Here is a 144,179-nt window from a genome sequence, read left to right on the forward strand (position 1 = left end):
CATACAAACTTTTCGAGATACAAACCTGGGATTTAAGATTTTTTTGCCTCTTCTTACAAACTATTTTTACCTTACAAACCCACCGCTGCCACTGGGATGCCCCGCCTCCGGACTTCCGTTGCCAGGGAAGCGCCCGTTTTTGTGCTGCTGGGATTCCCCTGAGGCTCCCCTCTATGGGAAACCCCACCTCAGGACTTCCGGGTTTTTGTGATGCCGCAGGGGAATCCCAGCAGTGCAAAAATGGGCGCTTCGCTGGCAATGGAAGTCCGGAGGTGGGGTTTCCCAGCGAGGGGAACCTCAGTGAAATTGCAGCATCGCAAAAACACGGAAGTCCGGAGGTGGGGTTTCCCATGGAGGGGAGCCTCAGGGAATCCCAGCAGCACAAAAACAGGCACTTCAGCTGGCAAAAGGGGTGAATTTTGGGCTTGCATGCATTAATTGCTTTTCCATTGATTCCTATGGGAAACATTGTTTCCTCTTACAAACTTTTCACCTTAAGAACCTTATCCCGGAACCAATTAAGTTTGTAAGACAAGGTATCACTGTACATATTTTGACAGCGGCCAGGATTGTTTATGCGCAAAATTGGAAAGGGGAAAGTATCCCCAAAGAGGAAGAGGTTATTAAGAAAATATTAGATTGCGCTGAAATGGATATGATGACAAGACGGTTAAAAGACCAAAAAGAATCAGAATTTTATGTGATTTGGAATAAAGTGTACATATGGATAAATAAGAAGAAGAAAGAAAAGTAAAACTTATGTGAGAAATGTAGAAGAATGGTTATGACATAAATTTTGTGTTTTATTTAGTCTATAAATGAAGGTTTCTTTATATGATCAAATAGAATTTATTCTTTTCATTTAAAGTGATAAGTTGATTTAAAGTATTAATAAGGTATTCTTTTTTTCTGTATGGAAATTTGACTTCTAGAATAAGTGGGGAAATTGCAACCCCAATTTTATGTTAAATGTATGTTTGTCAGTTCTGTCTTTTTTATGAAAAATTTAATAAAGTTTATTCAAAAAAAAAAAAGCACCTTCTCCCATTCCCCCAGAGGCTTTCTGGAAGCGGAAAACACCCTCCCAGAACCTCTGCGTGAGTCAAATATCAACTGGCCGGCACACACATGCATGTTGGAGCTGAGCTAGGGCAATGGCTCGAGTGCCAGCCGATATGGCTCTGCGTGCCACCTGTAGCACCCATGCCATAGGTTCGCCATCACTGGTATAGGGGGTATTTTTAGATGTCTTCATATATTCGCGAAGAACCACGATGGTGGCTCACTGTGGGCTGCTTTTCACATTTCCAAACCCTGCAATGCGATGGGATCAATATGATCTTCTAAAGGAAAAGTATGATGACCCTTCCTTCCATCTTCAGTTCTTAGACTTGTCTCCAGCTGGTTAAAACTGACCCTTGTACAGTTTCTACATATTCACTTCATCTTGGGACTTCGTGAAAGCAACTGAAGTCTATCCTCTCCTGTTTGCCTTAAGCGATCTGGGCTTCACATCGGCTGCTTCCCCTTTTAAGCAGGTTGCCAGACAAGAGGAAAGGAAATTAGCATTTCTGGGAGTTGCATTTCATCCCTTGGATCTTTCATGCTGTCCTTGGGGCTGAATCAAAATGCATTTGGGAGTTGAGAACTGTAGAGATGCAGGAGAATCCTTTTGTATAAGCCCAACATTATTATTATTATTATTATTATTATTATTATTATTATTATTATTATTATTATCATTATCATCATTATTATTATTACTATTATTATTATTGTTATTACTATTGTTGTTGTTGTTATTATTATTTTTATTATTATTAATAATAATAATAATAATAATAATAATAATAATAATAATAATAATAATAATAACAACAACAACAACAACAAGATATTGACAAAATTGAACGGGTCCAAAGACGGGCTACAAGAATGGTGGAAGGTCTTAAGCATAAAACGTATCAGGAAAGACTTCATGAACTCAATCTGTATAGTCTGGAGGACAGAAGGAAAAGGGGGGGCATGATTGAAACATTTAAATATGTTAAAGGGTTAAATAAGGTTCAGGAGGGAAGTATTTTTAATAGGAAAGTGAACACAAGAAGAAGGGGACACAATCTGAAGTTAGCTGGGGGAAAGATCAAAAGCAACGTGAGAAAATGTTATTTCACTGAAAGAGTAGTAGATGCTTGGAACAAACTTCCAGCAGACGTGGTTGGTAAATCCACAGTAACTGAATTTAAACATGCCTGGGATAAACATATATCCATTGTAAGATAAAATACAGGAAATAGTATAAGGGCAGACTAGATGGACCATGAGGTCTTTTTCTGCCGTTAGTCTTCTATGTTTCTATATTTCTATTATTATTATTATTATTATTATTATTATTATTAATGCTGGATTTTGTATTTCATCACCAGTCGGGCGCTTCCCAAGCACCTAGGACTGCGTGATGTAGTGGCGAATTATTTTTGCCGATCCCAGTAAAGCGGTCTTTTGCAATTGACAGATGGAGATTTTGTCAATTCCGATGGTTTTCAAATGTCCGCTGAGATCCTTTGGTACTGCGCCCAGCGTGCCAATTACCACTGGGACCACTTTCACTGGCTTATGCCAGAGTCGTTGCAGCTCGATTTTTAGATCTTCGTATTTCACTAATTTTTCTAGCTGCTTCTCCTCAATTCTGCTGTCTCCTGGGATTGCAATGTCGATGATCCATACTTTCTTTTTCTCCACGATCACAATGTCTGGTGTGTTATGCTTCAGAATTCGGTCAGTCTGAAGTCGGAAGTCCCACAGTAGTTTTGCTTGCTCATTTTCGACCACTTTTTCAGGCTTATGATCCCACCAGTTCTTTGCCACTGGTAAATGGTAGTTCCGGCACAAGTTCCAGTGGATCATCTGTGCCACAGCATCATGTCTATGCTTGTAGTCGGTCTGTGCGATCTTTTTGCAGCAGCTGAGTATGTGATCAATTGTTTCATCTGTTTCTTTACAGAGTCTGCACTTTGGATCGTCTGTTGATTTTTCAATTCTGGCTTTGACAGCATTTATTCTAATGGCCTGTTCTTGTGCCGCCAGTATTAGTCCTTCAGTCTCCTTTTTGAGTGTTCCACTTGTAAGCCATGACCAGGTCTTTTCTTTATCCACTTTGCCTTCAACAACAACAACAACAACAACAACAACAACAACAACAACAATAATAATTCTTATTATTATTATTACTACTATTAATTAGATTTGTATGCTGCCCCTCTCCTCAGAAAGACAGTTATGGGTAATGTATTATATATGGAACCCACCTGTATGGAACCCACATTGCATATCTGACATCAACACAAGTCCAGAAATATTTCACAAGAAGAGTCTTTCGTTCCTTTTCTCACAACAAAATACCTTACTCCGCCAGGCTTGAAATTCATGGTTTAGACAACTTACTACTCCGTCGTCTCCGTTCCGACTTAATTATAATTCATAAAATCATATACCAAAATGTCCTACCTGTTAACGACTACTTCACCTTCAACCGCAACAACACATGAGCACAAAATCTATTTAAACTAAATGTCAGCCGCTCCAAAATATATGACTTCAGCCACAGAGTAATCAACGCCTGGAATGCACTACCGGATTCTGTGGTTTCTACTCCTAACCCCAAAACCTTTACCCTTAGACTATCTACAATTGACCTCTCCCCCTTTCTAAGAGGTCTGTAAGGGGCGTGCATAAGTGCACCACTGTGCCTACCGTCCCTGTCCTATTGTCTCCTTTTGTTACTTTTTATCATTACTTATCTAATGTTTAATTTGTACAAATTACCACCCTATAATTGTTTCAATGAATGAATGAATGAATGAATGAATGCATAAATAAATAAATAAATAAATAAATAAATAAATAAATAAATAAATAAATAAATAAATAAATAAATAAATAAATAAATAATTATAAATTATAAATTATAAATTATGCATAATTTTAGGAAAGCATTTTTGCTGGCAGAGGTACCACGAGCTGGTCCTTCACTGTTTCCAGAATGGCTCCGCGGTCCAGATCTTACTATTCTGTGGACTGGATTTGGCCCCCTGGCCTTGAGTATGGCAACTAGGGATGGGCTGCCAATTTTTTTACTGCCACACTGTGGGTGTGGCTTATTTTAGTGGGTGTGGCTTGATGGTCATGTGACTGGGTGGGAGTGGCTTACCAACCAAAATAAGTTTTCAAATAGGTGTTTTTTTACTCTTTTTCACTGGATTAAGTCACATTATTTGACTAGCCACAGAAAAGACAAATGATAGACAGCATTGTTTGTTGAGGAGCAGTCACATTGTGAGGTTTTGTACTGAATTCACAAGTTTTAGTATGATAACAGATTAGGCCAAACTAAGGTAAGTGACATAAGTGCGTTTTCAGGTTCTTACGAAAGGCAAGGAGGGTGGGGGCAGTGTGAATCTCCGGGGGGAGTTGATTCCAGAGGGCTGGGGCCCCCACAGAGAAGGCTCTCCCTCTAGGGCCCGCCAGCTGACATTATCTGGCTGATGGGACCCTAAGGAGACCAACTCTGTGGGACTTGACTATCTACAACACTCCGTGGCCTGCATTGGCTGCCGATCAGTTTCCGGTCACAATTCAAAGTGTTGGTCATGACCTTTAAAGCCCTACATGGCATTGGACCAGAAAACTCCGGAACCGCCTGCTACCGCACAAATCCCAGCGGCCGATAAGGTCCCACAGAGTTGCCCCCCCCTGGTCCCGTCGACTAAACAATGTCGTATGGTGGGCCCCAGGGGAAGAGCCTTCTCTGTGGCGGCCCCGGCCCTCTGGAATCAACTCCCCCCGGAGATTAGAACTGCTCCCACCCTCCTTGTCTTCCGTAAACTACTTAAGACCCACCTATACTGCCAGGCATGGGGGATCTGAGACACCTTTCCCCCAGGCTTATTATAATTTATGTTTGGTATGTATGTGCTGTTTGGTTTTTAATTATGATAGGGTTTTTAGATTTTTTTTAATATTAGATTTGTGCTTGTATAATATTGTTTTTATCGTTGTTAGTTTAGTTAGTTTATTTAGATTTGTATGCCGCCCCTCTCCGAAGACTCGGGGCGGCTAACAACAATAAAAAACAATGTTGTTGTGAGCCGCCCCGAGTCTTCGGAGAGGGGTGGCATACAAATCTAATAAATTATTATTATTATTATTAATTAAATGCTGGGATTCGTGCGGCAGAAGGCGGTCCCGTAGGTAATCTGGTCCGATGCCATTTATGGTTATAGGTCAGTGTTTCCCAACCTTGACAACTTGAAGATATCTGGACTTCAACTCCCAGAATTCCCCAGCCAGCATTCGCTAGCTGGGGAATTCTGGGAGTTGAAGTCCAGATATCTTCAAGTTGCCAAGGTTGGGAAACACTGTTACAGGTCATAACCAACACTTCGAATTGTATCCGGAAACCAATCGGCAGCCAATACAGTCCATATATCTATGTGCGACTGAGTAATTACTCACAACTGATCTCAATCTAAATTATTCTGTGTATGCACAACCTTGGTAAACAAGGATTACTCTACTCATAGATCAACAACTCTATATTAGCATTCTTTTCTTGCTAATGAGCCCAAGGCCAATGGCACAAGCTCACATCCTGGCCTTTATGGACAGGATTGCTATGGTCCCTTGTACCCATTAGGTGTCAGTGAAGCTTTGCACAGTCGGAGCATAAGAAACGTGACTCTGGACTATTTCGTCAAGAAACACCACACCCCCAAGTGTGTTGCCTGTGAAGCCGAGACAAGCCGACAGATTGTAAATTAGAGCAAGTTGCAATCTCTCTTTGCTTGGAAAAATTCTTAGGGACTTTACAGCAAAGAAGAGATTTTAGGTGGAATTTCCTTCTGGTTTCCCACAAAAATCACCTTCTCCGGGTCCCGTCGACTAAACAATGTTGTCTGGCGGGACCCAGAGGAAGAGCCTTCTCTGTGGCAGCCCCGACCCTCTGGAACCAGCTGCCCCCAGAGATTAGAATGGCCCCCACCCTCCTCGCCTTTCGTAAGCTCCTTAAATCCCACCTCTGTCGTCAGGCATGGGGGAATTGAGATATTCCTTTCCCCCCAGGCCTATACAATTTATGCATGGTATGTTTGTGCATGGTATACTTCAGAAGAGAAGGATTTAGGGGTAGTGATTTCTGACAGTCTCAAAATGGGTGAGCAGTGTCGTTGGGCAGTAGGAAAAGCAAGTAGGATGCTTGGCTGCATAGCTAGAGGTATAACAAGCAGGAAGAGGGAGATTGTGATCCCCTTATATAGAGCGCTGGTGAGACCACACTTGGAGTACTGTGTTCAGTTCTGGAGACCTCACCTACAAAAAGATATTGACAAAATTGAACGGGTCCAAAGACGGGCTACAAGAACGGTGGAAGGTCTTAAGCATAAAACATATCAGGAAAGACTTAATGAGCTCAATCTGTATAGTCTGGAGGACAGAAGGAAAAGGGGGGACATGATTGAAACATTTAAATATGTCGAAGGGTTAAATAAGGTCCAGGAGGGAAGTGTTTTTAATAGGAAAGTGAACACAAGAACAAGGGGACACAATCTGAAGTTAGTTGGGGGAAAGATCAAAAGCAACATGAGAAAATATTATTTTACTGAAAGAGTAGTAGATCCCTGGAACAAACGTCCAGCAGACGTGGTTGGTAAATCCACAGTAACTGAATTTAAACATGCCTGGGATAAACATAGATCCATTGTAAGATAAAATACAGGAAATAGTATAAGGGCAGACTAGATGGACCATGAAGTCTTTTTCTGCTGTCAGTTTTCTATGTTTCTATGTTTGTGTGTATGTTTGGTTTTTTAATAAGGGTTTTTTAGCTATTTTAAATATTAGATTTGTCATACGCTGTTTTATTTTTGTTGTTAGCCGCCCCGAGTCTACGGAGAAGGGCGGCATACAAATCTAATAAATAAATAAATAAAATGACCTATGAGGTCCCTTCCGACTCTAATAAATAAATACATGAAAATCGTGTGGGTTTTGACTCTCCAAACTGACCTTTCTGTAGTGATTCCTCTCCGAGGTCAGCCCCACCTTGAAGCTTCAAGATTAACTGACCTTTGAACGATTGCGTAATTTTGGGGCGACGATGACTTTCATGTATGAAAATATGAATAAACTAACCATGGAACTAAAAGAAAAAGAAATAACGAAATACTACCAAATATGGGAAGAATTTTACACTTGGTTGAATAAAAGAACACCTCTTTATAGTGCTGCGAGATAAAGAAACAATTTAAAGAACAATTTTCTCAAATAGTAAATATAGTTTTTGTTTTGTCTATTTGATAAGAACTTACAACATAAGAATTTAACTATAACAATATACAACTCAAACCACTGGTCTTAACACCCCCAAGAATTTCAAAAAAAGAAGAAGAGAGGACGCTGTCAACAGTCTCCACTACAGGAGAAGAGAAGAAATATATCTCTTGCTTGTTTTTTCTGTTTTCTGTATTTTATAGAAACATAGAAGTCTGACGGCAGAAAAAGACCTCATGGTCCATCTAGTCTGCCCTTATACTATTTTCTGTATTTTATCTTAGGATGGATATATGTTTATCCCAGGCATGTTTAAATTCAGTGACTGTGGATTTATCTACCACGTCTGCTGGAAGTTTGTTCCAAGGATCTACTACTTTCAGTAAAATAATATTTTCTCATGTTGCTTTTGATCTTTCCCCCAACTAACTTCAGATTGTGTCCCCTTGTTCTTGTGTTCACTTTCCTATTAAAAACACTTCCCTCCTGGACCTTATTTAACCCTTTAATATATTTAAATGTTTCGATCATGTCCCCCCTTTCCCTTCTGTCCTCCAGACTATACAGATTGAGTTCATGAAGTTTTTCCTGATACGTTTTATGCTTAAGACCTTCCACCATTCTTGTAGCCCGTCTTTGGACCCGTTCAATTTTGTCAATATCTTTTTGTAGGTGAGGTCTCCAGAACTGGACACATTATTCCAAATGTGGTCTCACCAGCGCTCTATATAGCGGAGTCATAATCTCCCTCTTCCTGCTTGTTATACCTCTAGCTATGCAGCCAAGCATCCTACTTGCTTTCCCTACCGCCTGACTGCACTGTTCACCCATTTTGAGACTGTCAGAAATCACTACCCCTAAATCCTTCTCTTCTGAAGTTTTTGCTAACACAGAACTGCCAATGCAATACAGTACTCAGATTGAGGATTCCTTTTCCCCAAGTGCATTATTTTACATTTGGAAACATTAAACTGCAGTTTTTGCTAAGTATTTATGTAAGTGTACTGTTTGTCCTTATTGTCTCATTATATATATGTAAATAAAAATTATTTTTTTTTTAAAAAAGAAAATATGAATAGGATTCATGGAGTCCGCAGGGAATTTAAACACTGCCTTTGTTGAAATCCAGACTAAGCTGAAGATATGATAGACAGGAGCAAGGGAGAGCAGAGAATTGGAAACAAGGGGAAGGGAAAAACAGGCATATTTGGCTTAATGTCAGATAGCTGTATCTAGACTTTGAGATTTCTCCTCTGTGATTTGTGGTTTCACATATATTATGAGTTCAGGGCACTCATTAAAACTATGATGGTGCCTGCCACCAATGTGCAATGTTAGAGTAAGATCCTTTAGAATTATTTTCTCAGAACAAGTTTTTGCAGGTAGCCAATCTCTAAGTCTTAAAATAACGATCTTCCCTCTTTTGAATGGCAATACGGTAAGTGATTTTTTTTTCATGGTTGTCAGGTTAGTGAATTCTTTTGTTTCACATGCCCTGATGGTTAATCAATAGTCTTATTATTTCACTGAGCTTGTCAACTTTTTACCGTCCTTTTCAAAAGGAAGGCTATGTATTGAGAGGTTGTTTTTTTTTTAATGGACATTGATCTGACGTATAGAATTATATTTGATTGCTTAGTCAGCTACTGGAATCTTCTTAGATTCAAAGTGACCCTCGAGTTTAAAGTCAGGGGAAAGGAAAGCTGAGTCGCAAAGAGGATATTCAGCCACCAGGTGGCGGCAAAGAGGAATTTGTACCTGTGCTGCTCCCTAGTGATCATATGAATTCTTGCACTCTGGACAAAGTACAGTGTTCCCTCGATTTTCGCGGGGGATGCATTCCGAGACCGCCCACGAAAGTCGAATTTCCGTGAAGTAGAGATGCAGAAGTAAACGCACCATTTTTGGCTGTGGACAATATCACAAACCTTCCCTTAACACTTTAAGCCCCTAAATTACCATTTCCCATTCCCTTAACAACCATTTACTCACCATTATTACTGGTACTCACCATTGAATAAGACACTTAGTGATCCTGATATTTATAAACATAATTATTTATTAACAGTAATTATTTTTTTTGGTTATTTATTTGCAAAAATTATTAGTTTGGCAATGACGTATGACGTCATCGGGCAGGAAAAACCGTGGTACAGTGTTCCTTCACTTTTTGCGGGGGATGCGTTCCGAGACCGCCCGCGAAAGTTGAATTTCCGCGAAGTAGAGATGCAGAAGTAAATACACTATTTTTGGCTATGAACAGTATCACAAGCCTTCCCTTAACACTTTAAACCCCTAAATTGCAATTTTCCATTTCCTTAGCAACCATTCAGATTATGACTCACCATGTTTATTTATTAGTTTATTAAAAAAATATTTATTAAAGGCAGACGAAAGTTTGGCGATGACATATGACGTCATCGGGTGGGAAAAACCGTGGTACAGTGGAACCCCGACATAAGAGCTGCTCTACTTAAGAGCAACTCGAGATAAGAGCTGGGAGGGGAGAGATATTTTTGTTCTACTTACAAGCCCAAATTCGAGATACAAGCGCCAAGGAGCTGTCTCCTGAAGCCAAACGCTAACTTCCGCGTTCGGCTTCAGGAGACAGCTGCGAAGCGGCGCGCGTGTTTTAAAAGGTTGCAGCCGGCCTGGGGGGCTCGGGGGGGTGCTTGCAGCTTTCTTTCTTGCTCTTTTTCTTTCTCTCTTTTACCTTCCCTTCCTCTATTTCTTCTTTTCTTTCTCCTTCCCACCTTCTTCCCTCCCTCCCTCCCTCCCTCCCTCCACTCATTCCTCTCTTACTCTCCCCTTTCATAAGTTTCCTTGCTTCCTTCCTCTGTTCCTGTCCCTTTCCCCTTTCTTTCTTTCTTTCTTTCTTTCTTGCTCTTTTTCTTTCTCTCTTTTATCTTCCCTTCCTCTATTTCTTCTTTTTTCTCCTTCCCACCTTCTTCCCTCCCTCCCTCCCTTCACTCATTCCTCTCTTACTCTCCCCTTTCATAAGTTTCCTTGCTTCCTTCCTCTGTTCCTGTCCCTTCCCTCTTTCCTTCCTTCCTTCCCACCCTCCGTCCATTCATTCACCCATTCCTCTCTTGATCGCTTAAAGCCGGTCCCTGGTGCAAAAAGGGTTGGGGACCTCTGTCCTACAGGATTGGGTGGCAGAGAAGTTGAACATATGTAAATTTAAAAGTTTAAGAAAGTTTACAAGTTAAGTGAAAGAAACTTCATTATTCATTTATATGTACATGTACATTTCTTCATTAAAAACATGTCTTTCTGCATAATTTAGACTAACTTTGTGAGTTTTTTGAGGGCTGGAACCAATTAAAATTATTTACATTAATTCCTATGGGGAAAAGTCGTTCGAGATAAGAGCTGCTCGACTTAAGAGCCCAGGTCCGGAACGAATTAAACTCGTATCTCGAGGTACCACTGTATAGGGAAAAAACTCGCAAAGTATTTTTTAATTAATTTTTTGGAAAAAACGTGGTATAGACTTTCCGTGAAGTTCGAACCCGCGAAAATCGAGGGAACACTGTATAGAAAAAAACTCACAAAGGTTTTTTTAATTAATTTTTTTGAAAAACCGTGGTATATAGGCTATTCGCGAAGTTCGAACCCGCGAAAATCGAGGGAACACTGTACCTGGGATTTAAAACTTGTAGAACTAGTAGAAGTGCCTAGGGCTGGGTGGCTTTGAGCCAGTCCTTTCTCTCCGCCCTCGGAAGCAGGCAATGGCAAAAAAAGAAAAGAAAAAAGGCTTGTGAAATCTTCCCCAGAAAGCCACAAGGATTTTTTCAGGAGGTGTCTCCAGCTCTGATGAAAGGATAGATAATTTGGCAATGTCCCTTGGTGATGAAATCATGGGAACCTTTATCCCAAGATACACACTAGGTGGTTCATTACTTCAGCAATTTATTTATTTATTTATTTATATTTATTTATTTTATTTATTTATTATTTAGATTTGTATGCCGCCCCTCTCCGCAGACTCGGGGCGGCTCACAACAGAATAAAACAATTTATAACAAATCGAAATATAATTTAAGATATTTTAAAAAGCCCGGTTTGATTTAAAAAACCCCATTTACTAAACAAACATACATACAAACATACCATGCATAAATTGTATAAGCCCGGGGGAGATGTCTCAGTTCCCCCATGCCTGACGACAAAGGTGGGTTTTAAGGAGCTTACGAAAGGCAAGAACAGTAGGGGCAGTTGTAATCTCTGGGAGGAGTTGGTTCCAGAGAGTCGGGGCCGCCACAGAGAAGGCTCTTCCCCTGGGGCCCGCCAACCGACATTGTTTAGTTGACGGGACCCGGAGAAGGCCCATTTTGTCCAATACACAATACATATTGAAGATGATACACATGAAGTATTATATATAAAGAAAAGATATAAAAGTAGAGGAGAAGATATATGAAAGGAAGAAAAGATATATGAGATATGAGATAAGGAGAGACAATTGGACAGGGGATGAAAGGCACACTAGTGCACTTATGTATGCCCCTTACTGACCTCTTAGGAACCTGGAGAGGTCAATCGTGGATAGTCTAAGGGAGAAATGTTGGGGGTTAGGGGTTGACACTACTGAGTCTGGTAATGAGTTCCACGCTTCGACAACTCGATTGCTAAAGTCATATTTTTTACAGTCAAGCTTGGAGCGATTAATATTAAGTTTGAATCTGTTGTGTGCTCTTGTGTTGTTGCGGTTGAAGCTGAAGTAGTCATTGACAGGCAGGATGTTGCAGCATATGATTTTGTGGGCAATACTTAGATCGTGTTTTAGGCGTCGTAGTTCTAAGCTTTCTAGACCTAGGATTGATAGTCTGCTTTCGTAGGGCATTCTGTTTCGAGTGGAGGAGTGAAGGGCTCTTCTGGTGAAGTATCTTTGGACATTTTCTAGGGTGTTGATGTCCGAGATGTGGTATGGGTTCCAGACAGATGAACTGTATTCAAGGATTGGTCTGGCAAAAGTTTTGTAGGCTCTGGTGAGTAGTGTGACATTGCCGGAGCAGAAGCTGCGTAGGATCAGGTTAACAACTCTTGAAGCCTTTTTGGCGATATTGTTGCAGTGGGCTTTGGCACTTAGCACTTAGCAGGAGGGAAATAAAGACTCGTTCATCCTGAAACTGTTATAAGCAGTTGCAGAGTCATTAAGAGAGTCTGGCTTGCCCCATTGACCTTGCTTGGTCAGAAAGATGCGAAAGGTGATCACGTGACCTCCGGACACTGCATTCATCATAAATACAAGTGAATTGATCCTGTGACCATGGAGACGCTACAACAAGGGTCGTAACTATGACAAACGGTCCATAAAGGGACTTGGAACAGGATCATATGCTGCAACATCCTGCCTGTCAACAACTACTTCAGCTTCAACCGCAATAACACAAGAGCACGCAACAGGTTCAAACTTAATAGCAACCGCTGCAAACTTGACTGTAAAAAATATGACTTTAGCAATCGAGTTTATTTATTTATTTATTTATTTATTGGATTTGTATGCCGCCCCTCTCCAGAGACTCGGGGCGGCTAACAGCGACAATAAAACAGTGTACAATAGTAATTTGGTATGGATGATTAAAAATCAATTAATATAAAAAGCAAACATACATACATACATACCATGCATAGAATTGTAAAGGCCTAAGGGGAAAGAGGATCTCAATTCCCCCATGCCTGGCGGCAGAGGTGGGTTTTAAGTTGTTTACGAAGGGCAAGGAGGGTGGGGGCAGTTCTAATCTCTGGGGGGAGTTGGTTCCAGAGGGCTGGGGACGCCACAGAGAAGGCTCTTCCCCTGGATCCCGCCAGATGACATTGTTTAGTCGACGGGATCCTGAGAAGACCAACTCTGTGGGACCTAACTGGTCGCTGGGATTCGTGCGGCAGAAGACGGTCTCGCAGATATCCTGGTCTGGTGCCATGAAGGGCTTTATAGGTCATGACCAACACTTTGAATTGTGACCCAGGTTATTAAAGTCGTATTTCCTGCAGTTGAGTTTAGAGCAGTTTATTTTAAGTTTGTATCTGTTGTGCGCTCGTGTGTTGTTGTGGTTGAAGCTGAAGTAGTCGTTGACAGGAAGGACATTGTAGCAGATGATTTTATGGGCTTAGGTCGTGTTTAAGGCGACGTAGTTCTAAGCTTTCTAAACCTAGGATTGTAAGTCTAGTTGCGTAGGGCAGAGGTCTCCAAACTTGACAGCTTTAAGACTTATGGACTTCAACTCCCAGAATTCTCGAGCCAGCATAGCTGGCTGTAGCATTCTGGGAGTTGAAGTCCACAAGTCTTAAAGTTGCCTAGTTTGGGGACGCCTGGCGTAGGGTATTGTGTTGCGAATGGAGGAGTGGAGGGCTCTTCTCGTAAAGTATCCCTGGACGTTTTCTAGAGTGTTTATTTATTTATTTATTTATTTATTGGATTTGTATGCCGCCCCTTTCCAGAGACTCGGGGCGGCTAACAACGACAATAAAACAGTGTACAATAGTAATTTGGTATTGATGATTAAAAATCAGTTAATATAAAAAGCAAACATACATACATACATACCATGCATAGAATTGTAAAGGCCTAGGGGGAAAGAGGCTCTCAATTCCCCCATGCCTGACGGCAGAGGTGGGTTTTAAGTTGTTTACGAAAGGCAAGGAGGGTGGGGGCAGTTCTAATCTCTGGGGGGAGTTGGTTCCAGAGGGCCGGGGCCGCCACAGAGAAGGCTCTTCCCCTGGGTCCCGCCAGACGACATTGCTTAGTTGACGGGACCCGGAGAAGGCCAACTCTGTGAGACCTAACTGGTCGCTGGGATTCGTGCGGCAGAAGGCGGTCCCTGAGGTAATCTGGTCTGGTGCCATGAAGGGCTTTATAGGTCATAACCAACACTTTGAATTGTGACCGGAAACTGATCGGCAACCAATGCAGATTGCGGAGTGTTGGTGTAACATGGGCATATTTGGGAAAGCCCATGACTGCTCTCGCAGCTGCATTCTGCACGATCTGAAGTTTCCGAACACTTTTCAAAGGTAGCCCCATGTAGAGAGCGTTACAGTAGTCAAGCCTCGAGGTGATGAGGGCATGAGTGACCGTGAGCAGTGACTCCCGGTCCAAGTAGGGTCGCAACTGGTGCACCAGGCGAACCTGGGCAAACGTCCCCCTCGCCACAGCTGAAAGATGTTTCTCTAATGTGAGCTGTGGATCGAGGAGGACGCCCAAGTTGCGAACCTTCTCTGAGGGGGCCAGTGATTCTCCCCCCAGGGTAATGGACGGACAGATGGAGTTGTCCTTGGGAGGTAAGATCCACAGCCACTCCGTCTTGTCTGGGTTGAGTTTGAGCTTGTTGACACTCATCCAGGCCCTAACATCCTCCAGGCACCGGCCCATCACTTCCACTGCTTCGTTGGCTGGACATGGGGTGGAGATGTATAACTGGATCCAAAATTTATGTCCAAAATGTGGCGTGATTAAGCTGGCCTGGCCCCGTGTCAAAAGAGAGCCCTAACCAAAGTACCCTATGTCTGCCTATCCAAACACAGGCTCCCCTGAGTTCAATGTGACTTACTCCCAGGTAAGTGGGTAGAGCAGCCTTCCCCAGCCAATTGTTTGCTTCCAGGCTATAATCAGTAAAATAATAAATATTAACCCTAAAATTCCACTGGGGCCCAGATTGGAGAGTTGGGTTGTGTGTATGTGTGCAAAAATGTTTACTTCCTCCTAGTAACAGAAAATAATTGAGAAGAATTACAGGCTGAAGGTGTTGTGGTTAGCTCTGGCCCAGCTCCTGCCCCAAGGACTGTGGATGTGGGGGAGACATCCATATGCTGCAGGCCTGTTTTGCTCTCAGTGGAATCTGCTGATGAAGGCTCCTCTGACCAAGAAGACATGAGTGACAGGGAGGAGGAGAGTGTGGCAGACAGCTCAGAAGGAGATCAATTATCTAGCTCCTCCTTGGATTCGGAACAAGAGTTAATGATACAGCCACGCATGTAGAGAGCGATGCATAGGCAACAACAACTGAGAGATTATTATCAAAGAAAATGAGGCCACCTGTGGTTGGGTGGGGCTGTGGTCATTAGTGAGGCTGCTGTAAATAGCAGTGTGTGGGTTTGGCCATTGTGGAAGATTATCTTATTGTTGTGTTTCGTGACTGCTTTACTGACTTTGACCTCTTGTGTGCTGATTTTTCCCTGCTTTGAAACTAAACCAGAGCAAAGTGTGTTTCACTTTGTGAAAGAAGAAGGACTGTGAATTGCCTCACAGCTGCAAGCTAAGTATCACAGAACTGATAAAGGACTTGTACAAATTACCAGTTTGTTTGGAGACGAGTGCTCTTTGCTATACCAAAAGAGGGCTTCGTTTAAGTGGATTTTCATTATAAAGAACATTGTTTTGAATTTTCAAACGTGTGTGTGTGTGTCTGAAATTTGTACCTGTGAATTTTTGGGAGGATTCTACCATAGAGCCCGACAGAATACCTAAAGTTTAGCAGACATTTAACCTTGCTTATTGAGGTTCACAGGGCTTAAGGAAAATGTAAGCATTGATTTGATTAAGACGAAACATCATCCTAGCAAGCTATGCAGTGTGACACTAAGTAAAAAGTACAGCTGTAATATTATGTGGCAGCTCTCCTTTTCCTTTCTCTGAGAAAATGTGGAATTGACTCCTTGAGATTCGCAGATGACTGCAGGGAAAAAGATACCGGATTATTTATTTATATCCCAACACCAGGGAAACTTATTTCCTGCACCACTGAATATGTGAATTTTCGGGAGGATTCTACCAGAGAGCCCGACAGGACAGAAGGAAGAGACCACGACTTGATCCAAATCCACTGTGGTGCAGATTGGCTGGCTGGCTGGCAAGCAATGCCCGGCTGGGCTGCTCCCTCCTCCCCTTTCCTCATTTCCTCATCTCTCAGGGAAAAGTTACCTAATCTCTTTCCAGAGACAACTCACATAGTTGCGTAAAACATGCGGGTTGGAGAAACAGGGTGTTTTCTGCACCCCCTGATCTGCAGACCGGCACATTTCCCATCCAGCAGTGGAGGGAAATGTGAGTTGGGGTCCATTCATCCAGGAGACCCCCTACTTACACACTTGGTCCTCTTCATTTAGCTTTTCTTAAGAGCAGAAGGCTGATTGGTTGGTTGGTTGGTTTATCTATGTATGTATGTATGTATGTATGTATGTATGTATGTATGTATGTATGTATCTATCTATCTATCTATCTATCTATCTATCTATCTATCTATCTATCTATCTATCTCTATCATATCTATCTATCTCTATCATATCTATCTATCTATCTATCTATCTCTATCATATCTATCTATCTATCTATCTATCTCTATCATATCTATCTATCTATCTATCTATCTATCTATCTATCTCTATCATATCTATCTATCTATCTATCTATCTCTATCATATCTATCTATCTATCTATCTATCTATCTATCTATCTATCTCTATCCTATCCTATCCTATCTATCTATCTATCTATCTATCTATCTATCTATCTATCTCTATCATATCTATCTATCTATCTATCTATCTCTATCCTATCTATCTATCTATCTATCTATCTATCTATCTATCTATCTATCTCCCTCCCTACTTATCATCTACCTATCTACCTATCATCTACCTACCTAACTGTCTGTCTGTCTCTCTCATCTCTCTCTCTCTCTCTCTCATATCTATCTATCTATCTATCTATCTATCTATCTATCTATCTATCTATCTATCTATCTATCTCCCTACCTACTTATCATCTACCTATCTACCTATCTACCTATCATCTACCTACCTGTCTGTCTGTCTGTCTCTCTCATCTCTCTCTCTCTCTCTCTCTCTCATATCTATCTATCTATCTATCTATCTATCTATCTATCTATCTATCTATCTATCTATCTATCTCCCTACCTACTTATCATCTACCTATCTACCTATCATCTACCTACCTGTCTGTCTGTCTCATATCTCTCTCTCTCTCTCTCTCTCTCTCCATTTATTGGATTTATATGCCACCCCTCTCTGAGGACTTACAACATATAAAAGAAACAATGATATACAATAGTTAAATCCAATTAATTAAACTAAATAAGCTAATCTTAAAACCCCCAATTTAATTAAAATCAATCATTACACATTCCAGCAATAATCACACATGACTTTTGTCAGCCAGGGGGCCAAGATGTAATCTGCCCAAGCCTGGCAGCACAAATGAGTCTTAAGACTCTTATAGAAGGTGAAGAGGGTGGAGGCAGTGTGAATCTCTGGGGGGAGCTGATTCCAGAGGGCTGGGGCCCCCACAGAGAAGGCTCTTCCCAACCTTGGCTGCTTTAAGAGGCCTGGACTTCAACTCCCAGAAATCCCCAGCGAGAATGCTCCCTGGGGAATTCTGGGAATTGAAGTCCATGCTTTTTAAAGTGGCTGTGGTTGGGAATCCCTGGCTTATGACTTTCCCCTGAGGATTTGGGCTGGAAAGAAAGTGCCCCTTTGCACCTGCCCTGCTGCTCCTCATTCAGGCCAGACTGCTGGGCAACATCCCTGAGAATCTTGGTTGCTTCGTCCTGCACAACTCGATTTTCCAGTCCTGGCCCTTGCAGCAGGAAGTCTGTGGTTTGGCTTCTTCTGAGTCAGTGGAGAGTGGTGGGGGAAGGGGGAGAGAAAGGTACAGGGAGAGAAGGAGAAAGAGAGGGGGAGGGAGGGAGAGAGAGAGGGAGAGAGAGAGAGGGACAGAGAGAGAAGGAGAAAGAGAGGGAGAGGGAAAAGGAGAGAAGGAGAAAGGGAGGGAGAGAGAGAGAGAGGGAGGGACAGAGAGAGAAGGAGAAAGAGAGGGAGAGAGAGAAGGAGAAAGAGAGGAAGAGGGAAAAGGAGAGAAGGAGAAAGGGAGGGAGAGGGAGGGAGAGAGAGAGGGAGGGACAGGGAGAGAAGGGGAAAGAGAGGGAGAAGGAGAAAGAGAGGGAGAGGGAAAAGGAGAGAAGGAGAAAGGGAGGGAGAGGGAGGGAGAGGGAGGGGGAGAGAGAGGGAGGGACAGGGAGAGAAGGGGAAAGAGAGGGAAAGAGAGAAGGAGAAAGAGAGGGAGAGGAAAAAGGAGAGAAGGAGAAACGGAGGGAGAGGGAAAAGGAGAGAAGGAGAAAGGGAGGGAGAGGGAGGGAGAGGGAGGGGGAGAGAGAGGGAGGGACAGGGAGAGAAGGGGAAAGAGAGGGAGAGAGAGAAGGAGAAAGAGAGGGAGAGGGAAAAGGAGAGAAGGAGAAAGGGAGGGAGAGGGAGGGAGAGAGAGAGGGAGGGACAGGGAGAGAAGGGGAAAGAGGGGGAGAGAGAGAAGGAGAAAGAGAGGGAGAGAGAAAAGGAGAGAAGGAGAAAGGGAGGGAGAGAGAGAAGGAGGGAGAGAGGGAGAGAAAGAGAGAGGGGAGAGAGAGGGAGAGAGAAGGAGAGAGGGAGAAAGAGAGGGAGGGAGAGGAAGGGAAGAGGGTGAAGGAGAAAGAGAGGGACAGGGGGAGAAAGTGAGAGAGAAGGAAAAAAGAGGGACAGGAAGTGGGGGAGGAAGCAAGAGAGGAGGAGAAAAAGAGGGAGAAAGAAAGAAGATAGAGGAAAAAAGGAGAAAGAGAGAGAGAGAGGGGAAAGGGGACAGGGAGAGGGAGAGAAAAGAGAGAGGGATGGGGCAGGGAGAAGGGAAGAAAGAGAGAGAGAAGGAGAAAGAGAGGAAAGAAAAAAGGAGAAAGAGGGAGAAAGAGAGAGAGAGGAGAAAGAGAGGGACGGGGAGAGGGAGAAAGAGAGAGAAGAAAGAAAAGGAAAAAGGAGGGAGAGAGAGAAAGAGAGAGAGAAAGAAAGAAAGAAAGAAAGAAAGAAAGAGAGGGACGGGAAGAGGGGGAGAAAAAAGAGAGAGAGAAAGAGAGGGAGAGAAAAGGAGAAAGAGAGGGAGAGAGAGTGAAATGAAGAAATTCTCTCTGGTTATCCAGGCCATTAATTTACCAGTTGCGAGGAATGACATTTTCTTCCCTCCAGACACAATTTGTTCCCCCGTTTTGTGCTTAGCTTTATGAAGAGTCTGAAGCTTTGACAGCATCAAAGTCCAGCTGGCAGGACAAGTTGGGGAAGATTGGCAGATCAGTAAGCAGCTTGGCCCTAAGCGACTGATTGGGGCCCAGAGAGTTGGCCTTCTCCAGGTCCCGTCGGCCAAACAAGGAGGAGGAGAAGAGGAAGAGGAAGAAGAGGAGGAGGAGAAGGAGAAGGAGAAAGAAAGAAGAAGAAGAGGAGGAGGAGAAGAAAAGGAGGAGGAGAAGAAGAAGGCGAGTGGGTTGCAAGAGGTCAGCTCTGGCTCCTGGTCATTCTCTTGATTAGGGCTTGACCTACATTATGGAGGTTGTGGATCTCTTCCAAGGAAACAGGGCGGAAATGTCAGGTTTTATAGGCAACCACAATTTTGTTTACATTGCATTCTAGGGGGTTAAGGTCCACAGGTCTTAAAGTGGCCAAGGTTGGACAGTGCTGCTCTAGACTGTGGGTAGCCTAATTTTTTTTTTTAAGTTAGATCCATAAACCAGTGATTTTCAACCTTTTTTGAGCCATGGCACATTTTTTACATTTACAATTTTTACATTTACATTTTTTACATTTACAATTTGCACATTGGGGTGGGTGGCTCAAAAAAGTTTGGACAAAATTTTTTTCTCTCTTCCTCCCTTTTGCTGTATTTCTCTCTCCCTCCCTCTTTCTCTCCCTTCTTTTTTCTCTCTCTCTCCATCCCTCTTTCTTTCTCTCTTCCTTTCTTCCTCTCTTTTTTGCTCTCTTTCTCCCTCCCTCCCTCTATGTCTTTCTCTCTCCCACGTTCTCTCCCTCTCTTTCTCTCTCTCTCTCTTTCTTTCTCTCTCTCTCTTGCTCTCTCTCTCTTGTTTTCTTTCTCTCTCTCTTTCTTTCTCTCTTGCTTTCTTTCTCTCTCTCTTGCTTTCTCTCTCTCTCTCTCTTTTGCTTTCTTTCTCTGTTTTCTTTCTCTCTTGCTTTCTTTCTCTCTCTCTTTCTTTCTCTCTCTCTTTCTTTCTCTCTCTCTTATTTTCTTTCTCTCTCTGAGCTTCGCGGCACACCTGACCATGTCTCACGGCACACGTGTGCCACGGCACACTGGTTGAAAAACACTGCCATAAACAACATAATTCCCTATCCCAGTGATGGCAAACCTTTTTTCCATGGGTGCCGGAAGAGTGCTCGCATTCATTATTGTTCATGCTCAAGTGCCCATAATTCAATGCCTGCCCATGTTTCAATGCCTGGAGAGGGCAAACCAGCTCCCCTTCCCCACAGACCCTCTGGAGGCTGAAAAATTGATTGTTTCCCAACTTCTGGTGTGCCCAGTAGGCTCGTGTTTTGCCCTCCCTAGGTTGCAAAGGCTTCTCTGGAGCTGGGGGAGGTTAAAAACGCCCCCCATCCCCCTGGAGGCTCTCTGGAAGCCAAAAACACCCTCCCAGAGCCTCTGTGCAAGTCAAAAATCATCTGGCCGGCACACACACATACATTGGAGCTGAGCTAGGGCACAATTCAAAGTGTTGGTTATGACCTATAAAGCCCTTCATTGCACCGGACCAGAATATCTCCAGGACCGCCTTCTGCTGCACGAATCCCAGCGACTAGTTAGGTCCCACAGAGTTGGTCTTCTCCGGGTCCCGTCGACTAAACAATGTCGTCTGGCGGGACCCAGGGGAAGAGCTTCTCTGTGGTGGCTCTGACCCTCTGGAACCAGCTCCCCCCAGAGATTAGAACTGCCCCTACCCTCCTTGTCTTTCATAAAGCTCTTAAGACCCATCTCTGCCGTCAGGCACGGGGGAATTGAGACATCTCTCCCAGGCCTATATTGTTTATACATGACCCTCTGGAACCAGCTCCCCCCAGAGATTAGAACTGCCCCTACCCTCCTTGCCTTTCGTAAACTCCTCAAAAACCCCCTTTGTCGTCAGGCACGGGGGAATTGAAATATCTCCCCCGGGCCTATACAATTTATGTATGGTATGTTTGCATGTATGTGAACACAAGAACAAGGGGACACAATCTGAAGTTAGTTGGGGGAAAGATCAAAAGCAACATGAGAAAATATTATTTTACTGAAAGAGTAGTAGATCCTTGGAGCAAACTTCCAGCAGACGTGGTAGATAAATCCACAGTAACTGAATTTAAACATGCCTGGGATAAACATAGATCCATCCTAAGATAAAATACAGAAAATAGTATAAGGGCAGACTAGATGGACCATGAGGTCTTTTTCTGCCGTCAGACTTCTATGTTTCTATGTTTCTATGTCTGCTTAATAATGGATTTTTAAAAATATTTTAAATTGTAAATTATTAGATTTGTTATGAACTGTTTTATTGTGTTGTGAGCCGCCCCGAGTCTACGGAGAGGGGCGGCATACAGATATAATAAATAATAATAATAATAAAACACATGCACGTTGGAGCTAAGCTAGGGCAACGGCTCAGTGCCAGCAGATATGGCTCCGTGTGCCACCTGTGGCACCCATGCCATAGCTTTGCCGTCACTGTCCTATCCACTTTCTTCAGCCCATACATTTCATCACCCTTTTGCACTAAGCAAAATCTTTGATGTAACCTTTCCACGTTGAAAAGAAAGGCCGTTTCTTTTGGCTCCTGAACGGCAAGCCTAATTAGAATGTCAAGAAGGGTTGTGGTTAGAACACTTTGCCTGAAGTCAGAAATTTGGCTTCCTAGGCTCCATTTTAACCTCAATTTCAACTTGATAAGATGACCAGTAGGTATAGTGTAACGACTCGCAAGGGGCACCATCCCCACGCCGAGAGAGGACTGCGGCGCAGGAGAGCAGAAAGCAGGCCATGCGGCTGGAGCTCTGGCAGGTCACTTTTGTTGTTGGCCCCAGCTGCCGCTGCAGCGAGATTTGGCTGCCGTGAATGTGCAGCAGCCAAAATCTCGCGCTGACGTCCTTCAAGAGCAAAAAACCCAGTGCTGGTTGTGTGTGCATGTATGCCTGGCGGCAATGGAGCTAAGCTACATGTTCCATTGCCGCTACCAGGACAGTGTTCCCCGCTTGGGTATAGGGGTTATAGAGCACCAGGAAACGTCAATGCTCTTAAAGGGTTCTTAGCACTCTCTGAGCTTGATGGTTTTCTTGGAGATATTTCATTACCCAGCTAGGTAACATAACAGTGCGGCCTGCACTAGCTGCCTATCAGTTTCCGGTCAAAATTCAAAGTGTTGATTATGACCTATAGAGCCCTACATGGCATCGGACCAGAATATCTCTGAGACCGCCTTCTGCCGCATGAATCCCAGCGGCCGATTAGGTCCTACAGAGTTGGCCTTCTCCGGGTCCCGTCGTCCAAACAATGTTGTCTGGCGGGACCCAGGGGAAGAGCCTTCTCTGTGGCGGCCCCGGTGCTCTGGAATCAACTCCCTCAAGAGATTCGAATAGCGCCCACCCTCCTTGCCTTCCTTAAAATGCTGAAGACCCACTTTTGTCGCCAGGCGTGGGGTAATTACCATCTTTCCCCCTTTTTTATTATGTTTTTGGACTTACTGTATGATAGAGTAGGTTGAATGTGTATGACTGCATAGTTAGGGGTTTTATTATGTTATTAATGCCTTCTTAAATAGATTTAATTTTTTTATTATTAGATTTGTATTACTGTTATGCTGTGAGCCGCCCCAAGTCTTCGGAGAGGGGCGGCATACAAATATAATAAACTATAAACTATCAGTATAATAAACCTAATAAGGTTTATACTCAATTTGTAGTCTAGTGCAGGCAGTGATGGGTTACCAAAATTTAAACTATAATGGCCACGTTTCGGCTGACCAGGAAGGACGTCTTTGTAACATCGAAGCTCCGCCCATGTAATTCCCGATTGGGATTCCCCACCTCTGTTTCAGCCTCCAGATTGGCTGAAAACGCTGCTGCTGATTGTAAAAACGGCGCTCTGCCGGGTGGCGCCACCCGGCTGCAACCTTCCGAAACAGCCGGGCGCTTCTCGGCGGCCTCCGGAACCCGAACCCGAACTTTTGCCGAACTTCTGGGTTCGGCGTTTGGGAGAACGCCGAGAAGCCCCCCGGCAGTTTCAGAAGGTTACAGCCTGGCAGCGGCGCTTCTCGGCGGCCTCCCGAACTCGAACCCAGAAGTTTGGCAAAAGTTCGGGTTCGGGTTCCGGAGGCCGCTGAGAAGGTTACAGCCGGGCGCCGCCGCCCAGCAGAGCACCATTTTGCGATCTGCGGTGGGTTCGTAAGCCGGAAAAAATTCGTAACAAGAGGCAAAAAATTTCCGAACCCCGGGTTCGTATCTCGAGATGTTCGTATCACGAGGGGTTCGTATCACGTGGTACCACTGTATGTATATATACATATATACAGTAATTGTTTTAAGCTACTCATCTTTTAAAACTTATTATAGTTTAAAATGACATATAATTATTGATGGTTTATGTGCTTTGTGTATGTTGATATCACATAGAGTTAGGTTTATTTTGTATATGTGTATACAGTATATGTTTATACTTCATGTTGTTTTTAAAAACCATTTAACATATATATACCTATATATCCATATATACAGTAATTGTTTTAAGCTACTCATCTTTTAAAACTTATTATAGTTTAATTATTGATGGTTTATGTGCTTTGTGTATGTTGATGTCACGTAGAGTTAGGTTTAGTTTGTATATGTGTACAGTATATATGTATATACTTCATGTTGTTTTTAAAAATCATTTAATTAAGACTATTTATAAAATGACATGGGTGGCCACATAAACATGATGTATTGCTAAGAACTAGCAATTATAATGCCATCCTGGTATATTAGGCAGCACTTTTGAGATGATGAAAAAACCAACGCCTGAAAGCAGGATGGGCTCGGGTTAAGCTTGGGTCAGAGACCACAAGGAGATCATAGTGGCATAGTGCACTCCTGGAAGCCAAAAAGTGGTTCCAGGAAAAAAAAAGGAGGTGCCACCAATCAGGCCGCTCTGAATCCAGGTGTGTATGTTTGTGTGGAAAGTTGGCCAGGTAAGTTTTCGCAGTCTCCCGAGGCGCTGAGTCAGCACAAGAACATCGCCCGCTGCCTACATTTCCTACTACCACCAGTGGTGGACCTGTCCTAAAGCCAAAGTGTATTGGAATCCCAGTGACCGGTTAGGTCCCACAGAGTTGGCCTTCTCCGGGTCCTGTCGACTAAACAATGTCGTCTGGCGGGACCCAGGGGAAGAGCCTTCTCTGTGGTGGCTCCGACCCTCTGGAACCAGCTTCCCCCAGAGATTAAGATTGCCCCCACCCTCCTTGCCTTTCGCAAACTCCTTAAAACCCACCTCTGCCATCAGGCATGGGGGAACTGAAACATCTCCCCCTTGCCCATGTAGTTTTGGTGTATGACTGATTGTGTGCTTGTTTTTTATATATATTGGGGTTGCTTTTATGGACTTTTTAAACCTAAAACTGTAATTTAGATTGCTAAATATTAGATTTGTTACTATGTACTGTTTTTGCCATTGTTGTGAGCCGCCCCGAGTCTACGGAGAGGGGCGGCATATAAATCCAATAAATCTAATCTAATCTAATATGATTGAGAAATTATTAAAAGAAATTACAAAATGCGAAATAAAAAAGCCCCCAGAATTTTTTCCATTAGGTATATTTTCCAAAAACTGTATAAAAGAAATTAGATATTTGGTAATACATATCAGAATAATTTTTGCACAAAAATGGAAAGGGGAAGAAATCCCACAAGAATTAAGAAAATTGTAGAATGTACTGAGAAGGTTAAAAGATCAAGCAAAAACAGAATATTATAAAGTTTGGGACAAGGTTTACGATTGGTTAGAACAAAAGATTGAGGGAAAAATAAATAATGGCTAATTAATAGATAATTATATTAAATAAATTGAGCATTTGTTAAAGAGGTACTAGGTAAACAAGATATTGTTTCTAGACATTTTATTTATGCATGTAAAATTTTACTCTAAACAACTTCTGAAAAGAGCAGGGCAGATAAAAGCCCTTGTCTATGTTTTATGTTTGTTCTTGTTTTGTGTCTGTCTAATAAAATAAAAATAAACTTGGGTCGGAGACCACAAGGAGATCCCAGTGGCGTCAATTGGATATGGAAGCCAAAAAGTAGTTCCAGGAGAGAAAAAAGAGGAGACGCCACCAATCAAGCCGCCTGCTGCGGCTCTAAAGCCAAGTGTGTGTGTGTATTTGTGCGGAAAAGCAGCCAGCACAGTCTTCCCAGCCTCCCCGGGCGCTGAGTCAGCACAAGAACATCGCCCCCGCCGCCTACATTTCCTAGCAGCCCCCGGGGCTGCCCATGCGCGTTGGCAGCTTCGGCCGCGCCCCGCCGCGAGGCGTCGCGCAGGCGCGCCGGGCGGGTTTGAGTAAGGCGCGCGCGGATTGGCGGGCGTCCGTTCCGTTGGGGGTGGGGGGGGCGGGGGGCGGGGCTCCGTGACGGAAGCAGCGGGGGGCAAATGGCGGCGCGATGGTCCAGGGCCCTGCTCGCAGCGCCGCCGCCATCGTAGTCGTCGTCGTCCTCCCCCCGGTGCGCAGGAAACGGCGGCGGAGGGGGGCGGCGGAGGCGACGCCGCGTCCTCCCGCCTTGAAGGCGGGCCGCGGAGGGTCGCTCGGGCCCCCGGCGGCGGCTGAGGAGGCCTTGCCCGCCGCTGCTCCCGGGCCTCCTGAGGTAAGCCAGCCCACTCCCTCCCTCAGGCCTCGGCCTTCACCGGCCTCCTCAGGGCTGAAGGGAGGGCCTCAGGCGCGGCCTGTCCGGGACGCCGCTTCTCGGCCGGGGATGGAAGCGGAAGCCGCTGCTGTCGGAAAGCCACGCAGGCGGCTGGGGGGGGGGGGGGGCGCGGAAATGGCCGGGTGGGGGCCCGGATCAGCCCGTCAGGCGGGGATTTCCTGGTGGCCTCCTCTCCCCGAAGACACCCACACCCACATACACACATATCTGTGGTTCTCCCCCGGCGAGGAGGCGGACCGGCCCGGATCGCGAACGAAGGGCTGCCCTTGATCTGGGCCCTTTTCCCTGGGAGGGAGGGAGAGCGGGGCGGAGAGAAAAGGAGTGGGTGCGGAGCTTTCGAGGCCCCCAATTATCCGTGTCTTTCTCTCCCCCCCATTAATAATAATAATTAGAATTAATTTAATTAAAAACACGGGAAGGGGAGGGGCGGCATTCCCAGATGCGCCTTTCGTGGCTTTTTGAGGATATATGGCGAGATTTAATGCTGGGTCCATTCAAGGCAAGGCAAGGCAAGTTTCTTGCGGTGGCTGAGGTGGTTTGAGGCCTGGCCGAGGATACCCACGACAAAGGAAAACTGAAAGAGGAAGGAAGGAAGAGAAGGGGAGGGAGGGAGAGAGAGAAAGAAGGAAGGGGAGGGAAGGAAAGGAAAGGAGGGAGGGAAAGAAGGAAAGGGAGGGGAGGGAGGGTGGAAGGAAAATCCCTCTAGGTACTCCAGGTTTCTCCCAATGGTGGGTTAAAGGGAGTCATTTCAGATGAGGCTTGTCTAATGTAAGGCTCCTGCTGAGCTGTTTGGGAGTTTGAAACTTCCTAGTCTAATTAGATATAATTGTAGAGAGAAAAGGAAGATAATAAGGCTCTCTCTCTCTCTCTCTCTCTCTCTCTCTCTCTCTCTCTCTCTCTGTGTGTGTGTGTGTGTGTGTGTCTCTTCCTCTTCCTTAAAGCCAAGTCTGCAGAGGCTGACTGAAGATTTTGCCCTTTTGATCTTGGGTTTGTTGAAATTATCCCTGCCTGTGAAAAACCGAGAGGGTGGGGATGATAGAATTAAATATAGTGAGAGAAAGCCAGTGCCGCTGCAAACTGGATCTTTGTCAGATACATCATTTTGGGGGGAAGAAGGACCAGGTAAACTGAATTTCAATCAGGGGCAGGATCAGACTGGAGTTAGATATAGTGAAGGGACAGGACTCGGATTGTATGATCAAAGTCCTGGGAAGGAGGAATAGGTGAAGGATTCAGAGTTCACCCCTCTTTTTAGTTTCGAAATGTAAATACCCATTGTTAATCAACATCTTATAAGCCCATGTGAGGTAGGTAGATTTCTTGTCTATGACAGCAGCTTCTGGTTCATTTTTGGTTTTTGGTTTTCTTCCCAGTAATACTACTGTACAGCTGAACATGTCTCCCAGCAGTAGACTTCCTTGGTGAGAAAAATCATTTGGCAGCCATCGTTAAAATACGTTGATGAATGCCACCAGTGTTCCTACAGTATCTGCCAGAGTTAGTTCCTTATACCAATACAGATCTCTTGGGACTTGCCTGTTCTGATAACATACATACATACATATATACATACATACATACATACATACATTGTAGAAATATCTCCAGACCACTGCAATCCCGCTATGTTAATATATAGAAATTTTTGATGTATTTTAATGCATCTGGAGCATTCAGATTTGAGAAAAGCTCTACAATGTATAAATACTGTAGGCGTGTTTTCAGATTAAGCCAGTGGTCTAACTGGATCTTCTGTGTTGTAAATACTGTAATCTAGTTAACATTCAAGTATTTAAATATGCCTTTAGGTTAAGCTTGTTAATGTTTTTCCTCTTTGGTCAAATTTGGTCTTGAGTATTCTTAAGATGGGTTTTATACATGGACCATTTTTTAAGTTGGGACTGGTGAAAGAAGTGTGGTTCCCTTTGTAGTCTGTCAATAATCAGTCATAAGTGTATTGCCTAGAAATTGTCTAGTACAGTACACTCTTTGAGATAACCTGGTGTATTTTTGTGGGATAATGTATTAACAAATAGAGGCTGTATTCACAGGATTTGTTTACCACAGTTATCACTTTACTGACTTCCTGGGATCACATTACAATTTAATATAATTAATAATAATAATAATTTATTGGATTTGTATGCTGCCCCTCTCCGCAAACTCGGGGTGGCTAACAACAATAATAAACACAACATGTACAATCCAATAATAAAAACAACTAAAAACCCCTATTATAAAACCAAACATACACACAAGCATACCATGCATAACTTGTAATGGCCTAGGGGGAAGAGCTATCTCAACTCCCCCCATGCCTGGCGGTATAAATGAGTCTTGAGTAGTTTACGAAAGACAGGGAGGGTGGGGGGGCAGTTCTAATCTCCGGGGGGAGTTGGTTCCAGAGGGCCGGGGCCACCACAGAGAAGGCTCTTCCCCTGGGGCCCGCCAAACGGACATTGTTTAGTCGATGGGACCCGGAGAAGGCCAACTCTGTGGGACCTTATCGGTCACTGGGATTCGTGCGGTAGCAGGCGGTCCCAGAGGTAATCTGGTCCATTGCCATGTAGGGCTTTAAAGGTCATAACCAACACTTTGAATTGTGACCGGAAACTGATCGGCAGCCAATTTGAACTGTACATTAACTATATGGCCCAAATTCATTCATTATTGTAGGCTAGTTTGTGAAGACATTAGAATGCCCCTCTAGGATCAGGCTGAGATATTATAAGCCTAGCCCTAAACAGTTGTCCATTTTTAATCTGTGAAAATATGCTGGATGAAAAACCAAAGTCACTTATGATATGTAACATTCTCAAGTTCCTTATTAATATCCACAGTGTTTGGGGGCAGGGAAGACATGTTTTCTCTGTGTATCAGGGTTGATGAAATTCGACAGATGGAATTGGCTTATATTCACTATAAAAAACTTGCACCTGTAAGAGACATTAAAATGTGGAGCAGTTCCCTCGTCCTCAGCTGTTTTCTTCTCTTCATCTTGCAGTACAGTATTGATTTATACATAGAGAGTGGTTTCTCTATGATTTCAGCCATAGATAAAATTGGTTTTACATCAACCAAAAATCATTTACAATATTTTCTTTATATACATGCTGTACTGTTTGGGGGAAAGCAGACTTCTTCAAAACAACTCCTGGGCATGTTTTGTTTGTGCAGGCAACGTGTAAAGAACCATGTCTTTATTTTGCATGGTTTCATGGCCTCTTGAGTGATTTTTTTTCTTAATGCAGCTTCAAAATGCCTTCTGTTGCACGAATCCCAGTGACCCATTAGGTCCCACAGAGTCGGCCTTCTCCGGGTCCCGTCAACTAAACAATGTCGGTTGGCGGGCCCCAGGGGAAGAGCCTTCTCTGTGGTGGCCCCGACCCTCTGGAACCAGCTCCCCCCCAGAGATTATAACTGCCCCTACCCTCCTTGCCTTTCGTAAACTCCTCAAAACCCAGCTTTGTCGTCAGGCTTGGGGGAATTGAGATATCTCTCCCGGGCCTATATAATTTATGTATGGTATGTTTGTAGGTATGTCTGCTTAAAAATGGGGTTTTCTTAACTATTTTAAATTTTAAATTGTAAATTATTAGATTTGTTATGAATTGTTTTATTATGTTGTGAGCCGCCCCGAGTCTAGATAGATAGATAGATAGATAGATAGATAGATAGATAGATAGAGATAGATAGATAGATCTGATAGATAGATAGATAGTTAGATAGATAGATAGATAGATAGATAGATAGATAGATAGATAGATAGATGATAGATGGATAGATAGATAGAGATAGATAGATAGATAGATAGATAGTTAGATAGATAAATAGATAGATGATAGATAGATAGATAGATAGATAGATAGATAGAGATAGATAGATCTGATAGATAGATAGATAGATGATAGATAGATAGATAGTTAGATAGATAGATAGATAGATAGATAGATAGATAGATGATAGATACTGTAGATAGATAGATAGAGATAGATAGATAGTTAGATAGATAGATAGATAGATAGATAGATGATAGATAGATAGATAAGATAGATAGATAAGATAGATAGTTAGATAAATTTTGTTCACCATTTTAAAATGTGAAATATGCGAATGTTCATTTTTCCCCCCTTTCCACAGAGAATATGAAACAGGCGTCAAAATGACATCCAGATTTGGGAAGACATATAGCAGGAAAGGTGGTAATGGCAATTCAAAATTCGATGAAGTTTTTTCAAACAAACGGACCACTCTTAGTACGAAATGGGGAGAAACTACCTTTATGGCCAAGCTAGGCCAGAAGAGGCCCAACAGCAAACCAGATATTGCCGAGATCCCTAAGAGACCCAAAGTAGAAGAGGAAGCAATAGGAGATCCATTTGGATTTGACAGCGATGAAGAATCTTTGCCAGTTTCTTCCAAGAACGTGTCCCAAGCGAAAGGCTCTGCTCAGCTGGAGTCACTCGAAGCTTCTCAGCCTGGAGACTTCTCTTCTGTACTTGAGTCTAACAGCAAATTTCCTCCCTTGGTTGGTGAAGACACCTTGTCTGGCAAAGTTGTGTCTTATGATAATGCCGTGCATGGCTTGAAAGAGAAGAATTCGGCCAGAAACACGGCAGAGGAAGTCTTCAGAAGCAGCAGTGCTCTCCCTCTAGCTCCAGGTATGCTCGGGTAGTGTAGTTGTGCACAAAGTTGACCATTAGACCACTGTGGCAAGCTAGCTAGCTAGTCATTGTCTTTGCCAAGTGCTAGTTTTCGGATTCGAATCACTCCATTTGGTATGTGCTTGACAGTGGTGGCAGGGAAGAAGGCGGTTTTGGGCACGGCTCATATTGTGAGTCTACGGAGAGGGGCGGCATATAAATCTAATAAATAATAATAATAATAATCATAAAGGAGATGAGAATCTTCACAATGTTTGACAAATTAGTCTCCCTAATCTGTTTCTAAACAACCAAATGTAAAATTTATTGTTAAAAGCATCAATATCAAAATCCACCTTAATCCTTAAGCGAAGTGAACCCAAGTTCCCAGCGACCAGTTAGGTCCCACAGAGTTGGCCTTCTCCAGGTCCCGTCAACTAAACAATGTCGTTTGGCGGGACCCAGGGGAAGAGCCTTCTCTGTGGCGGCCCCGACCCTTTGGAATCAACTCCCCCCAGATATCAGAGTTGCCCCCACCCTCCTAGCCTTTCATAAGCTCCTTAAAACCCACCTCTGTTGTCAGGCATGGGGGAATTGACATGTTCCTTCCCCCTAGGCTTATAAAATGTATGCATGGTATGCTAGTGTGTATGATTGGTTTTAACTTGTGGTGTTTTAAAATTAATTTAAATATTGGATTTGTTTACATTGTATGGCGATTGCTGTGAGCCGCCCCGAGTCTGCGGAGAGGGGCGGCATACAAATCTGATTAATAAATAAATAAATAATAAGTTAAGAAATCCATATAAAAGGCCGCACGTTCAACATAATATATATATCCTGTAGCACTAGTACAGAATCAACATCTTTCTAATTTACACATCTTGTATGGGTTGAAAATACTCATGCTTCCAATCTTATACTTGATCTATCAGTTAGAGTGCATAATCCTAACATGATATGAAAATTATTTATTTATTTATTTATCAGATTTGTATGCCGCCCCTCTCCGCAGACTCGGGGCGGCTCACAGCAATAATAATACAATGTAAACAAATCTAATATTTAAGTTAATTTAAAACCCCAATTTAGAAACCAATCATACATACTAACATACCATGCATAAATTTTATAAGCCTAGGGGGAGGGAAAGTCTCAATTCCCCCATGCCTGACGACAGAGGTGGGTTTTAAGGAGCTTATGAAAGGCAAGGAGGGTGGGGGCAACTCTGATATCTGAATGCAATTCAGTAATGAAGAGATGTACAAAACTACTCTGGAACGAAAGTATTCTTGCGTATGCCTTGTTAGAACTTCTAGCAGGCTACCAAAATGGCTGGATTGGCATGATCTGGATGAGAAACAAAATGTTATTGTTGTTTTTACTTCCTGGAACAGCAAGGTCTGTATACTTATACACAGTCTGTTTTTGTTTAATATAGAGCAGTGGTTCTCAACCTTTCTAATGCCATGACCGCTTAACAGAATTCCTCACATTGTGGTGACCCCCAACCATAAGTCTAGTGCCAATTCTCCCAGCAGAGCTTTAAGCTGATTGGCAGGAAGGTCAGAGGGACACCCCCCCCCCCCACTGTAAACGCCTGATTGGCCAGATTGTAAAAATATGTTCCAAGACACCAGAATAGAAGTTTTAGTTCCTAACACCATGCAAAATTTGTCTTTTCCCATGGTCTTAGGCGACCCCTGTGAAACGGTCATTCATAGAGAAACATAGAAGTCTGACGGCAGAAAAAGACCTCATGGTCCATCTAGTCTGCCCTTATACTATTTTCTGTATTTTATCTTACAATGGATATATGTTTATCCCAGGCATGTTTAAATTCAGTTACTATTTATCTACCACGTCTGCTGGATGTTTGTTCCAAGGATCTACTACTCTTTCAGTAAAATAATATTTTCTCATGTTGCTTTTGATCTTTCCCCCAACTAACTTCAGATTGTGTCCCCTTGTTCTTGTGTTCACTTTCCTATTAAAAACACTTCCCTCCTGAACCTTATTTAACCCTTTAACATATTTAAATGTTTCGATCATGTCCCCCCTTTTCCTTCTGTCCTCCAGACTATACAGATTGAGTCCATTAAGTCTTTCCTGATACGTTTTATGCTTAAGACCTTCCACCATTCTTGTAGCCCGTCTTTGGACCCGTTCAATTTTGTCAATATCTTTTTGTAGGTGAGGTCTCCAGAACTGAACACAGTATCCCAAATGTGGTCTCACCAGCATTCTATATAGCGGGATCATAATCTCCCTCTTCCTGCTTGTTATACCTCTAGCTATGCAGCCAAGCATCCTACTTGCTTTCCCTACCGCCTGACTGCACTGTTCACCCATTTTGAGACTGTCAGAAATCATTACCCCTAAATCCTTTTCTTTTGAAGTATTTGCTAACACAGAACTGCCAATACAATACTCAGATTGAGGATTCCTTTTCCCCAAGTGCATTATTTTACATTTGGAAACATTAAACTGCAGTTTCCATTGCTTTGAGCATTTATCTAGTAAAGCTAAATCATTTACCATATTACAGACGCCTCCAGGAATATCAACCCTATTGCACACTTTAGAGTCATCGGCAAATAGGCAAACTTTCCCTACCAAACCTTCCCCTATGTCACTCACAAACATATTAAAAAGAATAGGACCCAGAACAGACCCTTGTGGCACACTGCTTGTAACCTGACTCTGCTCAGAATACTCGCCATTAACAATAACTCTCTGATGTCTACGCTTCAGCCAGCTGCAAATCCATTGAACTATCCAGGGATTAAGTCCAATCTTCACTAATTTGTCACTAATTCATTCGACCCCCAAAAGGGTCCCGAACCCCAGGTTGAGAACCATTGATATAGAAGAACATTGCTGGGTCTTTGTTCTGAAATGGGCATATTTTCCTTTATCTTCTAAAGGAAGATTATTTTAAATAATACAATACCTCTAAATAGTATTTTAGCCAGTTACTCTTTCCCCAGTCATTTTGCTAATCCAAGCCGTTAAAATCTGCTATACACTCAAGCACAGGGCCTCTTTTTTGAACCATCCCCTACAGTGATGGTTTAAAAAACAATAATATTGCTATAATATTAACAATACTATTACTATAGATCTAGTTGGATCGAAGACTCCTATTTGGATCCAAGGACTCATTCCTGCTGGTAGTTAGAATCTTTAATATTATTATAGTGGTACCTCTACCTAAGAACGCCTCTACTTAAGAACTTTTCTAGATAAGAACCGGGTGTTCAAGATTTTTTTTGCGTCTTCTTAAGAACCATTTTCTACTTAAGAGCCCAAGCCTGGAAAAATTTCCAAGGAAATTTGAGAACGGCATAAAGGCCCGGCCAGTTTCCTGCCATTCCCCCTGCGTTTCTCTCTCTGGTGCAGTGTATGGGAGGTAGCTTCGCGCCGGGTGAATGGGAGGCGCATACTCCTCGCAGCCTCAGAGTCCCTCTTTTTTTTTTTAAGCCTTAAAGTTTTAGATTTTTTTTTATTCTCCTCACCTCACCTTCCTTCGGCAGGGACTGTCATCCTCTTCTTCCTCCTCGTCCTGCCACCCAAAGTCTTGAGCTTTCATTTCCTTCCTAATGGGTTTGCACACATTATTCCCTTTTACATTGATTCTTATGGATTCCTACTTGCAAACTTTTCTAATTAATAATTAGATTTGTATGCCGCCCCTCTCCGAAGACTCTGGGTGGTTCACAACACAACAATAATAAACAGTATTTTTATTTATTTATTAATAGAGTTGAAAGGGACCGTTAGGTCATCGAGTCCAACCCCCTGCCTGAGCAGGAAACCCTACAGCACCCCAGCCAAATGGAAGTCCAATCTCCTCTTGAAGGTGTCCAGAGTTGGGGAGTTCACCACCTCCCCTGGCAGGCAGTTCCATTGGTTGATCGCTCTGACCGTCAGGAAGTTCTTCCTTATTTCCAGGTTGAATCTCTCCTCGGTCAGCTTCCAACCATTGTTCCTCGTCCGGCCCTCTGGTGCCCTGGGGAATAAAGAGACCCCCTCCTCACCGTGGCAACCCCTCAAGTATCTGTAAACTGCTATCATGTCCCCTCTAGACCTTCTTTTTTCTAGGCTGTCCATGCCCAGTTCTCTCAATCTCTCTTCGTAAGTCTTGGTTTCGAGTCCCCTAATCATTTTGGTTGCTCTTTTTTGCACCTTCTCCAGAGTTTCAATGTCTTTTTTGTAGTGAGGTGACCAGAATTGGATGCAGTACTCCAGGTGGGGTCTGACCAGGGCATAGTAGAGTGGTATTAGTACTTCCCTGGTCTTGGAGCGTATTCCTCTGTTGATGCAGCTTAGGATTGAGTTGGCTTTTTTGGCTGCTGCTGCACATTGCTGACTCATGTTTAGTTGATTGTCCACCAAGACTCCAAGATCTCTTTCGCAGTCACTACTGCTGAGTGGGGTATCTCCCAGGCTGGTCACAGAACTAATTAAATTCTTAAGTAGAGGTACCACTATATTTACAAATAAAATGAAGGTTTCATGTTTAGCTTTCAGAGCTCAGATTCAGTGAGTGAGTTGACCAAAAATGTAAATATTGCAGAGTATGCAGCCTCATCCTATATAACTAAATTCCATTTCATGCTGAATGAACTAAATTATTAATGTATCTTAAATAGAAGACTATCTTTAGATAGATTTTTTTTTATGCCAAAGCATTTTATTAAAATAAATTTGATTAAAAAAATTAAAAAATCAAATATAAATTTTTAAAAATCCAATTGAAATAAAAAAGTATGGTTTTATTTTATTTTTTAAATATTTTTTATCCATCCTGGGTACTGGTAATTGCTTTCAGGAAGTTACCAGGAGTGCTATCTTTTCTACAATGTTTTAATCCACTTCCTATTCTGTTTACAGGCATTTGCATCTACAAATAACACTTATCAAACTTCATTGCTTTAGTATGCTAAAAATTCCCTAACTATTTGCATTTATATAACATTTTCAACAAACTCAAAGCTTTTGGCTACCCTTAAGCAACCTTTGTAAAACTGTGGGGTGTACCTGATTACCGCTTAATGGCTTTCAAATTTTCAGTTTTGGAACAATTAAAATTCAATTACTTACCATCTCTGTTTAAGTAGTGTGTTAATTGGAGGCAGTTTCTTAAAAGAACTGCGCATATTGGAAGTAGAATAGAAATGTAATTGTAATGGCCTTCTGCTCTGTCTTGAAAGTGGGTACTTTTCTACCCATGGGGTAGGATAGGGATATAACAAGTGCTACAACATGTAAATATCACCTGTGAATAAAAGTAAGTTAATGCAGGAATTAAGTAGGGGGGGAAAAAGAGGCATATTTTGTTCTCTTGGTGTAAACGTCCAACTGTTTTAAATTACATATGAAATGTTAATATAGAACTCTGTGTATCTGTGGGTGTGTATGGACACAGACAGTGTGTGTTTGTGTGTGTGTTGGTTTTTGAAAATACTGAGCCTTGGAAAAAAAAAGGATACAAAATTGAAGGTTTTAATAGAAGTCAAGCTTCGGGTGAAAATCATAGGGTAATAATACTATTCATTAGTGAAATCCACCTGCTCAGGAATTGGAAGAAAAACATATGGTGTTTACTTACTCAGGTGAAATCCCACAGAGTAATAGTCATCTGGATTCCTGAAATCCTTGGTAAAATAACAACTCTTAATACAGGAGGCATGTGCCTGCGTCTATAGTTAAATTATGGTAACAAACACGTATATTTATAAAATTAAGCAAGGTTCAGGTATGGTATTTCATAGCTACGAGTGAAGAAATTGTTTGGGTTTCTTTCTGGGTCCTAGAAACCTGTGGCATTTAAAACAAATTTGTGTCCTCACCACCTTGCACTTCAGCTAGTAGACATAATATTGTTGGAGGGCTATTTTTTTTTTTAAAGGGTTTTCTTTTCCGTTCCCACTTTTTGTAAGATTTAAAGGCATTTTGCTTGAGCATCAGATTGTTCGGAAACTTCAGATCGTGCAGAATGCAGCTGCGAGAGCTATCATGGGCTTTTCCAAATATGCCCATGTTACACCAACACTCCGCAGTCTGCATTGGTTGCCGATCAGTTTCCGGTCACAATTCAAAGTGTTGGTTATGACCTATAAAGCCCTTCATGGCACCGGGCCAGATTATCTCAGGGACTGCCTTCTGCTGCACGAATCCCAGCGACCAGTAAGGTCCCACAGAGTGGGTCTTCTCCGGGTCCCGTCAACTAAACAATGTTGCTTGGTGGGACCCAGGGGAAGAGCCTTCTCTGTGGCAGCCCCGGCCCTCTAGAACCAACTCCCCCCAGAGATTAGAATTGCTCCCACCCTCCTTGCCTTTCGTAAGCTGCTTAAAACCCATCTCTGCCACCAGGCATGGGGGAATTGAGATACGCTTTCCCCCTAGGCTTTTACAATTTTATGCATGGTATGTCTGTACGTATGTTTGGTTTTATAATAAGGGTTTTTAACTATTTTAGTATTGGATTATTATTATATGCTGTTTTATTGCTGTTGTTAGCCGCCCCGAGTCTGCGGACAGGGGTGGCATACAAATCCAATAAGTAAGTAAGTAAGTAAGTAAGTAAGTAAGTAAGTAAGTAAGTAAGTAAGTAAGTAAGTAAGTAAGTAAGTAAGTAAGTAAGTATGTACTTGTATGTCATATTAGAGTCCCCAAACTTTTCTGGGAATTGAAGTCCACAAGTCTTAAAGTTGCCAGGTTTGGACCTCTGTATTAGACCATAGTTTTTTGCCACCCAAATGAGCCACAGTGAACAATGCTTCACTGCCTCTCTCTCTTCTGTGTGGCTAGGAGATTAAAAGCTTAAATTATGGTCAGTGTCTGTACTGATAAAACGCTTAGCATGTTAAGTATATGTTATTTAGTGTGTTAATCCAAACAAGTTGGAAAATTATTAAAGCTTTTTAACATTAACCGTAGCTAACATCTAACAAAATAACCATCTGAAATTTAATCAGAAAAGCAAGAACTACCGAAGAAAATGGACAATAGGAGATTTGTGGCTTATCTAAGTTCCACTAAACTGGTTTAGGGTGATGTGCAACTTTTGCTACCTTTTTTTAACCATGCACATTATGCAGCTGTTATCATTTACAATACTGTCCTATACCGATGGCCACTGTTGCCCGATATATCATTTTATCTATCCATGGCAGATACTCCTCTTTAAAAAAGAAAATAGAGTTCAGGTTTTCTGCTCTGTCTGGAAATATCTAATGTTCAAAAGCATCACAATGAGTTTTATCACACCTCCTGTCTTTTTGGATAGTGCGTTGTTGCACCGTATTCTTGAGTTATAGTTGGGAGGTGTTTTCTTAATGTTTCCCTTCTGATACAAACATTAGTCTATCAGTTCAAAACCACATTGCTGTAAACGAGGTACAGTACTTTGTAATGCTGTTTCTTCCAAATCTGAGTTGCAACAAAACCAAATGTTAGGAAATTGGGCCCAATATTTTTATTTTCTCATAAGTGATCTGGAATTATAAATGAGAAGTAACCACCCTGTGTAAAAGGGAGCAAATAATTTATTGTAGTTAATCCCTCCTCCTCCCAGCCTTCCCCCTCATGGAATTAAGAACTTCAGCAGGGATTTTCAGACTTGGAAAATTGAGGTTACTATGGTGAATGCAGCTAATATTGTAAAAGAAAATTGTAGTATTTTAATTATGACATGTTTTTTGAAATGCAAGCCATCCAGAATCATTGGCTGAGATGGGCAGCTATAGAAAATGTATGTATGTATGTATGTATGTATGTATGTACGTACGTACTATATTTCCCTGAAAATATGACCCTATTTTATTTTATTTTTTGAACCCTGAAATAAGCGCTTGGCCTTATTGCCATGCACTCAAAAGCCCGATTGGGCTTATTGTCAGGGATGTTTTATTTTGGGGAAAACAGGGTATGTAAGCTTTGATATAAGCAAATAGGAAGTCGTAACTGTTGGGTCAAAACCCAGTCCAAACTAGATGTATTTGGGGTCAAGATTGCTAATAGTACACCACCAGGAAAAATCTAATTTAGAGCAATAGTGGACAATTTACTGAAAATATTGTTCCATTGTGTGCCTGGTTTTGTTTTGTTTTTTAAAGGATGTTGCGTGGGGAGGCTCACTAGACAAGGAACTGGAAATAAAAATACAGCTGCCATTTTGTTGTTCCTATAATACATTATGCAGTTCAAGTCACTGTTTCATAAAGAATAAGTGAAACTGAAGGGAATCCAGGCTTATCTTTGTCCCTTTGCAAAACATGTAAATCAGGGGTTCCCTATGTAGGGGAGCAATTTGATTTTTAATGGCAATTGGAACCTTGTTTAAACCAAGTTAATGGCCTTTTTAGGCTTCCTGTGGGTGAGTAGGAGTTCACTTTTTGAATATTAAGAATTGTATGTCACGGGAGAGGGGGCCATCAGGGTTTTAGAGATTGATTTCACAGAAGTTTGATTTACTTGGAGTTATATTGTGTTGTTTAAGTGTTCCCTTTATTTATTTTTTTGAGCATTATTTAAGTGTACGTATACAAATAGAAGACATTTTTGCTCATATAAGAGTTTCCCCTTCTAAGTATTTCCCAATGTGTCACAATTCAGTCGTTTGTGGTTTTGTGGTACATCACCCTGAGAACTGTTTTAGCTGTACAGTGTTGCTAAGTGAGTTTTGTCCTATTTTACGACTTTCCTTGTCGCAGTTGTTAGGTGGATCACTTCAGTTGGTAAATTAGCAAGGGAAAACTGGTTTCCCCATCGACTTGGCTTGTCATGAGCCCCTGGACACTGCAACTGTCATAAATACCAGTCAGTTGCCAAGCACCTGAATTTTGACCATGGGGCTGCTGCGATGGTTGCAAGTGTGAAAAATGATGACACAATTTTGAACAATCACTAAATGAACTGTTGTAAATCCAGAACTACTTAGAGTTAATTAATCTTATAAGGAAGAAAATGGATAAAATGGCTCTTAGATTTCACAGTACAGTAGTACCTCGAGATAGGAGTTTAATTCGTTCCAGAAGGGAGCTTGTATGTCGAACAACTCGTATCTGGAACAAATGGCTTTAGACTTTGTTTTTCCCCTCTGAGATAACCAGAAGCAAGGATTCTTGCGCCACCTAGTGGACGCTCGGCTCGTATCCCGAATTTGAGCTTGGGTCTGGAACAGAAATTTCTCTTCCCTCGTGGCTTGTAACTTGGAATACTCGCATGTGGAGCAGCTCGTATCTAGAGGTACTACTGTATATGAGAGACACTTTGCCCCTTACTAGGCTGGAAACCGGAAGGCTGTGAATTCTAGTTCCACCTTAGTCATAAAAGCTGGCTGGGTGACCTGGGACACTCAGTTAAGTTGTAAAAAGGTTGTAAAATCAAGTCACAGTCCCATGGTGACCTACTTAATGACCACAATTTACAGCCGTAATTCCAGGTTCAATTACGTTTGTAAGTCTAGAACAGTGATGGCAAACCTTTTTTCCCTCTGGTGCTGGAAGTGCATGCGCGTGTGCTATCGGGCATGTGTGAGTGCCCACACCTATAATTCAATGTCTGGGAAGGTGAAAACAACTCCCCCCTTCCCCGGAGTCCCTCTGGAGGCCGGAAATGGCCTGTTTCTCAACTTCTGGTAGGCCCAGTAAGCTTGTGTTTCGCTCTTCCCAGGCTCCAAAGGCTTCCCAGGAGCCAGGGGTGGGTAAAAACTACTACTACTAATACTACTATTACTACTACTACTACTACTACTACTACTACTACTACTTCTTCTTCTTCTTCTTATTATTATTATTATTATTATTATTATTATTATTATTATTAAAAACATCCTCCTCCATCCCCCTGAAGGCTCTCTGAAAGCCAAAATTGTCCTCCAAGAGCCTCCGTGTAACCCAAAAATCAGCTGGCCGGCACTCACATGCACATTGGAGCTGAGCTAGGGCAACGGTTTGCGTGCCAACAGATATGATTCCTCATGCCACTTGTAGCACCCATGCCATAGGTTCGGCACCACTGATCTAGAACTGCCTATATGGCTTTCAGTAACATCTGAAATGACTGACAAATATACATCGTTAATAGCAGTATTTTTATGTGGTATGTACCTATATAACAGAACAACAGAGTTGGAAATGATCTTGGAGGTCTTTGGTCCACTTCCTGCTGAAGCAGGAGATCCTCTACCATTCTGGATACATAGTTTGTTTGTTTATTCATTCATTCATTCATTCATTCATTCATTCATTCATTCATTCATTCATTTATTTATTGGATTTGTATGCCGCCCCTCTCCGCAGACTCGGGGCGGCTAACAACAGTAATAAAACAGTATATAACAATAATCCAATACTATAAACAGTTAAAAACCCATTACAGTGATCCCTCGATCATCGCGAGGGTTCCGTTCCAGGACCCCTCGCGATGATCGATTTGTCGCGAAGTAGCGGTGCGGAAGTAAAAACACCATCTGCGCATGCGCAGATGGTGTTTTTATTTCCACAGCAGCAGCGAGGAGCCGAAGATTGGGTTTCCCCGCCGCCTCGCTGCTGCTGCTTGTCCGCGCGCGTGCCGCCCGCCCCCTGCGCTGTTGCTGGGGCCGCTTCTCAGCTGAGAAGCGGCCCTGGGGTTTCCCCCCCCGCGCGCGCGTGCTGCCCGCCCCCCGCGCTGTTGCTGGGGCTGCTTCTCAGCTGAGAAGCGGCCCTGGGGTTTCCCCCGTGCGCGCGCGTGCTGCCCGCCCCCCGCGCTGTTGCTGGGGCCGCTTCTCAGCTGAGAAGCGGCCCTGGGGTTTCCCCCGCGCGCGCGCGTGCTGCCCGCCCCCCGCGCTGTTGCTGGGGCCGCTTCTCAGCTGAGAAGCGGCCCTGGGGTTTCCCCCGCGCGCGCGCGTGCTGCCCGCCCCCCGCGCTGTTGCTGGGGCCCCTTCTCAGCTGAGAAGCGGCCCTGGGGTTTCCTCCGCGTGCGCGCGTGCTGCCCGCCCCCCGCGCTGTTGCTGGGGCCGCTTCTCAGCTGAGAAGCGGCCCTGGGGTTTCCCCCCCCGCGCGCGCGTGCTGCCCGCCCCCCGCGCTGTTGCTGGGGCCGCTTCTCAGCTGAGAAGCGGCCCTGGGGTTTCCCCCGCGCGCGCGCGTGCTGCCCGCCCCCCGCGCTGTTGCTGGGGCCGCTTCTCAGCTGAGAAGCGGCCCTGGGGTTTCCCCCGCGCGCGCGCGTGCTGCCCGCCCCCCGCGCTGTTGCTGGGGCCGCTTCTCAGCTGAGAAGCGGCCCTGGGGTTTCCCCCGCGCGCGCGCGTGCTGCCCGCCCCCCGCGCTGTTGCTGGGGCCGCTTCTCAGCTGAGAAGCGGCCCTGGGGTTTCCTCCGCGCGCGCGCGTGCTGCCCACCCCCCGCGCTGTTGCTGGGGCCGCTTCTCAGCTGAGAAGCGGCCCTGGGGTTTCCCCGCGCGTGTGCCGCCCACCCGCCCACGCCGTTGCTCACGCCTTACCGGGGCAAGAGGGGGAAGACCCAGGGAAGCCTCTGCCCGGCGGGGAAACTCCACCATCTACGCATGCGTGGAAGGGCACGCATGCGCAGATGGTGGAGTTTACTTCCGGGTTGAAAACTCGCGATATAGCGTTTAGCGAACATCGAGATCGCGAAACTCGAGGGATCACTGTATATAAAAAACCAATCGTACATACAAACATACCATGCATAAAATTTTAAAGGCCTAGGGGGAAAGTGTATCTCAGTTTCCCCATGCCTGGCGGCAGAGGTGGGTTTTAAGCAGCTTACGAAAGGCAAGGAGGGTGGGGGCTATTCTAATCTCTGGGGGGAGTTGGTTCCAGAGGGCCGGGGCCGCCACAGAGAAGGCTCTTCCCCTGGGTCCTGCCAAGCGACATTGTTTGTTTGACGGGACCCGGAGAAGACCCACTCTGTGGGACCTAACTGGTCGCTGGGATTCGTGCAGCAGAAGGCGGTCCCTGAGGTAAGTTGTAAAGCAACCAGTGATGAAGCACCTAAACTTCTGCAAGCAAGCTGTTCCAGTGATTGATTGTTCTCACTCTCAGGAAATTTCTTCTTACTTCTAGGTTGTTTTCCCTCCTTGATTAGTTTCCATCCATTGTTTCTTGCCCTGTATTCAGGCCCTTTGGAGTATCGTCAGGTGCACCTGTCTTCAGGTGCTTCGGAGGGGTTGCCCCCCCGTTTGTGGCAGCCCCTCAAATATTGGAACACTGCTAATATCTAAGATTAATATCCCTCAAACGCTCTCCTGCATAGTAGGCTGAGCTGAGAGAGCGTTCCCAGTGTAACATGAAGCTTTGTTGGCTCTTGCACATAAATAGCTAGAAAATGTCATTTTACTGAGGTATTTCCCCCCAAAACTTTATCTTCCTTGGGCAGAAGCAATAGCACTTAGACTTATATACCGCTTTATAGTTCATTTTATTCATTTATTCATATTATTAGATTTGTATGCCGCCCCTCTCCGTAGACTCAGGGCGGCTAACAACTGGTAAAAACAACATACGACAATCCAATACTAGAGTAGCTAAAAACCCTTATTTTAAAACCAATCATACATACAAACGTACCATACATAAATTGTAGAAGCCTAGGGGGGGAAATTAATATCTTAATTCCCCCATGCCTGACGACAGAGGTGGGTTTTAAGAAGCTTACGAAAGGCAAGAAGGGTGGGGGCTATTCTAATCTCTGGGGGGAGTTGGTTCCAGAGGGTCGGGGCCGCCACAGAGAAGGCTCTTTCCCTGGGTCCCGCCAAACGACATTGTTTAGTTGACGGGACCCGGAGAAGGCCCACTCTGTGGGACCTAATCGGTCGCTGGGATTCGTGCGGCAGAAGGCGGTCCTGGAGATAGTGCTTTACAGCCCTCTGAAAGTGGTTTACGGAGTCAGCATATTGGGTTCTCATTTTACTCACCTTGGAAGGATAGAAGAAAATGTGTTTTTCTTCCTCGACGCGACTGTTTCCTTCAGTTATTATCTTGTTTACTGAAAATGCTGTAAACAAGATGCAGAGTATTTACGTCAAACATGCCAAAATAGGGAAGACGCTATTTACAAAAAACACCCGCTTTTATAACCCGTGGATGAAAAATGCTATTAAACTCACTTTGATTTGAAGTGTCAGGTATATATTTCTTTCACTGTTTTTTATTTTCCAGATACTGCTCTGAATTATCCCGAGGACAATGAGAACAGCCATTTCCTCTACAAGAACGCCGAAGACAACAGCATTAATGCTCAAATAGTGGAAATCTCTGGATACAACATTGAACTCAAGGAATCGCATGACTCTTGGGATTGCCACATTGCCAACAGAGACTCTCCCTCCGACATATCCCATAATAAAGGGTCGCTAATAACCGGGTTATACGATTGGGAAGATGACAACGAGGAGGCCCAAAGAGGAGAATATATATTAGGGTTTGACGAAGAGCTCGTCAAGGAAGAAATGGAGGGCCCAAAGGAAGCCATGAATGAAGAACTGATGCAATCTGTTCTCAGGCCGAGTAACTGTCGGACATACTGTAGAGCAAGCAAAACAAAACTGCAGGGAATGTCGAATTTTGATAAGCTGCTGGATGGCACCCTTCAACCTCTGGCCAAAGCAAACAGTGCAGACGGTGTGAACCCAGTGAGGAAGGTTGCTCTAAGTAGCGGGACCAGTTTTAAAGGCACGGGAAGGACTAGAGACTACACGGTTCTCCACCCGTCCTGCTTGTCCGTTTGCAACGTGACCATCCAAGACACCATGGACCGCATGGATGAGTTCGCCGCAGCCGCCCCCACCGACCTGGGGGAAGCGGGCCGCTTGCGGAAGAAAGCCGACATCGCCACGGCCAAGACGACGACTCGGTTCCGGCCTAGCAATACCAAATCCAAGAAAGACGTCAAGTTAGAATTTTTTGGCTTCGATGACCACGACGAAGGCGGGGGTGGCGAAGGCGGGTCCAGAACCTCTGGGGGCTCCAATTACAAAATTAAATACTTTGGTTTCGATGACCTGAGCGAAAGCGAGGACGATGACGAAGAACGGCTGTTGGAGCGGAAAGTCAATAGAAAAAGAATCCAATCCTCCGTTGCCACTTCTTCGCAACAATCCATTTCGGATGGAAACGAGAGCTATTCCCAGGATAGCCAGTCGAGTTCCAATTCAGGTAAGCCACCCTCTCCCTGGATTTTAACCCTCGTGGTTTTGCCCACTCGGGTAGAGGGAACCAACTCATTAAACCAGGGGTCCCCAAACGTTTTACACAGGGGGCCAGTTTACTATCCCTCAGACTGTTGGAGGGCCGGACTATGAAAAAAAACTATGAACAAATCCCTATGCACACTGCACATACCTTATTTTATTTATTTATTTATTGGATTTGTATGCCGCCCCTCTCCAGAGACTCGGGGCGGCTAACAGCGACAATAAAACAGTGTACAATAGTAATTTGGTATTGATGATTAAAAATCAATTAATATAAAAACCAAACATACATACATACATACCATGCATAGAATTGTAAAGGCCTAGGGGGGAAGAGGATCTCAATTTTAAAGTAAAAAACAAAATGGGAACGTACTATTTAAAGGGGGGGGGGGGAGAAGTCTGAAATTCATATACAGTGATACCTCGTCTTACAAACTTAATTGGTTCCGGGATGAAGTTCTTAAGGTGAAAAGTTTGTAAGACGAAACAATGTTTCCCATAGGAATCAGTGGAAAAGCAATTAATGTGTGCAAGCCCAAAATTCACCCCTTTTGCCAGATGAAGCGGCCGTTTTTGTGCTGCTGGGATTCCCCTGAGGCTCCCCTCCATGGGAAACCCCACCTCCGGACTTCTGTGTTTTTGCGATGCTGCAGGAGAATCCCAGCATGGCAAAACGAGTGCTTCACTGGCAACGGAAGTCCAGAGGTGGGGTTTCCGAGCGAAGGGAGCATCAGTGAAATTGCAGCATTGGAAAAACACCTCCGGACCTCTGTGTTTTTGCGATGTTGCAATTCACTGGGGCTCCCCTCGCTGGGCGGGAAAAAATGGGTGGCAACGGAAGTCCGGAGGCGGGGCATCCCAGCGGCAGCGGTGGGTTTGTAAGGTGAAAATAGTTTGTAAGAAGAGGCAAAAAAATCTTAAACCCCGGGTTTGTATCTCGAAAAGTTTGTATGACGAGGCATCACTGTATGTTTATGCTTTGTTTTTAATTTTCTTTTGTTAACATCTCATTGTAGGTTTTCTTGGCTTATGGAAAATGTATAAAGAAAGAAGGAAGCACTTTGGCATAATGGTTAATAAGTTAGAAATATAATTGGTGTACTTTTTGAAGGAACATTAAGGAGGGAATTTAATTAAAAGAAAATGAATGTAACTGGATGACAAAATTAGGGGAAAAAAAACTTTTGCAACTTTTTTGATGATTGATATTAGTTACTAACAAAATACCGCATTTTATTCATAGAAAATTAGATGGAATACTGTGTTGTGTCACTCACCCGTGGGCCGGATAAATGGCCTCAGTGGGCCGCATGCGGCCCGCGGGCCGTACTTTGGGGACCGCTGCATTAGACCTTAATATACTTGTGCCGAGAATAAGCAGCAAATTTTTATCTCTGTTTTTTGATGAAAATCCGGAGAATAAATTCCTACTTAACACAGATGAACTGAATTTTTCTGATTAATAATTTTAAAGTGTGAATTTTATCATTGATCATTGAATTGAGAGATTCTGGAATACTGTGTTTAAATTATAATGTAAATCTAATCTATTTTAGCAGAGTGAACCTTGTAGGGTGACATCTGCTCCCCGTGGGCCAATAGACTAATTTGTTTTTTAAAGTTTCTGCTTCTTGATGCTAATTGGATTATAATTATATATCCTAACAAATAATGTTGAGACTTTGATATATCAAGATGTCTCAAAATTAGATGAGCAGATTTTCAGCTGCCTGTGTTTATCTACCTCTGGAAATCAAACTTTGTAGCAAAACTAAATATCTGGATCCTTAGAAACACTCTTCCATTCTAACATGACTAATGTTAAAAGTGTAGGATGATACTAATTTTGAATGTGCAGAATTATATTATTTTAGAAGTCTTCCAACAGAAAGATATATCAAAAACGGAATAGTAAACTCAAAGCATCCTTGGATTCAATGTAAGTGTTGAGGTGATTCAGGTAATAGGAAACTAAAAATTTCTAACAAAGCCTTGATTATCCATCCTGCATTTTTAAATAGCTTGATGTTTTATAGAGAGAAGTAACTTGGACTTTATAAAGATAATTAATGGGTTTAAGTAGTAGCAGGTAGCATATATTTGATTTCAGAGTCTTTATTTGTAAACATTTGTTTAAGTGATACAATGAATTGCTTATGAAATAATTAGAAATACATGTACATTTATTTCATCTACTGGAAAAATGCACGATCTACAAAAAAAAAAAGGAAACATCCATCAGGAAGTGAATCTGTCAGTAAAAATGCTTGAACTGTATCAATAATAAGATAGACTGGTTAATGTTTAAAGATTCTAAATAAAGGATGATTTTGCCACGGTATAAATGATATAATAGCAGAGTAGGACAGAATTATATTTGAACTAGACAGTAAAGAAATTCTTCAGTTAAAAGTAAATATTTTTAAAAATTACAGAATCCTCCATTACAAAGATAATTTCTCTGTTTTGCATATATTTCAAAAGAAACTCTTCAGGCACTTAATTGTGTCTCTAAATTAGTTTAAAAAGAACTAGAAATAATCTTAATTGCAGTCAGATAGCCCTTGGGAATGTGCAAGAATAAATAGTTTTATAATCTCATATTGTCGAGATGGTTGGATTTCTTCCATGAAAATCGTGTTTAGATTCTTTGGTCAGTTAATGCATTTTATTTATTTACTTATACGTGATTTTTAGAATGATTTGAGATTCTGGACCGCATACATTAAAAAAGGCAATGGTAAAAACCAAAAATTAAAACACAAAGTTGCATTAGAAAGTGGTTTGTTTTTCAATGAGGTTAGAGGGGTGTTGGCTTTGAGAGCTTACCATTCAAATGGCTGTAGCATATCTGGGGGAAAGATCAAAAGCAACGTGAGAAAATATTATTTCACTGAAAGAGTAGTAGATGCTTGGAACAAACTTCCAGCAGACGTGGTTGGTAAATCCACAGTAACTGAATTTAAACATGCCTGGGATAAACATAGATCCATCGTAAGATAAAATACAGGAAATAGTATAAGGGCAGACTAGATGGACCATGAGGTCTTTTTCTGCCGTCAGTTTTCTATGTTTCTATGTTTCTATTGTTATTAAATTGCTACTTATCCTCGGAAGGAACTACAGTGGTACCTCGACATACGAGTTTAATTCGTGCCAGAGCCGAGCTCGTATGTCGATCAATTTGTATCTTGAACGAATGCATTTAGATTTGGCTTTCCGCGCTGAGATAACTGGAAAAAATGGAATTCTTGTGCCACCTAGTGGACGCTCGGCTCGTATCCCGAATTTGAGCTCGGGTGTCGAACAGAAATTTTGCTCGCGTCTCAGCTCGTAACTTGGAATACTCGCATGTGGAGCAGCTCGTATCTAGGTGCACTACTGTACCAGGAAGTAATGGAAATGAAGATATTCATTTGAGTCTTCGGAGAGGGGTGGCATATACATTTAATAAATAATAATAAAATAATAAATAATAACTAGTGTTTTTCAAACTTAGCAAGTAAAAGATATGTTGACTTCTATTCCCACAATTCCCCAGCCAGTAGGCTTTATGTCCAGTTAAGTGCATTCACAACAGATGCTATCAGTTCCTCCAGAGAAGTGTGAAAGAAACAGGCCACCAAATATGTGTGTGCGTGTGTGGGTGTGTTCACAGATTTTTTTTCACTGTTATAACTACTCAGGATGTCACCCCTAATCTGCAAACATCAACTAATCTACAAACATCAACCGTATCAACTACTCAAGGTGTTACCCCATCAACGAAACAAGATGTTATAACACAGCCAACCAACCCGCTTACAGCAATTAATCAAGCACTCCACACCCACCACCAACATTTATAGAAAGGCAGCAACTCCGACCACGCTTTGTTAGGACGAAGTGGAAAACACCAGCCTGAAGATGACGAGTAGGACCTCTTCGAAACGTCTCCAAGATTCTATCAATCTTATATGGGAAAAGACCCAAATATGCCAAGACCTACATATATGTGTATACAGTGTTCCCTCGATTTTTGCGTGGGATGAGTCCCCGAGACCGTCCGCGAAAGTTGAATTTCCGCAAAGTAGAGATGCGGAAGTAAATACACTATTTTTGGCTATGAACAGTATCCCAAGCCTTCCCTTAACACTTTAAACACCTAAACTGCAATTTCCCATTCCCTTAGCAACCATTTAGATCATTACTTACCATGTTTATTTATTAAAGTTTATTAAAAATATATATTTATTAAAGGCAGATGAAAGTTTGGCGATGACATATGACATCATCGGGCAGGAAAAACCGTGGTATAGGGAAAAAACCCGCAAAGTATTTTTTAATTAATATTTTTGAAAAACCGTGGTATAGACTTTTCACAAAGTTTGAACCCGCGAAAATCGAGGGGAACACTATGTATAAATGTGTGTGTGTGTCTATTTCACACATTTTACAAAAACACTTAACACACATTTTACAAAAACACTTAACAGTGCTATGAGTGGATGTCTTTCTCTATCTATTCCCACTTTAAAGAGGAGTCCCCACTTTTTATTAACACTATTTATATTAATTGCATGATACAGGCTCTACCCCAGAGCATAATCCCTTCCATGCCTCTTTGGGTTGACACTACTGTCATTTTAGATTAGTGATTGTCAGAGGCGTTAAGACCGCAAGCAGAGTTCTGCCGTATTAGTTGCAACTTAATTCCACTAAGTGAAGGTGGTCTTATTCCCCATCTTACCAACTGCCACCTATTTGGGAGACCAGCAGTCTCTCGCTTGAGGTTTGCAAGTATTTAACAATCTGCTTTCAGTCTTGATCACTTGATGATGACAAGACAAAAAAAATAGCCATCTGTGGCCATAAGCCCTCCCGTGCTATAGTTGGAGTGTAATAAATATTTATTTATTTAGTTAATGTCGTTTGGCGGGACCCAGGGGAAGAGCCTTCTCTGTGGCGGCCCCGACCCTTTGGAACCAACTCCCCCCAGATATCAGAGTTGCCCCCACCCTCCTAGCCTTTCGTAAGCTCCTTAAAACCCACCTCTGTGGACATGTTCCCTCCCCCTAGGCTTATAAAAAATTATGCATGGTACGCTAGTATGTATGATTGGTTTTTAATTTGTGGTGTTTTTTTTAAATTAACTTAAATATTAGATTTGTTTTACATTGTATTGTTGTTGCTATGAGCTGCCCGGAGTCTGCGGAGAGGGGCGGCATACAAATCTGATTAAACTTAAACTTAGTTAGTTAGTTATTAGATTTGTATGCTGCCCCCTCTCCGCAGACTCGGGGCGGCTCACAATACAATAAAAACAGTTCCTGACAAATCTAATAATTTACAATTTAAAAATTTAAAACAGTTAAAAAACCCCCATTTTTAAGCAGACATACCTATAAACATACCATACATAAATTATATAGGCCCCGGGGGAGATATCTCAGTTCCCCCATGCCTGACGACAAAGGTGGGTTTTAAGGAGTTTGCGAAAGGCGAGGAGGGGTGGGGGGCAATTCTAATCTCTGGGGGGAGCTGGTTCCAGAGAGTCGGGGCAGCCACAGAGAAGGCTCTTCCCCTGGGGCCCGCCAACCGACATTGTTTAGTTGACGGGACCCAGAGAAGGCCCACTCTGTGGGACCTAATCGGTCGCTGGGATTCGTGCAGCAGAGAGGCTAAGACTACCCCCCCCCCCGCCCCTCCCTGCAGTACTCAAAAACTATGATTCCATGTTGCTCTATGCTGGAACCAAACGAGGCTTTCTGAGAAAAGCCATGGGACGATGCGTCTTTTGAAATATGGGTTGAAACAAATTCAGTGTACAGTGTTCCCTCGATTTTCGCGGGTTCAAACTTCGCGAAAAGTATACCATGGTTTTTCAAAAATATTAATTAAAAAATACTTCATGGGTTTTTCCCCTATACCATGGTTTTCCCCGCCCGATGACATCCTATGTCATTGCCAAACTTTTGTTTGCCTTTAATAAATATTTTTTTAAATAAACCTTTAATAAATAAACAGGGTGAGTAATACAGTGATCCCTCGAGTATCGCGAGGGTTACGGTTCCAAGACCTCTCGCGATAATCGATTTTTCGCGATATAGTGGTGCGGAAGTAAAAAACACCATCTGCGCATGCGTGCCCCTTTTTTTCCATGGCCGCGCATGCGGCAGATGGTGGAGCCAGGGGAGCGATGAAAGTGCGGAAGCCGACAAAGATTGCTTTGAATGTCGGCTGCCCCCCGCCCCCCCCAGGCGCGTCCGGCGCCCTCGCCGCTACCCGCCCGCTCGCCCGATCCACCCCTCTCACCGGCTTTCGGACACGGGTCCTCCTGCAGCAGCGCTGCCGAGCAGATCAGCTGCTGGGCGGCCGAAGAAACCTTCCCTGGGTCTTCCCCGCCGCCCCACGCAAAGGGGAAAACCCCGATCTTCGGCTCCTCGCTGCTGCCCGCCCGCTGCTCGCCCCGCCCGCCACCCCGCCGCTCGAGAGCAAGAGGGGGAGAGATAGAGAAAGAGAGAGAAGGAAAGAAAGAGATGAGAGAGGGAGGAAGAGAGTGTGAGAGAGAAAGAAGCAAGAGAGAGAAAGAGAGAGAGAAAGAAAGATGAGAAAGGAAGGGAGTGACGTCATCGGGTGGGAAAAACCGTGGTATAGCAAAAAAAACCGTGGAGTATTTTTTAATTAATATTTTTTGAAAAATCGTGGTGTAGCCGTTTCGCGAAGATCGAGATCGCGAAAATCGAGGGATCACTGTAATCTAAATGGTTGCTAAGGGAATGGGAAATTGCAATTTAGGGGTTTAAAGTGTTAAGGGAAGGCTTGTGATACTGTTCATAGCCAAAAATAGTGTATTTACTTCCGCATCTCTACTTCGCGGAAATTCGACTTTCGCGGGCGGTCTCGGAACGCATCCCCTGCGAAAATCGAGGGAACACTGTACGGGTTGAAACAAATTCAGTGTATCATCACCAACAAATTTTCTTCATCTTGGGAAACAGACTTGTCCTTTTGCAGTCTCAGCTCAACCCTGTTAATGTTTGGAGAAGAGAAAAGATGGACAAAATTCTACTATTGTTAGAAGGTGGTAGCATGGAATTATATGCTTGGGAAATGTGAATAATTTGGTTACATATTTTACCCTCCAAAGACCGACGATGCTTGATATTTGCAACAATCTCCTCTGTTCATTTATCACTTTAATTTATATTGTTTAATTACATGCCTTCTCTTTCATTGTTTGTTTGCTTCCATCCATCTCCTCTCTTATTTGTTTGTTCCCCACTTTGCTGTTTTATGCACATTACCTCTATTTTTTTTTAAAAATGTCCAGCTTCCATTTAAATATGGCTCTTGGTGCCACTGTCAAATTACTGTTGTAGTTGGATTCTCTCCCCCGCACCTCTAAACCTCCATCTAATTGCCTTCTTGGTTCACCTTCTCTATTATTAAACACAGGATTTGCTTTTCAAAACAAATACTGCTTTGCTGTTCAACTTAACTGTGCTTTCGTGTTACAAATAGTTTATAAAATAGGTTTTTGTAAGTGGTAGTCCTTTTTCTTTAGCTACAGTGAAGGATCCGTCTGTTAGTAATGGGTCCATGCATTGGGTATAAATATAATTCTATGGTTTTGAATGATGTCTAGTAATTAGCCTAACATTCTGGTTTTGTCCTCTGACTTTAATTTGTTGGTTATCAAAGGTCATACACTATACAGATAAAAGCTGCATTTGGACATGTGTATCCTAATTTTTACTCTTCAAGAGATAAAGTGATCCCCCCGATTATCGCGAGGGTTCCGTTCCAAGACCCCTCGCAATAATCGATATTTCGGGATGTAGTGGTGCGGAAGTAAAAAACACCATCTGCGCATGCGTGCCCCTTTTTCCATGGCCGCACATGCGCAGATGGTGGAGTTTTGCGTGTGGGCGGCGGGGAAGACCGGGGAAGGTTCCTTCGGCCGCCCAACAGCTGATCTGCTCCGCAGCGCGGCAGCAGCGAGGAGCCAAAGATGGGGTTTCCCCGTTGCCCAGGCAACGGGGGAAACCCCATCTTCGACTCCTCGCTGCTGCCGCGCTGCGGAGCAGATCAGCTGTTGGGCGGCCGAAGGAACCTTCCCTGGGTCTTCCCGCCGCCCAGGCAAAGGGGAAACCCCAAGATCGCTTGCCGCTTGCCCGTTCACCTGCCCGCCCGCCCGGCCGCTCCGCTTGCCCGTTCGCCCGCCGCCCGCCCGCCTGCTCGCTTGCCCGCCCACCCGGCCACTCCGCTTGCCCATTCACCCGCCCGCCCGGCCGCTCGCTTGCCCGTTCACCCCGCCCGCCCAGCCGCTCCGCTTGCCCGTTCACGCGCCCGCCTGGCTGCTCGCTTGCCGCTCGAGAGCAAGAGGGGGAGAGATAGAGAAAGAGAGAGAAGGAAAGAAAGAGATGAGAGAGGGAGGAAGAGAGTGTGAGAGAGGAAGAAGCAAGATAGAGAAAGAGAGAGAGAAAGAAAGATGAGAAAGGAAGAGAGTGACGTCATCGGGTGGAAAAATCGTGATATAGCGTTTCGCAAAGATCCAGATCGCGAAACTCGGGGGATCACTGTATATGCTTCTTAATCTTGAAACCTCCAGATGGAGGGAGGGGTTGCCTAGAAATGATATTTGCCCTTCCATATCAAAACAATGCTTCTGAATTCAGGGCAGGAGAGTTTGGAGCAGGGGTCCCCAAACTTTTTACACATGGGGCCAGTTCACTGTTCCTCTGACTGTTGGAGGGCCGGACTATATAAAAAAAACTATGAACAAATCCCTATGCATACTGCACATACCTTGTTTTAAAGTAAAAAAACAAAATGGGGATGTACTATTTAGAGGGGGGAGAAGATCTGAAATTCATATATGTTTATGTTTTGTTTTTAATTTTCTTTTGCTAACAGCTGATTGGCTATACAGTACAAGGTTTTCTTGGCTTATGAATAATGTAAAAAGAAAGAAGGAAGCACTTTGGCATAATGGTTAATAAGTTAGAAATATAATTGGTGTTGCACTTTTTGAAGGAACATTAAGGTGGGAATTTAATTAAAAGAAAATGAATGTAACTAGATGACAAAATTAGAAAAAAAACCTTTTGCAACTTTTTTGATTATTGATATTAGTTACTAACAAAATACCGCATTTTATTTATGGAAAATTAGATGGTACACTGTGTTGTTTGAATGTATGTTGAGAGAAAAATTTTAAAAAATCCCCCCCCAAAAACAGTCCTTCCTTCCTCTGTCCCTCCATTCATTTCATCCTTCCTTCCTTCCTTCCTTCCTTCCTTCCTTCCTTCCTTCCTTCCTTCCTTCCTTCCTTCCTTCCTTGTTCCCTCCATTTCTCCTTCCTTCCTTCTTTCCTTCCTTCCCTCCTTCCTTCCTCTCCACTTCTCCTTCCCTCCCTCTCTTTCCCTTTTCTTTCTTTCTCTTTCTCTTTTCCCTGTGCTCTTGTCACTCACTGGCGGGCCGGATAAATGTCCTCAGTGGGCCGCATGTGGCCCGCGGGCCGTAGTTTGGGGACTGCTGCTTTAGAGCATACTGTATGGGGTGAACTCAAATCCCAGCCTTGTGAACCTTTCTTGGTAAAGCTGTTTTTCAAGTTAAAACATTTGAGCAACACATCATCCCTGTTTCTAATTTCCTGCATGCAGGAGTGGGTTTTGGAAAAGGATGGAAGTTATTAAGAGGCAGATAGATTACTGGGATGAAGCAAATGCCTTTTAAAAAGTTGTACAATCAAAAATACAAATGCATTAAATATTAAAGTAGAGTCAGTTTCTATAGAGAGATAAAACTACTTATCGATACATCTTTGTGACTCATCTATATTTGAAGGGGTGGGGTTGCAATTAAACCCCTTCCTACATAGTAATTATTAAATTTATTTTTTTATTATTATTATTATTATTATTATTATTATTATTATTATTATTATTATTATTAATTAGATTTGTGTGAAATGAAGGTACATCATTTCAGTTCATTGGGATGCTTTGGGGTTTTGAGACTATTTCTTGTTCATCTTTAAGTTTTATGTTGTTATTTTACGATTGCCTTTTGCTTCCGTAGAATTCCACTTATTTTATTGATTAGTAAGTTATAGACACTGAATATTTTGAGCTTTTTACCCGTTGAGGAAAGAGCCTTTCTCTAAATCTGTAAGCTTGTGCAGGTAGATAGATGTTGAAACAGTTCTGGGCTACAAGAATGGTGGAAGGTCTTAAGCATAAAACTTATCAGGAAAGACTTAGTGAACTCAATCTGTATAGTCTGGAGGACAGAAGGAAAAGGTGGGACATGATCGAAACATTTAAATATGTTAAAGGGTTAAATAAGGTCCAGGAGGGAAGTGTTTTAATAGGAAAGTGAACACAAGAACAAGGGGACACAATCTGAAGTTAGTTGGGGGAAAGATCAAAAGCAACATGAGAAAATATTATTATTATTATTATTATTATTATTATTATTATTATTATTATTATTATTATTATATTATTATTATTATTTATTAGATTTGTATGCCGCCCCTTTCCGTGGACTCGGGGCGGCTCACAACACAATAAAACAATTCATAACAAATCTAATAATATACAATTTAAAATTTAAAATAGTTTAAAAAAACCCATTTTTAAGCAGACATACCTACAAACATACCATACATAAATTATATAGGCCCGGAGGAGATGTTTCAATTTCCCCATGCCTGACAACAAAGGTGGGTTTTGAGAAGTTTACGAAAGGCAAGGAGGATAGGGGCAGTTCTAATCTCTGGGGGGAGCTGGTTCCAGAGAGTCGGGGCCACCACAGAGAAGGCTCTTCCCCTGGGGCCCGCCAACCGACATTGTTTAGTTGACGGGACCCGGAGAAGGCCGACTCTGTGGGACCTAATCGGTCGCTGGGATTCGTGCAGCAGAAGGCGGTCTCGGAGATATTTTACTGAAAGAGGAGTAGATCCTTGGAACAAACGTGGTAGATAAATCCACAGTAACTGAATTTAAACATGCCTGGGATAAACATATATCCATTGTAAGATAAAATACAGGAAATAGTATAAGGGCAGACTAGATGGACCGTGAGGTCTTTTTCTGCCGTCAGACTTCTATGTTTCTATGTTTCTGCTGCTTGTATGTAATCATGCATACGGTGACAGTTCTACAGTGATTTTGCCTTAATGACTTCAGCTTTTATGTCCATGAAGCCATCCTGAAGCTGAAGTTAACGGCACTCACCATTGGGCTAATGCTAAATGAAGATGCTTCCTGCCAATAGAAGCTGAAAATTGCTTTATAGCGCTGCTGTTGGTGGCATGGACACTGGCGATTAGCTAGCATTCTACTTAGCATTCATTTGAGGCTTTTTCTTTCTCAGTAGGCTGATTTGTGAAGTCCCTGCCTCACCAAACCCACTGATACTTCAAAAGAGAGGTTCCAGCTTTCTTTAAAAAATAAATAAATAAGATGGAGTAAATAAGGTCCAGGAGGGAAGTGTTTTTAATAGGAAAGTGAACACAAGAACAAGGGGACACAATCTGAAGTTAGTTGGGGGAAAGATCAAAAGCAACGTGAGAAAATATTATTTTACTGAAAGAGTAGTAGATCCTTGGAACAAACTTCCAGCAGACGTAGTAGATAAATCCACAGTAACTGAATTTAAACATGCCTGGGATAAACATATATCCATCCTAAGATAAAATACAGAAAATAGCATAAGGGCAGACTAGATGGACCATGAGGTCTTTTTCTGCCGTCAGACTTCTATGTTTCTATGAGTAGCTTATTTCTTCCTTGGTTGCAATTTCTGCCTTCCAAGGACACTTCTATCTGTCTGTCCATTACCCAGGGGGGGGGGGGACACATTTGACCCCCTCAGAGAGGGTCTGCAACTTGTGCATCCTCGATCCACAGCTGACATTGGACCATCATCTTTCAACTGTGGCGAGGGGGGGGGGGGGCGTTCGTCCAGGTTTCCCTGGCGCACCAGTTGCGGCCCTATTTGGACAGGGAGTCTCTACTCACAGTCACTCATGCCCTCATCACCTCGAGGTTCGACTACTGCAATGCTCTCTACATGGGGCTACCTTAGAAGAGTGTTTGGAAACTTCAAATCGTCCAGAATGCGGCCGCGAGAGCGGTTATGGGCTTTCCAAGGCATACCCATATTTCTCCAGCACTCTGCGGACTGCATTGGCTGCCGATTGGTTTTCGGATGCAATTCACAGTGTTGGTTATGACCTATAAAGCCCTACATGGCATCGGACCAGATTACCTCTGGGACTGCCTTCTGTCGCATGAATCCCAGCAACTGGTTAGGTCCCACAGAGTCGGCCTTCTCAGGGTCCCATCAACCAGACAATGTCATTTGACCTAGGGGAAGAACCTTTTCTGTGGAGGCCCCAGCCATCTGGAATCAGCTCCCCCCGGAGATTTGTACTGACCCCACCCTCCTTGCCTTTCATAAGAGTCTTAAGACTCATTTATGCCACCAGACTTAGGGCCATTAGATCCTTGCCACATGGCCGATGAATGTGTGAATGAAGGTTGATCGAATACAAATGACTGTTTTATATGGTTTGGGGTTGTTGTTTTTAGATTTTTTTAGATTTTATATTTAATTAATTGGATTTAGGATGTTATGCATTGTTTTATTACATGTTGTGAGCTGCCCCGAGTCCTCAGAGAGGGGCGGCATAAAAGTCCAATACATAAATAAATTTCATGTATCCCTGCTCCAACCCTCACTCACTCGGTGGATCTTTTCCACGTGACTCACTTTCACAATCTTTCCTCTCCTTTTTATTTTTAATCATTGTGGGGAATGTTACATACTCAACCATAGTTGTAATCTGGAGTCCTTTGTTCCCCTTTTAAAATATAGAAGAGCCTGAAGCTACTGTGGTTTTAAGTCAAAAGAAGGTGGCTGTACGTTTTCCTGGAGATAAAATAGGTAAATTTTGCTGCCACTTTTTAAATTTTTATTTAGCACTCTCCTCTCAAAAGTACTGCTGCCTTTCTGAGCAGATGGTCTTAATCTATGTTTAATCATTTCACCTTTGAAGCAGATTCCTGTTTTCAAAAAAGAGATTTGTTATTTGTTAACCATATAACCTTTATTCTTGTAGAGCTGATGGACTTTGCAGACGATTCATCCAGTGTTCTGGAAAGCAATAAGAAATCTACCAATTCACAAGGCGATAAGTCTAAAGAAAACACACGAAAAATATTTAGTGGACCAAAGAGGGTAAGTAGGAATGTTAAAATCAGCTTCATAAGTCGATTTGTCTTTTCAGAGGTAGTTTTAAGACATAGTTGAGCCTCTAACCATTACATGCGTATACAGTGATACCTTGTCTTAAAAACTTAATTGGTTCCGGGACGAGGTTCTTAAGGTGAAAAGTTTGTAAGATGAAACAATGTTTCCCATAGGAATCAATGGAAAAGCGATTAATGCGTGCAAGCCCCAAATTCACCCCTTTTGCCAGTTGAAGCGCCCGTTTTTCCACTGCTGGGATTCCCCTGAGGCTCCCCTCCATGGGAAACTCCACCTCCGGACTTCTGTGTTTTTGCGATGCTGCAGGAGAATCCCAGCAGAGGAATCCCAGCATCGCAAAAACGAGCGCTTCTCTGGCAACGGAAATCCGGAGGTGGGGTTTCTCAGCGAAGGGAGCATCAGTGAAATCGCAGCATCGCAAAAACACCGAAGTCCTCGAAACCCCACCTCTGGACCTTTGAGTTTTTGCGATGCTGCGATTTCACTGAGGCTCCCCTCGCTGGGAAACCCCACCTCCAGACTTCCGTTGCCAGCGAAGCGCCTGTTTTTGCGCTGCTGGGATTCCCCTGCAGCATCCCAAAAACACAGAAGTCCAGAGGTGGGGTTTCCCATGGAGGGGAGCCTCAGGGGAATCCCAGCAGTGCAAAAACGGGTGCTTTGCTGGCAACGGAAGTCCAGAGGCGTGGCATCCCAGCGGCGGCGGTGGGTTTGTAAGGTGAAAATAGTTTGTAAGAAGAGGGGAAAAAATCTTAAACCCCGGGTTTGTATCTCGAAAAGTTTGTATGATGAGGGGTTTGTAAGACAAGGTATCACTGTATATCCATACAAAAATAAAATAATAACCATGAAAAACTCTATCTACAGTTCATAGTATGTCGCAAATGTCCTTACTCTAAAATGGTAATTGGGACTAGAATTTTATCACTAAGCAGTGTAGTCATATTCTCTGAATTGGAAGCAATTAAATGGGATTTCAGTTTTGATGTTGGAGGATTATCTTTAAAACTTAAAATTTAAATATAGAAAATGTTTTTAAACATTTTTCAAGGAATATTTGAAGGAACAGAAATAATATGATTGTATTAATATAATATTCTAATAGTATATTAGAATATTTTGAGAAAAGAAACTGTTATAAAATCTCCTATTAACCGGCACCTTTAACAGTTGGTATTTCTGAAGAACAAACCGGGAACCTTTCAGAAATTAATGTTCTGTTTTAATTTTCAGTCACCAACAAAAGCTGTGTACAATGCTAGACATTGGAATCAGCCAGAATCTGAGGTTCTTCCAGCACCACAAGTGCTGAAAAACCCCAACGCTCCAGTGAGTATGATATTTTTATGCTGCCTTTCTTGAAAAAGTTACCTTGAAAAAGGTTAAGGTTATACACATTCACCAGTAGAAAGAAATATTCTGAAACACACTTGCCAATTCTAGCAGTTATGTTCTGGAACAGAATTTGTGACACCACAACATTGGAGACTCACTTAAAATGATCAGACTTATGCTGTAATATTTTGGGAGGAGAGAGAGGGATAATGGCAGGGGTGACATGTTTCTGCTTTGCGCATTTGCAGAGGGTAAAATAATCCAAATGGCGGTGTCTAGATGGATGGGCGAAGCCACTGCGTTCGCAACCGGCTCTCAGCAGCAGCGAGCAGACGAAGATCCGGGTTTCCCCGCTGCCCACGCAAAGGGGAAAGCCCGATTCGGCTCCTCGCTGCTGCCGCCGAGCAGATCAGCTGCTGGGCGGCCACGGCAGCAGCGAGCAGACGAAGATCCGGGTTTCCCCGCTGCCCACGCAAAGGGGAAACCCCGGATCCTCGCTGATGCCCCCGCCCGCCCGCCGCCTGCCAGCAAGAGGGGGAAAGAAAGAGATGAGAGAGGGAGGAAGAGAGTGTGAGAGAGGAAGAAGCAAGAGAGAGAAAGAGAGAGAGAAAGAAAGATGAGAAAGGAAGGAAGAGAGTGACGTCATCGGGTGGGAAAAATCGCGATATAGCGTTTCGCGAAGATCGAGATCGCGAAACTCGAGGGATCACTGTATAGCGTTTCGCGAAGATCGAGATCGCGAAAATCGAGGGATCACTGTATATCTCCTTTTTGATATTTTTTAATAGGTTTTTCCCCCGGACCAATTTGCACTAGTCACAAATTTTAAAACCATAACTCTGTGAAGCAAATCAGTATACACCCCTTTTGTAATACCTATCAGCAAGAAAAAATGCTGCTCAGTGCCCATCCATCCAAATAATTGATTTAAACTAACTATTCCTGCCTCCTCTCACAGTTTCCAATACAATGTTCTGCTGCCAATTTTTAAAGAATTCTTCCATAGTGTAAAATATTTATGACCTATGATATCAAAATCCAATCTGCAACCCAACAGAGCTTAAATGTGTTTGTCCCAGAAATGAATCACCTTTTTATTATATATTGACCAAAGCATTTTCTAAGAACCTTATTAGAGATAAATAAAAACCTTCCAATGAAGCTGAGAATAGATGATATTCTATTAAATTTTCATTCTATATAAATATGGCCAAAGATAAGCCCAGTAACATTTTTGAAAATATGCTAAATAAAACCAACATCCTCAAAATGTAAATCTGAGCCAATGAAATCCTTAGTGGTCTCTTTTCCCATATAAAATTCTTTAATAATTTGTCAAACTGAAGAAAATAGATAGTCAGGATTAATATTGGAATATCTCTTAAAACAGGATTTAAGCCTCGGCAGTTTTAAGATGTGTGGACTTCAACTCTGAGAATTCCTCAGCTTAGCATAAAATTGCTAATATTGTATTAAAGCATAAATACATTGTGGGACAATACTGGAATAAAACATGAATTTTACTCTCCCAATTTAAGAGCAGCTGAAGGCCAAAAATAAGAATTAATGTGCAAAAAGAATATAAGATTGGCAGGCTTCTTAGACAGTTTGGAACCATTGGGTTGGGACTTTCTTCAGAGTTGAGATGCATAGAATGGTGAATTTGAGACATATTGTATTTTTGGATCATAGGACACATCTAAATTTACAGGAGGAAAACAATAAAAAACGTTTTGCGCCTTGTGTTTTTACCCTTCCCAGACCCTCAGGAGCATTCTGTAGTGCTCCACACAACTGTTTTCACTAAAAGCGTGTCCATTTTTGGCCTACAGAGTTCTTCTGGGGGCAAAAATGCGATACTGAGGGTTTGGGAGCCCCCAAATCCTATTTTGGGTGAAAAAGGCCTTTTTTGGCAAAAACTAGATGTGCGGAGCACTGCAGACTTTCTGGGGGCTCGGGAGGGCGAAAACACGATCCACAGAGGGTTCAGAAGTCCAAAATGATCTATAAGACACACCTAAATTTTCACCCACTTTTTGGGGGTGTATGTGTGTAAGGTGCGTCTTATACAGTGTTCCCTCGTGGGGGATGCGTTCCAAGACCGCCCGCGAAAGTCGAATTTCCGTGAAGTAGAGATGCGGAAGTAAATACACTATTTTTGGCTATGAACAGTATCACAAGCCTTCCCGTAACACTTTAAACCCCTAAACTGCAATTTCTCATTCCCTTAGCAACCATTTAGATTATTACTCACCATGTTTATTTATTAAAGTTTATTAAAAAAATATTTATTAAAAGTGGACGAAAGTTTGGTGATGACTTATGACGTCATCGGGCGGGAAAAACCGTGATATAGGGGAAAAACCCGCAAAGTATTTTTTAATTAATATTTTTGAAAAACCGTGGTATAGCCGTTTCGCGAAGTTTGAACCCCCGAAAATCGAGGGACCACTGTATATGGTAAATGTGATTTCATTACTTCGGATGGGAAGGAATGTACATCTGTTTCAGTTGCTCACAGAATAAACAGTTTATTTTTTATTTATTTTATATATTTTTAAAAAATATAGTTTATTGGGTTTTTAAGAAAAGAAGAAAAAGAAAAAAGGGGGGGGATAGGGATACAAAAAGTAAGGGCGATACAGAACAATAGACATATTTCAGCATAAGATATTTAACTTATTATGTATCAGTTTTAAACATTTAACTGTACATTTTCATGCTGTACTTAATTTTAAACGTTTTATGGTTTCGTACCTATAGATTTACTTAGCAATATATTAGTATGGTTAGATAAGATAAGATGAGTTTTGGTGGGGAAAGGGGTGGTACCTGCGATATAGCAGGCGTATGTAGTTTAACGACATACAGTGTTCCCTCGATTTTCGTGGGTTCGAACTTCGCGAATAGCCTATACCACGGTTTTTCAAAAAATATTAATTAAAAAATACTTCGCAGTTTTTTTCCCTATACCACGGTTTTTCCCACCCAATGACATCATATGTCATCGCCAAACTAATAATTTTTGCAAACAAATAACAAAAAAAATAATTATTGTTAATAAATAATTATGTTTATAAATATCAGGATCACTAAGTGTCTTATTCAGTGGTGAGTACCAGTAATAATGATGAGTAAATGGTTGTTAAGGGAATGGGAAATGGTAATTTAGGGGTTTAAATGAAACTACATGAAACCGCTGGGTGAGATCATCCAAGGACATGGGGTGAGGTATCATCAATATGCCGATGATACCCAGCTTTACATCTCCACCCCATGCCCAGTCAACGAAGCGTTGGAAGTGATGTGCCGGTGCCTGGAGGCTGTTGGGGCCTGGATGGGTGTCAACAGACTCAAACTCAACCCGGATAAGACGGAGTGGCTGTGGGTTTTGCCTCCCAAGGACAATTCCATCTGTCCGTCCATTACCCTGGGGGGGGGGAATTATTGACCCCCTCAGAGAGGGTCCGCAACTTGGGCGTCCTCCTCGATCCACAGCTCACATTAGAAAACCATCTCTCAGCTGTGGTGAGGGGGGCGTTTGCCCAGGTTCGCCTGGTGCACCAGTTGCGGCCCTATCTGGACCGGGACTCATTGCTCACAGTCACTCATGCCCTCATCACTTCGAGGTTCGACTACTGTAATGCTCTCTACATGGGGCTACCTTTGAAAAGTGTTCGGAAACTTCAGATCGTGCAGAATGCAGCTGCGAGAGCAGTCATGGGCTTACCTAGGTACGCCCATGTTTCACCATCACTCCGCAGTCTGCATTGGCTGCCGATCAATTTCCGGTCACAATTCAAAGTGTTGGTTATGACCTTTAAAGCCCTTCATGGCATCGGACCAGAATATCTCCGAGACCGCCTCCTGCCGCACGAATCCCAGCGACCGATTAGGTCCCACAGAGTGGGCCTTCTCCGGGTCCCGTCAACTAAACAATGCTGGTTGGCGGGTCCCAGGGGAAGAGCCTTCTCTGTGGCGGCGCCGGCTCTCTGGAACCAACACCCCCCGGAGATTAGAACTGCCCCTACTCTTCCTGCCTTCCGAAAACTCCTTAAGACTCACCTTTGCCGTCAGGCATGGGGAAACTAAACATCTCCCCTGGGCATGTTAATTTATACATGGTATGCTTGTGTGTGTGTTTGCTACTACATGGGGTTTTTCTTAAATCGTTAAATATTTTAATTAATTGGATTGTTGTGACTGTTTTTACTTGTTGTGAGCCGCCCCGAGTCTTCGGAGAGGGGCGGCATACAAGTCCAACTAATAAATAAATAAATAAATGAATAAAGTGTTAAGGGAAGACTTGTGATACTGTCCATAGCCAAAAATGGTGTATTTACTTCCGCATCCCTACTTCGCGGAAATTCGACTTTCGCGGGCGGCCTCGGAACGCATCCCCCGCGGAAATCGAGGGAACACTGTATTTTTAAATTATAATGTTATGGTTGTGGGTGTGTATATTGAGGATGGTTGGATGTTACATTGTTAGTAGATTATAGATAGATATCAGAGGAGTTGAATAAACAGTTTAAAACCATAGCATTGTCTCGTTCATGTTGCGTTGGCCCCTTCGAAGGGGTTGGTCTTTACATCTTCTGAAGTCTTGTGGAAGGGAGAAACAATTTCCCATCTTGTACTTGAACCACCCATCTTTTTAATTCACAGGCAAGGTCTTCAAAAGAGGCAGTTCCTAAAGACGATGGGGTATTCAAAGCCCCCGCGCCACCTCCCAAAGTGATAAAAACTGTGACTATACCAACTCAGCCCTATCAGGAGATAGTAACTGCCTTGAAATGCCGGAAAGAAGACAAAGAAGTAAGTGGGACAACTCACATGCCCCTTTTTTGTAATTTATTTTTATTTTTTTCTCCAAAGTTTCTATATATACATCAGTGCATGTACCTCAAAATATATCAGTATCAAACATGATTATACATTTTAATCACTCAGTCATGTCAATATCCATAGAAACATAGAAGTCTGACGGCAGAAAAAGACCCCATGGTCCATCTAGTCTGCCCTTATACTATTTTCTGTATTTTATCTTAGGATGGATATATGTTTATCCCAGGCATGTTTAAATTCAGTTACTGTGGATTTATCTACCACGTCTGCTGGAAGTTTGTTCCAAGGATCTACTACTCTTTCAGTAAAATAATATTTTCTCATGTTGCTTTTGATCTTTCCCCCAACTAACCTCAGATTGTGTCCCCTTGTTCTTGTGTTCACTTTCCTATTAAAAACACTTCCCTCCTGGACCTTATTTAACCCTTTAATATATTTAAATGTTTCGATCATGTCCCCCCTTTTCCTTCTGTCCTCCAGACTATACAGATTGAGTTCATTAAGTCTTTCCTGATACGTTTTATACTTAAGACCTTCCACCATTCTTGTAGCCCGTCTTTGGACCCGTTCAATTTTGTCAATATCTTTTTGTAGGTGAGGTCTCCAGAACTGAACACAGTATTCCAAATGTGGTCTCACCAGCATTCTATATAGCGGGATCATAATCTCCCTCTTCCTGCTTGTTATACCTCTAGCTATGCAGCCAAGCATCCTACTTGCTTTCCCTACTGCCTGACTGCACTGTTCACCCATTTTGAGACTGTCAGAAATCACTACGCCTAAATCCTTTTCTTTTGAAGTATTTGCTAACACAGAACTGCCAATACAATAGTCAGATTGAGGATTCCTTTTCCCCAAGTGCATTATTTTACATTTGGAAACATTAAACTGCAGTTTCCATTGCTTTGACCATTTATCTAGTAAAGCTAAATCATTTACCATATTGCCGACGCCTCCAGGAATATCAACCCTATTGCACACTTTAGAGTCATCGGCAAATAGGCAAACCTTCCCTACCAGACCTTCCCCTATGTCACTCACAAACATATTAAAAAGAATAGGACCCAGAACAGACCCTTGTGGCACACCGCTTGTAACCTGACTCTGCTCAGAATACTCACCATTCACAACAACCCTCTGGTGTCTATGCTTCAGCCAGCTGCAAATCCATTGAACTATCCAGGGATTAAGTCCAATCTTCACTAATTTATCTATCAGCTCTTTATGTGGAACCGTATCAAAGGCTTTGCTGAAGTCCAGGTAGGCAATATCCACGGCACCACCTTCATCCAACACCTTTGTGACATAGTCAAAGAAATCAATGAGATTAGTCTGACATGATTTGCCTTCAGTAAAGCCATGCTGATTTGGGTCCAATAATTTATTGTTTTTTAGGTGCTGATTTATCCTCTTTTTCAGTAGAGTCTCCATCATTTTAACGACAACTGATGTCAAGCTAACTGGCCTGTAGTTACCAGCTTCTTCTCTACTGCCCTTCTTGTGGATAGGCACAACACTTGCCATTCTCCAATCCTCAGGAACATCTCCTGTTAACAAGGATTGGTTAAACAAATCAGTCAGGGGGGTAGCAATGATAGATCTGAGTTCTTTAAGAACTCTGGGGTGGATGCCATCTGGACCCATTGCCTTATTTATCTTTAATCGTTCAAGTTCTTCTAAGACATCGGCTTCTAAGATCACTGGAGCTGAATCCGTACAGTTGGAGGCAATGCTATATCCCTCTATAGTATTATTTTGTAAGGTGTCTTTTGAGAAAACTGAACAGAAGTAGCTATTGAAATGGTCAGTGATCTCCTTATTCCCATTAATGCATGTATTTTTCCCGGTACTAAGCTTCGTGATGCCGCAGTTTTTCTTCTTCTTATCACTAATATATCTGAAGAAGGTTTTATCCCCCTTCTTTACAGATTTGGCAATTTCTTCCTCTTTTGAGGCTTTAGCAGCATATATTATCTGTTTCGCCTCCTTCTGTCTCATTTTATCCTGTTTTGTATCTATTTTATGCTGCTATTTATCAGTCAGTTTTACTTCATTTTTTAACACTCTCTTCCCTCTACCTTCTTACTCTTTCTCTCCCCCTTCCTACTTCCCTCTACTCCTTCTCTTCTCCTTTCACCTGCTACTTCCTCTTTCCCCCTCTTTACTTTTCCCTGAGAGATTCTTATCCTGGTTCACCTTACGTTTAACGGACTGATAACATATTCCCGTACATCTTTAAATTATAAGCGTCTCTTCTAAAATCGTAATGTCTGTCTGTCTGTCTGTCTGTCTGTCTGTCTGTCTGTCTGTCTGTCTAATCTATCTATCTATCTATCTATCTATCTATCTATCTATCTATCTATCTATCTATCTATCTATCTATCTATCACCTCTGTCTGTCTGTCTGTCTGTCTAATCTATCTATCTATCTATCTATCTATCTATCTATCTATCCTATCTATCCTATTATCTATCTATCTATCTATCTATCTATCTATCTATCTATCTATCTATCTATCTATCTATCTATCTATCTATCTATCTATCACCTCTGTCTGTCTGTCTGTCTGTCTGTCTGTCTGTCTGTCTGTCTGTCTGTCTGTCTGTCTAATCTATCTATCTATCTATCTATCTATCTATCTATCTATCTATCTATCTATCTATCTATCCTATTATCTATCTATCTATCTATCTATCTATCTATCTATCTATCTATCTATCTATCTATCTATCTATCACCTCTGTCTGTCTGTCTGTCTGTCTGTCTAATCTATCTATCTATCTATCTATCTATCTATCTATCTATCTATCTATCTATCTATCTATCTATCTAATCTCTCTAATCTCTCTAATCTATCTATTGGATTTATATGCTGCCCCTCTCCGAGGACTTGGGATGGCTTACAATACAATATAATCATCTAAATCCAATTAATTTTAAAAACTAAATGTACTAGTCTATAAAACCCAGTGTTATTAAAAAACCAATCATACCCACTCAAACAACAACCATATGTAACATTCATCAGCCAGAGGGCTAGAGTCTAATTGCCTTAAGCCTGACAGCATAGATGAGTTTTAAGACTCTTGTGGAAGGCGAGGAGGGTGGGGGCAGTACGTATGTCCGGGGGGAGTTGATTCCAGAGGGCCGGGGCCCTCACAGAGAAGGCTCTTCCCTTAGGCCTCGCCAAGCAACATTGTCTAGTTGACAGGACCTGGAGAAGGCCCACTCTGTGGGACCTAACCTGTCGTGGGACTCATGCGGCAGAAGGTGGTCTCCCAGTTAATCTGGCCCGATGCCAGCTACTATATACCAGTGATGGCAAACCTATGGCATGGTGCCACAGGTGGCACACGGAGCCATATCTGCTGGCAGGCAAGCCGTTGCTCTAGCTCAGCTCCAAAGTGCATGTGTGTCCACCCAGTTGGTTTTTGGCTCACACAGAGGCTCTGGGAGGGCGTTTTTGGCTTCCAGAGAGCCTCGGGGGGGACGGGGGACATTTTTACTTTCCCCCGACTCCAGGGAAACCTTTGGAGCCTGGGGAAGGCGGAACATGAGCCTACTGGGCCCACCAGAAGTTGGGAAATAGGCCTCCAGGGGGTGGGGGAAGCTGTTTTTCCCCTCCCCAGGCATTGAATTATGGATGTGGGCACTCACATCTGCGTGATTATTATTTATTATTTATTATTATTTATTGGATTTGTATGCCGCCCCTCTCCGCAGACTCGGGGCGGCTAACAACAGTAACAAAACAGTAAAATCCAATATTAAAAACAGTTAAAACCCATTAATATAAAAACCAAACATACATACATACATACCATGCATAGAATTGTAAAGGCCTAGGGGGGTAAGAGGATCTCAATTCCCCCATGCCTGACGGCAGAGGTGGGTTTTAAGCAGCTTACGAAAGGCAAGGAGGGTGGGGGCAATTCTAATCTCTGGGGGGAGTTGGTTCCAGAGGGCCAGGGCCGCCACAGAGAAGGCTATTCCCCTGGGTTCCGCCAAGCGACATTGTTTGGTTGACGGGACCCGGAGAAGACCCACTCTGTGAGACCAAACTGGTCGCTGGGATTCGTGCAGCAGAAGGCGGTCCCTGAGATAATCTAGCGCTCACGCACACTCTTTCGGCACCTAAGGAAAAATACGTTCGCCATCACTGCTATGTACTATTAATCTAATGCCGAATATACTTTTTTTTAAGGTAAACATCCGAGGTGCATCTAGTTGAGAAGTTGAGAAACCTCTTTTAAAAATGAGCCAACTCAACCAGCCGTTTAATTTCTGATCACATATCCTTTGCTTGTTTTCCAGTTATACACTGTCGTACAACACGTGAAACACTTCAATGATGTGGTAGAATTTGGAGAAAACCAAGAGTTCACGGATGATATTGAGTATTTATTAAGTGGACTGAAGAGCAATCAGCCCCTCAACACCCGTTGCCTTAGGTAAGACACTGTTCTCTGGATAGTTTCTTCCTTAAACCTTCGTAGATGGTTGCCTGGTGGCACCAGGAGGTGAGAACAGGAAGGAAGCTGTTGGTTAGTTGAAACTGGCAAACTTTGAGACTATGAGAAGTTTTACATTTGTGCCGTGGTTTTGCTGATGCTTCGCCCAACCTGTTTGAGTTACGAGACTTACCTACTTTTAGACAGAGTCAAGCATGGAGACCAGGAGAAGGCGACAGATCTGCCACCTTTCTGACCTACTTCATGTAGCAACTCCTTGTTCTGTCGGGCTCTCTGGTAGACTCCTCCCAAAAATTCACAGGTACAAATTTCAGACACACACACACGTTTGAAAATTCAAAACCATGTTCTTTATCATGAAAATTCACATAACCTAAGCCCTCTTTTGGGATAGCAAAAGCACTGTCTCCAAACAAACTGGTAATTTGTACAAGTCCCTTATCAGTTCTGTGATACTTATCTTGCAGCTGTGAGGCAATTCACAGTCCTTCTTCTTTCACAAAGTGACACACACTTTGCTCTGGTTTAGTTTCAAAGCGGGGAAAAATCAGCACACAAAAGGTCAAAGTCAGTCAAGCAGTCACGAAACACAACGATCAGATAATCCTCCACAATGGCCAAACCCACAGGCTGCTCTTTATAGCAGGCTCACTAATGACCACAGCCCCACCCAACCACAGGTGGCCTCATTTTCTTTGATAATAATCTCTCAGTTGTTGTTGCCTATGCATCGCTCTCCGCATGCGTAGCTGTATCATTAACTCTTGTTCTGAATCCAAGGAGGAGCTAGATAATTGATCTCCTTCTGAGCTGTCTGCCACACTCTCCTCCTCCCTGTCACTCATGTCTTCTTGGTCAGAGGAGCCTTCATCATCAGATTCCACCGGGGGGAAAAACAGGCCTGCAGCATGTGGATGTCTCCCCCACATCCACAGTCCTTGGGGCAGGAGCTGGGCCAGAGCTAACCACAACACTCCTCCCTCGTATTTCTACTGTCGGGTGTGGCTTGCTGTCCCCGCAGCTTTGAATGTGCCACTCTAGGGCGACCTTCCAGAGTTGTGAGTCGTGATCTTATAAATGTCAAGAAAGGCCCCAGTGTGTCTTCTTCGTTTCGTCCCAAGCCCTAATTGGGCCGAAAGTCAGTAACAATCACGTTACAGAGACTGTCGCTCATCGCTATCGCAAGTCACCAGAAGAAACACAGTTTCCAACATCGGTGGACACTGGGGCAGAGAGAAAGGCTGTTCTTTTATTTTTATTCAGTTTCCTCTCTGCTTTCCGGCTCTCGAGAGCTGTCTAATTCCAGGGCAACCTTATCCTCGTGATCAGGTGGAGTTTTGTGAGTGACTTGACATGAAGTGATGCCTCTAAAAATCTCCCATGCTTCAGTTCACCCCGAGAGTAAGATGATACCGTGTTAGGATGCGGCTCAGTGGGCAGATCTTGCTAAACCATCATGTAGCTGATTGCCGTTGGCTTAGTTGGATGGGAGAAGCTAGACACTGGGGCTTGTTAAATCAACCGTGGTTAACGCTAGCATGATAGTAGGTGAGTTGGGCTGGTGTGTGCGTATTGAGTCAGGAACTTGCTTCGCTGAAGCTGACATTCTCCCTTGCGCTAAAGAAGCAGCGGAGATCATTTCCAGAGGGGTCTTCTGTCTTCCTTGTCTTCCTTTTTAACTAGTCCACAATGGCCTCTGCAATTAGCCTATGTGGGATTGTCAGGATTCCCCTGCCACTTTACGGCCCTTGATTTCATTGGCTCATTGAGCACATAGCGCTCCCCCCCCCCTGTTGCGATTTTGCTGATGTCTAATTTGGGAGCCTTGACATTGGGAGATAGAAGAGGAAAGGAAATTGATGGACTGTAAGAATTAGGTGATACCTCACCTAAGAACGCCTCTACTTACAAACTTTTCTAGATAAAGATAAGAACCGAGTGTTCAAGGTTTTTTTGCCTCTTCTCAAGAACCATTTTCCACTTACAAACCCGACCCTCCGAAACTGTAACCGGAAAAGGCAGGGAGAAGCCTCTGTGGGGCCTCTCTAGGAATCTCCTGGGAGGAAACAGGGCCGGAAAAGGCAGGGAGAAGCCTCCGTGGGGCCTCTCTAGGAATCTCCTGGGAGGAAACAGGGCCGGAAAAGGCAGGGAGAAGGAGCCGTGGGGCCTCTCTAGGAATCTCCTGGGAGGAAACAGGGCCGGAAAAGGCGGGGAGAAGCCTCCGTGGGACCTTTCTAGGAATCTCCTGGGAGGAAACAGGGCCGGAAAAGGCAGGGAGAAGCCTCCGTGGGGCCTTTCTAGGAATCTCCTGGGAGGAAACAGGGCTGGAAAAGGTGTGGAGAAGCCTCTGTGGGGCCTTTCTAGGAATCTCCTGGGAGGAAACAGGGCAGGAAAAGGTGGGGAGAAGCCTCCATGGGGCCTCTCTAGGAATCTCCTGGGAGGAAACAGGGCCGGAAAACGCAGGGAGAAGCCTCCATGGGGCCTCTCTAAGAATCTCCTGGGAGGAAACAGGGCCGGAAAAGGTGGGGAGAAGCCTCCGTGGGGCCTTTCTAGGAATCTCCTGGGAGGTAACGGGGTGGGGAGAAGCCTCCGTGGTGCCTCTCTAGGAATCTCCTGGGAGGAAACAGGGCTGGAAAAGGCGGGGAGAAGCCTCTGTGGGGCCTCTCTAGGAATCTCCTGGGAGGAAACAGGGCCGGAAAAGGTGGGGAAAAGCCTCTATGGAGCCTCTCTAGGAATCTCCTGGGAGGAAACAGGGCCGGAAAAGGTGGGGAGAAGCCTCTGTGGGGCTTCTCTAGGAATCTCCTGGGAGGAAACAGGGCTGGAAAAGGCGGGAGAAGCCTCCATGGGGCCACTCTAGGAATCTCCTGGGAGGAAACAGCACACAATATTTGCTTTTACATTGATTTCTATGGGGAAAATGGCTTCTTCTTACAAACATTTCTACTTACCAACCTGGTCACGGAATGAATTAAGTTCGTAAGTAGAGGTACCACTGTATTTTTTAGGAACAACGGGGTTTGTGACCCAAGAAAATAGCTATCCATTTGTTTTGTTGTCTCATGCCTGATTCACTTCTAGCTTACTAGAAGAGGTGTCTGCCGCTAATCCTGGTCATAGAAATGTGTAGTAAAGAGTTGGGTGGCAAGATTTGCGACTCTTGTCACATTGCTTCCTATAAGATGCCTCTGACTAAAGATTCCGCTAATTTAAAGGGTAGCAGAGTTGAAATTACTGGGATAAATCCTAGATGGGCCTTCCTTGCAGAAAAAAGGGTTTTTTCTTTTTCTTTTCTACTGCAGTTGATTACCCATCACACTTTATGGGCAAATTGTAGAAGAATGCCTATGTGTTTCCTTTTCTTGCAATGTGTATTTTAGTGATAAAACATTTTAAAGAGCATTAGAATGTCAAATCCAAGATACTTTGAAACCAACTGGGAAAAACCCAAAGACTAAGCAATGTGCACATTAACCTTTCCGTAATACTCAGTGATTTTGAACAGTGTTTTAACAATATTTGAGGCATTTATTTTCTTGTTCCAAAGATGAAATCCAGCTAGCAATATTAATGTGTGTACTTGAAGAATGCTTTTCTTCCTGAAGTTTAGCAGAAAAAAAAGGCAAGCAGTTCTTTTAAATGAAATGACTTCATTTTTCTTGCTTGAAAGCGAGAGCCGTAGTTCTGTTTCTGATAGGTTTTCTGTCGGAAAAATACACATTCATATGAAATATGAGATTGAAAAGAAACCTCTCATGTTCCGTAAAGGATTAGCGTATTTGTTCAGTCATTTTACCTTCCTTAAATGACTACATCAATTCTGAGTAATTTTAACCTCAATTTGTAATGCGGCTAATTTTACCAATTTTTTTAAAAGCACAGAATGCATACGATTTGACTCAGTATTGAACCTGTCAGTATGTAACTAGGCAGAATTAATCTGTTTTTAGCTATAAACAGAGATAAGCATCACTATGTCATGATGGTTTCCTATGTTTCCTCTCCAAAATAATTGAGGGCATGTTAACTATGATTAAAGAGAAACAAAAGAATAATAGTTTACAGCAGTGTTTTTCAACCAGTGTGCCGTCGCACACTAGTGTGCCGCGAGACATGGTCAGGTGTGCCGTGAAGCTCAGAGAAAGAAAACAAGAGAGAAAGCAAGAGAAAGAAAGCAAGAGAGAGAGAGAAAGAGAACAAGAGAGAAAGAAAGCAAGAGAGAGAGCTAGAGAGAAAGAAAGCAAGCAAGAGAGAAAGAGAGGGAGGGAAGGTGGGAGAGAGAAAGACATAGAGGGAGGTAGGGAGGGAGAGAGAAAGAGAGCAAAAAAGAAGGAAGAGAGAAAGAAAGAGGGATGGAGAGAGAGAAAAAAAGAGAAAGGGAGAGAAAGAGAAAGAGGGAGGGAGAAATAGAGCGAAAGGGAGGAAGAGAGAATTTTTTTGTCCAAACCTTTTTTAGCCGCCCCCCCCCCTCAATGTGCCCCATGGTTTTGTAAATGTAAAAAATGTGCTGCGACTCAAAAAAGGTTGAAAATCACTGGTTTACAGAATGGTCTCATTTGATTAAGCTAATATATTTATTAGGATCAAAATGTTACCATTGACTGTGCAACCAGTCTTGCAGAATGCTTCATAAGAATTCCTTTAAGTGCTTTCGCAGCATCCTGTCTTGCAGATTCTAAGATATGTATATTTTTAGATTTTTTTTCTGATGGGTCAACAGTATATTGCTGTTTTCTCTTTTGCATAAACGGCTCTCTTTGATCTGGCATCTGTCCTGTTTTCTCAATTCTCATTGAATCTTGCTTCATTTATTCATCTGTTTTAGTGTTATCAGTCTGGCGACCAAGTGCGCCATGCCCAGTTTCCGAATGCATTTGAGAGCACATGGAATGGTTGCGATGGTCTTCAAAACACTGGATGACTCCCAGCACCACCAGGTAAAAATAAAATAATTGTTAAGATATCATTTGCAGTCTTTCCTGTGTTTTATTACACATGATGTAATAATAATCACAACAACAGCAACAACAACAATAATATAATAATAATAATAATAATAATAATAATAATAATAATAATGTGTTAAATTTATATGCTATTCAACTCCTTGCAATTCTGTACAGTTCAAGAATTGTTAAAAAATTTTTTAACAAAAAGCAACATATACAAACGTGCAAACACAAAAAACCCACAAAGAAATAAAGATGGCAGAGAAAACAAACCCAAATAGGAACAGAAACAACAACAAAAAGCCATCTATCACTCTTGTTAATGTGTCCTTCAGAATACCAATAGGATGGAGGCCATTCGAATCTCTAAAACACACACACACAGAGAGAGAGAGAGAGAAAGAGAGAGAGAGAGAGAGGGAGGATTTTCTGTCCAAATCCCAGTAATGGTATGTCTGGATGATGAGACCATAACAATAGATCTATACTAGGCTACCTTCCTTTTTCACTTATCAGCAAAAATATGTAACTATACTATCTATCTATCTATCTATCTATCTATCTATCTACCTACCTACCTACCTACCTACCTACCTACCTACCTACCTATCTATCTATCTATCTATCTATCTATCTATCTATCTATCTATCTAATTTATCTATCTAATCTATCTAATCTATCTTATCTATCTAATCTATCTAATCGATCTATCTAATCGATCTATCTAATCGATCTACCTACCTACCTATCTAATCTCTCTCTCTCTCTATCTTGTCTGTCTGTCTGTCTATCTATGTAATCTTATCTATATCTTTCTATCTAAGTTGCAAAAACACTTAACAATATTACACAGGAAAAAACCCAAACGCACAAAAATTGACATGCATGCATGCATACATACATACATATACATATACAGTACACACACACACACACACACAGTAAAGCAGGAAATCAGAATATCTGTGAGCCGCCCCGAGTCTTTGGAGAGGAGCGGCATACAAATCTAATAAATTATTATTAATTGTTATTATTTCCTCCACAAGGAAATGCCAGGTTTTGTCTTTACCAAGAACAGCATAGTCGCATTCCTTAGTAAGAGTTTTGAAAACTGGGCTTATATCATGGGTGGCTTCTCTCTTGAAAGAATCAGCCTGCTAGCAATATGGACACCCTACCGTTACACATAGGATTGGTGCCACTCTGAATTCTGAGTGCCTGGGTCTCCTTTGAGTATAAAACAACTGTTTGGCATGGGAAGCATGGGTGTTTTTGATCACATTGGAAGTGTTTCAAAGGTCCAGACGATCGAAACGTCCACTTTGTCAGAAGGAGGTGTTTTGAATTCCGGACCATGCAAAGTACAAAGGTTGAGCATGGCGCTGTTGAACAGCTTGATTTGAATTTTTCAAGAGGAGGAATACTTTTTGAGTATGCGCTGCATGCTTCAGATGCAATGTCTCAGCATTAAATTGAGCATAAAAATATCTCTGGTATAGATTTTTGGGATAATTATCTCCCAATCCTTGTACAGAAGTCTTTGTACCAAATATATCCAATAATAGATACATGCGTACATACATGTGTACATGGAATTGCCCTTGCTACTATTGCTAAACATAAGGAGAAGCTTTTTATTTCAAGCGAATAGAGCTGTATTCTAAGTGAAATGTATTTTAAGTAAAATAGAACAACAATAGGGTTGATATTCCTGGAGGCGTCTGTAATATGGTAAATGATTTAGCTTTACTAGATAAATGGTCAAAGCAATGGAAACTGCAGTTTAATGTTTCCAAATGTAAAGGGGAAAAGGAATCCTCAATCTGAGTATTGTATTGGCAGTTCTGTGTTAGCAAAAACTTCAGAAGAGAAGGATTTAGGGTAGTGATTTCTGACAGTCTCAAAATGGGTGAGCAGTGTGGTCGGGCGGTAGGAAAAGCAAGTAGGATGCTTGGCTGCATAGCTAGAGGTATAACAAGCAGGAAGAGGGAGATTGTGATCCCGCTATATAGAGCGCTGGTGAGACCCCATTTGGAATACTGTGTTCAGTGTTGGAGACCTCACCTACAAAAAGATATTGACAAAACTGAACGGGTCCAAAGACGGGCTACAAGAATGGTGGAAGGTCTTAAGCATAAAACGTATCAGGAAAGACTTCATGAACTCACTCTGTATAGTCTGGAGGACAGAAGGAAAAGGGGGGACATGATCGAAACATTTAAATATGTCAAAGGGTTAAATAAGGTTCAGGAGGGAAGTGTATTTAATAGGAAAGTGAACACAAGAACAAGGGGACACAATCTGAAGTTAGTTGGGTGAAAGATCAAAAGCAACATGAGAAAATATTATTTTACTGAAAGAGTAGTAGATCCTTGGAACAAATTTCCAGTAGACGTGGTTGGTAAATCCATAGTAACTGAATTTAAACATGCCTGGGATAAACATAGATCCATCCTAAGATAAAATACAAAAAATAGTATAAGGGCAAACTAGATGGACCATGAGGTCTTTTTCTGCCGTCAGTCTTCTATGTTTCTATAATAAAATTCCCTGGTTAGGAAGACCCAGCTAGCTTTTATTTTGAGTTGTGAATTCTTGACCCTGGTCTTCTAAAACCGCCTTGAAACAACAAAACTAGCCTCACATTCCCCTACTCAAAGGTTTACTCCTTTTTCCTGTTCTTTTTCTTTTTTCCCTTTTGCTGAAGAACCTGTCGCTTTGTACAGCAGCTTTAATGTATATCTTGAGCAGAGACCGCTTGAACATGGATCTCGACAGAGCCAGCTTAGATTTAATGATCCGACTTCTGGAGCTCGAGCAGGATTCCTCCTCCAAGCTGCTGAATGAAAAAGACATGAACAAAATCAAGGAAAAAATCCGAAGGCTCTGCGAAACTGTGCATAATAAACACCTGGATCTTGAAAACATAACAGTGAGCACCGATTTTACCTTTTTAAAAAAATCATATGAAAATGCAGTTCAGTTATATACAGTGTATTTTTGGTCAACATAGCTATAGCACTTAAGATTTACATACCACTTCATAGTGCTTTGCAGCCCTCTCTAAGTGGTTTACAGAGTCAGCCTATTGCCCCCAGCAATCTGGGACCTCCTTTTACCCACCTCGGAAGGACGGAAGGCTGAATCAACTTTGAGCCTGGTGAGATTTGAACTGCTAAACTGCTGGCAGACTGTGATCAGCAGAAGTAGCCTGCAGTACTGCACTCTAACCACTGCGCCACTGTGACCCATTGATTGTACATGGAGGGACTTTGCCATAAAATACATATAAGGGTGACTGTGGTTCCATTTTGTACAAGGAAGTGATGTGCCGGTGTCTGGAGGCTGTTGGGGCCTGGGTGGGTGTCAACAGACTCAAACTCAACCCTGATAAGACGGAGTGGCTGTGGGTTTTGCTTCCCAAGGACAATCCCACCTGTCCGTCCATCACCCTGGGGGGGGGGAATTATTGACCCCCTCGGAGAGGGTCCGCCATTTGGCCATCCTCCTCGATCCACAGCTCACATTAGAGAACCATCTTTCAGCTGTGGCGAGGGGGGCGTTCACCCAGGTTCGCCTGGTGCACCAGTTGCGGCCCTATTTGGACCGGGAGTCACTGCTCACAGTCACTCATGCCCTCATCACCTCGAGGTTCGACTACTGTAATGCTCTCTACATGGGGCTACCTTTGAAAAGTGTTCGGAAACTTCAGATCGTGCAGAATGCAACTGCGAGAGCAGTCATGGGCCTACCTAGGTATGCCCATGTTTTACCAACACTCCGCAGTCTGTATTGGTTGCCGATCAATTTCCGGTCACAATTCAAAGTGTTGGTTATGACCTTTAAAGCCCTTCATGGCATCGGACCAGAATACCTCCGGGACCGCCTCCTGCCGCACGAATCCCAGCGACCAATTAGGTCACACAGAGTGGGCCTTCTCCGGGTCCCGTGAACTAAACAATGTCGTTTGGCGGGACCCAGGGAAAGAGCCTTCTCTGTGGCGGCCCCGGCCCTCTGGAACCAACTCCCCCCAGAGATTAGAGTAGCCCCCACCCTTCTTGCCTTTCGTAAGCTTCTTAAAACCCACCTCTGTCGTCAGGCCTGGGGGAACTAAGATATTCTTTCCCCCTAGGCTTCTACAATTTATGTATGGTATGTTTGTATGTATGATTGGTTTTAAAATAAGAGTTTTTAGCTGTCTTAGTATTGGATTGTCGCATGTTGTTTTTACCACTGTTGCTGGCCGCCCCGAGTCTACGGAGAGGGGCGGCATACAAATGCAATAAAATGAAATGAAATGAAATGAATTTGAATTTTGGCCGTATTTATTTACGGATTTCACTTGTGTGTTTTCTAGACCGGTCATTTGGCCATGGAGACCCTTCTCTCTCTCACTTCCAAGCGGGCAGGCGATTGGTTTAAAGAAGAGCTGCGACTTCTGGGTGGTCTTGACCATATTGTAGATAAAGGTATTAATTTTGTCTTAAAAGGTACTTAAAAGTTTTTTATGACTGGAACACATAACGTATCTTATGTCATTTCAGGAAAGTTTAAGAAAAATCTTACAAAACGTATTAATAATCCTATTTAATAATAATCCTCCTTAATAATCTTACCCGTCTTTTGTTTCTCAGTGAAAGAGTGTGTGGATCATTTAAGCAGCGATGAGAATGAAGAGAGATTGGTTGCTTCGCTCTGGGGAGCGGAAAGATGTTTACGGGTCTTGGAGAGTGTAAGTATGAAAAAACCCTGAAGAAAATGGATTTTGGACCAGAATAAGTAGAAAGTGATGCCTCGTTATTGGCCGGGTTTTTCTTTTTCGCTCCGCTGCTTGAGGAATGTGATTTGGTTCTGCTTTCTGAAGTTATTTGTTTGTCAAAGCTTTTGTTTCAGGGATTTGGGGTTTTTTTGAATGGGGAAAGTGGGAAATATTTCAGCAGTGGGTCTGCCGAAAAATAATAAATAAGTAACCTTGACCAGAATGATGGGGAGTGGTTTGGTGGTCTAGAAGTGGAGCTGTCGCCTGACAATCAGGAGGCTGTGGGTTCGATCCTAGGTAGAGGCAGATATTTCTCTCTCTGGGCATATTTATTTATTTATTTATTTATTTATTTATTTATTTATTTATTTACTTACTTACTTACTTACTTACTTACTTACTTACTTACTTACTTACTTACTTACTTACTTACTTATTAGATTTGTGTGCCGCCCCTCTCCGTAGACTCGGGGTGGCTCACAACAATAACAAAGACAATGTAACAAATCTAATAATTTAAAAAACACTAAAAACCCCATTATTAAAAGCCAGCATACACACAAACGTACCATGTATAAACTATATAGGCCCGGGGGAGATGTCTCAGTTGCCCCATGCCTGACGGCAGAGATGGGTCTTAAGAACTTTACGAAAGGCAAGGAGGGTGGGGGCAGTTCTGATCTCCCGGGGGGAGCTGGTTCCAGAGGGTCGGGACCGCCACAGAGAAGGCTCTTCTCCTGGGTCCCGCCAAACGACATTGTTTAGTCGACGGGACCCAGAGAAGACCCACTCTGTGGGACTTAATCGGTCGCTGGGATTCGTGCGGCAGAAGGCGGTCCTGGAGATATTCTGGTCCGATGCCATGAAGGGCTTTATAGGTCATAACCAACACTTTGAATTGTGACCGGAAATTGATCGGCAACCAATGCAGACTGCGGAGTGTTGGTGTAACATGGGCATGATCGCTATATATCTGCTAGATATAACTCCGCATTGGCAACGGGAAGGGCATCCAGCCAGTAAAGTTGCCAGAACTCCACCCTGGGAGAGATGATGGGGTCGTTAAAGGGAGATGATTGACAAGAATGATGGCGGCTTGAAGTCATTCTGGCTCACGTCAGTTTTGTAATTGCTAGTGGAAGGCTGGCCTATTTGGTGATCCCCATGCAGGTATAAACTCAGTCTGAAAGAGCCAGGTCCTCATTCTTTCACTGAAAGCTGTACTTCTTAACTTGGTTCACTTGCAGCATTCTGGCCAGGGAATTCTGGGAGTTGGAGTCCATCCATTTTAAAGTTGGCAAGGTTACTTAAAGGACCTCCGTAGCCTGAAAAGGCAGACCCCATGTTTCTGCCTCCCTCGATGCTGCCATGTTTTTGCTATACAATTTCTTATTGTGTAGTTCAAATACAGCGATACCTTGTCTTACAAACTTAATTGGTTCCGGGACGAGGTTCTTAAGGTGAAAAGTTTGTAAGACAAAACAATGTTTCCCATAGGAATCAATGGAAAAGCGATTAATGCGTCCAAGCCCAAAATTCACCCCTTTTGCCAACCAAAGCACCCGTTTTTTCACTGCTGGGATTCCCCTGAGGTTCCCCTCCATGGGAAATCCCACCTCTGGACTTCTGTGCTTTTGCGACGCTGCAGAGGAATCCCGGGATCGCAAAAACGAGCGCTTCGCTGGCAACAGAAGTCCGGAGGTGGGATTTCCCAGCAAAGGGAGCATCAGTGAAATCGCAGCATTGCAAAAGCACCGAAGTCCTTGAAACCCCACCTCCTGGCCTCTGTGTTTTTGCGATGCTGCGATTTCACTGAGGCTCCCAACCTCCGGACTTCCGTTGCCAGCGAAGCACCCGTTTTTGCGCTGCTGGGATTCCCCTGCTGGGATTCCCCTGCAGCATCACCAAAACACGGAGGTCTGGAGGTGGGGTTTCCCATGGAGAAGAGCCTCAGGGGAATCCCAGCAGTGCAAAAACGGGTGCTTCGCTGGCAACGGAAGTCCGGAGGCGGGGCATCCCAGTGGCGGCGGTGGGTTTGTAAGGTGAAAATAGTTTGTAAGAAAAGGCAAAAAAATCTTAAACCCCGGGTTTGTATCTCGAAAAGTTTGCATGACGAGGCGTTTGTAAGATGAGGTATCACTGTATTGGATTAGAGCTTGGTCACTTTCTGTTTACAAGTTAGGCTGCTAAATGTTGCCAAAACACAAGCATTGCTCATTTAAGAAAGACTTAAGGAGTTAGTCTTTTGACTCTTTATTATTTTTCCTCCAGGTAACAGTTCACAATCCAGAGAATCAAAGCTATTTAATAGCATATAAGGATTCGCAGCTCATCGTCTCGTCAGCTAAGTAAGTTCTAAATCATATTTATTTTAACGGTATAACAATTATTTAAAAGACTCATCAACATGGCTCAGTGCATTATTTAAACTTTGACAGGTTTATGCCTTGAAGTTTTTCCGTGCTGGTTTTTCACTGAATTTACAGAGAAAAAGTGAAAAGTTAATTGGGTTTTTGGTGATAGTGTGCTATTATATTTGTATTTATCGACTAATTATTTTGATAATAATTTTTATAAGAATGTTTGGGACAAGTGCGTTGACGTTACACACTCATTTTTAATATGTAGAGAATCCCTCTTTCCAGTAAATGAATCTCAACCTTTAGTTCTGTGTATTTGGGAAGTGCTGTGTAGGATTTAATAAGAGCCCTCAAGAAGTAACAAAAGAGAAAAACCTCATAATTAATTAAATGTAATTTATGAATTCTGGTGAGAAGAATTAGTTGGAAATAATTTACACATTTCTTCTATTTAACCGCATTTTTCCTGTTTGCACCATAGAAGTTTAAACTGATTCATATACCAATAAAGGAGAATAATTATAGCTCAGGGTTGAACTGTGGGCTCCTTGGTGCTCTTTGGACTTGATTGTATTCTTAAAGATGTTTCATGACCCAAACTAGATAATATCATCAGTGTTATGCACTGAATCTCAAACTAGTTTCAATAATGAAACCTCTGCTAAAAAAATAATTAGATTCCTAGTTTTTGTGATTAGAGAGAAAAGCTTATGGACTTCTTAAGTGGCGCTCCTTACTGTGCTGAATGTGGAGCAAGCACTGGGCATATGAAGGAGCTAAGATTCCCATGTCACACCAACACTCCGCAGTCTGCATTGGTTGCCGATCAGTTTCCGGTCACAATTCAAAGTGTTGGTTATGACCAATGTCCCCTCTAATTTTTTTCTGGTGTGGGCGGAAAAGTATAGTGTCTGAGCGGCAGTCCTTTCGGGACTGGGCGGCACTCTTTCCCTCTCACTTTTTCCCTCTCGGCTTCTGGGCAGGTTTGAAAAACTCTGAGTTGATGATGATTTTTAAGTGAGCAATTGCTCACTGCTCAGCTTAGAGGGAACTATGGTTATGACCTATAAAGCCCTTCATGGCACCGGGCCAGCTTATCTCAGGGACCGCCTTCTGCCACACGAATCCCAGCGACCAGTTAGGTCCCACAGAGTGGGCCTTCTCCGAGTCCCGTCAACTAAACAATGTCGTTTGGTGGGACCCAGGGGAAGAGCCTTCTCTGTGGCGGCCCCGGCCCTCTGGAACCAACTCCCCCCAGAGATTAGAATAGCCCCCACCCTTCTTGCCTTTCGTAAGCTCTTCAAAACCCACCTCTGCCGTCAGGCATGGGGGAACTAAGATAATCTTTCCCCCTAGGCTTCTACAATTTATGCATGGTATGTGTGTATGTATGATTGGTTTTATAACAAGGGGTTTTAGCTGTTTTAGTATTGGATTGTCACATACTGTTTTTGTCGCTGTTGTTAGCCGCCCCTAGTCTACGGAGAGGGGCGGCATACAAATGCAAGAAAATGAAAATGAAATAAAATTCCAGATTTTTCTTTCATGTGTCTCACTGCTTGTTCTGCAGAGCAGTCCAATAATAGCTATATACAGTTATATACCGTATTTTTCAGAGTATAAGATACACCAGAATATAAGACATATCTTAGTTTTTGGGGTGGAAGATAGGGGGGGGGGGAATCTGGTTACTGGGTGTTCATCTGGCTAGTGTCCTTAGTTTGGTCAGCTTCAGCGCATTATTTTATCCCCTGTTAAGGCTTTTAAAAAACTTTACTCGGAGAAAGTAACAGTGAAAGAGCTTGCAAGCCAGTAAGAGATGGGGACATCATTAGGAAAGAAACATTCAGAGCAAACAGAGCAATGGGAAAAACCCTGCAAAGACTTAGGGCTTGGGAAACATTCGGAGCAGAGAGTAACAATGAAAGAGCTTGCAAACGTGTAAGAGCTGGGAACACCATTAGTACCTGATTAGGGCTGGAAAGAAACTTATTCGGAGCAAGTTAGAGCAATGAAAAAACCCTGCAAAGACTTAGGGCTTGGGAAACATTCTTTGCAGAGAGAAGCAATGAAAGAGCCTGCAAAATAAGAGCTGGGAAGATCAAGAGCCGGGGTAGCGCAGCAGGTAGAGTGCTGTACTGCAGGCCACTGAAGCTGACTGTAGATCTGTAGGTCAGCGGTTCAAATCTCATCACCGGCTCAAGGTTGACTCAGCCTTCCATCCTTCCGAGGTGGGTAAAATGAGGACCTGGATTGCTGGGGTAATAGGCTGGCTCTGTTAAAAAGCGCTATTGCTAACATACTGTAAGCCGCCCTGAGTCTAAGGCAGAGGTCCCCAAACTTTTTACACAGGGGGCCAGTTCACTGTCCCTCAGACTGTTGGCCGGACTATAAAAAAACCCTATGAACAAATCCCTATGCACACTGCACATATTTGAAGTAAAAAACAAAATGGGAACAAATACAATATTTAAAATAAAGAAGTAATAAGTAATTAAGTAATTAATAATTAAGTAATAAAGTAAGTTATACTTCTTTATTAACAAGTAAATTTAAACTTAAATCAACAAACTCCATCCTTCCCTCCCTCCCTCCTTCCTCTCCACTTCTCTCTTCCCTCTTCTTTTTCTCTCATTTGTTTCCTTTTCCTCTCCCTCCATCATTTTCTCATTTTCTCTTTCTCTCTCTTTCCATCTCTCCCTCTTCCTTTCTCTCTCCCTCTCCCTCTCTATCTCTCCCTCTTTCTCTTTCTTTCTCTCTCTTCTCTCTTTCTCTCACTCACTCTCTTTTTAACTCTCCCTCTTTGTATCTCTCACACTTTGTCTCCTTCCCCTCTCTCTATTTCTCCCTTTCTCTCTCTCCCTTTTTATCTCTCCTCTTCATTTCTCTTTCCCTCTCTATTTCTCCCTCTTATTATATCGATCGGTAAAATCTCGTGTGCTGCTACGGGCCGGTTAAAAGACCTCAGCGGGCAGCATCCGGCCCGTGGGCTGTAGTTTGGGGACCGCTGGTCTAAGAAGAAGGGCGGCATAAAAATCGAATGAATGAATGAATGAATGAATGAATGAATGAATGAATGAATGAATAAATTAGCAGTTAGTTAGGGCTGGGGGGGAGGAGCTACATTCAGAGTATAAAACACACCCAAATTATCAGCCTCTTTTAGGGAGGAAAAAGGTGAGTTTTATACACCAAAAATACGATGCATACAACAGTGGCTTTTTCAAAGTCATTAGCAGTCGTTGCTGTGGCTCACTGTATTGGGGCGACATGATAGATGACCTTCAATTTCCAATCAGAACTTGGTGGAAACACTTCTTTTAAGGAAGGTGAGATGCAGGGATAATTTGGGCCGTGCCTTCTCGACTTCTTAATCTTTCAGAGCATTACAGCATTGTGAAGAGCTAATCCAGAGATACAACCGAGCTGAAGACACCATCTGTCTTGCAGACAGTAAGCCACTGCCTTACCAGAATGTAACGAACCACGTGGGCAAGGCAGTAGAAGACTGTATGAGAGCCATCATCGGTGTCTTGCTCAATTTGACTAACGATAATGGTAAGTAACTCATTGGTGTAATCAGAGCATTGAAAGGGGCAACTGGTGGTGAGGACAGCTGGTTCTCTCTAGAGAAAGTGTCCTTAGCACATCGCTTGAATGGCAGTAGTATTTGTGGGAGAGGGGTTTGCTGGGTGAAGTGATGTAAAGTAACCCATGAAAGTTGATTCTTTGTGGATCAGTAGGTGAAATGCCATTAAAGCATCAGAGGAAGAGATTAAAAATTAGACAATAGCCTGTCTGGGTTGAATGTGAGGTGGTCTCTCACTTGAAGGTCCTTCTATCCGTGTCTTCTATTCAGCTTCGCCCATTTGTCTGCGGAGAGGGGCGGCATACAAATCCAATAAATAATAATAATAATTTGGTACAGGCAACGCTTTTTATCACAAAAATAAAATCTAGTTTGTAGTTTTGGGACAGTGGACGCTCTGAAGAAGAACTGATGTCTTGTTGAGAGCAAAGTCTTCAAAGTACTGTGTTCAGTTCTGGAGACCTCCCCTACAAAAAGATATTGACAAAATTGAACGGGTCCAAAGACGGGCTACAAGAATGGTGGAAGGTCTTAAGCATAAAACGTATCAGGAAAGACTTCATGAACTCAATCTGTATAGTCTGGAGGACAGAAGGAAAAGGGGGGACATGATCGAAACATTTAAATATGTTAAAGGGTTAAATAAGGTTCAGGAGGGAAGTGTTTTTAATAGGAAAGTGAACACAAGGACAAGGGGACACAATCTGAAGTTAGTTGGGGGAATGATCAAAGGCAACGTGAGAAAATATCATTTTACTGAAAGAGTAGTAGATCCTTGGAACAAACTTCCAGCAGACGTGGTAGATAAATCCACAGTAACTGAATTTAAACATGCCTGGGATAAACATATATCCATTTTTAGATAAAATACAGGAAATAGTATAAGGGCAGACTAGATGGACCATGAGGTCTTTTTCTGCCGTCAGTCTTCTATGTTTCTATGTTTCTATCTGGAGGGATGAAATGGACAATGAGTGACATTTATTTGTTAGATTTTTGCCCCAACTTTATTAGTAAAAAAAAGTCATGGTGACACGGTGGTTAGAATGCAATACTGCAAGAAAACTCACTGCTCACTCCAGGAGTTTGATTCTGAAAGGCTCAAGGTTCACTCAGCCTTTCATCCTTCCGAGGTCGATGAAAATAGGGACCCAGATTGTTGGGGGCAACAGGGTGACTCTGTAAACCACTTAGAGAGGGTTGTAAAAGAAGCGGTATATAAGTCTAAATTCTTATACTATTGGTGATTGAAGGAGGCAAACATACATAATACTCCGCCTTCTGCTGCACGAATCCCAGCGGCCGATTAGGTCCCACAGAGTTGGCCTTCTCCGGGTCCCGTCGATTAAACAATGTCGTCTGGCGGGACCCAGGGGAAGAGCCTTATCTGTGGCGGCCCCGACCCTCTGGAACCAAATCCCCCCAGAGAGTAGGACTGCCGCCACCCTCCTCGCCTTTTGTAAGCTATTAAAAACTCATCTTTGCTGCCAGGCATGGGGAAACTAACACACACCCCAATGATCAAGGTTGGTGTATGGTTTGATTGGTTTTGTGATTATTTTATTTTATTATAATGGTTTTAAATTGTATTCTAAAATTGTATTTGTACGCTGTTTATGTTGTGAGCCGCCCAGAGTCCTCGGAGAGGGGCGGCATACAAATCTAATAAATAATAATAATAATAATCAGAGTCCCCTTTTCCATTTATAGGGGGCTGTTATAGGGAATAATAATAATAATAATAATAATAATATTATTATTATTATTATTATTATTATTATTATTATTATTATTATTCCCTATAACAGCCCCGTATAAATGAAAAACGGACTCTGATTATTATTATTGTTATTGTTATTATTATTCCCTATAGCAGCGCCCTATAAATGAAAAAGGGACTCTGATTGTTATTGTTGTTGTTGTTATTATTATTATTATTATTATTCCCTATAACAGCCCCCTATAACTGAAAAAAGGGACTCTGATTATTATTATTATTATTATTATTATTATTATTATTATTCCCTATAACAGCCCCCTATAAATGAAAAAAGGGACTCTGATTATTATTATTATTATTATTATTATTATTATTATTATTATTATTATTCCCTATAACAGCCCCCTATAAATGAAAAAGGGACTCTGATTGTTATTGTTGTTGTTGTTGTTGTTATTATTATTATTATTATTATTATTATTATTATTCCCTATAACAGCCCCCTATAACTGAAAAAAGGGACTATGATGATGATGATGATGATGATGATGATTATTATTATTATTATTATTATTATTATTATTATTATTATTCCCTATAACAGCCCCCTATAAATGAAAAAAGGGGCTCTGATAACAACAAGCCACCCTGAGTCCTTCAGGATTGGGCGGCACACAAATCAAATTAATAAACAAATTAACAAACGTAGGAATGTTTCTGATTATAAAACAGGCCCATCCGTTTCTCTCCACTTTTAATGTTTGCAGAGTGGGGCAGCACCAAGACCGGGGAGCAAGACGGACTCATTGGCACCGCTCTGAACTGTGTGCTTCAGGTTCCAAAATTCCTACCTCAAGAACAGAGATTTGATATTCGGGTTCTGGTAAGTAAAAAAACCCTCTCATCACCACCCATGTGCATTTGGAAAATAAATGAATAAAATGTTTGTGTGGTTGGGTGCATGATAGAGATCTGAAAGGCGACTTTTTTTTCCTCTTTTTAACATTCTGCTGAGGCCACTTTGATCCCATCCTGTATGGAAATATTTTCATAGCCTTTGCTGGCTTTTTGCCTTCAGTGCAGGAAAAGGTTCTGGGTTTAACTTTCAAACTGCTGGGAGGCTTGTGAGCCATTCATCTGCAAAGCAGAAGAGCAATTTTCATTGATACATACATTTATAAATTTATAATGTGAATTCAGTAGGCAAGAATACCAAGATGTACATCTACCTGTCAGAAAACCCCTTGCAACAAAGCCCTTCACTCCTCCAATGGAAACAGAATATCCTATGAAAATAGACTAACAATCCTGGGCCTAGAAAGCCTAGAACTACGGCGCCTAAAACATGATTTGAGTATTGCCCACAAGATCATATGCTGCAACGTCCTACCGGTCAAGGACTCCTTCAGCTTCAACCGCAACAACACAAGAGCACGCAACAGATTCAAACTTAATACGAACCGCTCCAAACTTGACTGTAAAAAATATAGAATAGAATAGAATTTTTATTGGCCAAGTGTGATTGGACACACAAGGAATTTGTCTTGGTGCAGATGCTCAGCGTACATAAAATAAAATATACATTTGTCAAGAATCATGTGGTACAACACTTAATGATTGTCATAGGAGTCAAATAAGCAATGAAGAAGCAATATTAATAAAAATCTTAGGATATAAGCAACAAGTTACAGTCATACAGTCAACATGGGAGGAAATGGATGATAGGAATGATGAGAAAAACTAGTAGAATAGAAGTGCAGATTTAGTAGAAAGTCTGACAGTGTTGAGGGAATTATTTGTTTAGTAGAGTGATGGCGTTCGGAAAAAAACTGTTCTTGTGTCTAGTTGTCTTGGTGTGCAGTGCTCTGTAGTGACGTTTTGAGGGTAGGAGTTGAAACAATTTGTGTCCATGATGTGAGGGGTCAGTAAATATTTTCCCCGCCCTCTTTTTGACTCGTGCAGTATATAGGTCCTCAATGGAAGGAAGATTGGCAGTAATTGTTTTTTCTGCAATTCTGATTATCCTCTGAAGTCTGTGTCGGTCCTGTTGGGTTGCAGCACCAAACCAGACAGTGATAGAGGTGCAGATGACAGACTCAATGATTCCTCTGTAGAACTGGATCAGCAGCTCCTTGGGCAGTTTGAGCTTCCTGAGCTGGCGCAGAAAGAAGATTCTTTGTTGTGCTTTTTTGATGATGTTTTTGATGTTAGGTGACCATTTTAGGTCTTGAGATATGATAGAACCTAGAAATTTGAAGGTCTCTACTGTTGATACTGTGTTGTCTAGTATTGTGAGAGGTGGGAGGGTGGAAGGGTTTCTCCTAAAGTCTGATTTCAACAATAGAGTTATCGAAGCGTGGAACTCATTGCCGGACTCAATTGTGTCAACCCCTAACCCCCAACACTTCTCCCTTAGACTCTCCACGATTGACCTCTCCAGGTTCCTAAGAGGCCAGTAAGGGGCGTACATAAGTGCACTGATGTGCCTTTCGTCCCCTGTCCAATTGTCTTTCCTATCTTTCACCTATCATATATATTCTCTTTCTTTCATATATCCTCTCCTCTAAGTTCACTTTTACCCTTATATATATTACCACATGTCTATTTTTCTTCTTATGTATTTGTGTATTGGACAAATGAATAAATAAATAAATAAACATTTGAACAGTCAATGTCTAAGTTAGGAATAACAAGGCACTTTTTAAAATTCTGCTTCCCTCTTTTTTCCCTCCCTTTTAATCTTAAGGGTTTGGGTCTTTTGATCAATCTGGTTGAATACAGCGCAAGGAACAGACATTGCCTTGTGAATATGGAAACATCGTGTTCCTTCGATGCCTTCTGCGTGGGAGAGTCTGATGAGAGCCTATGCATATCTGGGGAAATGGCAGCTGTTCAGGCCCTAGTGCAGGTGAGTCCATCTGGGAGGAAACAGGGCCGGAAAAGGCGGGGAGAAGCCTCCACGGGGCCTCTCTAGGAATCTCCTGGGAGGAAACGGGGCCGGAAAAGGTGGAGAGAAGCCTCCGTGGGGCCTCTCTAGGAATCTCCTGGGAGGAAACGGGGCCGGAAAAGGTGGAGAGAAGCCTCCGTGGGGCCTCTCTAGGAATCTCCTGGGAGGAAACGGGGCCGGAAAAGGTGGAGAGAAGCCTCTATGGGGCCTCTCTAGGAATCTCCTGGGAGGAAACGGGGCCGGAAAAGGTGGAGAGAAGCCTCCGTGGGGCCTCTCTAGGAATCTCCTGGGAGGAAACAGGGCCGGAAAAGGCGGGGAGAAGCCTCTATGGGGCCTCTCTAGGAATCTCCTTGGAGGAAACAGGGCTGGAAAAGGCAGGGAGAAACCTCAGTGGGGCCTCTCTAGGAATCTCCTGGGAGGAAACGGGGCCGGAAAAGGTGAAGAGAAGCCTCCATGGGGCCTCTCTAGGAATCTCCTGGGAGGAAACGGGGCTGGAAAAGGTGGAGAGAAGCCTCCATGGGGCCTCTCTAGGAATCTCCTGGGAGGAAACAGGGCCTCCACCGTCCCTGTGGCACGCATTATTTACTTTTACATTGATTCCTATGGGAAAAATTGCTTCTTCTTACAAACTTTTCTACTTAAGAACCTGGTCATGGAATGAATTAAGTTCGTAAGTAGAGGCACCACTGCATTTTGCTTCTCATCCAAGAAGCTTCCTCAGTTCTTCCTCTTCAAAGCTGAAGAAGTTTCTTGGATGGGAAACGAGACGTCTTCAACGTCCAGTTGCCTCTTTGGGACAAACCTGCCTTAATAATAATAATAATAATAATAATAATAATAATAATAATAATAATAATAATAATAATAATAATAATAATAATAATTTATTAGATTTGTATGCCGCCCCTTTCCGAAGAGTCGGGGCGGCTCACAACAACGATAAAAACAATATTATAATGGCACAAATCTAATATTAAAAAAACCCTAAAACCCTTATCATAATTAAAAACCAAACAGCACATACATACCAAACATAAATTATAATAAGCCTGGGGGAAAAGGTGTCTCAAATCCCCCATGCCTGGCAGTATAGGTGGGTCTTAAGTTGTTTACGGAAGACAAGGAGGGTGGGAGAAGTTCTAATCTCCGGGGGGGGGGAGTTGATTCCAGAGGGCTGGGGCCGCCACAGAGAAGGCTCTTCTCCTGGGGTCCGCCAGACGACATTGTTTAGTCGACGGGACCCGGAGAAGGCCAACTCTGTGGGACCTTATCGGCCGCTGGGATTCGTGCGGTAGCAGGAGGTTCCGGAGGTACTCTGGTCCAATGCCATGTAGGGTCTCGCATGGGCCAGATACATTTTTCTTAAAAGTAAAAACTGTGGAGAGTTGGAGGATGGTTCATGTACTGCCCTGCCAGAAATAAAAGCTGGGATGATCCCCTCCTGGTGTCTCTGCCTTCTGGGAGGAGTAGGGCCTTCCGTGGGGATCTCCATTTTGGGATCAGGCTGCTGCTGCTGCTGTTCCTACTTCGTTTTGCCGATCTCAGCAGAAACAGCGCTGGCGAGAGGCAGGAAGGCTGTCAGCCGACTCGAGCCTGAAGGTGAAGAACACGTATAACCTGCTCTGCTGGCGTAGCCCATCAATTGTAGACTTGCCAGGGAAGCCAAAGTGCCATCTCAGCAGAACGTGACGATTTCTTTCCATTTATTTCAACGAAAGTTCTCTGGCTGTCCCTATGTTGGTTATGACCTTTAAAGCCCTTCATGGCACTGGACCAGAATATCTCCGAGACCGCCTGTTGCCGCACGAATCCCAGCGACCAATTAGGTCCCACAGAGTGGGCCTTCTCCGGGTCCCGTCAATTAAACAATGTCAGTTGGCGGGCCCCAGTGGAAGAGCCTTCTCTGTGGCGGCCCCGGCCCTCTGGAACCAACTCCCCCCGGAGATTAGAACTGCCCCTACCCTCCTTGCCTTTCGTAAGCTCCTTAAGACCCACCTTTGTCGTCAGGCATGGGGGAACTGAGACATCTCCCCCGGGCATATACAATTTATGAATGGTATGTTTGTATGTATGTGTGTTTAGAAAATGGGGTCTTTTAAATTTTTTTAAATAGTAATTTAGATTTGTTGTAAATTGTTTTCACTTTGTTGTGAGCCGCCCCGAGTCTGTGGAGAGGGGCAGCATACAAATCTAATAAATGATTGAATGAATGAATTAATTAATGACAAAGAAAGGCTGATAAGGGCATGTCACACCGGATCGGGGACCGGTTGAAATGCTCTGGGTTCGGTCGTGCCTATTGATCATCGGAGAGCTGGTCGCGAAGGGAGGGTGAGGCTGCCATTTGGGTTATTTTATCCTTGGAACACGCGCAAAGCGTTCTGTGCGTGCGCAGAGGGTAAAAAAATCCACATGGCGGAATCTGGGCAGATGGGTGGAGCTCTCTGATGACCGACGGGCATGAGCAAGCCCCCCTCTCCCCCTGGGATGAGGTCCAGCCTTTTGAAGAGTTAAACGACAGGAACCAGGCATCCATAGCAGGACACAATTCAACATTGAATCCCTTGCCTGAAATTATCATCCCCTCAAATTGCACAGGAGAGAGAATATAGCAAGTCATTGAAAACCATCGCTCTGCTGTCCAAATACAATGGAATGCCTCTACTCACGAACTTTTCTAGATGAGAACCAGGTGTTCAATATTTTTTTTGCCTCTTTACAAGCCCGAGCCTCCGAAACTGTAACTGGAAAAGGCAGGGAGAAGCCTCCGTGGGGCCTCTCTAGGAATCTCCTGGGAGGAAACAGGGCCAGAAAAGGCAGGGAGAAGCCTCTGTGGGGCCTCTCTAGGAATCTCCTGGGAGGAAACAGGGCCAGAAAAAGCAGGGAGAAGCCTCTGTGGGGCCTCTCTAGGAATCTCCTGGGAGGAAACAGGGCCAGAAAAGGCAGGGAGAAGCCTCCGTGGGGCCTCTCTAGGAATCTCCTGGGAGGAAACAGGGCCAGAAAAGGCAGGGAGAAGCCTCTGTGGGGCCTCTCTAGGAATCTCCTGGGAGGAAACAGGGCTGGAAAAGGTGGAGAGAAGCCTCTGTGGGGTCTCTCTAGGAATCTCCTGGAAGGAAAGAGGGCCAGAAAAAGCAGGGAGAAGCCTCTGTGGGGCCTCCCTAGGAATCTCCTGGGAGGAAACAGGGCCGGAAAAGGTGGGGAGAAGCCTCCGTGGGGCCTCCCTAGGAATCTCCTGGGAGGAAACAGGGCCTCCACCTTCCTTGTGGTTTCCCCAGTCGCACACATTATTTGCCTAGGCCTCCCTAGGAATCTCCTGGGAGGAAACAGGGCCGGAAAAGGTGGGGAGAAGCCTCCATGGGGCCTCTCTAGGAATCTCCTGGAAGGAAACAGGGCCTCCACCCTCCGTGTGGCACGCATTATTTGCTTTTACATTGATTCCTATGGGAAAAATTGCTTCTTCTTACAAACTTTTCTACTTAAGAACCACACGTCCCTTTTTCACCAAAAACATGGCCTGTTTTTCACAAAACCAGGATGTGTAAAGGGTTTGGGAGACCCCCAGAGTGCTCCATGGCTGGGAAGGACCAAAACATGACATGGGGGTGTTGGGAGGCAAAAGCAGCCCTTTTTATTTATATTTATTTATTTATTTATTGGATTTGTATGCTGCCCCTCTCTGCGGACTCAGGGTGGCTAACAACATCAATAAAACATTATATAACAAAATCCAATACTAAAAACAGATAAAAACCCATTATATAAAAAACCAATCGTACATACAGACATACCATGCATAAAATTGTAAAGGCCTGGGGGGAAGTGTATCTCAGTTCCCCCATGCCTGGTGGCAGAGGTGGGTTTTAAGCAGCTTTCGAAAGGCAAGGAGGGTGGGGGCAATTCTAATCTCTGGGGGGAGTTGGTTCCAGAGGGCCGGGGCCGCCACAGAGAAGGCTCTTCTCCTGGGTCCCGCCAAGCGACATTGTTTGGTTGACGGGACCCGGAGAAGACCCACTCTGTGGGACCTAACTGGTTGCTGGGATTCGTGCAGCAGAAGGCGGTCCCTGAGATAGTCTGGTCCGGTGCCATGAAGGGCTTTACAAGTCATAACCAACACTTTGAATTTTTGTCCTCCCAAGCCCCCGGCAGCACTCTGCAGGCCTCCCGTGCCCTGTTTTTGGCCTCCCAAACCTCCCACACATCGTGTTTCTGCCCTCCTCAGCCCCCAAGAGCACATTTACACTGAGTAAAAAGGGGGGCGGCTGAGACATGGGGCAGTGCTGGTGAGCTTCTGTAGTGCGGTTGACTTTCCGACTCAACCATGGTTGTGTTTTTGTCTCTCAGTTGTTCCTGGAGAGAGAGAGAGCCGCCCAATTGGCCGAGAGCCAGACCGACGAGCTGATTAAAGAGGTTCCCACCGCACAGCACGACCAGAGTGGGGAGTGGCAGGAGACTAGTGGGGAGATTCAGTGGGTCTCCACGGAAAAGCCAGAAAACGCCGAGGAGAAAGAGAAGAAAGAAGAAGAAGAAGAAGAGCTGGACCTTAATAAAGGTGGGTGGCAGGGGCTGGACAAGAGGGGATTGAAAGAAGCCAGGGTAGCGTGCGGTTCTTGTCTGCCCTGGCTATCTTCTCATTGTGTGAAAAAAATCTCTTTCCTGGAAATCTTTGTTTCTGACACTATTGGAAAGAGTTTGGTGGCCCCTTTTCTCACCAATAAATTTTGTTATGAGGTATAAAAGCCTTTGTCAGTAGTACTAATATTTATTTATTTCCCCATTCGATTTTTATGCCGCCCTTCTCCTTAGACTCAGGGCGGCTTACAGCATGTTAGCAACAGCACTTTTTAACAGAGCCAGCATATTGCCCCCACAATCCGGGTCCTCATTTACCCACCTCGGAAGGATGGGAGGCTGAGTCATCCTTGAGCCGGTGATGAGATTTGAACTGCTGACCTGTAGATCTACAATCAGCTTCAGTGGCCTATAGTACAGCACTCTACCTGCTGCGCCACCCTGGCTCGACTTTATTTTTAAAATAATCTTTATTGAATATATACTGTAAAAGACAATACAACACTATCTATCTATCTATCTATCTATCTATCTATCTATCTATCTATCTATCTATCTATCTATCTATCTATCTATCTACAGTATCTATCTATCTCTATCTATCTATCTATCTATCTATCTATCTATCTATCTATCTATCTATCTATCTATCTACAGTATCTATCTATCTACAGTATCTATCTCTATCTATCTATCTATCAGATCTATCTATCTCTATATCTATCTATCTTTCTTCTATCTATCTATCTATCTATCTATCTATCTATCTATCTATCTATATCTATCTATCTATCTATCTATCTATCACTCTATCATCTATCTATCATCTATCTATCTATCTATCTATCACTCTATCACTCTATCATCTATCTATCATCTATCTATATATCTATCTATCTATCTATCTATCTATCTATCTATCTATCTATTTATTAGATTTGTATACCACCCCTCTCCGTAGACTATACAACAAAAAGTAAATAAAAGAGAAAAGGAAATAAAAGAGAAAAGGAAAGAAAAGAGAAAAAGAAAGAAATAGACAAGGACAAGATAGATCCCATTTACAAATAGTGTAAGTGCTAGGAAAGATCGTCATTTTAGATAGCACATAAATAGTTTTTCCTCATTTGTTATGTCACCATTTGCAATTTAAAGCTCAGTTTATTCCAGGTAACTTTGGGTGTGTGTAAACGTATGTGCATCTATTGGATTTTTATTTTTTTTAAAAAAGCGTAAACAACTATGTCAACTATCCAGTTGACTTTCGTTTGTATGTGACCTAAAGTTAAGTTTTCTAAAATGGTGCTAATATTTATTTATTTGATTTGATTTTATTTTATTTTATTTGATTTGATTTGTATGCCGCCCCTCTCCGTAGACTTGGGGCGGCTAACAACAACAATAAAAACAACATGTAAATCCAATACTACAGCAACTAAAAAACCCTTATTTTAAAACCAATCATACCTACAAGCAAACATACCATGCATAAATTGTAAAGGCCTAGGGGGAAAGAGTATCTCAGTTCCCCCATGCCTGACGGCAGAGGTGGGTTTTAAGGAGCTTACGAAAGGCGAGGAGGATAGGGGCAATTCTAATCTCCGGGGGGAGTTGGTTCCAGAGGGCCGGGGCCACCACAGAGAAGGCTCTTCTCCTGGGCCCCGCCAAACAACATTGTTAGTTGGAAGAGGAGATGCCAGAGCCCTTGGGGTTTTTGGCTCCCATGGACTGACAGAGCTCTCCTCCAGCAGCAACGTTGTGTCTTGTTTGTATCCAGTATCCTGGTTTCTTTTACATTCTATTTCTTTTCCTTCCCTCACTCCTTCATACTAATTTTTGCAATATTTTCCTCAACGTCCATTAGCTCACACCTAACTGCAACTAATTTGATCGGTGTGGGTTTTCTGAGTGCCAAATAGGTCTGTTGAACCTCATAATGTTATTTATTGAAGGAAAGAATGGATTAACGATTGTCCTTTGGGTCAGGATTGCGTTCCGGTAAATCAGGAGTTCAGCCAGTGAGTTCAGAGTCGGGCTGATTGGGGAGAAACTGCTGTTTGGTCACTCTTTGGGACTGCTCAGTATTTCTCCGTGGCGGTGGTGGGGAACCAGGGAAGTTTGTGTAGAACGCAAAATGAGCATATTGGTATAAAACCTTCTTGTTTATTTACAGCCCTTCAACATGCCGGAAAGCACATGGAAGACTGCATTGTGGCCTCTTACACAGCACTGCTGCTGGGTTGCCTCTGCCAGGAGAGTCCAGTAAGGAAATTCACCACTACAATAACCCTTAGATGGCTATAAGGAGTGGATTGGCTTGAAGCAGAGAAGGGGGTTATGTACAGTGGTCCCCCCAGTTTCGCGCTCTCGATCATTGCTAATCGCTTTATCGCGATTTTTCCACCCGGAAGTAAAAACACCATCTGCGCATGCACGCCCCTTTTATCTATGGCCACGCATGCGTAGATGGTGGAGTTTGCGTTCCCCGGGCAGATCAGCTGCTGGGCGGCTTCCCTGGGTCTTCCCCCTCTTGCTGGCGGGAGGGCGAGCGGCGGGCATCAGCGAGGAGCCGGGGTTTCCCCTTTGCGTGGGCGGCCAGTAAGACCCCAGCGCCGCTTCCCAGCTGAGTCCCGAAGCCAAACGCGGAAGTTCGCCTTTGCCGTCTGGCTTCAGGACTCAGCTGCTGCAAGCGAGCAGCCGGGCGGGCGGGCGAACGGGCAAGCGGCAAGCGATCTTGGGGTTTCCCCGTTGCCTGGGCAACGGGGAAACCCCATCTTTGGCTCCTCGCTGCTGCCGCGCTGCGGAGCAGATCAGCTGTTGGGCGGCCGAAGGGGTCTTCTCCGCCGCCCACACGCAAACTCCACCATCTGCGCATGTGCGGCCATGGAAAACAGGACGCGCATGCGCAGATGGTGTTTTTACTTCCATGCCGCTACATCGCGAGTTTACGATTATCGCGCGGGGTCTTGGAACGGAACCCTCGCGATAATCGGGGGATCACTACACTGAAAACAGGGCTGGGATTCCGTAGGTAGAGAACAGCTTCCCAAAGTGGGCTTTTCTCCAAGGCTGGTTGTTGGCTGTGTTTATAGTCTAATAGCACTTCTAAAGTGTTTGCAAAACATGCTTGAGGCTGCCTCATGTTCTGTATCATTTGCTCTGGCTGCTGCTAATTTCTCCTCCTAGTCCAGTACATTCTGGGTGGTTATTGTCAAGAGTTTGTTGCAGAAAATTAAATCCAGAACACATACACAGTCAGGAAAGACTTCATGAACTCAATCTGTATAGTCTGGAGGACAGAAGAAAAAGGGGGGACATGATCGAAACATTTAAATATATTAAAGGGTTAAATAAGGTCCAGGAGGGAAGTGTTTTTAATAGGAAAGTGAACACAAGAACAAGGGGACACAATCTGAAGTTAGTTGGGGGAAAGATCAAAAGCAACGTGAGAAAATATTATTTCACTGAAAGAGTAGTAGATCCTTGGAACAAACTTCCAGCAGACGTGGTTGGTAAATCCACAGTCACTGAATTTAAACATGCCTGGGATAAACATATATCCATGCTAAGATAAAATACAGAAAATAGCATAAGGGCAGACTAGATGGACCATGAGGTCTTTTTTCTGCCGTCAGTCTTCTATGTTTCTATGTTTCTAGTGTGTTCAAACCAAGATCAACCTTGTTAACTCAAGGGCGAGTGGGAGGAGGTGGGGTTTTGTGTGTGTGGGTTTTTTGTGTGTGGGGTTTTTTTTTAGCACACGAACTGCATTTTTGAAAATTCTGCAGCTGCCCAAGGCCCCGTAATGTCATTTTTAAAAATTATTATTATTTATTAGATTTGTATGCCGCCCCTCTCCGAAGACTCGGGGCGTCATGGTAGCCAGTGAGCAGGGCTAAATGTGTTTGGGCAGGGGGAATGTGTTCGGGCTCCGAAATCTTGTCCGTGGCAGGCTGGGATTCCCATCCCAAGCAAATGAGGGAATAAAATACTTGACGTTACGTCTGGGTTCCGACGTTACGTCTGGGTTCCTTAGTCTGACACAACAAACGCACTCTGCTGTTTGAACAGGGCTTTTCTCTGGCGAGCGCAGTCTCCACTGGAATGATGCTTAGTCAGTGGGATCATTCATTGCCAGAGAAAAGGTTTGGGAAAGGCTTCATAGCTCTTACTACACTGCTCAAAAAAATAAATAAACGGAACCCTCAAAGAACACATCCTAGATCTGGATGAATGAAATATTCTCATTGAATACTTTGTTCTGTACAAAGTGGAATGTGCACAACAGCATGTGAAATTGCTTGTCAGTCAGTGTTGCTTCCTAAGTGGACAGTTTGATTTCACAGAAGTTTGACTTACTTGGAGTTATATTGTGTTGTTTAAGTGTCCCCTTTATTATTTTTGAGCAGTATACATCCTTATTTATTTTCTTATTTTCGCTGCCCACGGAAACAATGGAGGTGGAAAGGAGAACAGCCACAGCTGCTTTTTATCAAGAGTAGCGACAGCTCCCAAGCATTATTGAAATGCTAAGACTGGTGACAGGCGATTTGTATATGAAATGGGGACGGGGAGAATAGCCGCGATTGGCTGGGAAGCTTTATGGCATCCAGTTATTAAAAGTTATGTAGGTTGATATTTGGACACTGGTCCTGCGTTGAGGCGGTGTGGATCAATGTGCGAACGCTTATTTCTTCCATTTCTTTGCAAAACGTTTTTCCCGCAAGCTTGGAGACGTCCTGACACAAAATTTTATTTCCTTAGATCAATGTGACTACTGTAAGGACGTACTTACCCAACGGGGACTTCTCAATCATGACGGAAATGCTTAAAAAGTTTCTTAGTTTCATGAACCTCACAGTAAGTAGACCTTCAACAATTCTAATTATCCCTAGCCTGGCTAGCTTCCGTCGGCTCATTGGCTTTCTGTTTTTGCAGCATAAGGCTGGGTGGGTTTGTAGCTGATGTCGGCTAGTGATTCACCAACAAACCACATACCAGCAGTCGCTAAACAAAACTTTACTTAGCCACTGTTCTGTCGGGCTCTCTGGTAGACTCCTCCCAAAAATTCACAGGTACAAATTTCAGACACACACACGTTTGAAAATTCAAAACAATGTTCTTTATAAGGAAAATTCACTTAAACTGAGCCCTCTTTTGGGATAGCAAAGAGCACTGGTCTCCAAACAAACTGGTAATTTGTACAAGTCCCTTATCAGTTCTGAGATACTTAGCTTGCAGCTGTGAGGCAATTCACAGTCCTTCTTCTTTCACAAAGTGAAACACATTTTGCCCTGGTTTAGTTTCACAACAGGGAAAAATCAGCACACAAAAGGTCAAAGTCAGTAAAGCAGTCATGAAACACAACGATCAGATAATCCTCCACAATGGCCAAACCCACAGGCTGCTATTTATAGCAGCCTCACTAATGACCACAGCCCCACCCAACCACAGGTGGCCTCATTTTCTTTGATAATCATCTCTCAGTTGTTGTTGCCTATGCATCGCTCTCCGCATGCGTGGCTGTATCATTAACTCTTGTTCCGAATCCAAGGAGGAGCTAGAGAATTGAGCTGTCTGCCACACTATCCTCCTCCCTGTCACACATGTCTTCTTGATCAGAGGAGCCTTCATCAGCAGATTCCACCAGGGGCAAAACAGGTCTGCAGCATGTGGATGTCTCCCCCACATCCACAGTCCTTGGGGCAGGAGCTGGGCCAGAGCTAACCACAACAACCACCACACAAGGTTACAGTGGAACCAAAAAAAGTGAACTATGACCATTTTTCCACACAAATTGTTGCGACATCCCCATGGTCACGTGACCAAAACTCAGACGCTTAGTATTCTGACTCCTATTTATGTCAGTCACAGGGTCCTGGGATCATGTGATCACCATTTGAGACTTTCTGGCAAGCAAAATCAACGAGGAAGCCATATTCACTTAATGACCATGTAACTAATGTGACAATTGCCACTTAAGTGGGGCAAAATTCACTTAACAAATGTCTTGCGCAGGTTTTTTTCTGCCGTCAGACTTCTATGTTTCTATGTCAGGGAATTTCAAAATGCTTTCCCCCTGGACACCCTTCAGTAAGGCCTGAGCACATGTGCAGGATGGCCGTATGGGGGTTGTGCGCATATGTGGGGAGGGCATTTCATTACAGGTGTGGTCTATCGCTCACACACGCACCCTTTTAGCACCCGAGCCAAAAAAAGTTCGCCATCTCTGCGTTAGGGGAATAGATTATTCTGGAGAGATCGGGAACGTGGTGAGTTTCTTTCAACCGCCCCCTAAGAGGGCTTTTCTGGAAAGCAAGGAGCAAGAAGTATTACTTCCAGTACCCTACTAGGTCTTGGCCAGGCCGGCGCAGGTGGTCGGCAGAAAATCGAAACGGTCCGTCAAAAGGAAGATTAGATTAGATTTATTGGATTTATATGCCGCCCCTCCGCAGACTCGGGGCGGTTCACAACAATGGCAAAAACAGTACATAGTAACAAATCCAATATTTAGCAATCTAAATTACAGTTTTAGTTAAAAAATTCATAAAAGTCACCCCAATATATATAAAAAACAAGCACACAATCAATCAAACACCAAAACAACATGGGCAAGGGGGAGATGCTTCAGTTCCCCCATGCCTGACGACAGAGGTGGGTCTTAAGGAGTTTACAAAAGGCAAGGAGGGTGGGGGCAATCTTAATCTCAGGGGGGAGCTGGTTCCAGAGGGTCGGAGCCACCACAGAGAAGGCTCTTCCCCTGGGTCCCGCCAGCCGACATTGTTTAGTCAACGGGACCCAAAGAAGGCTGACTCTGTTGGACCTAACCGCTCGCTGGGATTCGTGCGGCAGAAGGCGGTCCCGAAGATATTCTGGTCCGGTGCCATGAAGGGCTTTATAGGTCATAACCAACACTTTGAATTGTGACCGGAAACTGATCGGCAACCAATGCAGACTGCGGAGTGTTGGAGTAATATGGGCATACTTAGAGAATCCCATAATTGCTTTTGCAGCTGCATTCTGCACGACCTGAAATCTTAACACTCATCCCTGTTTTTTGTCTCCTTCCTCAGTGTGCAGTTGGAACCACAGGCCAGAAGTCCATCTCCCGAGTGATTGATTACTTGGAACACTGCTAGTTACCCCTGGTCGGGCCACAGGCACTCGGAGGAGGAGGAGGCTTTTTCTTTTAGAAAAAGCAGAGGAGGTGGCGACCGACGTGCTCGGGGGGTTTGCGTCAAGAGCATTCCTCAAAGTCTCTTTTGGATTTTTAAGGCTACCTGATCTCCCCACCACACCTGGCATTTCCCGAAGGCCCGCTACCACTTCAATCTGCAAACGTATCAAAAAATGAAGAGAGGGGAGAGATCTGGGCACCGAGAGAACTCGCAATGTTTCCTAGTTAACTCAACACAGTATTTCCATGTATTTGGCAAAATTTTTAATCCACCCTCCTTATTTGTCTGGCTTTTTTGTGGCAACCTTCGAAGGGGGAAAAACAACCCGTAACGGCGGGTAAGGCGACTGCTGTTTCACTGTTGAGCTACTGTTCTTCTTTTCATGCCAGCCAGGGGCGAAGGCAGCTTTAGCTACTGAGGTATCGAGAGAGAAAAAAATAATAATTATTCAAATAAAAAAATGCTCTGGGCAGCAGCGTTAGCTCTCATTTGAGTTTAATTTGCTCTTGTTTTTGAAAGAGTTTATTCCAAAACGATTAAAAAAAAAAAAGACATAGATTTTTTAAAAAATACTTTTTGCGATCTTAAAACTACTGTCTATATTTAAAAATGTGTTGGAATCCAAAGAGGTTGAGGCTCGGATAGTTTATTTTTTATACTGCTTTGATTGAAAATTGGGTTGTCGGAAGCTACTTCTCAGTTTTTTGCAATTGTTGTGGCCTAAGTACTGTAAAACTGATGGACCGTATCACGTCAGAGCTCTCAAGAGAGGCATGCAGAAAGAAAAAAAATGTTCCCCTCCCCGGACGGTGTCTATATATTTTTTTAAAAACGCAGTGAAACATGCCCTGCTAAAGGTTAGTGTGAAACCATGTTCAACCCAGGGTAGTTTACACTTTGGAATAAGCAAAAACTTCTTAAATGCTGTCAGTTTGTTTCAAAGAAACATGGAGCGAAACCATCCGCCGGACAAATCTTTCCAGTTAAGGTAAATCTTTCTATAAGTTTTGAGTTTCGAGCAGGTAAACGCATACAATACAAAGCCTTAAAAATAGCTGAATATAGCAAAAAAATTTGTTCAGTGTAGAGTCTAGTTCACAGCAAAGGATTGTGTTGAGACTTTTGTGGAACAAAGATCCCTGCAAAATACTTCTTCTTTTCGTTGTTTGTTTCATTCCGTTGTTTTTTTGAACATTAGGGACTCTCTTGCACTCATCGATCGTCCTGATGGAATTGCTCCTGATTTTTATTAAGCTGGTCTTGAATCTTCACAAAAGGTTTCTCGGGGGGGCACGTGCGTCTCCAACATTTTTTCACATTTACCTGTGTTGGGTAGTTGCATCATCTTACTTTGAATTTGTAAAACTTGAAGCCATAAAAATAAAATAAAAAAATTAAGTTCTATGTATAATGAGGGAAAGGAGAAATAACAGAAAATCTAACCTGCTTTTTAGATCTTGTTATCTCCATGTATAAAATGACAAAAATGTGCTTTTGTATCAGTGCAAGCTGTACATTTTTTTTACACACAGTGGCTGCCTTCTATGTCTTCCTATTTTTGATAATGCAGATTGTTGGGAATTCAGTACGGAAGTAAGTGATTAGAAACAAAAGCTTATCCTCTTTTTTTTTAAAACAAAAAATAATGTTCTCACCACTTATAAGGAAACCAGGCACCCACCCCCCCCCCTGCAGTACCAGTGTAACTTAGAAAAGACAGCTGAGGCTATGTGTTTGCCCTTGGGTGAAGGACAAGGGAAGAACCCATCGAATAAAGCTGAACTTGTAAATTATTTTTTTTGCGATGCAGGATTTTTCTGGATATATTTTTCGGCCTTTTTAGTTTGTAGAGCAAACGGCTTCCAGTTTTGAGTTGGATTTCATGTAGCTTTTAAGTTAGGCCTTTTGTGTGTGTGGCGAAGGACTAATTAGATGCAAATCTGGGGGGATCAGGACCCACCGTTCTCTGTTACACTGGTAAATGACCTGAATGGGAATTGATTAAAGTCTTGTGTTGACAGTTTTTAATTAACAAGCACTGAATGGATGCAGATGGTGTGATGAGGGGTGGGGGGGATATAAGGGTCAGGGGGAACGCCCCCAGGTGGAGCTGCAGTCTATTTTCTTGTTTAAAACCCTCATCAAACTGCATTTCAATGGGTACTTGAGGCCAACCTTCAAATTGAAAAGTTTTAAAACAAAACCTTTTTCTTTCCCCCCACTGTAAATATATGTGTAAATAAGCGCAATTGGAAACTAGAACCGTAGAGTACTTTTCTGAATCCAATCCTATTTTTATTTTATACAGTATTTCTCAGCTGTGATCTTTGGAGCAAAAAGCCAACGGCAGGAATAATAGTTTGTACCAGTTTCATGAAGTATGTCTTTTGGTTTTTGTAAATAATTTTAACTCGAATAAAAATTGCTACTTTCAATACATAAACCCACACGTAGTGAGCACGGTTTCTTGATACTGGAAATTCCTAACCTGCCACGTTTCAACCTGAAAGAGAGAGTCGCATGGGTGCCACCTGGATTTTCTTTAGTTTTCATGTGCGAAATAGGCGCCATGCTACGTATGGTGGTTTCTTCCCTTAGGCTAAAGCAGTGTTTCTCAATGATTTTCTGCTACGCCCACCACCACCCCGGAAGAAATAAACATTTTGCTCACCCCCAACTCTCCAAACTGGGCCCCAATGGATTTTTAGTGTTAATATTTATTATTTTACTTATTATAAGCTGCAAGCAAACTGTTGGCTGGGGAACAGGCTGTGATCCCGTTATATAGAGCGCTGGTGAGACCCCATTTGGAATACTGTGTTCAGTTCTGGAGACCTCACCTACAAAAAGATATTGACAAAATTGAACGGGTCCAAAGATGGGCTACAAGAATGGTGGAAGGTCTTAAGCATCAAACGTATCAGGAAAGACTAAATGAACTCGATCTGTATAGTCTGGAGGACAGAAGGAAAAGGGGGGACATGATCGAAACATTTAAATATGTCGAAGGGTTAAATAAGGTCCAGGAGGGAAGTGTTTTTAATAGGAAAGTGGACACAACAACAAGGGGACACAATCTGAAGTTAGTTGGGGGAAAGATCAAAAGCAACGTGAGAAAATATTATTTCACTGAAAGAGTAGTAGATCCTTGGAACAAACTTCCAGCAGACGTGGTTGGTAAATCCACAGTAACTGAATTTAAGCATGCCTGGGATAAACATATATCCATCCTAAGATAAAATACAGGAAATAGTATAAGGGCAGACTAGATGGACCATGAGGTCTTTTTCTGCCGTCAGTCTTCTATGTTTCTATGAGAAGATGAAAAATAATGAGAATGGTAATAGCAACGCAGTCTACTACATGTTTAGATATCCCTTTGTATAAGGCCATGTTGTGGGAATTAGCTGTTTAGCAGAATGATGGCATGGGGGAAAGACACCCACCATTTTTGTGTCCAGCAACATGAGGAAATATTATTTTACTGAAAGAGTAGTAGATCCTTGGAACAAACTTCCAGCAGACATGGTAGATTAATCCACAGTAACTGAATTTAAACATGCCTGGGATAAACATATATCCATCCTAAGATAAAATGCAGAAAATAGTATAAGGGCAGACTAGATGGATCATGAGGTCTTTTTCTGCCGTCAGTCTTCTATGTTTCTATGGAAGGCTGCTCTACCCACTTACCTGGAAATAAGTCACACTGAACTCAGTAGTGGAGCCTGTTTTCAGAAAGGCAGGCATAGGCTACTGTGGTTAGGGCCCTCTTTTGACATGGGGCCGGCCAGCTTTAAGTTCATGACTACCACAGCGCCACCTGCCCTGGCCACTACCTGTTCTGGGCTTGGAGCAGCGTGCAACTGGGAAAACACGCCCCATTTGGGCGAATCAATTGAGAGGGACCACACATGTTCCCCGGGGTCACACGGGCCCCCTGGCATTGCTCCATCTCCAGGGGGTGCACCCCACTATTTGAGAACAATTGGGCTAAACTATAGAGCAGAGGTCTTCAAACTCGGCAACTTAAAGATTTGTGGACTTCAACTCCCAGAATTCTCCAGCCAGCTATGTTCTAGAGCCGTGATGGGGAACCTATGGCACGCGTGCTACAGGTGTCACGTGGAGCCATATCGGAAGGCACACAAGATGTTAGCCTATGTCAGCTCCGGTGCGAAGGTGTGCTCTGGCCAGCCGATTTTCAGCCTTGAGCAAGGCCGTTTCACCCTCTGGGTGCTTCAAGGAAGCTCCCCTGAATTGTTGGAATGCAAAGCACCATCCAACATGTCCTATAAAGCCCTTCATGGCATCGGACCAGAATATCTCCGGGACCGCCTTCTGCCGCACGAATCCCAGCGACCAGTGAGTGGGCCTTCTCCGGGTCCCGTCAACTAAACAATGTCGTCTGGTGGGATCAGAGTTGCCCCCACCCTCCTTGCCTTTCGTAAGCTCTTTAAAATCCACCTCTGTCGTCAGGCATGGGGGAATTGAGATACAAAAATTAGGCTTACAAAATTTATGCTTGGTATGTCTGTATATATGATTGGTTTCTCAAATTAGGGTTTTTTAATTTAACTTAAACTTAAATATTGGATTTGTTTATATTGTCTTATTATTGTTGTTAGCCGCCCCGAGTCTACGGAGAGGGGCGGCATACAAATCTGATAGATAGATAGATAGATAGATAGATAGATAGATAGATAGATAGATAGATAGATAGATAGATAGACAGACAGACAAACCGGAAGTACAAAAAACACACTTCCGGTTTGCCTATCGTGTTATTTTTGCACTCTGGAGAGTTCAGGGAAGCTTCCTGAAGACCTGGAGTGCAGAAAACAGCCCATTGGACAAAACGGAAGTTCGGAAAACACTTTCTGATTTATTTGTTGTGCTGTTTCTCAAACTGGGGCTTCAGGAAGCTTCCCTGAACCCTCCGGAGTGGGAAAACCCCCAGCACAATGGGCAAGCCAGAAGTGCGTTTTCTGAACTTGCCCATTTTGCCTGTTTTTTCACCGTCCCAGGCTTCGGAGAGGCCTGTGCACATGGTGTGTGTGTGTGTGTGTGTGTGTGTGTTAGTCCCTTCCAACTCATTGTTGTTGTTATTATTTATTAGACTTGTATGCTGCCCTTCTCCGAAGACTCAGGGCAGTTCACAGGGTACAATATAAAACAGTGTGTACACAAATCTAATTAATTAAAACTAGAAGCTAAGATCCCACTATATTAAAAACAGTCAACCAACTCAGTCATAACCATACGTCACATTTGGTAGTGTGGGGGGGGGGGGCGCATGATCTAATTACCCCACGCCTGGCAACATAAGTGAGTCTTAAGACTTATGAAAGGTGAGGAGGGTGGGGGCGGTGCGAATCTGGGGAGGGAGCTGATTCCAGAGGGATGGGGCCGCCACAGAGAAGGCTCTTCCCCTAGGCCCCACCAGACAATGATATTCTATTCAACCCTGGGCCACAGCCCACTAGCGGGCCTTGAGTCATTCAAAACCGGGCTATTTCAACTCCCACCCAGAATTCTCCAGCTATGCAGGCTGGAGAATTCTGGGAGTTGAAGTCCACAAATCTGAAAAATGGCCAGGTTTGAATACCTCTGTTGTATGGCCTTCAATTTATCAGGCTCCCCCACAGCCTTCATTCTCCTGCATTAATAAGCTCACTTGCTCCTGAGGGGCGGGATCAGTTGCCAAGGTGCCATTCCAACTGGCCTATCAGCACCTTGGATAGCTTAGGGTCTCCCAGCATTTTACCTCAGAAAAAGAGGCCCCTGCTCCATTTTGTCCTGGATCAGTGGTTCTTCACACTTGGCAACTTTAAGGCTTGTGGACTTCAACTCCCAGAATTCTGGGCGTTGTAGTCCACAAGTCTTTAAAAGTTGCCAAGTTTGAGGACTCTGTTTTATGGCCTTCAACTTATCAGGCTCCCCCACAGCCTATTCATCCTCCTGCATTAATCAGCACACCTGTTCCTGAGGGGCGGGATCAGTTGCCAAGGTGCCCTTCCAACCAGCCAATCAGCACCTTGGATAGCTTAACGAGGGGCTCCCAGGTGGTTCCTCCTGATCCTAATTAGCATTTTACCTCAGAAAAACAGCTCCCTGCTCCATTTTGTTCTGGATGACCCCCCTGGCTCTGGGAGTTGAAGTCCACAAGTTTTAAAAGTTGCCAAGTTTGGGGACCCCTGCCTTCTTGGGCTGTGGGAATGGCCCTAGGTCTAAAGTTGAAGCTCTTGTTCCTCTTCTAAGGAGCCAAGTTGAAGGCCAGGGCCATCTTCTGGTACCTGACTGAGGTATTTGTGGGTGGTTTTTTGACCAGGTGACTGAAATTCAAAATGGAGGCCCCATCTAAAGCACAGTATGGACCTTGTTAAAGCCGGTGGCTCCTTTCATTTCTCCTATGATGTCGGATAGACTGATAGTTTTGGGGTTCAGCTGGTCTTTCAGCAGAAGACTTTTGGGAAGCAGAGGACATCACAGTGGGGCAGAAGAAGCCGCCTCAGGGTGGGAAGCAAAGACCCTTCTGCAACCCCAAGGAAAGCGATTTAATGGAGGTATTTCTTTTTTAAAAAAATAATCTTTATTAATTATTTACATTATTACATTAATTTACATTAATTTACATTAAAAATACATGAATACAGTCAGACGAATGCAGTCAGGCGGTAGGGAAAGCAAGTAGGATGCTTGGCTGCATAGCTAGAGGTATAACAAGCAGGAAGAGGGAGATTATGATCCCGCTATATAGAGCGCTGGTGAGACCACATTTGGAATACTGTGTTCAGTTCTGGAGACCTCACCTACAAAAAGATATTGACAAAATTGAACGGGTCCAAAGACGGGCTACAAGAATGGTGGAAGGTCTTAAGCATAAAACGTATCAGGAAAGACTTCATGAACTCAATCTGTATAGTCTGGAGGACAGAAAGAAAAGGGGGGACATGATTGAAACATTTAAATATATTAAAGGGTTAAATAAGGTCCAGGAGGGAAGTGTTTTTAATAGGAAAGTGAACACAAGAACAAGGGGACACAATCTGAAGTTAGTTGGGGGAAAGATCAAAAGCAACATGAGAAAATATTTTACTGAAAGAGTAGTAGATCCTTGGAACAAACTTCCAGCAGACATGGTAGATAAATCCACAGTAACTGAATTTAAACATCCCTGGGATAAACATATATCCATCCTAAGATAAAATACAGAAAATAGTATAAGGGCAGACTAGATGGACCATGAGGTCTTTTTCTGCCGTCAGACCTCTATGTTTCTATGTTTCTAATACCACAAAACAAACAGAAACAAAAAACAAAAACACGACCTATACAACCATATAGATATTGTCTTCCATAGTTTCAATTATACACTGCTCCAAAAAATAAAGGGAACACTTAAACAACACAATATAACTGCAAGTAAATCAAACTTCTGTGAAATCAAACTATCCACTTAGGAAGCAACACTGGTTGACAATCAATTTCACATGCTGTTGGGCGCATTCAACTTTGTACAGAACAAAGTATCCAATGAGAATATTTCATTCATTCAGATTATTATTTACATTAATTTACAATAAATACAAAAATACCACAAAACAAACAGAAAAAAAAATACAAAAACATGGCCTATACAAGCATATAGATATCGTCTTTCATAGCTACAATTATACACTGCTCAAAATAAATAAATAAAGGGAACACTTAAAAAACACAATATAACTGCAAGTAAATCAAACTTCTGTGAAATTAAACTGTCCACTTAGGAAGCAACATTTCATTCATTCAGATCTAGGATGTGTTAGTTGAGTGTTCCCTTTATTTTTTTGAGCACTATGTATCAAGTCTTAAACACAATACACACATTTGTCAACCTACCCGTTGACATTGCAACAGCTTTTTTATTTTATCAGCCTACTAGTTTACATTATTATTATTATTATTATTATTATTATTATTATTATTATTATTATTTATTAGATTTGTATGCCACCCCTCTCCGTAGACTCGGGGCGGCTCACAACAGTGATAAAGAACAATATGTATTAACAAATCTAATAATTTAAAATCTAAAATAGCAATAATATATTTAAAAAATCTAAAAACAAGGAACCCCAATATAAAAAACATACATACAGTCATATCATGCACTAAAACTACATAGGCAGGGGGAGATGTCTCAGTTCCCCCACGCTTGACGACAGAGGTGGGTTTTGAAGAGTTTAGGAAAGGCAAGGAGGGTGGGGGCAGTTCTAATCTCTGGAGAGAGCTGATTCAAGAGGGTCGGAGCCGCCACAGAGAAGGCTCTTCCCCTGGGTCCCGCCAGACGACATTGTTCAGTCGACGGGACCCGGAGAACTCTGTGGGACCTGACCGGTCGCTGGGATTCGTGCGGCAGAAGGCGGTCTCGCATGTATCCTGGTCCGGTGCCATGAAGGGCTTTATAGGTAATAACCAACACTTTGAATTGTGACCGGAAACTGATCGGCAACCAGTGCAGACTGCGGAGTGTTGGAGTAACATGGGCATATTTGGAAAAGCCCATGATTGCTCTCGCAGCTGCGTTCTATTGCTATGTTATATATTGTTACCTAAAACTTAATCTTTATTAATTTCAGTCATATTACCTAAATCGTGAATTGTCCAAAATTAATTGCTAAACCACCATTTTATTTGGTATATCTAACAAACAAAAGGAGTAATAAGATTGCTTAACAACACACACACCCCCGGCGGTATACTTTCAGATTATGAAAAATTTGACTGTGTTTTAGATATTTAGGCTTTTAAATATATATTTTTTTGATTGACCCATTCATACCTTCTACTCCAAGTTTGATAGAATTCAGTACTGTGAATGGAGGTATTTCTTTGGGGAGGGTGGAGCATGCGCAGAAGCTGAATCATGTGCGAGGATGTGCGATTTCCGGCGCTTTTTTTTGCTTCCGCGAATGCGCAGAAGCAAAAAAGCTGGAAAGCTAAAATAAGGTAAGTTACATCCCACCGTATGCCCACCGTATGCCCTGCTCGTTTGCCCGGTCCCACGAGCGGCGCAGGTGCTCCACCCCTGCCACCTGTCTTACTTTGCGTGACAGCTTGTCCCCTGCCAGGAAGATGGCATGGAGCGCAGAGAGGAGGCTGGGCGGCCCTGAGCTCCAGCTGCCCGGCCTTTTCTGTTCACCGGCTAGCTGTTCTTTGGGTTTCCATTGCTCCAGCGCATACATATGCATGCACAAACATGCACATTCCAGTTTGGGCACTCACAGTGATGGGCTCCTACAGGTACGGTCGGGTACGTAGAACCGGTAGAAAATTTTTGGTCAGGTATGCAGAACTGGTAGAAAAAAATTGAACACGCCCCCCCTTCTGGGCTCTGCGTATGTTTTTCTTATTGCAGTGGATGAAGTTGAATGTGTATAATTTTAGAAGAGCTATGTGCGTGTGTGTGAGTGTACACATACACTTTATATAGTAGATAACGTATATTTTTGTGTGCCTGTGTATAATTTTACAATAAGGGTTTTTTAGTTGTTTTAGTATTGGATTTACATGCTGTTTTTTGTTACTGTTGTTAGCCGCCCCGAGTCTACGGAGAGGGGCGGCTTACAAATCCAATAAAATAAATAAATAAATAAATATGTATGTACACATATGGCATATATACATAGCAGTAGATGCTATGTATCTAATAGTATATTTTGGATGTTCAGGAATAGGGAAATTGTATCTCTTTGAGGTGACGAGAGGCCGGGCACCCTAACCCAAACCCTTGACGTGAGTGACGTCAAGTTGGCCACTTTTAAGCCAGTCACAGGACCTTTAAGCCATGCCCGGTCATATGATCATCAAGCCACTCCCACCCGGTCACATGGCTGCCAAGCCACACCCACAAAATAAGCCACACCCACAGTGTGGTAGTAAAACCTCTACTTAAGAACCGTGACCAGGTTCTTAAGTAGAAAAGTTTGTAAGTAGAAGCCATTTTCCCCATAGGAATCAATGTAAAAGCAAATACAGTGATCCCCCGATCATTGCGAGGGTTCCGTTCCAGGACCCCTCGCAATGATCGGTTTTTCGCGAAGTAGCGCTGCGGAAGTAAAAACACCATCTGCGCATGCGCAGATGGTGTTTTTACTTTCGTAGCGCTAGCGAGGAGCCGAAGATTGGGGTTCCTGGGAAGGGGACTCAGCTGGGAAGCGGCGCTGGGGTTTCCCCACCGCCCACGCAAACTCCTCGCTGCCGCTCGCCCGCCCTTCGCCCGCCCACGCCGCTCGCTCGCGCCGCTTCCCAGCTGAGTCCTGAAGCCAATTCGCTTCAGGACTCAGCTGGGAAGCGGCGCGAGCGAACGGCGTGGGCGGGCGAAGGGCGGGCGAGCGGCAGCGAGGAGTTTGCGTGGGCGGTGGGGAAACTCCTCGCTGATGCCCGCCGCTCGCCCTCCCGCCAGCAAGAGGGGGAAGACCCAGGGAAGCCACCCAGCAGCTGATCTGCCCGGCGCCATCTACGCATGCGTGCCCATAGAAAAAAAGGGCACGCATGCGCAGATGGTGTTTTGACTTCCGGGTTGAAAAATCGCGATTTAGCCCGTTCGCAATGATCGGGATCGTGATACCCGGGGGATCACTGTAATGCGTGCAAATCCATTAGGAAAGAAGTAAAAGCTAGGAATTTGGGTGGGAAGAAGAGGAAGAAGAGGAGGAGGAGGACAGTCGCTGCTGAAGGAAGAAGGTGAGGTGAGGTGAATAAAAAAAATCCAAAACTTTAAGGGTTAAAAAAAAAAGAAGGACTCCGAGGCAGCAAGGAGCAGTACACGCCTCCCATCTGGACTGCCAAAGCCTCCTTAAGCGCCACAGAAAGGCTCCTCTGGTAGTCCAGAAAAGGCCGAGGTGGCTAGGATTAAAGGGGGAATGACAGGAAACTGGCCGGGCCTTCATGCTGCTCTCAAATTTCCTGGGAAATTTTTCCGGGCTTGGGTTCTTAAGTAGAAAATGGTTCTTAAGAAGAGGCAAAAAAATCTTGAACACCCCGTTCTTATCTAGAAAAGTTCTTATCTAGAGGCGTTCTTAAGTAGAGGTACTACTGTACAACGAATCAAAGAATCCCAACACCCCCCCAATAACCAGGTGGGGGTTGCTACTTAACACCACTTCCGGTGTGCTGAGCACGCAGCTTTCTTAATCTGGTCCCATAAAGCCTTTGACCTTGAGCAGGCTATAAACATGTCCATATAGCCTGGCAGTGCTTAGCGGTCTAATCAAATGCAAGGAGAACTACCTCCAGCACGCTCCCCCCAGAATACCTTACGAAAATAGACTAACTATCCTGGATCTTGAAAGCTTAGAACTGCGGCGCCTAAAACACGATTTAAGTATTGCCCACAAGATCATATGCTGCAACGGCCTTCCGGTCAACGACTACTTCATCTTCAACAGCAACAACACAAGAGCACGCAACAGATTCAAACTTAATATTAACCACTCCAAACTTGACTGTAAAAAATATGACTTTAACAATCGAGTTGTCGAAGCGTGGAACTCATTGCCGGACTCAGTGGTGTCAGCCCCCAGCCCCCAACATTTCTCCCTAAGACTCTCCACGATTGACCTCTCCAGGTTCCTAAGGGGTCAGTAAGGGGCGTACATAAATGCACTGATGTGCCTATCGTCCCCTGTCCAATTGTCTTTCCTTATCTCATATCTCATATATTTTCTCGCCTTTCCTTCTACTTCTCTTCTTTCTTACTTTCAATCTTTATATATATTACTTAATGTCTATTCTCTTTCATATGTATTGTATATTGGACAAAGAATAAAATAAATAAATAAATAAATAAATACCTAACCCACCCCATTTCTATGACAGCCAAAGCAAGCAGGCAAAGTGGAGGATGACATTGGGCGACAGTGAGAGCAAGGCACCAAGTTGGAAACTCTTGGCCAAACCATGTTTCACGGCCCTCATTTGCTCATCCCCTCCGCTTGCTAATAGCATATTTGTACGGGCCGTGGTAGAGAACTTCCATTTCCCTTTTCCTTGTCCTTTGCTGCAACACAAAATCGTAAACATCTCTACCTGAACGAAAGGTCATTCCAGGGCTTGAGTGTGCATGAGTCACTCTGGAAGGGTTTTGGGCCCCAGTGGGTCCCTTTGAACTGCAATTAAAAATTAACAGGGGATAAAGTTTCAGGTCTGCTAAAGCTCTGTCATTAACAGAGGTTTTGACAGCAGATACTAGGCCTCGGAGATTAGCAAATGTGCCAGCGCACCTTTACTGAATGTTGGGAAGTCTGGTTGAGAAAATTATTATTATTATTATTATTATTTATTAGATTTGTATGACGCCCCTCTCTGAAGACTCAGTGGTGTGGTTTGGTACAGTGCAGTCTACGAATGACCATGTCCTATGAAATCATTCATTCTATTTGTTTGTTCGTTTGTTTGTCAAACATGTACAATATAGCAGGTATTGGTATAAACATAAGCAAAGTAAGTGCAGATAAATGAGGACAATAGGACAGTAAGACAGGGACGGTAGGAACGATGTGTTTATGCACGCCTCTTACAGACCTCTTAGGAATGGGGTGAGGTCAACAGTAGACAGACTAAGGTGAAAGTTTTGGGGGTTTGGCTGCAAAAAGTTTTACTACAATACTGAAGGTGTGTCTTATTTTGTGGGTGTGGCTTGCTGGCCATGTGACAAGGTAGGAGTGTAGGAGTGGCTTGACAATCATGTGACCAGGGGGTGGTTTAAAGGTCATGTGACTGGCTTGAAGGTGGCCAACTTGACGTCACTCACGTCAAGGGTTTGAGTTAGGGTTAGGGTGCCTGGCCTCTCCTTGCCTCAAAGAGATACAATTTCCCTCTCTATTTACTATTACTGAACATCCAAAATACTGTATACTATTTAATTCTATGTATATATGACATATGTATACATACACACAGGCATACAAAAATATACACTATCTACTATATAAACTGTATGTGTATGTACACGCACACATCTCTTCCAAAATTATACACATTCAATATCTTTTACTGTTATAGGAAAAAAATACCCAGAGCCCTGGAGGGAAAAAAAGAAAAAATGCAAAATTTTTCTACCGGTTCTGTGTATCTGACAGTACCCGTAGGAGCCCATCACTGGGTTTGGGGAAGAAACCATAGAGATGGGTAGTGTATTCCAGGCATTGACCATTTTGTTGCTGAAGTCCTGTTTTCTGCCATTGAGTTTGAAGCTGTTTACGTTAAGTTTGTATCTATTATGAGCTCATGTATTGTTTCGGTTGGAGCTGAAGTAGTCATTGACAGGTGTCAATTACTATTTCAACTTCATTCTATTTATTCATTTGTCCAATACACAATACATATGGAAGAGAATAGACATGAAGTAATATATATAAAGATAATATGTAAAAATAGAGGAGAAGGAAGAAAATATATATGATATATGAGATAAAGGAAAGACAATTGGACAGGGGACGAAAGGCACACCAGTGCACTTATGTACGCCCCTTACTGACCTCTTAGGAACCTGGAGAGGTCAATTGTGGATAGTCTAAGGGAGAAATGTTGGGGGTTAGGGGTTGACACTATTGAGTCGGGTAATGAGTTCCATGCTTCAACAACTCGATTGTTAAAGTCATATTTTTTACAGTCAAGTTTGGAGTGGTTAATATTAAGTTTGAATCTGTTGCGTGCTCTTGTGTTGTTGCGGTTGAAGCTTGGTCTCTCTGGGTTTGGAGTTCTGGATGAAGGGCTGCTGCTGATCCCACCTTCTGCAAATATGTCCGATGCATAACAGTATACAGAAGTAGCAACTTAAGAATGTGATGGAAGAGCTGTAAGCATTGTTTTATTCACATGGAAAAGTTTCACATGTGGTGGATGTGTCCTGAAGCAAAAAGATATTGGAGAGAAATACACAACTGGCTTCAAGATATAACGGGAAGAACAATAGAATATACCCCAAAATTTCTCTTGCTAGGAATAATCAAAAGACAATAGCCAAAGAATATTAAATATCGAATAATGTATATCGTAACAGTGGCAAAGATTGTGTATGCACCACACTGGAAAGACATCCAAGTACCTTCAGACAATGCAGTAATAAAAAAAGATATATGACTATACCGAGATGGACAGATTAACCAGTGAATTGAAAGGACAAAAGGACTTGGAATATTACAACATAGACAAAATGGTACAACTGGACCCAAAAAAATAAGATTTAAGAGACAATGTGAGATGAGGATGTAAAATTCTTTTTAAAAAAATTAGTATATACATTTTAAAAGACATTTTCTCAATCACTGTATAGCAACATTTGATCGTTAGTCTGTCTACATTTAAGAACATACAAAAAAGAAGAAAAACAAATTTTAACACCCCCCAAAGCATAACAAAAACAACTATATATCGCCTCCCCACCCCCACTGTCTCTTTGATAGTGTAATCCTTACTTTTAAATTATTCTATGGTGCACTATACCAATAATTAATATTCGGTCATGTATAGCCTGTAAGATTCTATAAATATGAATAAGCAATGTACAAATGACATAAATGCAATAGCAATACATACATATAGGTGTAGATCTGTATAGAAATGCTACAATGTTTAAAATGGGAAAAACTAATAAAGGGATTTTTTTTTTTAAAGGAAAAAGTTGAAGACAGATGCGTTTAAACCCATGAATCAATATACTTCTGTGTCTTTGGCGCAGTTAGGCAAATTTTATTTATTTATTTATTTATTTATTTATTTTATTTTGTCCAATACACAATAATACACAATGAAGGTAATAAAGGACACCTTCGAGGAAACAGAATTAGAGAAAGAATAGAAGAGAGAGTATAGGATAAAATAATCAATGAGGGAATAGAAGAAAGATATAGGGATAGAAGAGAAGATATATGGGATATTGGAGAGACAATAGGACAGGGGTCGGAAGGCACTCTAGGAAGGTGGACAATTCTGTGACAGGTGCTCACGTTTGCTTTCTTCAATGGGTTGGTCTTCTGGAGAATGTTTCCAATTCTAAGATTTGAAAGTCTAAGTTCTAATCTCTTATGCATGCCTTCACAAAATATATATATTACAGAAGCATGGCAAAGCATGGGAATGAATATTCAGTTCAAAGGGGATGGAGAGAGCTGTGGGGACTGCTTGGAAATATACCGGGAAGGATGTGGCATGTTGCCACATTTAGAATGTAAAGACACAAAGACTTGACAAAGAATTTATGTCTTCAGTGTTCCATCAAAAGCAAGTCCTAAAAACGGTGATTTTAGATTTATAGTAAGGATGTTAACTCTTATGCTCCGCTACACCCTTTTTAATCTTCATCCCTTTTTTAGATTCTTTAGGGTCTCTATTTTCACGTATATACTTTTAGTTTTTAATTCATACCTATGTTTCCCTGAAAATAAGACCCTGTCTTATATTTTTTTAACTCTGATATAAGCATTTAACCTTATTGGCATGCACTCAAAAGCCCGATTGGGCTTATTATCAGGGGATGTCTTATTTTGGGGAAAATTGGGTATATCTAGATTTTTATTTTATCCTTGATGTATCTTTTATGAGTTTTTTATGCTTGTACTTCACCTTTTCTATGCTGATTATCTGTCTGTCTGTCTGTCTGTCTGTCTGTCTGTCTGTCTGTCTGTCTGTCTGTCTGTCTGTCTACCTACCTACCTTATCTATCTATCTATCTATCTATCTATCTATCTATCTATCTATCTATCTATCTATCTATCTATCTATTAAATTTGTACGCCGCCCCTCTCCGTAGACTCGGGGCGGCTCACAACAGTAATAGAAAAAACAACGTAGAATGCAAATCTAATAATTAAAACTAAAAACCCATAATTTAAAAAAACATGCACACAACATACCATACATAAACAATATAGGCCTGGGGAAGTTATATCAGTTCCCCCATGCCTGACGACAGAGGTGGGTTTTAAGGAGTTTACGAAAGGCAAGGAGGGTGGGGGCAGTTCTAATCTCAGGGGGGAGCTGGTTCCAGAGGGTCGGGGCCGCCACAGAGAAGGCTCTTCCCCTGGGACCCGCCAAACGACATTGTTTAGTCGACGGAACCCGGAGAAGGCCCGGATAAGTAAAAACAAAAGATTTGATGTAAAAGGGTGTTTTCAACAAGACAAAAAGTGGCAGAGATATTATTTTTGCAGTTCATTGTGTGTCGTATTATAAATGCTATATTCTCTCTCTCTCTTCTTTCTTTCTATCCCAATGTCCCAACTATTCAATCAGCTAAAAGTTAAAACATTTTCTCTTTCTTCAAATAAGCTTCTAAACTTCTAATCAAACTGATTTTCCCAGTATACATAGATTTCATTTATTTCCTTTCATTTATTAGATTTGTATGCCGCCCCTCTCCGTAGACTCGGGGCGGCTCACAGCAACAATAAAACAATGTACAATAACAAATCTAATATTTAAAAATATCTAAAAACCCCTTATTTAAAAACAAGACATACACACAAACATACCATACATAAATTATATAGATAAATTATAATAGATATAATAATATAATATAATATAATAATATAATAGATAAACAGAAGCAACATTTATTTTTATCTTGTTGATTTAATTTTTTAACTGCACGACAATGTAGAGGTTGTATGCCTACCCCCAAAACAGCATTGTTAATTAAGTTAACAAAAATACCAAGGTATCACAGAGAACTTCTTGTGGATCTGTATTTTTTTCTTTGAGAATACAAAACCAAAAAGTAACTCGAATGATAAGCCAATAGGATATTTTTAACCCTACATCTAATCTGTGGAATCTTCATCTCCAAGGGCTGATTGTTTTCAAGGACTTACTCTGTTCCAGGTCATTGGATCTGTTGTGGTTATTTTAAGATTTCTTCACCTAATTTATTGTCAATATATCAAAGCAATACAATGACTATCAACAAAATGTTTTAGAACATTTCTTCTGAAAATGTTATTTTATGTTACATGTTGGCTTCTGGGTTATAGATGAATAATTTTAAATTTTTTAAAAAAGTGCACATTGCTTACATCTCTGCTTTGTAGTCCCCCTGATGAAGGATTTTTTAAAAAGTGGTTTGGTTATGCTTTCAGTCTTCCTTTCCTTTCCTTTCCTTCCCTTCCCTTCCCTTCCCCTCCTCTCCTCTCCTCGCCCAGGGGAGACATGATAGCAATGTTCCAATATCTCAGGGGTTGCCACAAAGGAGTCAACCTATTCTCCAAGGTACCTGAGGGTAGAACAAGAAGCAATGGGTGGAAACAAAACAAAGAGAGAAGCAACCTAGAACTAAGAATAAATTTCCTGATGGTTAGAACAATTAATCAGTGGAACAGCTTGTCTCCAGAAGTTGTGAATTCTCCAACACTGGAAGTTTTTAGGAAGATGTTGGATAACCATCTGTCTGAAGTAGTGTAGGGTTTCCTGGCTAAACAGGGGATTGGACTAGAAGACCTCCAAGGTCCCTTCCAACTCTGTTGTTGGTTATTGTTGCTGTTGCTGTTGTTGTTATTATTAACATCACGCAGTCCTAGGTGCTTGGGAAGCGCCCGACTGGTGATGAAATATGAAATCCAGCATAGTGATCTCATTTGCTGTGTTGTATTGACATAATTGACATTATTTTTATTACTATTACTATTACTATTACTATTATTATTATACAGCCAAGCACGAGTTCTTGCAGACTTTAGTAACCAAGTAGTTGATGCATAGAACTCACTACCAGACTCTGTAGTATCTTCACCTAACCCACAAACCTTTACTCTTAGACTATCGACTGTTGACCTCTCCCGATTTCTAAGAGGTCAGAAAGGGGCGTGCATAAGTGCACCAGCATGCCTTCTGTCCCCTGTCCTAATGTTTCTTTTTTTTACTAGTATCATGTATATGAATATTTTTATATCTTTGTATACCATCAATATGTACTTGACAAAACAAACAAAATAAAAATAAATAAAAACTTATTTTACCTTCATGGTGGTTTTTTTTAAAATGTTACTTTGAGTTTCTCAAGTTGGCCTACTGAGCTTTCCCCCCAAAAAATCTTTTTGCTGTCAACTCCTATTGAGGAAGACATCGATGTTCAGACATTGCTTTTTTATCGTCTGAACCTGCATGTATGCATCAAATAAAGAACTGAGTTACTCAATCTCCTTGTGGTCTCCATTCCCTAAACTGGTAAACCGTTTCAGCTGCAACACTATCTCTGGAAGCAGAGATACTGTACCTGATTACAGGATGAATCAGGGCTGAAATTCAGCAGGTTCTGTAGAACTAGTGGTGGCAATTATGTGCAGTTCAGAGAACCAATAAATTGCACCACTGGCTGGCCCAGCCCCCACCATTCCCACTCTTTCTCTCCTTCTTGGGCTCATACACACAGAGCAAATGTGAAAAGGAGGCGAGGAATAGCCAGGTTGAACGCTAGAAGACTTGGCCGAACTTTTTTCTCAGTTCTGTGGGCGTGGCTTGGTGGAGTGGTGCTGTGAGTGACATCAAGTTGGCCACACCCACTCAGTCATTTAACCCCACCAAGCACACCCATCAAGCCATGCCCACAGAACCAGTAAGAGAAAAAATGTCACTCCTGTGATGAATCTGTCATTTTCATTGGTGACCTCATACAGTAGAATGGCTGTTATTTTTATCTATCTATCTAATCTATCTGTCTGTCTGTCTGTCTATCTAATCTATCATATCTACCTACCTACCTACCTACCTATCATATCTGTCTGTCTGTCTGTCTGTCTATCTAATCTATCATATCTATCTATCTACCTATCATATCTATCTGTCTGTCATATCTGTCTGTCTATCTATCTATCTATCTATCTATCTATCTATCTATCTATCTATCTATCTATCTATCTATCTATCTATCTATCTAATCTATCATATCTATCTATCTATCTACCTACCTACCTACCTACCTATCATATCTGTCTGTCTGTCTGTCTGTCTGTCTATCTATCTATCTAATCTATCTATCTATCTATCTATCTATCTATCTATCTATCTACCTACCTACCTACCTACCTACCTACCTATCATATCTGTCTGTCTGTCTGTCTGTCTGTCTGTCTGTCTGTCTGTCTGTCTATCTATCTATCTATCTATCTATCTATCTATCTATCTATCTATCTATCTAATCTATCATACCTACCTACCTACCTACCTATCATCTCTCTCTCTCTCTCTCTCTCTCTCTCTCTCTCTCTATCTATCTATCTATCTATCTATCTATATCTCTCTATCTATCTATATCTCTCTATCTATTTATTTGTTAAACAAGTATAGTATTATAGTTTGTATTAACATAATATAAGTAGAAAGTAGTGATAGAAAGGATAAAGAGACAGTAGGACAGGGATGGTAGGCACAATGGCGCGCTTATGCACGTCCCTTACAGACCTCTTAGAAAGGGGGAGAGGTCTATTGCAGATAGTGTAAGGTTGAAGGTTTTGGGGTTAGGGGAAGAAATGACAGAGTCAGGTTGTGAATTCCAGGCGTTGACCACTCCATTGTTGAAATCGTATTTTCTGCAGTCTAGTTTACATTTAGTTTGTATCTATTACGTGCTCTTGTGTTGTTGTTGTTGTTAAAGGTAAAGTAGTCGCTAACAGAGAGCACATTATGATGTATGATTTTATGAACAACAGTTAAATTGTGTTGGCTCACTCCAGATCACATACAGTGACATTCAGACTTCCTGCCTTAGATTCCTTGCTTTCGACTTCTGGCAGAAATCCACTTTTCATTTGCCTTTGGACTGTAATGACAATTTAATAAGGCATGCCTCTTATTTGCATGACATAAAAAGAATAATACAATATACAATAAAACATGCAATAAACTACCGCAATAAAAAAAGCACATGACAAAGAGTATAAACACACCCCTATTGTGCTCAGATGATTAAATTGAACTCTTTATAGAATCAGGCTACATCGTTAATGCTCAAGCTGTGCTCTCCACCCACACTTGCTTCCAAACTGTCTGCTCAGTTTCCATTGTTTTTTAAATTGTTTTGTAATTATAAGATTAAATTGTACCTGTTACATTGGGATACGTCCAGATATGAGAGAGAAGAGGGGGGTGGGGGATGGACGTGGTTTCTATTATGACTTTTCCGGATCGAGGCAGGTAGTTTACTCATTTCCCTAAGATTCTGGAGAAAAAATTATTGGTGTTGTAGAAGAAAACCGGGGCAGGTTTATGTAGGGAAAGGCCAATCTGTCTATGTTTATATCTGTTTCTATATCGTATCTATCATCTATTATCTCCATCTGTCAAACCTATCTGTCACCTCCCTCTAACTGTCATGTATCATCTGTCTATATCATCTATCCATTCATCTGTTAGGTTTCAGAATAGACTTGACATGACTTGACTTGACTTCTTTATTGGCCAAGTCATCTATCCATTCTTCTGTTATGTTTCAGAACAGGAATAGGAATAAGTACATATATTGACCGCAACTAGAATGGCGATAGCCCAATGCTGGAAGCAACCCAAACCACCGGAAGACTCACTAATACTTAAAAAAAAATTGGACTGTGCAGAATCTGATGCTTTAACCCTTAAATTAAAAAATAAAGAAGACTCCGATTATTATAAAACATGGAATTCTTTTTATGATTGGTTCAAAAGAAGAAATAAAAGTTTAAATTAAAACACAATAGCAATATGCTATGACATATATATATATATATATATATATATATATATATATATATATTTGTTTTCGTAAATTTTCACGGGTATATGTATGTAGATTGTTCTGAGTTCGGGTTTTGCCCTGTGCAAAACATTACACAGGGCAAAACCCGAACTCAGAACAATCTACATATATATATATATATATATATATATATATATATATATATATATATATATATATATATATATATAGATATAATAGATTAGATATGATATATATACAGTGCTTTATTAAAATAAAATTTGTATGAAATTAAATTAATCAAATAAGATTGTACAGAAGGCGGCTAAGAAAATAATAACAACAAAAAAGACATTGATAACCAAAAGGAATAACAGTGAATACCGATCATTTTTCACCAGAAAATAATTTGATGCTAGAAGAAATTGTTTATTTTTTCCTCCTCACAAGAGGATATAAATAATATACATTTTGTTACTTGTTCAATGTCATTGTTGTCATTGTTAATACTGTCCATTGTATTTATTTATTTAATTTATTATTATTATTATTATTATTATTATTATTATTATTATTATATGTTTTGGTTTGGTTTGGTTTGGTTTGGTTTGTATTTTTTTCTTTTTTTTACGTTTTGTAAATGTGTAGATGTATAAATGTTTGTGGTTATATTTTTTTAAAATTAATAAAAATTATTTTAAAAAAAGGAATAAGTCCTTCACCTAGGTAAAAAAAAAACCTAGACACGCATACAGACTGGGAGGAATCTCACTAAGCAGTAGTGACTGTGAAAGAGATCTTGGAGTCTTGATGGATAACCAACTAAATATGAGCCAGCAATGTGCATCAGCGGCTTAAAAAGCCAACACAATCTTAAACTGCATCAACAGGGGGATACACTCCAAGGCTAGGGAGGTATTAATACCACTCTATAATGCCTTGGTCAGACCACACCTGGAGTATTGCATTCAAAAGAGACATAGAAACTCTGGAAAGGGTACCGAAAAGAGCAACCAAAATGATAAAGGGACTAGAAACCAAGACATATGAAGAGAGGTTGCTGGAACTGGACATGGATGAAAAGAAGGGCCAGGGGGGACATGATAGCAGTTTACAGGTACTTGAGAGGTTGCCACAGAGAGGAGGGGGTCACACTATTTTCCAGGGCACCACAGGGCCAAACAAGGAACAACGGATGGAAGCTGACCAAGGAGAGATTCAACCTGGAAATAAGGAAGAACTTCCTGACGGTCAGAGCGATCAACCAGTGGAGGTTGTGAATGCCCCATCACTCGACACATTCAAAAGGAAATTGGACTGCCATCTGGTTGGAGAGATGTAGGATTTCCTGTTTGAGCAGGGGGTTGGACCTGCAGGGTCCCTTTCAACTCTAATAAAACAAACAAACAAACAAACAAACAAACAAACAAACAAACAAATAAATAAATAAATAATAGGAATAGGAATAGAACACTTTATTGGCCAAGTGTGATTGGACACACAAGGAATTTGTCTTCGGTGCATAATCTCTTATTGTACATAAAAGCCATAAGTGATAAATCATGATCATAGTTATAATAAAAATACATTCATCATAAATCATAAGATTAGTGATAGAATTAACATAAATCGTAATAGGGAACTAAATAAAACAATATAAATTGTAAAGATACAAGTAACAAACCTATAACCATAAGTGTTCTGATCTCCGGCTAAGGCCACTCTTAATTGGAATAAAGGATTGCTAAATGCATAGATTTTTAAAACAAAACATCATCTTTATTTTTCTTTCCTCTGTTCCACACTGAATCATCTCGGCACGCAGCACTCTCTTATCTTAAACTTGGGTAGGCAAGGCAACATCAAAATCATCAAAGCATTCCACAAGTCATTCTAAGATTTATGGCTAGTCAGAGTTAGCCCAGGCTAATAAAAACTGCAATTAAAAGCACACAAGGCAAAGCTTACTTTCGGAGCCGCTTGAAGAAAGCTCCATATTTCTTAATAGTAGATTGACAACTCAACCCTTCTCTTCCGCTAACACCCGGACGTGACAAATTAATTACTTAATTAATTAACCCATTCCTCTCCTTAATATTTCTTCCCTGACACTTGCTTTCTTCGCCTCTGCAAGCGTCTGAAATAAGGATTTACCCATCTAGTATCTGTTTCTCCTTCACTTGAATCTGAACTCATAGAAATGTCCTGCGGTTGGTCTCCTCCTCCTTCTGCCTGTAAATCAGGCCCTACCACTAATTCATAAACACTTTCCGAATCAGGATCTGAAAAATCCCCAAACTTGTTGTGTTTGGGCCTGGGCCAGCCGTTGCTCCCACAGATGGGAGAGACGCGGCACACACTGAATGCGAAAGCCTGGCTGACAGCCAGGAAGATGTGCCAGACAGCCACGAGGACGAGGCCACTGGGACGCAGGATTCAGCAGACAGCCCAGGGGATTTGACATACAGTCCCTCAGACAGTCTTTCGTCCCTGAGTTCTTCTGCAGATCAATCTATTGATCTGTGTAGCTGAAGAGCTATGCAAAGAAGGGATCGGTTGAAGGAGTATTACAAGTCATCATCATAGCACCTGGGCTGGGTGTGGTTCTTATACTGAGGGCTGGGTGTGGTTCCCTTAATGAGGGCTAAAGGTATAAAAGGGAACAGAGGCACAAGGCAAACTGTGGCTGTTTATCTGTGTTATTTTGTGGTTCCTGCTCTGAAGTTTCTGTGCCGTGCCGTTGGAGTTTTCAACCCAGCTTTTTCAGACAAGTGAGAGGTGAAAACTCTGGGACTTGCTGTTTGCTCCAAAGATTCAAAAGGACTCCTGAAATGTCTTTGCTCATTCCAGGTTGTCTTTGTTTGTTTTTTCCTGTGTTTTTGTATGCGGCTGAAGTAAGCCTTGCACTATCATTGTTTTCAGACACTAAGGACTGTTTTGAGTAACCCTTTTTTGTTTATTTAATACAAGTTTTCTGATTAGCAGAGCACGTGTGTGTTTGATTTCTTTTCCTTGGACTGTTACGCATTGCCTGAGCCCAGTTAGGCAGAATAAAACTGAACAGGAGTATACACAACAATACGTAGAAACGGAGATAGGTAAAGGAAAGATAAGAAGAATACTGTTCATATTCCCTTTAGAACACAAGAAATGAGGTGAAGATCTTTCCATGAGAAATGTGCTCAAGAATTCATGATCAGCTGAGAACCAGCAGCCCTTGGACCAGAGTTTGCAGTAAAAGTTCAAAAACAGCTCTGCTTCAAGCCATCAAAAGCCACTCGGAGGAACAGGAAATAAAAGTTACGGGCCTGAGCCATCGTGGCCATATGAGGAATTTGCAGATTTCAAGCGGCAGTAGGTGATCCACTGTTTGGTGTGGCACTGTTTTATTTTGCAATAAATATTCTTATTTAGCACAGCCGTTTCTGCAAAACATCTGCCAAGACGTAGGAGAGCAGTGAAGGAGGAGGTTTATGTTTTGATGCTGTGGGTTGGTTAGACGGAGCCTGACAGCTTGCAAGACAAGGAACATAAATTCACAGTAGACTGGAAGCCCATGGCAGTTGATTCCAAATGGTTGAGAAATTAAAAAGCAATCCATAGATATAGAAACCTAGAAACATAGAAGTCTGAAGGCAGAAAAAGACCTCATGGTCCATCTAGTCTGCCCTTATACTATTTCCTGTATTTTATCTTAGGATGGATATATGTTTATCCCAGGCATGTTTAAATTCAGTTACTGTGGATTTATCTACCACGCCTGCTGGACGTTTGTTCCAAGGATCTACTACTCTTTCAGTGAAATAATATTTTCTCACATTGCTTTTGATCTTTCCCCCAACTAACTTCAGATTGTGTCCCCTTGTTCTCGTGTTCATTTTCCTATTAAAAACACTTCCCTCCTGGACCTTATTTAACCCTTTAACATATTTAAATGTTTCGATCATGTCCCCCCTTTTCCTTCTGTCCTCCAGACTATACAGATGGAGTTCATTAAGTCTTTCCTGATACGTTTTATGCTTAAGACCTTCCGCCATTCTTGTAGCCCGTCTTTGGACCCGTTCAATTTTGTCAATATGTTTTTGTAGGTGAGGTCTCCAGAACTGAACACAGTATTCCAAATGTGGTCTCACCAGCACTCTATATAGCGGGATCATAATCTGGGGAAACACTGCTCTAGACCTTTGAAAGCCCTACCTGCTTGATAGAAACCTTCTATGGATGTGAGATGTATTTTTTGCATACATGGGATTTATGAGCTATAGAGCCAGGTCTTTTTCAGCATAGCACTCCATGAAATCCACCACCATGGCCCTAATTGAAATGCTTTAATGCAAATAGTCAAAACCTGTAAAAGAAAAAGTGGCAAATAATCTCAGCGCTGCAGATGATATTGGTCAACTCTACACCCAACAACTTATCTGGACCAACTTCCCTTTGGCACATTTGGATATTGCTCTCCAAAAATGCTCCATGCTGGTAACAAATCATGCTATGCTTTAGTTAAACCTTCCCCTTAAGAAAGATCTCAATGAATTTTTGGAACCTTCCAGAAGGGGCATTTAAAATCTTTTTTTAATTAATATTTTTATTGATTTTTATAATATAAAACACACACACAACATATAACATATAACATGTGCTCAGTGATCCCACCACCAGACAATCGATCATACCCCACCACCAGTTGGGGGTATTTCTTGTATAAATCATTTAAATCCAAGAGTGAAATATTTCTTTACATATTATAGAGTGATTCCAACTTGTTTCTTATAGCTTGGTCTTGGATCCTACTCGCCACATATCGCCTTACTTTGTCCCATCGCCCCATCAGCTGTTGCAAATCAGTTTCATTAATCAAATTCATCCTTTTATCCATAATCTCAAATTGAATGTGGTCCACCATATACCTATAACAATTTTGCAATGCCCATTTTGTCGCGTCTTTCCACCCCAAGACTATTACCGCCTGAGCGCTTTCTATCGCTGCTTGTATTATTTCTCTGTATTCTCCCATCTCACTACTTTTTACTAATACTGCCATTTCCTTAGTAATCGTCCATCTTATATTTAATATCCTATTAATATTCTCTTGCACTTTTTGCCAAAAGTTCTGCACCACTGGGCATTCCCAGAGTCTTCGGAGAGGGGCAGCATACAAATCTAATAAATAATAATAATAATAATAATAATAATAATAATAATAATAATAATAACAACAACAACAACAACAACAATAATAACAATAACAACAACGACGGGCTACAAGAATGGTGGAAGGTCTTAAGCATAAAACGTATCAGGAAAGACTTAATGAACTCAATATGTATAGTCTGGAGGACAGAAGGAAAAGGGGGGACATGATCGAAACATTTTAATATGTTAAAGGGTTAAATAAGGTCCAGGAGGGAAGTGTTTTTAATAGGAAAGTGAACACAAGAACAAGGGGACACAATCTGAAGTTAGTTGGGAGAATGATCAAAGGCAACATGAGAAAATATTATTTTACTGAAAGAGTAGTAGATCCTTGGAACAAACTTCCAGCAGACGTGGTAGATAAATCCACAGTAACTGAATTTAAACATGCCTGGGATAAACATACATCCATTGTAAGATAAAATACAGGAAATAGTATAAGGGCAGACTAGATGGACCATGAGGTCTTTTTGTGCCGTCAGTCTTCTATGTTTCTATGATTTAAAATCTGCACCCTTCATTTCAGCCAAAGCTGTACAATATTCAAATCAACATTATTAAAAAAAACGGGCCAGTCCAAAGTTTTCTTCTGTAATTCTTCATACTTTCAAAAGGCCAGGATATGACAAACTTCGTAACAATTGTACTAGCCTGTCGTGGGTGGACTAGTAAAATCTTTTGAAGGAGCAATTGGTAGAGCCTTTGAGGTTGCCTTGATGTTCTGCAATGCTTGTTAAACTGGTTTCTGCCACTCCTTGATTTAATTATACCTTGGTTGTTTCATAGCAGCGGTGTTGCTGAATCAGGATTTCCTATATTCCATTTTAATTTGTTTTGGGGCAGAGATCAAACAACTCCTTAACTCCTTCAAACTATTCCTTCAACAACTTCCATCAAACTACTCCTTCAATGTGGCTTTGTGGGGCACCTTTTTCTTCCTATATGTCTTCTTAAATACCTTTTCTGAAACAATAGAGAAAAGGGTTGGGAAGGGATAGAATGATGGAAAGAAAACAGTTCACCAGATAATTCAACAGGCTAGCAAATGTGTAAGACACTGTCAGACCTTTTACTAAATCTGCACTTCTATTCTACTAGTTTTTCTCATCATTCCTATCATCCTTTTCCTCCCACTTAGGACTGTATGACTGTAACTTGTTGCTTGTATCCTAAGATTTTTATTAATATTGATTGTTTCTTCATTGCTTATTTGACCCCTATGACAATCATTAAGTGTTGTACCACATGATTCTTGAGAAATGTATATTTTATTTTATTTATTTATTTATTTATTTATTACTTAGATTTGTATGCCGCCCCTCTCCGAAGACTCGGGGCAGCTCACAACACGTGGAAACAAATCATAAATAATCTAACAAATTTAAAATTAAAAGATTTAAAAGACCCCATATACTAACAGACATACACACAAGCATACCATATATAAATTAAACATGCCCAGGGGAAGATGTTTCAGTTCCCCCATGCCTGACGGCAAAGGTGGGTTTTAAGGAGTTTACGGAAGGCAGGAAGAGTAGGGGCAGTTCTAATCTCCGGGGGGAGTTGGTTCCAGAGGGCCGGTGCCGCCACAGAGAAGGCTCTTCCCCTGGGGCCCGCCAACCGACATTGTTTAGTTGACGGGACCCGGAGAAGGCCCACTCTGTGGGACTGTGTACACTGAGAGCATATGCACCAAGACAAATTCCTTGTGTGTCCAATCACACTTGGCCAATAAAATTCTATTCTATTCTATTCTATTCTATTCTAAATCTCTAAGGTGTCATATTCACTGGCTGGCTTGTCATTTTGAAGGACAAGGAAAATCTTTTGAAACATCTGAAAATTCTCCAGTTGGTCTCCAGCCCAGTTGTAGTCCTCTCAAATATGTACTTCTCCCAGTCTGAAAGAAATGATCTTGGTATCATGGAGATAAATGAAATTTTAAAAAATTAAACTACTCTGGAGATTTCTTGACTTTTTGGCAACCAATTCTTTGCATCTTGTCATACTCAAGAAGGTCAAATTTAAGGTTTTTTTGCCCTGTTCGTGTACAATATATTAAATTCTGTGAGAGGACAAGGATTTCATTTAAATTTTCCCTATTTATAAAGAAAAATCTAGATATACCACTGGGAGGGAAACTATTTAATACTAACGTGTACCACTGAACAATTCACCTTTCTGTACTCTCTGTTACTTTATAGTTAAAAATAATTTTCTGTTCATGTAACGATTTGAATTTATTCAACCGTGTCTCCTCTCTCTTTGTGTATGTGTGTATATGAATGTAGTCATCTTCCTAACATGGACCATTAGTGGAAAGTCCATTTGCAGAGAGAGAAAATCCCTGCCGCCTTTGAAAAGAATTAGCTGAGTGGAAAAGAGTCGGTTACATTTGCAATCCTATTATTGGATCAGACGGTGAAAAATATTATTCCAGCAAACTTGAATAACCATCTTTTTATGACTGAAGCAATACACTATTTTTAGATTGGATTCTTTGATTACAAAACAATGGAGACATTGTTTTCCAAACAAAAGACTGAAAGCTGTAGTGGGTTGTTACCGGTGTGGTGCTGTATGTATGTATGTATCTATGTATTTATTTGACATATTCCGCTCTTCTCTGAAGACTCAAGGCAGCTCACAACATATAAAATAATTGTCATACAAAATGACAATTTTGAAGCCCAATTGTAAAAATTATAACATTTAAAGCCAGGTCATAAAATCACAAAACCGCATTCATTCACAACTCAATACAGTGATACCTTATCTTACAAACTTAATTGGTTCTGGGACGAGGTTCTTAAGGTGAAAAGTTTGTAAGACGAAGCAATGTTTCCCATAGGAATCAATGGAAAAGCAATTAATGTGTGCAAGCCCAAAATTCACCCCTTTTGCCAGCCGAAACGCCCGTTTTTGCACTGCTGGGATTCCCCTGAGGCTCCTCTCCATGGGAAACCCCACCTCCAGACCTCCGTGTTTTTGTGATGATGCAGGGAAATCCCAGCATGGGAATCCCAGCCACGCAAAAACTGACATTTTGCTGGCAACGGAAGTCTGGAGGTGGGGTTTCCCAGTGAGGGGAGCCTCATTGAAATCGCAGCATTGCAAAAACACTGAAGTCCTCGAAACCCCACCTCCGGACCTCTGTGTTTTTGCGATGCTGCAATTTCACTGAGGCTCCCCTCACTGGGAAACCCCACCTTCAGACTTCCGTTGCCAGGAAAATGTCCATTTTTGTGCTGCTGGGATTCCCCTGCATCATCACAAAAACACGGAAGTCCGAAGGTGGGGTTTCCCATGGAGGGGAGCCTCAGGAGAATCCCAGCAGCGCAAAAACAGTGCTTTGCTGGCAACGGAAGTCCGGAGGCGGGGCATCCCAGCGGCAGCGGTGGGTTTGTAAGGTGATAATAGTTTGTAAGAAGAGGCAAAAAAATCTTAAACCCCGGGTTTGTATCTCGAAAAGTTTGCATGACGAGGCGTTTGTAAGACGAGGTATCACTGTATATACTGATGGCCGCAGCAAATGTTAATAGCCCCAAGCCTGCTGGCAAAGATGAGCTTTTAAAACATTCTGGAAGGCCAGGAGAGTGGGGGCGGTACAAATCTGTGGGAGGAATTGGTTCCAGAGGGTCGGAGCTACCACAGAGAAGGCCCTTTCCCTAGGGACCGCCAGATGGGAATGTTTGGCTAACGGGACCTGGAGAAGTCCAATCTGTGGGCTCTAACCAGTCACTGGGATACATGAGGTTAGAGATGCTCCAGTAATTAACCTGGTCCTAAGCTAGGAGTTGAAACATTTATGGCAAAGATGTGAGGGTGTCAGTAAATTAATGAAGTAAAGTTAATTTTCTACATCCCTTTGGATGTTTGTTATAATTTTAAAATGGAAGCTAAAATGTTATAAACGTTAGAGGCTGAAATCTGGTGTTAGTAACATGGTGATGTTGGAGGAAGCAACGTGGGAGGATGGGTGGTGGGTTTTCATGGCTCTTGGGGAAAATAACAGTTGTTTATAGCTACAGCTACATAACTACAGCTGTATAACTGCAGCTAAAAGAATTGTGTTTATTTGCTCTCTTGTGTTCAGCTTGGATGTTAGTAAATGAGCTGATGTTTCGGAACTCTTTACAAGACTGGGTGAAACAGCTTGCCTCTGGAAATTGTGGGTGCTTTATCACTGGGGGGGTTTAAAGAAAAGACCAGATCACCATTTGTCTAGATGGTATAGGGCCTTGTTTGAACAGGAGATTAGATCAGAAGACCTACAAAGTCCCTTTTATTCTATGGTCTAAATTTGTGGGGCAAATGGTGCCCCAGTCTACAGTCAGCTACAGTCAGCGACTACTTCAACTTCAACCACAACAACACAAGAGCATACAACCGATTCAAACTTAATATTGACTGTAAAAAATACGACTTTAGCAATTGTGTTGTCGAAGCATGGAACTCATTACTGGATTCTGTAGTGTCATCCCCTAACCCCCAACATTTTACCCTTAGATTATCCACGGTTGACCATCTCCAGGGGTCAGTAAGGGGCATGCATAAGTGCAGCACTGTGCCTTTCATCCCCTGTCCTCTTGTCTTTCCTATATTTCATATATATTTTCTTCTATTCCTATATCTCTTTTTCTATTCTTTCATTGATATATAGATTAGATTAGATTAGATTTATTGGATTTATATGCCGCCCCTCTCCGAAAACTCGGGGCGGCTCACAACAAGATAAAAACAATACATAATAACAAATCCAATACCCACCAATCCAATTACAATTTTAAGCTAAAAATTCATAAAAACAACCCCAGAATATTAAAACACGCATACAATCAATCTAACACCAAAACAACATGGACAAGGGGGAGATGTTTCAGTTCCCCCATGCCTGATGGCAGAGGTGGGTTTTAAGGAGTTTGCGAAAGGCAAGGAGGGTGGGGGCAATCCTAATCTCAGGGGGGAGCTGGTTCCAGAGGGTCAGAGCCGCCACAGAGAAGGCTCTTCCCCTGGGTCCCGCCAGACGACATTGTTTAGTCGACGGGACTCGGAGAAGGCCAACTCTGTGGGACCAAACCGGTCGCTGGGATTCGTGCGGCAGAAGGCGGTCCCGGAGATATTCTGGTCCGGTGCCACGAAGGGCTTTATAGGTCATAACCAACACTTTGAATTGTGACCGGAAACTGATCGGCAACCAATGCAGACTGCGGAGTGTTGGAGTGATATGGGCATATTTAGAGAAGCCCATGATTGCTCTCGCAGCTGCATTCTGCACGATCTGAAGTTTCCGAACACTTTTCAAAGGTAGCCCCATGTAGAGAGCATTACAGTAGTCGAGCCTCGAGGTGATGAGGGCATGAGTGACTGTGAGCAATGACTCCCGGTCCAAGTAGGGCCGCAACTGGCGCACCAGGCAAACCTGGGCAAACGCCCCCCTCGCCACAGCTGAAAGGTGTTTCTCTAATGTGAGCTGTGGATCAAGGAGGACGCCCAAGTTGCGGACCCTCTCTCATATAGGAATACTATAGGATATAGTATTCCTATATCTTCTCTTCTCTTCTTTCATTGATATATTCTACTACGAGTATATCCTCTGTAACCTTCATTGTGTTTTGGACTGACTAACTAACTAACTAACTAACTAAGTAACTAAGTAACTAAGTAACTAACTAAGTAACTAACTAAGTAACTAACTAACTAACTAACTAACTAACTAACTAACTAACTAACTAAACAAATACATACATAAATAAAATAAATAAACAAATAAAACAAACAAACAAACAAACAAACATACATGCTGACAATGCTATTTACAATCATGGAATGAATGCAGTGTCTACAAATCTTAATTTATCTCTTCTAATCTAGACTCCTGAGAAGAAGCCTTAGGAAGCCTGGAAAAGATTATGAAACTGAAAAGTGGTGAGTAAAGCAGACCGTCAAAGCTATATGGCACCCAAGAATGTAAATTTCTGCTTTTATTTTAATCTGCAACTTCCAGCAGCGAATTTGGGAAATTATCTCAGTCCCGGGGAGTGGGTCAAAGAAGAGGTTCTAGCATTCTCCTGAAATAGTGGTGCAGCTTCTGCCAAACCTAAACATTTTTTTCCCTTGCTTCCCTCTGGCAAAATTAGCCTTGAACTACTTTGGGATTTTGAAAAGGCTCAGAGTAGGTTTTGGTCAAGTTGCGTCCTCTGGAGGACAAGGGGAGAATAGGATCTCATTTGGAACATCAGAAAAGGAACAGTTGGGCAGAAAATTGATGCAAGCCATAAGAAAACGCCAACTACTTTGCGCAAGAAATATGCAGTAAAGTTTACAAGCCAACAGAATGAATTATTCATTTGCCGGAGGACATTTAGGGAGGGCTAATGAATATGCATGAAAAAAAAAGTGGTTCGCTAAGACAATTTTGTAAATAAGTCTAAGGCTCTTTCTACAATTTGGTGAGCCAGGCAGATCATGCACAATTTAGCATGAATTCTTACTCTTGGTAAGAGGTAACAGAGAGCAATTCTGTTTTCTGTTTTGCATAGCAATTTCCTTCTATCTGAGGATGCATAATTTCTTTTTTTTTTAAGGAAATCCAGAAATGTGTTTGGTGCTTTCTACCTGTCTCAAATTTCCTGGAAATAAAATGTGTAGCCTTCGTAGTTAGAATATCAGGCATGTCTGAATCAACATTGTTTATTTAAGACTCTGGTTAGCTCTGTTGAGAGCTAAAGGTTAGGCTTGTTGGGCTACTGCAACTACTGACTTAATATTTACATAGGATTTCCTGATGCTGTGCTTCCCAGAGGTGGTGAACTAAACCATATCCAGATAGTAGTTGGTCAAATGACAAAGGTTGATGGGAGTTGAAATCCCCACTCTTACAAAGATCAGATTCTAGAAGACCTTAACGTCCTCACCTACTGTGGCCTAGATATCAGGCCCAAACGCTGGTAGCTCCGGAGCAGTGAAGGGCTGCAAACTTTTTTTACTACCACAATGTGGGTGTGGCTTATATTGTGGGTGTGGCTTGCTGGCCATGTGACCAGGTGGGAGTGGCTTGGCGATCATGTTACTGGGGGTGGCTTAAAGGTCTTAAAGTTGGCCAACTTGACATCACTCACGTCAAGGGTTTGCGTTAGGGTTGGAGTGCCTGGCCTCTCCTCACCTCAAAGAGATACAATTTTGCTTACAATTACTGAACATCCAAAATATACTACTTAATTCTATGTATATATGCCATATGTGTACATACATATTACTCCCAGGCACACAAAAATATACATTATCTACTTTATATAAAGTGTATGTACACACACACACACACGCATGCACGCACAGCTTTTCTAAAATTATACACATTCAACCTCATTTACTGCAATAGGAAAAACCTACCCAGAGGAGCCCCAGAAGGATAAAAGAGAGGGGGGGGGGGGAAATCAATTTTTTTCTACCAGTTCTGCGTACCTGACCGTATCTATAGGAGCCCATCACTGCTGCAGAGGACATCAAGGCCATAGCCTGGTCAACACTGCAAACTATAAACACTATAAAGCCCTTCATGGCACCGGACCAGATTACCTCAGGGACCGCCTTCTGCTGCACGAATCCCAGCGACCAGTTAGGTCCCACAGAGTGGATCTTCTCCGGGTCCCGTCAACTAAGCAATGTCGCCTGGCGGGACCCAGGGGAAGAGCCTTCTCTGTGGCGGCCCCGGCCCTCTGGAACCAACTCCCCCCAGAGATTAGAACTGCCCCCACCCTCCTTGCCTTTCGTGAACAACTTAAAACCCACCTCTGCCGCCAGGCATGGGGGAACTGAGATCCTCTTTCCCCCTAGGCCTTTACAATTCTATGCATGGTATGTATGTATGTATGTTTGGTTTTTATATTAATAGATTTTTAATCATCAATACCAAACTACTATTGTACACTGTTTTTATTGTCGCTGTTAGCCGCCCCGAGTCTCTGGAGAGGGGCGGCATACAAATCCAATAAATAAACAAACAAACAAATAAATAAATAAATAAATAAATAAATAAATAAATAAATAAACAAACCAGGATAGCTGCCCTCTACCAGCCAGCAGCCCCGCCAATGGTGGGTAGGAATTTAATTCTACCCTGGGAGGCAGAGAGAGGGGGAATCAATGAATGATTTTGTTACAAGCCTCAGAGAAATAGCAATGAAATGAGCATTCAAAGACCCAGATGACATGATCAAGAGTAGGATCAACTTGGGAATGAGAGACCAAGTCTTGCAGAAGAAGATGCTGGTGAAGGAGGGAGCAACCACTGAGCCGAGGTGGCACAGTGGGTAGAGTGCAGTACTGCAAGCCAGTAAAGCTGACTGCTAGATCTGCAGGTCAGCAGTTCAAATCTCATCACCGGCTCAAGGTTGACTCATCCTTCCATCCTTCCGAGGTGGGTAAAAGGAGGACCCAGATTGTGGGGGCAATATGCTGGCTCTGTTAAAAAGTGCTATTGCTAACATGTTGTAAGCCGCCCTGAGTCTAAGGAGAAGGGCGACATAAAAAAACACCTTCCAGGATGTGGTGCAAACAACAAAAGCGACAAAGGTCTCCGACGCATCTGCTATAGGTGTGTGTAAGACAACCGCATCCAACCACCTAACCCAGAGCGAGACTGACTGGTCCACAGAAGTGCCCGAAACCTACAAGGAAGACCTCAATCAAGAGGTAGACAGGTGCCTACAGATCCGCAATCGCAGAGGAGACTACCAGGGAGGCGAACAAAGAACATTCGGATGCCGCAGCTGCCGAAAGAACCACCCAAAGGCCAGATATAATGTATGTGATGCCATCTGCCATCAGTACAAGAAGAGAAGACACATCGCGGAGGCCTGCAGGGCACCACAGCCAAACATAGAAACATAGAAGTCTGACGGCAGAAAAAGACCTCATGGTCCATCTAGTCTGCCCTTATACTATTTTCTGTATTTTATCTTAGGATGGATATATGTTTATCCCAGGCATGTTTAAATTCAGTTACTGTGGATTTATCTACAACATCTGCTGGAAGTTTGTTCCAAGGATCTACTACTCTTTCAGTAAAATAATATTTTCTCATGTTGCTTTTGATCTTTCCCCCAACTAACTTCAGATTGTGTCCCCTTGTTCTTGTGTTCACTTTCCTTTTAAAAACACTTCCCTCCTGGACCTTATTTAACCCTTTAATATATTTAAATGTTTCGATCATGTCCCCCCTTTTCCTTCTGTCCTCCAGACTATACAGATTGAGTTCATGAAGTCTTTCCTGATACGTTTTATGCTTAAGACCTTCCACCATTCTTGTAGCCCGTCTTTGGACCCGTTCAATTTTGTCAATATCTTTTTGTAGGTGAGGTCTCCAGAACTGAACACAGTATTCCAAATGGGGTCTCACCAGCGCTCTATATAGCGGGATCATAATCTCCCTCTTCCTGCTTGTTATACCTCTGCAAAAAAACGATTTTGCAGACGCGCCATCGCATCGGAGACCATCAGGCGGGAACTGGTCTACTTAGAGCGGGCAGAGTAGACTGAGGCCTTGCAGAGGCAATTACAGGTGAATGGATGAATACAGTCAGTAAATACTGTACTGTAGGACACTCAGCCTCAGCAGGCGAAACCTAATTATCTGTCACCCTTGAACAGTGATGGCAAACTTTTTCTTCCCTCGGGTGCCAAAAGAGCAGGCACACACACTATTGTGCATACGCGAGTGCCCACACCCATAATTCAATGCCGGGGGAGGGCGAAAACAGCTTCCCCCACCCCCAAAAGACCCTCTGGAGGACAGGAAATGACCTTTTCCCAACTTCTGCTTAAGAACTTCCACCATTTTTGTAGCCCGTCTTTGGACCCGTTCAATTTTTTGCCAGGTGTTATGATCTAAAAGGTCCCTTTTTATGCAGGCTTTTTTGGTTTCCATTTCAGTTTAAAATAGGGCGCTTGCTCCTGATTGACCATGTCCTTTTTTATTCAAATGTATTGTTTCTTTAATTTGTAAGCCACTCCATGTTGCCAAGTGTTGTGGTTAGCTCTGGCCCAGCTCCTGCCCCAAGGACTGTGGATGTGGGGGAGACATCCACATGCTGCAGGCCTGTTTTGCCCCCGGTGGAATTTGATGATGAAGGCTCCTCTGACCAAGAAGACATAAGTGACAGGGAGGAGGAGAGTGTGTCAGACAGCTCAGAAGGAGATCAATTATCTATCTCCTCCTTGGATTCAGAACAAGAGATAATGATACAGCCACGCATGCAGAGAGCGATGCATAGACAGCCACAACTGAGAGATTATTATCAAAGAAAATGAGGCCACCTGTGGTTGGGTGGGGCTGTGGTCATTAGTGAGGCTGCTATAAAGAGCAGCCTGTGGGTTTGGCCATTGTGGAGGATTATCTGATCGTTGTGTTTCATGACTGCTTTACTGACTTTGACCTTTTGTGTGCTGATTTTCCCCCGCTTTGAAACTAAACCAGGGCAAAGTGTGTGTCACTTTGTGAAAGAAGGACTGTGAATTGCCTCACAGCTGAAAGCTAAGTATCACAGGATTGATAAGGGACTTGTACAAACTACCAGTTTGTTTGGAGGCGAGTGCTCTTTGCTATACCAAAAGAGGGCTTGGTTTAAGTGAATTTTCATTATAAAGAACATTGTTTTGAATTTTCAAACGTGTGTGTGTCTGAAATTTGTACCTGTGAATTTTTGGGAGGATTCTACCAGAGAGCCCCACAGAACACCAAGTAGTCAGGCAACTGCAAAATGTGATTAAATAAATAAAGGAAACCGTAACCTAAGCATGACAGGGGGATTCTCTCCTCTAATCCCCAGCCAACCCTACCTACATTTCAGGAAATAAATTCATGAAGCGTGCAATGTACATGTTTTGGGGCTAGTACGTTGAAGACTGCCAAGTTTATTTATCATCTTCCCCGGTAGTCTCTATTGATGGATGCTTAGAAGATGCTGTGTTAATTCAATACACTGATTCATGGTTTCTTCAACGGTAGGGCAGTGAATTGACTCGAATCCCTGAGTTCATCGGATATACAGAGCTAGAATTTAGTCAAAGACATTTTATCCGTACATCTAATGCAAACCTAGCCTGTTCTGTTAAGAGAAAAAAAAGAAACCCTGACAAGCTGACACGCAAAGTTTCCCCAAGGCATAGTACAGAATAATTCACCCCAAATTTGCCACAAAATCAGAGATATGCTTTATATGATGGAACTGGCAATGAAAATAACAAGCAGGAAGAGGGAGATTGTGATCCCCTTATATAGAGCGCTGGTGAGACCACATTTGGAATAATACTGTGTTCAGTTCTGGAGACCTCACCTACAAAAAGATATTGACAAAATTGAACGGGTCCAAAGACGGGCTACAAGAATGGTGGAAGGTCTTAAGCATAAAACGTATCAGGAAAGACTTCATGAACTCAATCTGTATAGTCTGGAGGACAGAAGGAAAAGGGGGGACATGATCGAAACATTTAAATATGTTAAAGGGTTAAATAAAGTTCAGGAGGGAAGTGTTTTTAATAGGAAAGTGAGCATAAGAACAAGGGGACACAATCTGAACTTAGTTGGAGGAAAGATCAAAAGCAATGTGAGAAAATATTATTTCACTGAAAGAGTAGTAGATCCTTGGAACAAACTTCCAGCAGACGTGGTTGGTAAATCCACAGTAACTGAATTTAAACATGCCTGGGATAAACATATATCCATTGTAAGATAAAATACAGGAAATAGTATAAGGGCAGACTAGATGGACCATGAGGTCTTTTTCTGCCATCAGTCTTCTATGTTTCTATGAAAAAGAACAGTCCCAGTCAGCTGGTGAGCAAAACTAAATACTGCTCCATGCTGAGGTTTATGAAAATTGATTTTTGTTGGCTGAAAATCATTTTGTTGGTTGAGTGTGTTAAGGAGTGTGCAGAGTAATCTCTTAGAAGTCAAAGATACACCTACACAGAGGAAACGTGGAGGTGGCAGATATCTAGCTAATAGCCCAGTGATACCTGTAATATTTCAGAAATGCAATCCAGATACATTAAGTGTATAAAATATTATTTATTTTTCAAATATCTCAGTCAAGAACAGACCTAGTCATACACGGTTAAATCAGTCAATAACTCAATACATATACAATACTACAAGCTTACCTGTTCAGCTTACAAATACATTAAACCAGCATTTGAACACACAGTTCTAAATACAGACAAACCACAAATAGCAATGAATAGCAGAGAGTAGCCGAGAGAGAGAGAGAGGGAGGGAGGGAGGGAGGGAGAGAGAGAGAAAGAGAGAAAGAGAGAGAGAGAGGGAGGGAGGGAAGGAAGGAAGAAAGGAGGGAGGGAGGGAAGGAGGGGGGGAGGGAGGGAGAGAAAGAAAGAGAGAGAGAAAGAAAGAAAGAAAGAAAGAAAGAAAGAAAGAAAGAAAGAAAGAAAGAGAGAATCACACTTCTGGCTCCTTCTTATCCGTAACACTAGCTCTTAAAGCAATAGTATTCTATTACATGTAAGCAAACATTGTTGGTTTGTGTTATATATTGCCAAAGCCAACTAGTTATGTACATAGTACTAACAGGGTGGTTTTCCGCTCAACTGTAAGAGTAGATCTTTGAGAATGGACGCTGGTCACTACTGCCTGGCTCAACCATTTGGAAGGAAGGAAGGAATTTCATAGGCAGTATTAGGGATTCTCTTCTCCATTGCCTAGTATCCTTTTTCATGGATCAAGGCTTAATGTGGACTTCAACTCCCAGAATTCCTGAGCTAGCATGATTGGCTCAGGAATTCTGGGAGATGAAGTACTCAAAAAGAGCCAACCTTTCCTTCCCCTGGATTAAGCCATTCAGAATTTGAAGTTGTTGTGTGGGTTTTTGTAATCCTTGATTATAATTAGAGAGGAAGAGGCAGCCTGTGTGAACATGTTCCAAATTTGAATCTTGCTCCCAACTGGAGGGAAAATAGGAAAGAAGGAAGAGAGAATGGAAGGGAAAAGCAGGGGAAGGATGATAGCCAAATCTGACCCTAAATTGTGCCTCAGTTTACCTTTTCCAATAAGCAATTGAGTTGGAAGATCATCTAAAAACAATTTATCAGAATGGGATCTCCCTATGAATTTTTCATCTTACACATCCTTTTATAGTTAAAACACCAAAGAAAATGTAAGAGGAGAGGTGAATGGACAGGGAAAAAGTAACTGCCTTTTTGCATAGTCAATTAGTGATGGGTGAACCGAACCCGCACAATTCAGGTCCGTACCGAATTTTGCGGTGTTACTGCCGAACACAAACCCGAACTTTTTTCAAACTTCGGGCAAAGTTCAGGGTCGTGTTTGGCGTTCGGAGCTTTAACGTCACCGGCAGGTTGCTAAGGAGGCCAAGTGTGATCATTTCCTGGATTCCTTGGCGTCCTTAGCAACCTGCTGGTGACATCAAAGCTCCGCCCCTGGAATCTCTTCGTGGGAAGGATTCCCCGTTCGGGTTCGGTTCGGGTTCGGCCGAATTTTGCGTAAAGTTCATCCGAACTTGCCGAACCCAAACACCGTTGGGTTCGCCCATCACTATAGTCAATCAGTTACATGCAGTGAAACATGTTACATGTACGTCCATTTAAATGAAATCTGACATCAGAAGGGGTGGAAATTTTAAGATGTTAATGAGAAAAAGGCTGTTGGGAGTTCACGAAGAAACAAATCAGATGCCAATTAGCACTAAAACATTTTTTTCTTATCAGGAGCCTTCCCTCTATGGTTTATCTTTTCAGTTTAGGAATATTAGAAGCTATCAATCAATCCATACAGCAATAGCATACAGAGTTTTCCAACATTCCAGCCTGTAATGAGTCTTAACACTATTTTAAAAGAGAGGAAATAAGTGAAATTAAAATGCAAAATAACTGTGCTGGTTAACAAATTACAAAGCCTATGTCATGTGCCCCCCAAGGAACAATTCTCACAGCTCTTGATCAAACATGTCATTGTGATCCTGAATTAACTCATTCAAACTGAGCTAGAATTCGGGGGACTGTCATAGAAACATGGGTTGTTATTTTTCCCCTTAAACCACAAATGTTTGGCACTGAAATCTTTTGGAATGTTATTGAACCTCTTAACAGCCCACAATCCTGGGATTTTCTGGTGATTTCCCAGTCAAATGCTGAGGAGGATTTTGCATTGTTTAGTTTATAAATAAAGACAAAGCCAATCATGTGGAAGAATTAAAAACACAATATGTCACAAAAACTTGTTGCCTAATAACCTGAAACCAGGGCATTGTCTTCTACTTGTCTAACGTTATTTTAACAACCTCTGAAATGTTGTTAAGATCACAATCTACTCTCCGTGGCTCAATAAATTTAAGCCATAACAAATGTGAAAATCAAAATATCCCTGACAGTAAAATAAAACTGTGATTTTTAAAAAGAAATTAAGTATTTGTTATTGCATTTAAGTATTTATTATGTGTTTATACAGTCCATTACTACATCCATCATAGTAATGTGGAATAAAATCAACCCTGCTTCAGAAATGGATTTAAGTATTCGGAAACTTCAGATCGTGCAGAACGCAGCTGCGAGAGCCATCGTGGGGCTTCCAAGATTCGCCCACATTTCCTCAACACTCCGTGGTCTGCATTGGCTGCCGATCAGTTTCCAGTCACAATTCAAAGTGTTGGTCATCACCTTTAAAGCCCTACATGGCAATGGACCAGATTACCTCCGGAACCGCCTGCTACCACATGAATCCCAGCGACCGATAAGGTCCCACAGAGTTGGCCTTCTCCGGGTCCCGTTGACTAAACAATGTCGTTTGGTGGGCCCCAGGGGAAGAGCCTTCTCTGTGGCGGCCCTGGCCCTCTGGAACCAACTCCCCCCGGAGATTAGAACTGCCCCCACCCTCCCTGTCTTTCATAAACTACTCAAGACTCATTTATACCGCCAGGCATGGGGGAGTTGAGATAGCTCTTCCCCCTAGGCCATTACAAGTTATGCATGATATGTTTGTGTGTATGTTTGGTTTTATAATAGGGGTTTTTAGTTGTTTTTTATTATTGGATTGTACATGTTGTGTTTATTATTGTTGTTAGCCGCCCCGAGTCTGCAGAAAGGGGCGGCATACAAATCCAATAAATTATTATTGTTATTATTAAGAAGGAAATGGTTGAATCTTTTATCTGGCCCACTTTTTTTTGTCTTGTAGATGTTTTCAACCATCTAGTTTCTGTTTCAATCCTATACCCGCCAAGCTTTTATATTTAGTCTAGATTGAAACTATCGTGCAAGAGGCTATCTTTGCTACAGCAGGAGGAATAAACCAGGGGAAATAATGCAATCCATCATGTGGCATCATTAGGAGAATAGGCTAATAAAAAGTGTCATTCAGGGGCCAGACAGGTATGTAGATAAATAGATATTGACCCTGAATCATCTCCAGCACCCCGTCCTTTTCAAGAAGGAAAATGACTAGCTGTAATATTTCCTTCCAGAAAGACAGATGACCCCTGAGAGAGCAGCCTGTGAAAATTGGAAGTAGTCTATTGCTATTTATTTCCTGGTCACTTTCAATTCAAACACCGTTCCATATTTCAGCTCCATCCGCTTCCTAACCCCAAAATTTGGCTTCCTCTTCTATCTCCGTTGGTTGCAGACCTTCGTGAAATGGCATTTGGAGTATGTGTCAGTGACAAGAATTTGGAGCAATGACTTGTGCCACCCATTTCTGGTGGGTCAATCACACTCCTGTTTCATGTTTTGGGGTCCACCTTTTCAAAGAATAATCTCTTCCCTTGTCCTAATGTTGACAGTCTTGGAGTGTTCGGAAACTTCAGATTGTGCAGAATGCAGCTGCGAGAGCAATCATGGGCTTCCCTAAATATGCCCATGTCACACCAACACTCCGCAGTCTGCATTGGTTGCCGATCAGTTTCCGGTCACAATTCAAAGTGTTGGTCATGACCTATAAAGCCCTTCATGGCATCGGACCAGAATATCTCCGGGACCGCCTTCTGCCGCATGAATCCCAGCGACTGATTAGGTCCCACAGAGTTGGCCTTCTCCAGGTCCCGTCGACGAAACAATGTCATCTGACGGGGCCCAGGGGAAGAGCCTTCTCTGTGGCGGCCCCGACCCTCTGGAACCAACTCCCTCCAGAGATTAGAACTGCCCCCACCCTCCTTGCCTTTCGCAAAGTCCTAAAAACCCACCTCTGCCGTCAGGCATGGGGAAATTGATTCCCCCAGGCCATTTCAATTTATGTATGGTTTATTTGGATGCATGACTGTTTTTATAATAAGGGTTTTAAACTGTCCTTTTTAACTATTAGATTTCTACTATGTATTGTTGTTGTAAGCCACTCCAAGTCTCCGGAGAGGGGTGGCATACAAATCTAATTAATAATAATAATAATAATAATAATAATAATAATAATAATAATAATAAGTACATTAGTCTTTGATAGCCACGTTTTTCAGGCTCCGAGTTATAATAACACTTCATGATTGTGCGATTCTCTGACATTGAGAATTTCTGCCGCTTTTTGATTTGTAAGCTTTGTTTATTTTGTTCCTGTAGCTCATTTGTCGATGGCTGCCCAGGTTCCACAGCAGCCACCACGGTCCTTTTTATCCTGGGCGACGACCGAGCCAGTATGGACTTCTTTTTGTTTTGTCTCTCCATTAGTTTAAATGGGTTAGGTACGTTTAGTCTGGCTCCTCTGCTTTGACCACTCCGACAAGGTTAGACCTACCAGTAGTTTACACTACCGCTGGCACAGCTCTCAGCTTCACTGAAGCACACAAGCCCCACTACCACGACAAGGCGTATCCATCAAACAAAGCTTACAAATCAAAAAGCGGCAGAAATTCTCAATGTCAGAGAATCGCACAATCATGACCTCGTTTGCGTCCCCCCCCATCCGGGCAGTAGCCCACCCCTGCCTTCACAACTAGACTTAACAATCCTAGGTTTAGAAAGCTTAGAACAACGTCACCTTAAACACGACCTAAGCGTAGCCCATAAAATCATTTGCTACAACATCCTATCAATGACTACTTCAGCTTCAACCACAACAACACACGAGCACACAACAGATACAAAGTAAACCACTCCAAACTCGACTGCAGGAAATATGACTTTAGTAACTGAGTAGTTAATGCATGGAACTCATTACCTGACTCTGTGGTATCATCACCTGACCCCCAAAAACGTTACCCTTAGACTATCCACTGTTGACCTCACCCGATTCCTAAGAGGTCAGTAAGGGGCGTGCATAAGAGCACCAGCGTATTCGGAAACTTCAGATCGTGCAGAACGCAGCCGCGAGAGCCGTCGTGGGGCTTCCAAGATTCGCCCACGTTTCTTCAACACTC

At 42.5% G+C, this 144,179-nt stretch overlaps 2 protein-coding genes across 3 annotated transcripts in view; both read left to right on the forward strand.

Annotated features, from left to right (window-relative positions):
- Positions 1 to 25,751: 25,751 nt before the first annotated feature.
- Positions 25,752 to 103,341, forward strand: WAPL (WAPL cohesin release factor). Of its 2 annotated transcripts, XM_070752055.1 has the most exons (20): positions 25,754 to 26,010; positions 30,211 to 30,731; positions 43,877 to 44,872; positions 57,784 to 57,852; positions 58,028 to 58,146; positions 59,407 to 59,502; positions 64,177 to 64,326; positions 68,672 to 68,808; positions 73,652 to 73,763; positions 76,484 to 76,708; positions 78,134 to 78,245; positions 78,411 to 78,508; positions 80,807 to 80,883; positions 84,278 to 84,453; positions 86,972 to 87,087; positions 88,951 to 89,112; positions 93,493 to 93,700; positions 95,894 to 95,982; positions 98,485 to 98,580; positions 100,794 to 103,341. In XM_070752055.1, exons 2-20 carry the CDS (start codon positions 30,233 to 30,235, stop codon positions 100,857 to 100,859), a joined length of 3,603 nt encoding a protein of 1,200 aa, XP_070608156.1. In that variant the 5' UTR covers positions 25,754 to 26,010; positions 30,211 to 30,232; the 3' UTR covers positions 100,860 to 103,341. The 2 variants fall into 2 exon arrangements, with proteins under 2 accessions (XP_070608157.1, XP_070608156.1); XM_070752056.1 differs by lacking the exon at positions 57,784 to 57,852 and having other exon boundaries at positions 25,752 to 26,010.
- A 3,674-nt stretch (positions 103,342 to 107,015) lies between these two features.
- Positions 107,016 to 144,179, forward strand: part of GRID1 (glutamate ionotropic receptor delta type subunit 1) — a 1,069,958-nt gene continuing 1,032,794 nt past the window's right edge. Inside the window, exons 1-2 of the mRNA XM_070753904.1 lie at positions 107,016 to 107,464; positions 132,682 to 132,735. Of these exons, the coding sequence (XP_070610005.1) occupies positions 132,720 to 132,735 (16 nt within the window). The 5' untranslated portion in view covers positions 107,016 to 107,464; positions 132,682 to 132,719. The remainder of the gene's footprint in view (positions 107,465 to 132,681; positions 132,736 to 144,179) is intronic.

This window comes from Erythrolamprus reginae, chromosome 5 (genome assembly GCF_031021105.1).
Source record: "Erythrolamprus reginae isolate rEryReg1 chromosome 5, rEryReg1.hap1, whole genome shotgun sequence".
Classification (NCBI taxonomy): domain Eukaryota; kingdom Metazoa; phylum Chordata; class Lepidosauria; order Squamata; family Dipsadidae; genus Erythrolamprus; species Erythrolamprus reginae.

Coding starts and splice junctions, on each gene's coding strand:
- WAPL (XM_070752055.1), top strand. CDS start 30,233: ATGACATCCAGATTTGGGAAGACATATAGCAGGAAAGGTGGTAATGGC. Junction 58,147..59,406: donor TATTTAGTGGACCAAAGAGG/GTAAGTAGGAAT, acceptor TTTAATTTTCAG/TCACCAACAAAAGCTGTGTA. Junction 64,327..68,671: donor GCCGGAAAGAAGACAAAGAA/GTAAGTGGGACA, acceptor CTTGTTTTCCAG/TTATACACTGTCGTACAACA.